We start from the raw sequence: 144,179 nt of genomic DNA on the forward strand, positions 1-144,179 counted from the left end.
CAAAATACTACTCCAACTCTAGAGACCTCCATTAGTTTTCCAGCTCTGCTGGGTCCATGGCTGTAAGGACCTGGGGAAAGGAAGCCCATCTGTCAGCACAGGTGATGGCAAGTATTACCTTTGATGGAGTGTCTGGCAGATCAGTGCCCTAGGAACAATCCCATGTTTGGTTCTCGTCCAGCCCTCAGGTCACTGGGACATGCGCTGATGGAGAGCTGTGGAACTCTCCCTGGCCAAGAAAGGTGTTTGCTTTCCAGGGACCCTGGGACCATCTAGGAAGTAGATGCATTACCTGTATATGTGGCTACAAACAGCCTTCCTCTCTCCAGGAGGCCACCGTCCTATTACTAGGTCCTCCCTTCCCTTTACTTTGCCCTATTCAAAGCTACCATCACCAAGTATCAAAACAAAGGTCCCAGCTCCGCAACCACTGTGTGTTTTGGCACCTAGGAGGAAATGTTCAGTTGAGTGGCGCTTAACCCTCCTGATGGCCCATAACTTCATTTTCACAGTGGGAAACCTGGTAGCACCATTTTCTCTGTAGGAAGCTAATGTTACCAGGAGTGTCTTTTCTTTAAAAGTGGAGCATTTGTGTTGGGGGATAAACAGCAGCCTCAGGAGGCCAGTGTCTGCAGGGGAGCTGCAGCAGCCAGCCCAGAACTGGAAAGCCGCGTGCCTGGGTTCTAGAGCCGAGGGTCCTCTGCGGCGGGTGTAGCTGCCTCGCCAGAGGGCGCCCTTGCGGGTTCTGGAGCTGGAATGCTGTCTGTAGTGTGGTGTGGCCCTGGTGTTGTGAAGTAGCCGTTCTCTGATTGGCAACGGCCTGATTCACAACACCAGCTGCCCCACCACACCATGCCAGGGAGGTCTCTGGGGCAGGCCGATGCGCGTAGAGATGCCTTTGTGCTGCTGCTGCTGGAGGTGGAGAGAGGACAGAGAACAGCCAGAAGTGAGAACCGGGAAGCAAGCACATGCCAACATTTCACTGCCCTCCCCAGCCCCACCTGAAAGACTTTTTTTCATTGTGCCTTTTGTGAACTTCCCCATCCCATAGGGGTCATGGGTGGGTATCCATGGCTCCAAGGAGTCCTGGGTCCTGAACACAGACTTACCTGTGCGTTGGTATTTCTCTGGGAAGAGGATCTGCCTTCAACAAATGCTCAAAGGGAAACACAGCCCTCCACAGCTTAAGTATGTCCAGTGTGGGCCTTCATAGTATTTGATGATCACCATACCTCCCAGAACAAAGTTTTTCCCCACCAATGCTTTTCTGGGAGAAATGCAAGGAATCCCATTACTGTGTTGCCAAACACAGAAACCAGAAACCAGACATGGTTCTTACTGCATATTCTGAGTAATTTCTTTCCCTCGGCTGTCCCTCACCTCTTAATTTGTATGCTGTCCAGGGTCCCCAAACCTCCAAGGCCACGCTTGGAGTAGCTTCCATGTCTACTGAGGATGATCAGGGTCAAAATGGAACCCTTCAAGGATGCACAGCAATCTCCCTGACTCAGTCCTCTACAGAGTGGGGAACACATTCCAGATAAAAAATAAGGGTGACCACTGAGGATTTGAGGCAGTCAAATAAACCAACCAAAGCTGAGACTGGCTGAAAAGAAATCAGGTAGCCAACATGGACACACTTAACCATCACAGCACCTGCCTTTCCATCAGCCGGTGACCCGCCAGGGCGCTTCCTCCCCTGGTTTCAGCTGGTCCAGGATCCTGAATGTCTGTACTAGGGAAACCCAGTAGTAAGATCACTTGGGAGCTCTCCTTTTGGTAGCTGCCTAGATTTTATCACCATTATGAAATTATATAGCATAAACTTGACGTGAAAATAGCATTTGAAGTTTAAACCCTATTTCCAGGTGTCAATAAACACTTTAAATGAACAGCTCTTTGGCCCAAAATGGCTCCCGCCTGCTGTGTGGTTCTTAGTTACCCAATCAAGAAAAATCACATTTCCCACTTTCTGCCATCTATCTTGGAACCCACTTTATTTTAAGGACATAAACTTGGCAACTTCCTAGTACTGGATATGGCATAGAAGTTCTGCCAAAGTTCTTGCCAGAGTTGGGGGAAGCAGAAACTTTGAGTAATTTATCAATCATAGCTTATCACCAAGCCATGTAAATCACCGTGGTCTTGGAGTTCAGAAATGTCTGGATTTTTCCTATCTGCAATCAAAGATTCTCTGCTGGGACATTAGGCTATAATCTCTACACTACACTGGGGCCTCTGGCCCACAGAATCCCAGGCTGGGAATCTAGGTTGGGAACACTAGATAAATGTGCATATTTGATGAGCATTGGTGTTGACTAAGTTAACACGGCTGGCTTTCCAAGCATCAGGTAGAGACCTGGAATTTTTTCTTTCCCATGGGGCTGAAATTTCTGCGGACTGTCTCAGGACCAATAACCACTCACTTTGAGAATGAGCAAGTTCCAGAAAGTGGGATTAACTCCTCGTAAAAAGTTGCTGACCAAGAGGGTACATGGGAAGGTCACGCTGGTACCAGGTAAAACCTGTACAAACTCCAAGAAATTAGATAACACAAACCCACATCCTGGCGCTATCCCATCTCTGTGTCTGAGAGGCAAAAGGTGACTCAGGAATAGGTGAGAAGCTGAGGCCATGAACAGACTCACCTGCAGCCAACTCCACTTTGTGGTTCTGTTGAGAATCCACCAATGCCCAAGGGGATACGGAGAGATCAATAAATCATCAATAAATGGCCATCATGTTTTAACTTCAAATGCTTGCAAGGACTTGGCACCTTAAAGAGCAGGGCCATGCCTGGCACAGGCCCTACCCCTGCTTCCCCTAACCCTCCCTATTCTCTCCTCCTTACTCTCTGTGCTTTCTTAACTTCTCAAATGAACCATGCTCCCTCCCACCCCAGGGCCCTCACACAAGCTGCTTCCTCTGCCTGGAATGCCTTTTTCCCAGTTCTGCATGTTGAATACCAACTCCTTCAAGCTTCAACTCCAGTCACTTCCTGGACCTCCAACCCCAGACCAGACCTGACTCCTCTGTAACATGCTCTACAGGTATCTGGTCCTCTTCCTTGCATTTCTCATGGCATATGAGTGAAGTCTCCTCCAACTTCACCACTGGGTTCCCAGCGTTGGCCATGTGGGAGATACTTGATGAATACTGGTTGGATGAATGAATGATTTTAACCAAGACTCAATGGCCCAGTTATTCTTTTCTAAGTGCTCAGATGAATCCCTCAGGGGAATAAATATGGCACCAAGTATTTTAGAAACATACATGGTGCTATTCTGTTATGAATAATTTTACTTCAATAGACTGTCAGACCTGTTAACTCATCTTCCTGACTGTAGGCTAACTTCATGCTGATCTGACTCACCCTCTCCTAAACTCCCCATTGCCTCAGGAAAGAGTGAGTCCCAGATCCTGCAGTCTCTTTTCCAGCATGACCCTCCCCGGTGGTGCAGTGGTGCCCCAGCATACCATGTGGGCATGCTTCTGTGGATCTGAACCTGACTGGAAGGCCCACACCCCTTTCTATCCAGAAAATTCCTCTTTCTGCAGTCCCAGTTCTGGAGCTAGCCATCAAGGAGGCCTTCCTTGCCCCTTGCTCAGCTTGCGCTCTTGGCCTGGCCTCTGACTCTTGTACCTTTTGTGTCCTTCCATTACTACTTACATCTTCAGTCTGTCTTAGTTGATGGTGACCCTGAGGACGGAAGCCATCGTGGAGTCACCTGGCAGGTCAGCACTCACACAGCACCTGGAACACAGGGGCCTTCAGCCTGGATGTGCTTCCATTCCATGAGGAGTTCCTGCAAAGCAGGGGGTGTAAGGGCACCATGATAGTAAAAAATCTGTTCTTTGTGTACCCTATGAATCATCAGAATGTCCAGAAATTTCCAATATTTTGCCATATTAAGTGCAGTTCTTCATCTCCATGGCCACCCAAACTCCCAGTCCAGACCCCTGCCAGAACGGGGGTCTTCAGGCTGCATGTGGGCCGGCTGAGTGCCAAGGAGTTAACATTCCCAAGGAGCATCAGCCAGTGACGGACAGGGGTTAACGGATAAACACGCGGCTCTCTGGCCCCCTGGGTGGGATAACCCTGAGATGTGTTCTACACCAGCTCACAGAGGTCTGCATGTGCCAGCAGCAGTAACCTTTACTGGCTCCCTTCCTCAGTCTCTTACAATGCTTCCTGGACCACCTCTCAACACTCAGCAGTGCAGTTAGTGTCAGTGTGAAGTGTATTCAAGTCCACTCATGGCTTTGAATGGGTGGATGTTATGCTGTTGCCAGGATGGGGCCAGGGCGAGAGGAGAGAGGCACCCTCCGTGCTGATCCTGCTCTTGTCTGAGCTAGACCATGAGTGCTTCCTGAGATTCTGCATCTTGAGCATCTTGCCTGCTCACTCCAGACCCACCCTGACTTTCAGGAAATCAGAATATAAAACTCAGACAAAACAACCTATCCCAAGTAGGTGTTTTCCAGAGTGTGCTGTATCTATATTTCTTTACTGCTTTTTCATAGACAATCACCCTCTAAATGGAGGACCTTTTGGCTTCCAAATTCTGAGATATTAGAATCATTCTACATGGTCAGTAAAGCACACATGTTGTTGTAGGCATTTAAGACAGCATGTCTACTTTAAGATGATGGCAAAAAAACCAAAGGGCAACCTGTAAAGCATGTTTGTTTTAGCCTATCTTGGCAGAAGCCTTCTAGGTGAAAAATAAAACCCCTGGTTCAAAGAGGCTGCCCGGCCTGCTGAGCTCAGCCTGGAGTTTATTAGCACAGTTAATATCGCATGCAAATACATTTCCCTGCTTCGGTCATGCCAGTCCATTAATTCAGCCCCTTGTCTGCTACATCTTTATCCTTGGCAGGTTAATCCTGCCAAATGCCTTTGCTGTAGCACCTGTCACGCTGTGCCTATGTCCAACAATGCAATTTTGCTAATCCTGTTGTATCAGCTTTGTGGCCCTGTCTGGTCAATCCAATGGTGGAAAAAGTGCATATAAGGTTTTTGCCAAGATCTTTCTCCTACTCTGGCACCTACCCCTCCTTTTAAAAAAGTGATTTCAATTAAATGGTTTGAAAGTCAACCACAGTGTTGGACACCAGCCAGCGGCCATGTCTTTCAGACAAGGATGTCACGGCACTCAGCATGCCTCCAAACTGTTTCTGGCAGCCCCACCCAACATCAGCTGAATATGCTAAGTGAAAAGGGTTAAAACAGGAAGATCAGCTAAACATCTCTTTTCCATGGCTGGAAAATCCTGTCCTGTCCTGACACCAAATAGGTTTAATGTTCCACCCTCACAGTTACCATAAAGGACATGAAGGGCTTGAGGATGGTTGAATGGAAAGCATACCTGTCACTTGTCTTTGGTGCTGTCCTCTTTAAGATTTAGTGGAATCATTAACATGAATTGTTAGATGAGGCACATCCCTTCCTGCAGTCGCCTGTGTCAGGTATTCACCTGACACACGGAGGAGCCGAATCTCCAGGCCCCACAGTGTGTTGCTCTTCTAGTTCGTGTCCCCGTGCGGGTAAGAGCCTGGGTGGGCCTTATATCCACATTTGCTCAGGTTCAAATCCCAGCTGGACCACTTCTACCTCTGTGACACTAAGCATGTTGCTTTACCTCTCTGGCCTCATTTTGCTCATCTGTAAAATAGGCATAACCATAGCACCAGCCACACAGGATTGCTGTAAGGATTCTACGTTAATACATGTCAGTCACTCAGAACAGTGCTGGTACACATATAGCAGGCAGTGGGTAAATGTAAGCTGATATTAGCATAGACTGGGAAATTTGTCAAAACTCACTGCCATTTGCATAGTATATAGGCAGAGCGCATGGTAAAATTCCACATGGGCATATCTTTTAGGGTCTTCAGATACTAACTGTACTCTCTTGCCTGCGAATTACAGAAATCTGGCTGCGAGGACCCCTATCTAGTCTTCATGCCTCCCGCTGGTCTCTATGTTACCCTGGTAGCCTTTGGTGGATGTGAGGAAGCATTCTGGGGGTATAAGCACTGGGACTGTGATTAGGTTCCCCAGGGCCTGAGTCCTAGGCCTGCTGCTGTGTGACTTTGGGCAAGTTACTTGACCTGTGAGACTCTTACAATCCCCACATTAGCAATGGTGAGACTTGGTTTTACACAGCAGGGTTATTGTGAGGATTAAATAAAAAAGTACACGTGAGGTGCATGGCATGCTGCTGGGAACACCGTAAGTGCCCCATAAATAATGGCCATTATGGTTATGGAGCCCCTGCAAAGCACCTGGGCTTCCCTTTCCAATTCTCCTTCCATCTGCTTCCTCATCTCCCCACAGCCTTCATGTAGATGTTGTGAGAGTTATGTGGGACTGGGGAGGGAAAGCTGCCAGCATGGGGCCTGGTTTCCGACACAGACTCTAGAGATGAGGCGGTACTCACTGCTGTTAAACCACAGTTCACCCTGGCTGATTTCTTGCTCCAAATAGCCCTCAGCTCCATACAGTCCTTTTTGTGCTAGTCTAGTCTAATTCTTGCTAAGACTTATGAGTGGTTTTTAGAAGATGGTGTGCATGTATAGATTTGAAAGTCCCATGTTTGGACAGAGCTGAATATGCATCCTGATGTGAGTGCCTAGACATCATTATGGTAACTGTGAGGGAAGGACATTAAACTTATTCGGTGTCAGAGCTGTCAGGACAGGATTTTTGCCCTCTGTGTGAAAAGTATTTTGCTACACAAAAGAGCAGTATGCTTCCCTTGCCAACCCAGCCACTGAACACTGCCCTTTCCCTCCTGCTTTTCCCAGGTGCTACTGGAACGTCTAACAAATAGTCTTATCATGAGTTGAGCATGTACTATGTTCCTGTTACCAGCCTGGATGCTTCACATTCATTATCTTCTTTTTTTTTTTTTTTGAGATGGAGTCTTGCTCTGTCGCCCAGGCTGGAGTGCAGTGGCGTGATCTCGGTTCACTGCAAGCTCCGCCTCCCGGGTTCATGCCATTCTCCTGCCTCAGCCTCCAGAGTAGCTGGGACTACAGGTGCCCACCACCACATCCAGCTAATGTTTTGTATTTTTAGTAGAGATGGGGTTTCACCATGTTAGCCAGGATGGTCTCGATCTCCTGACCTCACGATCCACCCACCTCGGCCTCCCAAAATGCTGGGATTACAGGTGTGAGCCACTGCACCCGGCCCATTATCTTCTTTAATTGAAATATTACTGTTTTACCAATTTCCCACTTAAGGAAATGGAAGCTTGGAAATGACAATTAGCTTACCCAAAGTCATAGCTAGCAAGTGGCCATAGAGACCAGGGGCTTTCCAGGCTACAGGGCTACACAACACATCTTTGGTGTGATGCCATTTCTGCTGGGCATCAGAGTCGAGGGTGGACCTCCTGAATTACCAACTCTCTTTGTCATTTATTTTTTCCAAGGTATAGCTATGCCACATGCAATATTTTCTTCCTCCTTTTATTGTTTTGATGAATCCCGTACTCAGTTTTTAATTTTTCTCCTGGGGGGGAGGATATAGCAAAAAAAAGACTTCTTTTCTGTAAAAATTAGGAAATTCCATCATCTTAGCACATTTCATCGGGTGTGCTAAGAATACTCTCTTGCCTGCCAATTATAGAATTAGCTGCAAGGACCCCTATCTAGTCTCCATACCTCCCACTGGTCTATACATCTCAATTCTAACCCTATATATCCCAGTTCTGCTGCACTGATCTGAATCTACTTTTTATTCGCCAATCTCTTGAATAAAATCAGTTTGCTAATTAAAACATGATGGAATCAAGCTATTTGCAAAATTAGGAGTTCTGACCCTCTGGCCTCTGTGGCCCAGGTGAGGTCCTCTGAGACACATGCATGTGTTGCCTTGGCGAGAATTCATGCTGAGAAGACAGTCCATTCATCTTAGGTCTTGCTTAACTAGCAGAATGTAAACATCTCTGAACTTTGCTTACTGGATAAAAGGCAGCATTAGCTTCTCATTAGCTTCCCATTGCATTTCCTCCTGCAGGATCAATCACACATCCAGCCCAGACACGTGGCCCCTGCTTGTAATTAATCTTGGAAAGGCGTAGCTCTTCTGTGGATGGATTGCTGTATTTGAGCGTGGCTTTCAGAGGGGAGGGGTAGGAGAAATAAAGGCTGGAAGCAGAATAATAAGCACCAGTGTTTGAGAAGTCTGCTCTGTGCCCTGTGCTGCAAGCAGCTTTTTTTTAGTGGTTGATTCACTGTCAGAAAATTTGCTTTTGCCTGAACGCGACGTAGCATCAGGGAGGGAATTTATGATTTCTTCTTTTCCACAGTGTGAATTTCATGCCTTAGTTAGTTGCGTTTTTTTTTTTGTTTTTTGTTTTTTGTTTTTTTTTTTTTTTGGCCAAATTGAAGTTGTCTAAATCCTATCTTTTGGGTGGTTGTAGAGTTATGCTCCATACTCTCAACCTGTCTGAGGGATGGAAGTGCTTGGATTCCTCTATTCACAAGGATTTAACTGTGACACTTGCATACAACTGAAAGAGACCTTCTTTTGACCTTGTTCTCAGAACTCTGCTTTTCTAATTCTTATTTGAATTTTAAATGCTTTAAGGTGGTTGGATTTTTTTCTTTTTTAAAAAATTGTGGTCATCTCAGTTACCAGGCTGGTAGAGGGCAGCTGGGAAGGCAGTAATAACAAGGAAGTGAAGATCCCATGAGCATTGATCATCAGAGATGGCTAGGACTTGAGGCACTAAGGATTGTCACCTCCTTGCCTTTACTGAATAGTATTTGTTGCTATTTTGGAAACCAAGCAAATTGCAGAAAAACCTTTACGGAAACTTAATTTACACAAAACCCACCTAAGGAGTGACGTCCTCAAAAGCTCTAGGAGGACTGTGTGAAAAGGCAAGTTTCCTTGCTGCCCCGAATATCATGGGTGAGACACACTTCATTTTAAGGGTCATGCCCATTATGTAAAAGGAGGTGCATCTGCATTTATCTCCGAAAAGGGATTTCTTCTGACAAAGCATTTCCCTCCCCTGCAAGCCTCGAAAGACATATAGACAACACGAGGATTAAGATATATTGACAATGGGAGGATTATTTCCTTACCTGGTATATGACAAATGCCTACTAATAAGTGAACGAGACAATCCTGTCTCCATTTTCTCTCAAATGCCCTGACCTTGTGGTCAGTACTCATGGGGTTACTGACCTTGCTTATCCTGCTGCCTGCCCAGGACCCTGGGGACAAACCATCCTGGCAAGCCTGAGACTGCCTGCCCAGGACCCTGGGGACAAACCATCCTGGCAAGCCTGAGACTGCCTGCCCAGACAGAGGGGGCTCTGGAGGGGGCCCTTGGGCTCTGCCCACAGGAGCAGGTAAGCCATTCTCACTTCCTCCTGCACGCCCACCTCTTTTGCCTCAGCTCTTGCATTTCTGTTGCCAGAACTCAAAATGCTTTCTTGTCAGACAAAATGTATATTTGAAAAGTATATTTGTTTGAAAACTTGACTGGCATTGACACCTCAAAGGCCTGGCTTGGCATTTCTGGTTAGCAGCAGAGACCTAATTTTTCTTTTTGAAAGTCCTGCTTCCTCCCCACAATTCCTGGTCTTGGAGCCCTGTGAAATTTCGTAGGCTGCTTCCCCTTCCGCCATGATTGTAAGTTTCCTAAGGCCTCCCCAGCCACGCTTCCTATACAGACTGTGGGACCGTGAGCCATTTAAACCTCTTTTCTTTATAAATTACCCAGTCTCATGTAGTTCTTTATAGCAGAGCAAGAACAGGACTAAAACAATATGTTTGTATTCTCTTCTCTCCAGTAGTTCTCCCAAGAAACTCTCTCTTAAAAAATTGCAGCAGCTAATAGAGTTTTGGAGGAAGAAAACCCTTTAATGAAACATGATTTCGTAGAGTAGCAGTAAGGGGAAGTTCTGCTTCTGAACAAAATGAGTTACCTCAACACCACCACAAAATACTCAGGGAAAGGTAACCAAGAACAGGCTTCTGAGAACGAATGAGTCACCCTCTCTTACACTCTGCAGCCTGAGCTGGGAGACACTGGCGCACACATGCTGACACCGGCAATGACTCACTTCAGTCTCACCTCCAGACCTGTCAGATCTCCTGGCCATTATTTAGAGAAATCTCTAGCAAAATTGAAGGACAACTTACAAATCCAAATCACCCTATAGTTCTTAATCAACTTCTAGGGGCTGCAAGCAGTCGCCTCATGGCGGGGGGGTGGGTCCTCTCCCCAGACTCTAGGCTGAGGCACAGAGGTTGACATGAATCTTCCAGAATGTCATTATTGGAGCAGCTCAAGGATCCACCTCTGTTCGCCCCTGAGGGAGACACAGGTGAGCTGGAGCTGGTGAATTCTGGAACTCTGGCTCTTTGTTCCACACCTCAAAAAAGCCTCCAGTCCTGGGGGTAGGGGGCAGCTTTCCTGCAAATGGATGTGCTCACAGGCCTGGGGAAGGGGCTTATTCAGATGCACAAACAGGAAGAACAGGAAAGTGGGAGAGACCAAGGCAGGGGACAGAATTCAAGGGGTCCATGCAGCTTTCTTGGTAACACTTTTTAAAAAATTATTTGTGCAACGTATGTTTATTGCGGCATTATTCACAATAGCAAAGACTTGGAACCAACCCAAATGTCCAACAATGATAGACTGGATTAAGAAAATGTGGCACGTATACACCATGGAATACTATGCAGCCATAAAAAATGATGAGTTCACGTCCTTTGTAGGGACATGGATGAAATTGGAAATCATCATTCTCAGTAAACTATCGCAAGAACAAAAAACCAAACACCGCATATTCTCACTCATAGGTGGGAATTGAACAATGAGAACACATGGACACAGGAAGGGGAACATCACACTTCGGGGACTGTTGTGGGGTGGCGGGAGGGGGGAGGGATAGCATTGGGAGAGATACCTAATGCTAGATGACGAGTTGGTGGGTGCAGTGCACCAGCATGGCACATGTATACATATGTAACTTACCTGCACATTGAGCACATGTACCATAGAGCCTAAAGTATAATAATAATAATAATAATAATAATAAAAAGAAAAAAAATTATTTGTGCAATTATTTACTGACATAACTGAATGAGGAATGCTTAGACAAATATCCCTGAGACTTTGCTCAAAGTAAAACACTTCCATAACCCTAGGTATTAAATTTTAATGTTGACAATGAAAGACCATATTCTGAGACAGTGTCTGAAGCACAGACAAGAGCAAGGACCCCTTCCCCATGGGAAGTGAATCCCAGGGAGAGGGTAGAGAGGGGCAGGGACATGAGTCATGTCTCCATGCCCCAGAGCTGACCACTCCCCTGACTTTGCTATGTTCTACAGCCTTGTAATGCTGTCCAGTGCTCACTCTGGGCTTGTTTTCTTATTGCTAAGATGGAAATAACAATACCCTTGAGCCTCAAAAGCAGACCATCATGTGCCTGGCCCAAGGCCATGGCTGCAGCAACTCAGAACCCAATCATATGGCACAGAAAAAACCTACCTACTGACCTGTTGGTGCTGCTGAGCCTCTCCATCCTTGTTCTGGACACAAACTGAGAAGTCCAACCTCATCCTTCATTCTGCAAGAAATTTTCAGGAATCAGTCACTCTCTTGTCACCTTAACTTCAAGGCAAACCTTTTCAGACTCAGCAAAGCAAACTTGGGACTCAGTTGAACTTCATAGGGACTATGAAAGATGGTCCACTATACAATGGACTTGCCATCTTAACCCTGGGCTAAAAAACTGTGGGTGGGGGTGGGTGGTCAAGGCGGCGGGGGGGAGGGTGTGGTGGGTGAAGAGTTCTGCCTGCCTAGGCACTCACTGCTGGATTCTCCCTGCACTTGCACATTCTTTAACAAAGTGACAAGGCACAGCTAACATTATCATGCACCCTCAAGTGCCTCTTAGTTCACTTCACGCGATGCTTCTAGTGACATGCTTTTATGAATCTTTGAAGCATAGGTGGTGAGAGAATGAAGAGTTTTCTGTTTTAGGGCTGGGTGCTCTCAGACTGTGTGTGTTTGTGACACCATCCTTCCCTCCCCTCCCCCTCCCATTCTACATCACTAGAAAGAAAAAAAGAGAATGGGATATTCTTTAGACAAGCACCAAGCCCACAACTTAGCTGATGTCCTTCCTTTGTTCCCTACTCCTGAGGGCTAAGGCAATAGCTACAGACCTGGGGGCAGGAGAAGGGGGACTTTTAAGTGAAGCTGAAGAGACGGGTGAAATGAGAAAATCTTTAGCAAAGCCCATCTTCTCAGCTGACGATATGGTTGCACTTCAGTTCTCCTTGTCCTTGAGAGGCAATAAAACGGGATGTGAAAAGATGGGGAATAGGTCAAGGTTTTGTCCCCATCTTGCAGATGGGGGAAACTGAGGCAGTGGAGCTTAAAGCAGCCAATTAACCTTTATGAAACTACAGATTGGTAGGGGCCATACATATTTAGCAAACATCTTTAGCTTTCCTTTGAAACTAATGCTTTTTATTTTCTTGACTCCTATGATGGGTCCAGACCAGCAAAGTGAAGATGAGCAAGTCAGCTCCTCCACAACATTGATTCAAACTAAGTTGGCAGGGGCGTTAAGATGAGCACACTGCACTCTAGGAGGTCTGAAAGGGGCTCTTGCAGGGACACTCTGGGTACGTGGGAGAGAAGGAGAAAGCTCAGCAACACACACCTAATGATTAGATGCCAGTTTCTCCATCTGTAAAATGGGATGACATTCTCCTTGGCTGGTAGAGGGAATAAAAGATAATCCTTGGGCTCAATCAACAGTCACAGTAATTGGCAGCTCACCAAGAGGTGCCTTTAATATCACAGAAATAAGCCCAGATACCAAAGTGGGGAGTTCCCATCGCCAACTCTGTCCTGAAGGAGTGGCACACGCTTGGCACATTCATTCTAAATTACGCCCCTGGCCTCAGGGTCCATTATGCCAAAGGATAATGTATTTGTGGCACCCACTATGTCCTTGGAAGAGGTTTTCTCCAGGATGTGGAAGAAAAATTTAAAAGGATCAAATTAGAGGTATCAGTTAATTCCTAGCCAAGATAGGGTATATGGTGTTTAGGTAGTTGTAGTAAAAGCAAAGAAAAATAATGGAGAGAGGAAACCTCACACAACTCACGTTGGTAGAAGAGCTGGATGGCAATATTGAAAAACATTTTGATGCCCATTAGGTAACTGTGCCCACTCTGTCCCTGGCAGTTAAGTGCCTATCTCTGGTCTCTGACACAAAGTGATCTTACCACCTCCACTGAAATCACAGAGCCCATCTCAATGACAGCACCCCCACCAATGTTTTCAGCCTATGGAGCTCAACCACCACAGTGATCTCCTAGGCCAATGGGGATGTGAAAAGTCACTGACAGGCTGCTCAAGGCCTTACTGAAGGGAGTTTCCTCTGAGCCTGCTCCAGGGACAGAGTGTGAATGTGGGTGTGCAGGGCTCACATGATAAATTGATTCCCACATCCCAGCCTTCTAAGCCTTTGATTCCGTCCTCTTACATGATACCAAGGAAGTTTTGGAAACCGCATGGAATGTAGAACCACTGAGTCTCACTTTCAGCTAACCAACCAAACTATCTCTTGGAGCCACTTCCAGCTGCTCAGCTGACATATAAAATTTAGGATCTCTCAACTCCATCTTTGGTCCAACATCCTTATAATCCATTCCTATGCACATTCTTCAGGTTTTCACCAACATAAATTAGCAAAATCTTGCAATCCTTTTGTAGGGATGCCCCTCCTGCCCTGGGAAGCAGACAATCCCCTGCCTTCCACTTGGTGGAGGGTCTAGGCTGAGGCAGGGCTCCTGGGCTGCAACCCTCCTGCTCCGCTAGTGACCGCTGGTGTTTCTGCCTGCGGAAATGGTTCCTCAGGCAGCAAAACTTACTGACAGAGACACTCTGCTCTATTTTGGTGTTTTTCCAGAGATTTTACTTTGATTTAGAAATTGAAGAATCCCTCTGATCCTGAGAAGGTCCCAGAGGAAAGAACCTGAGGAGACGCCCTGCAGCTTTCTGGCCTGACAAAGCTGCTTTTCTGAATTAGTCTTTCCAGGAGGGGGCTGAAGACTCAATATTCACCTCCCTGGCACCTTAAACTCCCACCTATATACTCCCTCCAAATGCAAGAAGACTTGAATTGTTATCAAAGACAGACTATGAAAAAGCAGCAGTAACTGAGTTCAGGTTGGCTGAGGAGGGCTATAGATAGCTGGCTTAGCTGGAATCTTCTGCAACCCCTCTGTTGCAGTAACCCTCTTTCACCAAGCCTGACCGTGCCTGGTGCTCCACAAACCCCCTCCCCAAGCCTTGCAGCAACCCTGAAAGGTGGGCATCATTGCTCCCACTTAATGGGTGAGGAAATGGAGACTCAGACTCACTCATGTGCTTCCCCTGCCTCCACCATTCTCCCAGTGATAGTGATGACAAGCCCGGGAGGCTGGTGCTCATTCCGCAGATGCAGAGACAACAGTGTGCCTCTGGATCATGATGGCGGGGAGTGGTCATGGGCTTCTGGGTCAGTCACGAGCATTTGGCTTGTGCTTGAGCCATAGTCCTCCTGTCCCCAGGCATCTTCAGGGAGTGTGGCCCTTCCTTTCCTCACAGGCAGGCAGGTTGCCTACTCTTCACTGCTTTTCCAAATGCCCCTGATGAAGACGGGAGACCGATTCATGCCATTCCATTTTATTCATGTTTTAGAAGCACCTCTTTAAAACTTTAGTTTTGAAAAGCCCGGAACTGGCAGCAAAATGGACATTCCTGGTTATCCAGGAAGGTGAAAACTCACACGGCCTCTGAAACGTACATGAGAAAATGTATGATTCCTTTAATGCAAAGTGATCCTCTGCCAAGTGGACTCAGTTCTCGGAAATCATGTTTTTTGCTTTGAGACGAATCACTGACCGGAATGTGCAAGGTTAAAACATTTAAAACAGGATTCAGCATCAGTGTACAAGCATAACCAGAAGGTGGTTTTATCAACCTTTTTTTTCTCTCTTTTTTTTTTTTTTTAAGCAAGTAAGCTCAATTCCTGAGTTACTGTTGGAAGCTTTCCGAAAGATAAGGCTTCAGTGAGAGAGCTGGACTTTGGATCAGACAGACCCATCAGTCTGCCTTGCTCTGGCCTCCCTAGCCATGCAGGGTCTTGAGCAAGCCAGTGAGCTCAGTTTCCTTTGGGTGAGCTAGGGACAGCAACCCCTTCAGAGGGTTTTTCTGCAGATGAGGTGGGGGAGAGGGAATGAGCATGGGGTACATAGGAGAACAGAGGAGCCCAACACACCTTAGTTTTATTCCCCTTGCTCTTGGGACTTCCATTTCTGGAAGACAATTTTTCCACTCCCAAGAATTTCTTTGATTCAACATCTAAAAAGGCTGGGTTTGATACTACAAAATTTGGTAAGCAGTGATTCCAAAAAGCAAACCAACAAGAAACACGTAAGCACCAAAGCTGAGTCAATGGGCTGGTCACTGCGACTGTGAAGGGAATACCAATGTAACTCACTAGACTTTGAATACAGAGAGATGTTGTTCACGATGATTACCAGACAGAAGTGTTCCCTGTTACCTACACAACCGTAAAATTAGTCAGCAATTTCCAGTTAAAGCTCCTATTCCAGGCAGTAAGAGAATAAGCGAAAACCAAATCCTCCCAATCAAGCTTAAGAACAGGATAAGAGAAATAAGTACATTGCACATGCCAGTTGTGAGGAAGGTGAGGATTTAAATCCCTGGGTGATAGAATTCTGCTGGCGCTTCAGTTTTTATCCTACTCTTCAAAATTACCCCACACCGGGAGTTCAGAATGCAAAATTGCAAAGGCAGTGATGTGCGGGGAAATGAGATAACAAGGCTCAGCCTGTGGGTTTTGCAGCCTCGGGTTTGTATCAGGATGGAACTGACTGGAAAGTGTGACTATTGAGAGACTTGCTGCAAACTTCCCAGTTGAACCAAAGACTTAGACCCCAGCAATGCAGCTGGCCCCTTCCACTGGAGTAGAAGCTGCCTGGCAAAATCTAAACGTGAAGAAATCCTTCTCCTAGTGGACCCAGCTCTTAGAAATCATGTTTTCTGCTTTGAGCCTAATTAACAACAAAGAGTCATCTTCTCTGGGCATCCTGATTTTGTTTTTCGTTCACTTTCAATTTCCATCAGTATGAATCAAATTAGTAAGAAGGGGATTATGGACCAATGTTCCCCATCCCTCCCCTCCACACACAAATAGCCCCCTAACCCCCCATTTCTTAGACCTTGCTGCGAGGATGAAATCTGCAAGAGCGTAAGTGCCATTAACTGACATTCATCAAAACACTCTCCATTGTTCACAGACATGAGCGGCCGAGAGGTGGAAATTACTTGGCATTTCATTTTAATCTGTATTGAAGACTTGCCTGACAAAACATATTAAGTGTAAGAATTGCCAGCTTGGGAATGAAGCTATGTTTATGGCTTGCCCCGTCTTTCTCTTTCCTAAAGGAAAGGAAATGACACTTCCCCTCTCTTTTCCAACCTTCTGCAGCTTACCACCCAACCCCCACTATCCCTGAAACCTTAACATTTAATTTTCCTTCCTGAGTGAAGCTTTTGTTAGAGGTGTCTATAAAATTATAATAAACATCTTGTGCTCTGCGCTGGCGTCTGAGATTAAAAAAACAAAACCCAACAAACTCTGCCTTTAATATGGTGTTAGCAGCAGCATTTCCCTGGGGGAGGTGCGTCCTGGCCATCTAACTGCAGGCCACGAGAGCTGTGTGCTTCTCTGGAGAGACTGTCACCAAACGCTTCTGACAAAGAATGGATGCCATGCTAATGGATGCGCATAATTACCAAGGGACAATGATTCTCCCTGCTGAATTTTGACAGTCATGGAGTGCAATCGTGTATATATCATGCTTGCCACTACAGTTTATTTTCTTTGGAATCTCAAGTTTTTACTTTTATCTTTTAGGTTACTTTCACATTGTGCTAAAAAAAAAAAAAGGCTCTTGCAGATGGAAGATTGTTTATTTTCTCCTCCTCGTTTGGGTCTGTCTCTCTCTGGATTAGGAAGCTGCTCTTGGGGTAAGGCACCATGTGAGTGGTCCACACTTTCTAGGCCATAGCTGGCCGCGTTTAGGATTCAGAAGAAGGAAAAATGGTGGCGGACCCATGGGGTAGAGGTGGGAGGGCTATTAAGGTCACCAGGGAATCACAGGGACACTCAGGTTTTGCCAGTTTTATGCTTTCTTTGCTTAGGAACCTTACGATGTTGCAGTACTGGTGCTGCTCAGGTGTGGGAAGGGTAGAGAAATCTCGGTCCATGTGTTGTGTTGTACAGTGATAAAATCTGTGCACTGGGCCATTCAAGGTACCTCCTTTTTGAACTTTCTCTCTCCAGAGGTTAAAGGGCTACAAATCCCTGAAGGCAGGAAGTTTGACCTTCTGGCCTTGCTTTGTTGACCTTGGTGAGGGTTATGTGGGCCACAGTCTCTCCAGGGAGGCCTCTGTTGTCCCTCATGGGCCACCTCAGCTGAAAATGCAAAAAAGGTGTTCATTTCAGCTCTACCATTGGGCATCTGCCATTTTCAGGAGTTTTGGAATCAGGAGATAGCAGAGGAAAGGGAGAGCAGTGCCCTGTGTCCCCTTCAAAGCAAGGTGGGGGCATCAAAGCCCTCCAACCAGTGCTCCTCTGGCCCGGGGCTGCCCACATAGGACAGGGTGAAGGTCAAAGAGAATCTGAGCTTTGTGCTATGGCAGGACTAAGGAAGCCCTTTTCAGACTATGGAGAAGCACCACATGTAAGTGAGATGGGCCTGGCTGGATGCAGTGGTTCTGTCCTACCAAAGGCATGAGAACTGCCTTGCTCTCTCACTCCCCAAATGAGTGCCTTAGGTTAAGTTTTGGTGAGAGCACGTGTCTTTTATTGGACAATGTGTATGCTCTTTTATGTACTATACAATGTAAAATTGCTCACAGCTAAATTTATAATACAACTATCTCTGGCATCAGCCTGAGGAAAAGAATTCATTTCAATGGCTTAGAGAATTGTTACCAATTAACCCCTGAACAGATACAATTGTTCCTTCCTTTCATGCCCAACCCAAGCCAGCTAGATGCATTCCAAAATTCAAACCTTAGCCCAAAGATGTGACCTTTTGAAAAGATGTGGGAAAAATAATGCCTACACTGTTTAAAGTCATAATTTCAGTCTGTTACCTTTTCGTTTTGAAAGATAAATAATATATGAGAGACTTGCCTATGGCCCGATTTTAGGGGCAGATATAATTGAAATGGTAATTACTAAGAGTTACAGAAATCACTGAGTTAACTACACAGTACAGTATAGTCACATCATGTCTAGAAAGTATAAGCAGGATGTTATCTAATCTAAATTTGTGTACCATAGTTCTGATTTTTTTCCACATAAAAATTAGGTTAAACCAATCATGCTCTATTAGCTTCCCCTTGAACGAACTAAAAGTCTTTTTCTTTAGGAAGTAAGTTCTCAGATTATCGAATGGGATCATTCAGTTCCTTGACCCCCAGGTTATGCCTGTGAGAGGTACACACCCTGTCTTGTCTCCAGGAAACTCCAAGTAAGTTAGCATTTCCTAAGGAGCTCCTGGGGTCTTGCTGGCATCTCCCCCCATACTTACCCTGGATCCAGCCCAAGGGAAAAGAGGGAACAGATGAGCAACTTGTGCAGAGGAGTACCAGAACAAAACCCATAGTTAGAGAGGGCATCCTCTCTGAGAGGACAGACTGGGAAGCCAGGGTCAGTGCCCTAACCATTTCCTGCTATCTTTCATGTTAACCCATTTGATTCTCATCATAATGCTTATCTCCTTCAGAAACTATGAACTTCCTGGATTTACATCCTAGTCTACCACATGATTCCCACCGGAATGTAAACTCCGTGAGGGTGGGGAGCTCATCTGACCTGTTCACCTCTACCTCTAATGTCAAGAACAGTGCCTGGCACATAGTAGATGCTCAATAAATGCTTTTTGAATAAATAAAAGACTGAGAAGCAACATCTTTGTTCCAAAGAGCTGCCCACTCTTCCCTTGGTCTTTGCACAAAGCAGAGGAGAGGGGAAGCAGTTGAGAAGGTATTATGGAAGCTGAAGAGAGCAAGTGAGAACTTAAGCTCAGAATGATGACTTAGGTTCAAGCCATAATAAAATAAGAGTTGCAAATCAGAAGGATGCACAAAGCATTATGGTGAGAAGTCCAAAGAACTTGACATCACAGCCCTTGGGCAATTGCTATAATGTTTCCAGCCTGCATTTTTGAGATTGGCAAAAACTGCAGAAAGATGAGAATGGAGGAAGAGAAGGAAAGAGCTGCAGAAAGGAATGAAGTTGGACACTAAAGAGGTTGCATACAGAGGCCAAGAAGAACTGTTTGACACTGTCCAGAATTTATAATGTGCACATGCCTGTGGATGTGGGTGATAATAGGCTATGCCAGTGAAAAACCTGTGGCCCTGGGGCACTTAGACATGAAACTCTTACATCCTGAGAACAAGAAACAAGTCTTTGAATATTTCCTCTTCCAAATCCAACCACGTGTAAACATAAGCTCTTACATACACACACAGTTCCCACAAAAACCTTCCCTAACCTAATCCATCATTGAAAACGTGGATGTGGGGGCAAAACCTGACTTTAAGATGGGCAGGTTATATACATTTAGCCCACTGGCCTGAATGTGAACTTCCCTTTTTAGCCTATTTTACTAACTTATTTCCATTGCCAGTGATGTTTACTCATAATTCCCACCCTTCAAATTATCAGCCAACCTTTCTTTAAACAGTTCAAGTTGCTATCAGTTTAAAAACTTTTCACAATAGCAAAGACTTGGAACCAACCCAAATGTCCATCAATGGTAGACTGGATTAAGAAAATGTGGTACATATACACCATGGAATACTATGCAGCCATAAAAAAGGATGAGTTCATGTCCTTTGCAGGGACATGGATGAAGCTGGAAACCATCATTCTCAGCAAACTATCACAAGGACAGAAAACCAAACACCGCATATTCTCACTCATAGGTGGGAACTGAACAATGAGATCACTTGGACACAGGGCGGGGAACATCACACACCGGGGTCTGTCGGGGTTGGGGGGCTGGGGGAGGGATAGCATTAGGAGAAATACCTAATGTAAATGATGAGTTGACGGGTGCAGCAAACCAACATGGCACATGTATATCTATGTATCAAACCTGCACGTTGTGCACATGTACCCTAGAACTTATTTATGTGTGTGTGTGTGTGTGTGTGTGTATATATATATATACTTGCTAAGTATTAGTAATAGAAGAACATTTAGATAGCCCAAATATTTTTGCTAATGTTTGTGGCCTCTTGTTTTATGAGCTTTTATATTTCTAAAAGAGAGTGGAAAAAATAGGTTTCATGCTCAAATGATTGCTTTCCTATTTTGGAATGAGTCCCTGCATACTTCTTTAGGAAGTGCCTACTGTGTGCCAAGTGGTGATACACCAGAGAGCCGGGGCCACAGCCCTCGGCACATGGGACTGGGCTGGCAAGGTTGCCAGCCACCCCCCAGTCAAGAGCCACACCTGACCCAGCTACGCTTTGGACTGACAGGCTCTGATGTTTGCTAACCACCTTCTACCTGATGGTCCTCTTAAGGACTTAGATTATTCAAAAGAAGATTGCAATTAATGACTGAAAATGTGTCTTCTATCTAATCATGAAGAAATATCACAAAATCCCAAAATAAGAGACATTCTTGGTTTTCTTCAAAAAAGTCAATGTCATGAAAGACAAGAAAGGCTGAGGGACTGTTTCACATTACTGAAGATCAAAGAAACATAACCAAATGCAATACACGCTACTGGAATGAATCCTGGATCAAGGGAAAAAGAAATGTCTGTAAAGGACATTACTGGGACAAGTGGCAAAATGTGAATATGGATAGTGATACTGTATCAATACAATACTAATACAATTTAACTGATACAATATTATATCAATGTTAAATTTCATGAATTGTATAATTGTGCTTGGTTATGTTCTCAGGAAATACATAATGAAATATTTAAAGACAAACTAATTCCCAAATGGTTTAGGGGAGAATGTGTATATATGTACATGCACACATTTGTGTGTGTGTGTGTGTGTGTGTGTAAGAGAGAGAGAAAGGGAGACAGGGAGAGAAGTTATAAAGTAATCAATCTGGGTCCAGAGTATATGAAATTCATTGTACTAGTCTTATAAGTCTTCTTTAAGTTTTACATTCTTTTTATTTGGAGGGGAATAATTTTTTCATTTTCTTTTTTACTTACTATTTTGAAATATGTCATCTGTAAATACTTTTTTGTCATTTTTTAAATGGAGACAGAAAAAAGTAATATTTGAAGTAACTGGCATCACATTTAATGCCAATATCATGCTATTTCTTTGAACTGTAATATGTGGCCCCCCAGTAATTACTTCACGTACACAAAACATTAAATTGTTTAATTTTTTTGTGTCTTGTTGAAAAGCTGCTTGGTATTTTTATTTTCATGAAAATGGGTAAAGCAGATGGTTTATACTTTTCTTCTAACAGTACAATGTGGCTGAAATCACATAATGCCCTTTGGCTTTTTAATTAAGTCAGAAAAATAAATTGCTACTAGTCAGAGCTTCTTCCATTTGGTGATTTTGAGGGATAGTGTGGCCAGAGGTCCCTGGGAAGCCAGATGATTTCTCATATATGTTCAGTTATCAAGCAGTATTCACTTTTTCCAAGAAATGTCAACACAAATGTTGCCTTGACACCAAAATACTCTTTCTTCCATTCAAATCGCAGATGATCAAAAGGATATAGCAAGAATATTTTGCTTGGCACGTGGCCTAAAATTTCTAAATTTATGTATTCTATTTTTGCTTCTTTCTCAGATTGGATTAGTTACTAGGCAACTGAAGTATTTAATTTCATTTGCTAATAGTAGTTACATTTTAATAGAGGCAGACAGTGTATATGGCCAATGCTGCCAATACAGGCTCAGCCCCAACACTCAGCCTCTGTAGGGACAGTAGTGCTCACTACTTCATTCTAATCTTAGACAAACACTACTACATTCCTATATTTTATTTATTTGACTAACATTTAAAGGAAAAGAGATGTCTCTTTTAGAATTATTTATAGAAAAAATATTTTAGTGATTTGTTTTTTTCACTCAAAAAGCTATGTTTGTAACATCCTAAACCCCCTTCTAGACTTTCGGTTCAAGATGGCAGACCAAGCATAAATGTTTTCTTCCCTTCACCAAGAAAGAAAAATCCTTAATAGCATTGAAAGGTGGGCCCTATTAGCACCCCAGGTACACTGATGAACCTCTAGAAGACAGAAAGCCGGTGGGGCAGGTTGACGGGACAGTTACAGTAGTGAACTGCTACCCTGCAGGGGCCCAGTGGTAGGCTCAGCAGAGGTAAGAGAGTCTTCACAATGGTAGGCTGAAAAAACTCCAAGTGTGGAGGAAGGGCAGACTAAGTTAAAAGATAGTCTGCACACAGGGACCAATCCTTCCTGCCCCTTCCCCAGCTGTGTGGAAGGCTGGAGGCAGTGTGTGTGACCACGCTTGACCCAGCTTGACCCATGAGTGTAGCCCTTAAGGCTGGGAATTGGTCTAGAATGTGTAGGGACTGTTGTCTGGGATACTGAGTCTAGAACATCAGTCAGAGGGCACAAGGTACCCCAGTAGACAGCGTCAAGGATAAGGCAAGGAAAAGAGAAACACAACTCTGTTCAGAAGTGAGCTCTGGGAAACTGCTCCACAGGATGAAGCTTCCCGATGACGCCCCATGAGGGTCCCAGCAGCAGGCTGCTCACTTCCCAGGCACCCCAAAGGGAAACCTGCTACTGACATGTGGCTCTTAGTCATCCCTTCCCTCCAGAGGTGAGATCTGCAGTGGAAACCAAGGCTCATGACTGCTGAGGAAACACATGACAATCAGTTCACACATTTCTGTATTTAAAGTATGAATGGACAAGCAAGAATCATCAGATATTTGAGGAAATCATTTGCACAATAGAGACAGTTGAGGATAAATAGAACTAGACTCCAATGCAGATAACAGAACTTATACACTACACACACAGACTCTCTCTCTCTCTTCAAAGATACAGTACACTGGTAAAACAACAATAGGTTATTGTGAAAAAAGAACAATCAGGAGGCGAGAAATCCTTGGAAGCTAAAAACATGTAAAAATGTGTTAAAGATTTTGTCTTGGTAGGGGAGGGTAGATTACAAGTTTTGATTAAATTTATAGTTTCCCCATCAATGATAAGGATTAAATACTCTGCTTTAAATAACTAAAGAGTCAGCTGGGTGCAGTGGTTCAAGCTTGTAATCCCAGCACTTTGGGAGGCTGAGGCAGGAGGATCACTTTGAGCCCAGGAGTTCAAGACCAGTCTGGGCAACACAGCGAGACCCTGTCTCTAAAAAAAAAAAAGTATGGTGGTGTGCACCTGTAGTCCTAGCTATTTGGGAGGTTGAGGCTGCAGTGAGCCATAATCGCACCTCTGCACTCCAGCCTGGGTAACACAGCAAGACCCTGTCTCAATAAATAAATAAATAAAATAAAAAATTAAAAAAATAAGAAGAATAGGATGTAGAACTTCCAAAGCACAGAAGGATGAAAAAGAAAACATTATGAATATAGCAATAAAGAAAAAGGCAGGTAGAGAAACAAGAAGCATGTTAAGTAGAAAATGAAAATGACAGTGATAACTCCAAATATACCAATATCTATAATAAATACTGTTTAGAGTCTCCTGTTAACAGACTTTCAGATGGGAAATGTACAGAACCAAGCTGTTTGTTATTTTCAAAAGACTGAAAATGATATAGAATGACTGGAGATAAACCAACTAAATGTCAGAAAGCAAAAACCACAGTATTAATGTCAGACAAAAATAGAATTCAAGGCCAAAAGCAAGAGAATATTTTATATGGATTAAAGATGCAATCTAGAAGATAATAGTAGCCACAAACCTTTCCCCACTGAACAATACAGCATGGAACTGTGTAACAGGTGTTAGAAATGCAAGCAGAAACTATTAACCCGTAATCATGGTGAGGAACTTTAGCACATCTTTCTCGGAAATTGACAGACCAAGCAGACGAAAGAATAGGTAAGGGTATAGATGATTTGAATACACAATCGTTGAGCTAGATAATTTTCATATGTAAACTCAGTTTTCAACAAACATAAAATACATGTTTAAATTTCTATTAAACACTTAAAAAATCTGACTCAGTATTCAGCCAGAAATAAAATCTTAATAAAACCCTCAAAAGAGAAATACTACAGATCTCTTGGAGCTCTAACCCAAGAGTAATTTAAAAAAGAAAATCAAAGCTGAAATTAGAGACCATATAGCGATGAGTAATAATCAGAGCACTCAGCTCAAAATTTACAGGACGCATCAAAGACAGAGTCAAAGTTTAAAATGCAAAATAAAAAAGATTGAAAATGTGCTAAACAATAATAAGGTTCTTAAAAAAGTAGAAGAAAGGGATTCAATAAAGAAAAAGGATGATGAAATAGAAAACAAAAAAGTCAGTTTGATCATTAAAACCCAAAAGATGTTAAGATCAATAAAAGACCAGTATGAAAAAGAGTAAACAAAACAAACTTAGGAATAATACAGAGGGTATGACTACAGACATGAATTTGATTTCAAATTATTAGAGAGTACATATGCAAATACCAGTACATTTAAAAGAATTTTGGAAGAATAAATGTGGGAATAAAAATTTTCTAGACATATATGAACTACTAAAATGATTAAAAAAGAGGCAGAAAACCTGAAAAGATCAGAAAGTATAGGAAAAAAAGTTGAAAAGATAGTCAAAGATCCCACCCCCGCCAACAGCCAGGTCCTAGGCCCAGATGGTTTTACTACTCACTACTTTTTTTTTTTTTTTTTTTTTTTACTTTTAACAACCTTTAAAGTGTAAAGTACATATTAATTCCTGTGCTAGACTGCATAGAACATAGAAAATATATAGAACGTCTCAATTTATTCTACTACAAAGCTAGCATAACCTAGATACCAAAAGTGGATAGTATGGCACTAAAATAGCAAAGTACAGACCAGAGTTCAACAACTCAAAATGCCTGCAAAAGCCAGGCAAGGCATTTAACAGGAAGAAATTTAATATTTAAAAGGAAATTTGATATTAATTTAATAGAGTGACCACAGGAAGAACATATGACCCCTCTGAAAGAGGCTATTGGTTTGGTGTGCAGGAGGGGTTCTAAGCACAATCTTATTAATGCATACATAAGCAAAAATCCTAATATAATTTCCTAATTCAAAATCAGTAGTGTCTTTAAAGAGTAACACAACACGATCTAGAAGAATTGATCCTAGGAATGCAAGGATGACTCAACATTAGAAGAATCCATTACTATGATTCAATTAATTAATAGAAAAACCACGCAATCATCTTGATAAATTCAGTACTGACATTTGATGACTCAAAACATCAATTCCTACAGAAACCTATAAAGCAATTCTATTTAACACTGAAATGCAAGAAGTAAGAGAGGGATAAATGGCCATCATTGTGATTACTTCCACATTACACCAGTGGTCTTGGGAAAGGCAATGACCAGAAAATGAAGTGAGGTACAAATATTGGAAAGAAAGAGAAAACATAGTACTTTTCAAAGTTTGTGATTATTACCCTCCAAAATCCAAGTTCATCCACTTGAAAGTGGTTAGAATTATTAAATTGTTTAGTAAGATGCCTAGATATAGCTGTATCTATATCTGTATTTTCACATCATAGAGATACAGATATGAAAAGAGGAGAAAAGGAAGAAGTCTAGCGGGGGACCCTGGACCCCAAAGAATGACAGTGATGACTTTACTGGCTTTTCTTTTTGCCTTATCTATTCCAGACCTGGAGGTGAAGAAGCCATCAACCTGGAAATGCCACAGGGCACAGACAAAAAGGTTAAATAAAAGGTCCCCCCAAACTCAAAATTATCTCAGTAGCCAAAGAACTAGGAAAGGGGCATCATAAATGCTTATATTAGAAAAGAAGAAGAGTTCCAAATAATAATAATAATCTAAACTCCTACCTCAAGAACCTAGAAAAAGAGCAAAATAAACCCAAAGCAAGCAAAGAAAGGAAATAGTAATACGCAGAAACCAGTGAAATTGAAAATAGAAAAGTACAGAAAATGAATGAAACAGAAATCTGGTTCTTAGAAAAGAATCAAGAAAATTGACAAATTTCTAGACAGTGATAAAGCAAAAATGAAAGAAAACAGAAATTATCAAGAATTAAAGCACAGGAGATTTTATGGACTGTATAGACATCAAAAGGATAGTAATTACTATGAACAACTCTACACACATAAATTTGATAACTTAGATAAAATGAACCAGTTCCTCAAAAAACACCAAACTCACCCAACATGAAATAGATAATCGGAATAGCCCTTTAACTATTAGGGAAATTGAATTTGTAATTTATTTTTTATTTTTATTTTTTTGAGATGGAGTCTCGCTCTGTCACCCAGGCTGGAGTGCAGTGGCACGATCTCCGCTTACTGCAAGCTCTGCCTCCCGGGTTCACGCCATTCTCCTGCCTCAGCTTCCCAAGTAGCTGGGACTACAGGTGCCCGCCACCACGCCCGGCTAATTTTTTTTTTTTTTTGTATTTTTAGTAGAGACGGGGTTTCACCGTGTTAGCCAGGATGGTCTCGATCTCCTGACCTCGTGATCCGCCCGCCTCGGCCTCCCAAAGTGCTGGGATTACAGGTGTGAGCCACTGCGCCCAGCCTGAATTTGTAATTTAAAATCTCCTGAAATGGAAATCTCCTGGTCCAGATGTTTTCCTAGGAGAATTCCGCCAAAGAAGAATGAACCCCAGTTCAACACATTGCCTTCCAGTAAACAGAAGAGGAAGAAACAGTTCTCAACTTATGAAAACAATATTACTCTCATATCAAAACCAGACAGGGATAGTACACAAAAGAAAACTGTAGACCAAAATATGCCTCATAAAAATAGATACAAAATTCCTTAACAAAACATTAGCAAATAAAATTCAGCAGTATTAGGAAGTGAATTACACACCATGGCCAAATGGGGTTTATTCCAGGGAAGCAAGCTGGTTCAATATGCAAAACTCCATCAATAAATATCAATTTATGCAGAAAAAGTATTTGACAAAATTCAATACCTGTTCATGATAAAAACTCTAAGAAAAATATAAATATAGTACTTCTTCAACTTGATAAAAAGCACCTACCAAATGTTCTACAATTAATGTACTTCATGATGAAAAACTGAATGCTTACCCCATAAAATGAGACAAGGCAAGGATGTCTGCTTTCACCTTTTTTATTCAATATAGTACTGGAAGTTCTAGCCAGTGTAATAAAGCAAGAGAAAGAAACAAAAAGCATGAAGAACAAAAGGGAAGAAATAAAGCTGTCCGTATATCTAGAGAACATGAAATTATGCAGGAAGTCCCAAGGAATCTAAAAGCAAAACAAAAAACCCCAGAAAACTCCTAGAATTCATGAGGAAGTTCAGAGAGGCTACAGAATACAAGATAAACACAGTAAACATGTAAAAATCAATTGTATTTCTATATGCTAGCAATGAATATATATATATTAATTGCTATATATATTCATATACATGCTATATATATTCATATATATATCGTATATATATATGTATGTATGTCTCTGCCCTCCCAGTTCCTGGCACAGACCTCCTAAAAACCCTTGTAATTTCCCGAGCAATAGGGGTGCTAGGAGGATCTTTTGTTCTAATATTTGGTCTCTGTCCTAGTTCCTAAGACAGAGATCCTAATATCCTTACAGATGGGGTACTAGGGGAATCTTCTGTTCTAAAATTTGTTCTTTGACCCAGGTTCCTAATACAGAGCTTCTAAATCTCTTGGAAGTTCCTGATAACAGATGAATCTTTTATTCTAATAAGGTGACTCTTGGTGGGCTCCTAGATGGAGACTGGTCACCAGAACCATAAACACAACCAAGCCTTAATGATAAGCTTGGAGGTTTTGTTTTGTTTTGTTTTTTTAAGACAGAGTCTTGCTTTGTCGCCCAGGCTGGAGTGCAGTGGCACGATCTTGGCTCACTGCAACTTCTGACTCCCAGGTTCAAGCGATCCTCCTGCCTCAGCCCCCCTAGTAGCTGGAATTACAGGCACGTGCCACCATGCCCGTCTAATTTAAGCTTGGAGCTTTTAGCCACCCCTCCCCCGCCCAGTCTCCATAGAGCAGAGAGGTGCTGGAGAGTTAAGAATTCATCATGCCTATGTGATGAAGCATCCATAAAAATCTCTGAACTATGGCATTCAGAGGCGTTCCAGGTTGGCAAACACATCTGTGTGCCAGGAGGGTAGGGCACCCCAACTCCATGGAATAGAAGTTCCTGTGCTCAGGACTCTTCCAGACCTCGCCCTAAGTACCCCTTCATCTGGTTGTCCATCTGTATTCTTTATTAATAAGCCAGTAAGTGTAAGTCAAGTGTTTCCCTGAGTTCTATGAGCCACTCTAGCAAATTAATAGAGCCAATAAGAGGGTGTGGGAGCCCAGATTTAGAGCTGGTCAATCAGAAGTATAGACGACAACTTACTACTTGTGATTGGCATCTGAAGGTGGGGGAATCTTGTGGGACTAAGCCCTTCAACTGTGGGTTCTGATGTTATCTCCAGGTAGATACTGTCACAATTGAATTGAATTATAGGACGCCCAGCTGGTGTCTTCTGAAGAACTGCATGGAGTGTGGGGAACTACCTCTACACAGCTGGTGTCAGGAGTATTATGTGGAGTGGTGTGTGAGTAGAGGGAAAAAATTGTTTTATTCGTCTTACACATGTAAATCTAACAAAACTTGCACAGAACTTGGATGCTGAAAACCACAAAATCCTAATGAAAGAAAGAAATACAAAATCTAAATAAATGGAGAGGCATATTGTGTTCATGGATTTGAAAACTCAACATAGTAAAGATGTCAATTCTGCCCAAAATGATACAGGTTTAATGCAATTCTTTTTTTTTTTTTTTTTTTTTTTTTTTTTTTTTTTTTGAGATGGAGTTTCATTCTTGTTGCTCAGGCTGGAGTGCAACGGTGTGATCTTGGCTCACCACAACCTCCGCTTCCTGGGTACAAATGATTCTCCTGCCTCAGCCTCCTGAGTAGCTGGGATTACAGGCATGCACCACCACAATGGGCTAATTTTGCATTTTTAGTAGAGTTGGGGTTTCTCCAGGTTGCTCAGGCTGGTCTCAAACTCCCGACCTCAGGTAATCCACCCACTTTGGCCTCCCAAAGTGCTGGGATTACAGGTGTGAGCCACTGTGCCCGGCCTTAATGCAATTCTTAGCAAAATCCCTGTATTTTGTAGATACAGACAAGATTATTTTAAAATGTATATGTAAAAGCGAAAGAACTAGATAGCTCAATTTTGAAAAAGAATCAAGTGAGATGAATCAATCTGCCTGATTTCAAGACTTATGATGTAGCTATAGTACTCAAGACTGTGTGGTATTGGTTGAGGGAAAGACACAAATTATTTCCCAATTGATTTTTGACAAAGGTGCAAAAGAAACTCATTAGAGGAAGGGTAGCATTTTGACAATGGCACTGGAGCAATTGAACATTCATAGACCCAAAATGAACCTCAACTTAAATCTCATCTCTTATATAAAAATTAACTCAAAATGGGTGATGGACTTAAATATAAAACTATAAAACTTAGAAAAAAAGCATGAAAAAATCTTCAGAATATGGGGCTGGGCAAAGAGTCCTTAGGTATAACATGACACTATGAAATAAAAAAATTGATAATTTGACTTTAACAAAATTAAAACCTTTTGCTCTGCAAAAGACTATTAAGAGGATGAATAGACAATATATAGACTGGGAGAAAATATTCAGAAATCACATATTCTACAAAGGATTATTATCTAGAATATACAAAGAACTCAATATTAAAATAACAAATAATTCAATTAGAAAATGGCAAAAGACATGAACAGACATTCCACTGCAAAGGATATATAGGTAGCAAATAAGCACATGAAAAAATATTCAACAGAACTGTCCATTAGGGAAATGCAAATTAAGACCACAATGAGATATCACTACATACTTCTTAGTATAGATAACAAAAAACAGTGACAGCACAAAATGCTGGACAGGATGGGGAGAAACCACCCCTCTCATACATTGCCTGTGGGAGTGTAAAATGGTACAGCCACTATGGAAAACAGTTTGGCAATTTCTTCAGAAACTAAACACACACTTGCTACATGACCCAGCAATTGTATTCTGGGCATTTGTTCCTGAAAAAGTATGATTTATGTTCACACGAAAACTTGTATATAATAGTTCATAGCAGCTTTACTTGAAATAGTCCTTAACTGGAAACAACCAAAATATCCTTCAATAGGTAAATGATTAAACAATCTGTGATACATCCATACTATGGAATACTACTTCACAAAGATGGAACAAAGTATCGATACACACAACGACCTGAATGGCTCTCAAGGGCGTTATGGTGAGTATAAACATACTCAACATATGTGGTTGAGTATGAACATGTTATTCACTCACTTATACCTCCCATCATTCCAAAAGAAGGCCTTCTACCTTGATGATTTTTTAAAAGTATGATACATGTTTATCCTTAAAAAAGTAAATATAAGGCACTACCCCATGTCATCATTCTACTATCCTAAACAGTGGTAAGTCTTGTGGCATAAACACACAACAGTGAGTTACAACAGTGACCAGGCCTTGGTGCACCACTGTACTTCCCAGCTGCAGCACTTCTCTGCTTTTCAAGGTGTCTCTGACAAAATATTGAATGTTAACCTCAGGGTGGAGAAAATATGTTACATATAAAACATATTACAATTAAACAATTTCAGTTAACTTTAAAATAACTTGAAAAATTCAAACTGAGTATATTATGTAAATATCTACCTATTTGAGAATCCCTCGCTCTTCCCAACTCCCCTGGCCTTTCTGCTATGATGTATGGTGCAAGGCATTTTTAAAGCATTGTCATGAATTTTGGGGTGTTTCAACCAATTAATTACCCTCTGCAAGTCATAATGTAAATTCCCTTTGCCATTAGGGAAACAGCACTGAAAAGTTATTGGTTATATTATTAATTTCCCTTTTAACCTCTGTTCTTCTGCTAAATCATGTCTTCATGGTGCCTATTTTAGGGCAGACTTGTACCCATCCATGTACAAAAAGGCCACAGCAGACAGTGCAACCTTAATTAACATTTTAAGATTTACATCATATCACATAGTGTGTTAAGCTTTTTAAGATGCCTTCACCTGTATCTCTTTGGAACCACATAATAGGCCTGTGAGGTAGGCAGAATAGAAATAGTCTTAATAAATGAAATAGTATTATACCTAACATTTCACGTTTAGATAGTGGATGAGTCAGAAGCTGAAGCAGAGATTTCTGCCTCCCATTATACCACACTTATGTGTTCTAGAAAGCATACTGGTGGGGACATAAACACATTATTTATTACAGTCTTATAAAAAAAAAAAGGGGAGTGGCTGATTGCCATGACGGCTGTTTCATTTTGTTCTTCCTGCTTCACATAGTACTTCAACTTTATACCTGTTGTCCTTAAATGTAAATTTTTTTAAAAATCAGTAGAATTTTTTAAAAGACCTACTGTAATCACTGGTGGAAGAATTCTAGAATAAAGGAATTTTCTGGCCCCAAAGTCAACGGCATCCTTAATTTTAAAAGAACTATAATAATCTTTTAAAGCCAAAACACATCCTTGCTTTTAGAAAGAAAATCTGGTTAAATACAACAAAACAACTACGATGGAATCGTGAAGTCTTCGTTACCATTGCTTAAAAGACAGCAGATTTACTAAGTCAGACAAAGAGTATAAGCTCATATACTGCTTAAAGCTTTAAACTGCCTTCTTGGTGAGAACCATGACTATTAAAGCTTGTGCCTGACTGACTGTAGAGGGAAAATGAAGCTTCAAAGTAAATGTGTCAAAAACAAAGTAAAAAGCAATGGGAAAAGTATGGAAAACAGTAACCTGTAGAGCCTGCTAAATACAAGGGGACTAGAATGCAGGCAGGTATCATTCTGAATCAATCTCTTCCCAGTGCTGCCTTGGGAGGTCTGTTGAGATCAGTGGTTCTTGAACGTGGCTGCACAATGGATTCACGTGGGCTGTTCGACCAAGTATTGATGCCTGCATCCCTTGCCCCAGAGATTTGATTTATTTAGTCTAGGGTGAGTCTGGAAGAGGGTTTCTAAAAGGCCCTCCCTCCCCCAGGTAATTCTAATGTGCAGCAAGGTGTGAGCCCCCTTAGCCCTAGGTACTATAGGTTGGGAGGCATTCTCCACACACCCCCTCCACCCTGTGCCTGGCCCTGTAATTACTGCAAACCTGGGGATGAAAGAGCGTCGAGAATGTGGGAGCCAGAGGGCCTGCCTTCCCAGGAGGGGTGGGTGCCCACCTTTACAGGTGAAACCTGTTGTGAAGCATCTCAGGAAGCCCTGCACACTCACAGCTCCCCAGATCCAGGGGGCTCCTGTACCTCTGTGTTAGAAAGTGATCCTGAAGCAAAGTAGAAAACCGGCAGTGTCCTCTGTGTCTCCCAAGTAGCGAGGCAGAAATGTGCTAAAGATGGGATCCTAATAATTTCTTTTAAATTTTTAGAAGCCCCTTTTATTTTTCAAGAAAAAAAAACAAAAGTTGGCAAGAGTTAACAATTCATCACTACCCAATCTGGATTTAGGAATCAGCCTTGCAGTTCATTGGCCAAGAATTACATTTTCCCACATTGACCTCATAACTAACATCATGGCTTAGAAATTTTTCTTTTGAGTTAGGATTAAGGGAAGAAACTGTCCCTTTCTTTTTTTGTTGTTTTTTTTGAGACGGAGTCTCGCTGTGTCACCCAGGCTGGAGCGCAGTGGCACAATTTCAGCTCACTGCAAGCTCCACCTCCCGGGTTCATGCCATTCTCCTGCCTCAGCCTCCTGAGTAGCTGAGACTACAGGCACCCACCACCACACCTGGCTAATTTTTTGGATTTTTAGTAGAGACGGGGTTTCAGCGTGTTAGCCAGGATGGTCTCGATCTCCTGACCTCGTGATCTGCCCATCTCGGCCTCCCAAAGTGCTGGGATTGAAGGCGTGAGCCACCGCGCCCGGCCAAAACAGTCCCTTTCTTCCACTACCACTGTGAGTGAATTCTGATACTTTGGGTCAAAGAAGCAAAAAACTGCATACCCCACAGATTACATGAGGTCCTGCTGGCTGAACAGAGCAGGAAAGAAGGCAAAGACACGTGGAGGACAGCAGTAACCCATTGCGGCTATCCGCAAGAAGCTGTTGGAAAAAGCTGTCTCTGGAGAGGAATAAACTTCAAACTTTTTGGGCCTAGTCCAAGGGGAGAGGAAAATGGAGGCCAGAAACTGACCCAAACAAGAGCTCTTACAGAATTACCTATGATCAGCATCATCTGACTTCATCATCTAACAGGGAGAAAAAAGGCTTGGATTAGGACCTTCACATAAAAAGGCTAACATCACCAAGGCTTTCATCTTTCTCATGATTTCTTCCCTCCCTTCTCTGGCAGTTATTAAGAAACAACACCTGTAATCCCAGCACTTTGGGAGGCTGAAGCAGGAGGACTGCTTGAGATGAGGAGTTTGAGACCAGTCTGGGCCACATACAGAGACCCCATCTCTACAAAAAAAAAAAAGTATTAGCTGAGCATAGTGGTGTACACCTGCAGTCCTAGCTACTCAGGAAGCTGAAGTGGGAGAATTGCTTCAGCCCAGGAGTTTGAGGCTGTAGTGAGCTATGATGGCACCACTGCACTCCAGGCTGGGCAACAGAGCAAGACCCTGTCTCTGAAGGAAAAAAGAAAAAAAAAAAGAAACAGACAATTAGAGAAACAGCAGCAGCCCATGATCCTGGCTGTTCCCATTCCAGCTGGTGAGTTGGGAGCTGCCCACATGTTCCAATTGGCCTTAGACCCACGATCCCTCTCCAACTTGCTTTGCATCTGGAAGGTGACTTGTGTACTTCACCACCTTTGATTCTTCCTCTCCCAATTACATATCACTGTAGTAGTTCTTCCCCAGTGCATTATTCATTGAGCATTAATCCCCTTAAAATTAGTCTTTGCAGGGAAACTTTGCTTTTTAAAAATCAGTATGCATTTAATAAAGGCAGTTGGTCCCAGGTTTGCTGATGGGCAAGCAGCTTTATAAACACAAAACCAAGGCTTCCCTGTCTCTCTCCGCTTGCACTGCCGCCCTTCGTCTCTGCCACTTGGTGAAATCCATTTTCTGCCTGCCTTGGCTAATAGACTCTCTTCAAAAAATGGAAGTTAATCCTTGAGCAACACAATGTTAAACCGCCCAAGGAAGAATTAAATATTTCAGAAGAGAAGGTGGTAAAAAATGGCAACTGCTATTTTAGAATCTTTGAAAATTTAAGCAGAAGAGCAAAAAATAGAAAGTGGCTTGTACTTGGTACAACGGATCTAAGTTCACTTTTATAATGTGCAGGATTCTTAATAATGTGCAGGAAGATAATGAAAGCAGCAGCATGCTTGCACACAAAGCATTGGTCCTGCCAGCCCCCAGTACAAAGAGGGGACCTGGCTGCTCCAGTTAGAGGGACCATGTGCTCGAGTTTCCGAGGGCCCAGAGACTGAATCCCTGTTGAAAATGTGATTTGAAGAATGAAAATTGACCTATTTTCCTTCTCCTCACAGTAACGTAATGAAAAGCAAAACTTTTCCTCTTGGGAGGAGCATGCTCTGGAGTCTGATGCCTTGGGTTGGGGTCCTGGCTGCCACAGTTACCAGCCCTGTGGCTTTGAACCCTGCTTGGCCCCTCTGTCTCAGCTGACTTGCATGAAAAGCAGAAACATGATGGAAGAGCCTGCCTGGTCGGGTGGGCACGAGGGTTAATTGGGAGGCCGTGTGTCTTGGTGAGTGGCGAACAATCAATACATGCTAGATTATGATGACACAATAGTGACACGGACTTAACCTGGATACATCTTTTATCGCAGAAGTACAAAGAGAAAGCACTCTTTCCTCTATGGACTGAGGAAAACCAGGTAATTGTAAAAATGCTGCAATCATTTTTCTATCCTGTGCTTTTACAATCCAATTTATTGCTCTGCTCCTCACAGCTGCTTTCCAGAGCCCACAGACCATGGTTAAAATATATTACCTGGAATCAGAATAGCAGGTTTGAGAATTATGTATTTATGGCTTACCTTAAAGAGGCACAAGTGATGTGCCTTCAATTGTTTTAATTTGCTATGCCTTGTCTCCCTTTGCCTCAGGGTGCTCAGAAGAGACAGGAGCTCCCTGGCATGACACTCTCTGGTGGGGCTCTGCACACATGCACGCACGTGGCTGGCTGGCGAGCTGCTGGCTGGCCAGAGGCAGAAGGTTCTCAGCACTCACTTGCCCCTGTGGTGTGGTTGTTCCACCCTGGAGGCTCATGCCACCAAGTAGGGGCCTGTGTAGAAGGTTCTGGAGGCATCTCCATCTTCTATACCATGTAGGTGTAGGTTCAGAGGCTGATCTGGCCTGAAGACACCTGAATTCATTCATGGTGAAGGGGCAGCTCTCAGCGCTTTTCAAGCCTTGTGGTTTTGCAGATTAGTCTTGGTTCTCCATGAGAAGGGTTAATTACAATGAGGCAGAAATCTTGGGTAAAGAACGTGGCCACTTGAGAGGGCCTGCTGGAGCTTCACCCCTCACTTTACCACTTTTTAGCTGTGTGGCCTTGAGCGAATCCTGTAGCCTCTCCAGGCCTCAGTTTCTTCACCTATGACATGGAGATGATAAAGTCTATACCCCTGAGGGATGGGGGTTAGAATTAAATGAGAATGTCTCCAAAGCTCTGAGTGGAGGAAGACTCTAGATGTAGGCTAAAAGTAGAGGATCTTCCCAAGCACACATGGCAACATTGCTTCAGGCCTTCAGATGCCAACAGACACTCTTCAAAATCCTAAGGGGGGCTTCCCTGCCTCCACCTGCCGTGCCTCACTTCCTCAAAGATTTGCTTGAGTCCTACTGCCTCATTCCAATCTCATCTCAAATGCCACCCTCCAAGAGGCCTCTCCAGTTCCCCACTGGCCAGCAATCAGCAATCTCTCTTTCCTTTCTCAGCCTTCCATGGCACGTTATAAAGCCACCATGCTGTGCTTTAGGGACATATGTTGTCACTGCCAGTGTCCTTAAGGCCCTAGACACAGGGCTTGTGCTTTATATATCCATCTGGCCTTTCCACTTCACCTTGTCTGCGGCTTGCTCTTAGAAGGTGCACAACAGACTTTGGTTGAACTGTAAATTTGCTCAACCCAGTGAAATACCCCAGCTTTCAGAGACACCCCAGGCAGGGTCTGGCAGTTTTATATATGAGGTGCCTAACTCAATCAGACAGAAATGAATGCACCAGATCCACACCCTCCTGAGACAAGCGACTGCTGCCGAGGCTCCCGGGAACAGTGCTGTGGCTGGGCACCAGCTGAGCGCCTAAACACAGATTCCTCAGGGTCCCTGAAAGGTGCACAGGGACCTGAGGCAGGAATGGGACTTTTCGTTAAAAGGGTGTGCCTTAACAAAAGCCCTGGATACAGATGTTTGTGAAACACTCAGAGGAGGGTACTAAATACCTAGTTCCACACTGGGACCATGTTAGACCAAGGTGTTTTAATTAAGGAGCGGTTCAAATCTGGGTCACCTGAACTTCCAAACCCCCATAGGACTGAGGCTTTCAACGAGTATACCTGGCTAGGGTGCAAACAGCTCAAGCAGGCTCTAGCGCTGGAGAGCAGAGTTAGCAGTTTGGGTTCTGGAGCTGGGCAGGCCTAATGCCACTAGACCCAACTGACTACCCCGAGTCAGATGTATGGATCCATGCATGTCCCAGTCTTTTTCTATGTGAAATGGGGAAGTGACTGTACCCCCATCTCACAAAGGCATCTGACATAGCAATGAGCTACAGCATATAGAGGGCTTGGTATAGCCTCCAGCACACAGTAACTGCTCACTGGTGCTTGCTCTTATTAGGACAGTGTAGCATGCTTCCCCCCGGGCTCTCTAAAGTGAAGGGGTGATTCCACTTGGAGTAAATTAAGTCTCCACAATCCAGCATGAGCCAGAGATTACAGGTGAACTTGTTTTGCTTGGTGGGTTTGAGAGGGTATGAAGAATACAATCAGGAAAGAGAGAAGAAAATGATGGCTGAACCCAGGTATTTCTAGACCACGTGGGCTAACAAATGCTTCAATCTGCTTTTTAGAAAGGAAGTTTAAGAACAGGCAGTGGAAGGGGGGTGGGGGTGAGCTGGGGCTGGAGGGAGGCAGTTAGGTTTATCCACCTCATAGACCTTAGTGTGCAATATAAACTACCTCATGACATAACTACACCTCTGGCTCTCAACTTGTCACCCCAAGATTAGAACTAAATAATAATAATAATAGGTAGTGAGTGAAAGGCAGGTCCCTGTTTCTGACCCTTGGGAGTTGAGAAACCAGATACTTGCCGGTTGTCCTCCCATCGGCTTCTACTTAGGGAGGGCCCAGAGTGAGGAGGGTCTGAGAAATCCCTATCCTCAAAAGCGCTGTACTCTTCAAATCCAGTAAAACTGTAACAGGCCTCTTCAGTTAATGAGTGCAATGGACGCTAGGGACCTGCCTTTTAAAAAATTTACTGGCAACAGACAGAAGGACGGGGACACCAGCCTTGCACTTAGCGGTGTTAGGGAGGCATTTGCGGGAGTTCATGAAATGTCTGCCTCCATCTATGAACTCAAATCACTCCAAGAAGTTGAAGGAAACCACTTCTAGTGTGTGAGGGGCAGGGAGAGAGGGGTGGTGGTAAAAAACCATGTAGTGTGAACTAGAGCACTATTTCAAGAGGAAGGAAATCAGCACAGAACAAGGCCAAGCTATTTATGATGCCACTGCTCTTTTCAGGTAATTTACAATGTGCATGAAAGGTTTTGCCTCCAGCAGCACCTGCTTTTAAGTGGCACCCAGTGTGTACCAGCAGAGAACATCTCCTGGAGAAGCAGGACTTTATTTATTCAGAAGGGCAGCAGAGGGCGATGCGGCAGGATAGAAGCAAGCTCATTGCTACGCGGTGTGTTTTTTTCATGTAGATGTTTACCATCTGGTTCTTATACCTGCAACCATCTAGACTCTTGTTTGTTTTATCCTAATCACTAGAAAAAGTCTCCTAGGACCTCACTACTCACAGTGGCTCCAGAGGCCGACAGCTCTTCACTGGAGAGCGGGTTAGAAATGCAGATCTTGGGCTCCCCAGACCTGCTGTATTGGCACAGACACTGAACAAGATCCCCACGAGTGCACACGAAAGCTTGAGGGGCCCTGCTCCAGGGCAAACCTTGCTAACATGCAGATTCTGAAGAATGGATTCCCACCAGGCTACTTGTTTAAGGAAATTATTCTCATGCACCAGTTGGGGCAGACTTTCAGAGAAAATAAATTAAGGGGAGGGAGAGTTTGCAAATTCTCATTCCGTTTGATTTCAAAAAAGCAAATCATAGGACAGAAAGGCTCATCAATTCCTGGGAGCTCACTGTGTACTCTTCATCATTATAACTTGGTCTTCATGGGTATCTCAAGTATATTTCTTCTTTTCTCTTCAATTATGAGTTTTCTTTTTCTTTTTTCTTTTTTTTTTTCTGCTGGAAGGAGGACTGACCAGTGACATATCCTGTGACTCAAACCCACCCCTTTCCCATCTTGGCTGCTTTCCCGTCACCCCCCACACCCCTCCCCCCACCTCCCATCACAGGCACCACAGCTGTGCTCCTAGCCTCCAACCATCAACTGCTGGGCTGCCCAGGACCCATCCCTTTCTGCTTCCACCATCTCCATTAACCTGCCGCTGTGTCTGGGCTACATCATCCCTGTCTCCCTTACCCTGCAGCTTGGTTGTTGTGTCTTCTGCTTGCCCCTCCCCAATCCCCTCTCCTCCCTTTGTCACCAGGCCCTGAGCTCCAGGAGGCTGACACGTGGTAGGGAGGGACTTCATCAATAGCCCTCTTAACTCCTGGCAAGAGGGCAGCGGGGTCAGGACACTGGGACCCTAGGCTCACTCTGCAGGGCCCCTCTCTACACAGGTCTCTCTCAGGTTCTGGTTATAGCTCCCTCCTCTGGTCCCTGCAGGCTGGCTGCCATGCTTACACCCCTGTACACGATCCCTTTATTAAACTCTCCTCAAATTACCCAGGCAAGTGTGCCATCTGTCTCCTCCTGGGCCCCTGACCACGGACATATGACTCTGCTACCCTACACACCTCACACTCTTGAAGGCCCCAATGGGCTTCTAAAAGATACATCCAATGGCCATTTCTTTCCCCTTCATCCTCTTCCTGTTGGATCTGATGGACAGTTCCCCTTGCATGCCCCCCAACACATCATGTCAAAATGCCTGAAATAACTCAAGTCGCTCCCCTGACCCCCTTCCAGGGCCATCACCCCTTACCCCATCCTTCACCCTGACACCAATTTCTACCTGCCATCAGCTCACCCCCCACTTCTTGTCAGAAAGCCTCAGAATTGTGCAGCTGGGGTCCAGTCCTTAGACCCCCTGGTCCAACCCAATGCAGGCACTGAAACCTGATGAGCAGCAGCCTGCAGATCACCTGGCTGGTTTACAATGTGGGGCACATCTGCCCCTCCATGCCCTCCCCATCCACACCCCATCTCTTGATTCTCTCGCGATATTCTCTTATCAGCCTCCTTGATGGCTTCTCCACTGCAGTCTCTCATTCTAGTCATTCTACCTACTGTGGCCAATAAATCGTCTTAAAAACGCTATTTGAACATATCACCCACCAGCTCAAAACTGCTTGGCTTCCCGGTTTGCACAAGCCCCTGGCCCTGGCATGCAGTGGAGATGTCCCTTTCCAGCCGTAGGGCAGCCTGCAGCCTCCTCACGCCTGTAGGAATGAATCTTCCTCTGCAGCTCCAGTGAGTCACTGGAGCCCAACCAAGCCTCTCTGATCTGTCCCAATCTTAGGCATCCTTCTGGAGTTCAGATCTGGCTTGGAAAACCCTAGGGGGCTCTCCCTGAGGCTTCCTACAGTCCTGTATTTTCTGTCCCATTTATCATTAAACAATTAATCATGCCCTACTTTTGGCTGCCTTGAACAGCTACAAAAGACACCCATTTAACCAGCCCTTGTCTGACCCCCCCAGCCAGACTGAAGGTCTCTGGAGACACAATTCCTTATTTCATGTATCTCTTTATCTCTCAGCATCTAGCAGAATGAGATATAAACAGAAAGCATACAAAGACAGAGTATGACCTCTGTTTTATAACAGGGGCATAAATGAATTAAAGATGGCAAAGCCCCTCCTGGAGTCTCTCAATGCCCTGTGCACCAGAGAAGGTGTAGTGAGAGGCAATCCCACCTCTGTTGGCCTCCAAACCACCCAAAATGAGGTTTCCAATTTCTGGTTTCAGTTTTCTATATAAATCTGGCCTGATTACAGCTGATTAAATACATTGCAAATTCTACTTAAATGTGGATTATGATTTATAGATGTTTTTCTCCAAAGATGCTGAAGTGTTTCTATATCCTGACCCTCCTGGGAGACCTTCATGCGAGACCAGTGACATCACTTCTGTGCTCAGGTGCAAGCCACCCTGTCAACATCTTACCTGGAAGGTTGTAGTCACTTCCCAACTGGCTGCCTCTCCTTACCCTCCCCCAGTCTAATCCACTCTCCCCACTGCAGCACAAGGGATCTTTTAAAAAGAAAAGTTGATCATGTCATTCTCTACCACTCTAACCTTTCATCCCTCCCATGAGGACGGCTCACCCTTCCCCAGCTCTCCCTCAGTCCCCCTCTACCTGACGGCCTCAGTAACCTGTCCTTCAGGTTTCTGCCTAAATGTCACTTATCTGTCCACATGCCCATCTGCCTGTAAGACATTAATGAAGGGGCAGAGGTTTTGATCTAATCCCTCTGCCTCTGGTGCAGAGCATCATTCCTATGCAGAGTGGGTCCTCAAGGTGCCAGCTTCACTTTCCTCATGACAAAAACTAGTGATGGAATTCAGAGCCAGGTGAGTCATTCAAAGGGGCCTATTCTCTGACACACCAGGAAGTCTCATTCTTGACTCAAATTAATCTGAGCTATAATACCCAGAAACACCTGCTGTGTCCCTGCTGTGGAGTCCTCGGCTGGTGAGGAGGTGACGAAGCCAGGTGAGGAGTCCTAGCACCTACGGGGACAGCAGACACCTCTACACAGGCTCTTCATGGCCTCTCCAGGGAACCACTGGGTAGCTCTGGAGAAATTACTCAGATGATGGGCCTTCATTTCCCTTTTTCTCTTCTCTTTACTTTTATTGTGGTAAGTGTTATATATATATATATATATATACACACACACACACACATACATACATACACACACACACATATATATATATACACGCATATACATATACATATTACATAAGAATTACTACTGTAACCATTTCTGCATGTACAGTTCTGTGGCACTGAGTGCATTCACATTGTTGTGTAGCCATCACCACCATCCAACTCCGTAACATTTTCATCTTCCCAAACTGTACCCCATAAACAATAGCTTCCCACTCCCCTCCCCACAGCTCTTAGTAATCACTGTTCTACTTTCTGCCTCTGGATTTGACTACTCTAGGTGCCTCATATGAGTGGAATTATATATTTGTCCTTTAGTGACTGGCCTATTTCATTTAACATAAGGTCTTCAAGGTTCATCCATGTAGCATGTGTCAGAATTTCCTTCCTTGTGAATAATATTCCATTGTACAAATAGGCCACATTTTGTTGATCCATTCATCTGTCTGTGGACACTTGGGCTGCTTCCCACTTTTAGTTTTCCCTCTTGTACAATGGATTAAATCTTAATCTGCTTTAAAGACAAAAGCAAACACCCCTTCCCCCAGCCAACTATAGCAGGGGCTGCCCAGCCCACATCCTCTTGACAACCTGCTGGGTCCACCAAGGGCTTTGTGCACACTTGGACTCTTGGCCTGAGGCCGCCTTGGCCTGCAGGGTGGCAGGCTGGAAGTGACTATACATTAACAGTCCAGGAGTAGCCTAGACCCAGTGACCACGGGAGCTGGTGGGTGAATGCCCCACCCAGCTCCCTCACCCCTCGGGGGCTGCAGTGACCTACTCTCCAGTGAATTCTGCTGTCCTGGTCTCCTTCCTTCCCTGTCTCACTTCCCTTCTCCCCTAACCAGTGCTGCCTGGGCTTACCTCCCAGACACACAACTTATACTGCTGGGGGAATCCAAACTAAGACACTAATCAACCATCCAAATATCTTATCCCTCTCTTCACACCCTCCTCTCCACCCAGGGTACTAAGGGCAGCACCAAGCTCATGCACGCACTGAGGTGGAGATGGAGGGGACACAGGATATGGACTCTCTGGTTTGAGAATCTCGTTGTTCACCCGAAGTGGCAACAATTCCCTGTCCCACCCAACAGCAAGCTGCAGGGCAGCCATCTCAGCAGGGGGATCTTGACCCAAATCAGTCGGGAAGTTCTGCAAATGAGCGAGGAGGACCCTTTTTCAGGGCTCCCAGCTCGTGATGGCAGCTGTGGGTTCCTGCTGAGACAAAGTTGCCCTTCTGGCTCATGGCTGGCTTCACTTCCCAAATGTACCAAGAGGTGTCTCCACGTGCTGGGTGAAGCCACAACCATTCCAAGGCTGTCACCTCTGGCAGAGACCTGATGGGCGGTCAGATCCAAAGTGAATCCCACTCCCGCAGGGACGCTCACCCTACCCTCCTTCTGAGGACTCTGTTGTCCCCTTTGTGGCAGTGCAAGGGCACATCACTGTCTTACCCATGTTTAGGCAGCCAAGGGGAGAAGCAAACCAAGGGGAGGTATTGGTCCAGGCCAAACACCGAGTTGGCCAGGCCCAGCTGTACGGTACCTGTGACCACAGGGACAAGATCTGCTCATAGGATGAGTGCAGAGGCCCGAGTCTAACTCTGTGTCATCAGAGCCCAGCCTTCTCCCTGCCTTGCTTTCTCCCTTCTGCAAGGCCCGTTCTGTCACACTAACCCTTTCCTGAAAACTGCAGAAGATGCAATGACGTAGCCACAGTTCTAGTAATAACATAACAGCAAGAGAGAGACAGTGGGACTTTTAAAAGAGCAGATGTCCTTAACATCCATCTGCATCCACCATTTTTACTAGAAGTAGATTTCATGTAGTTAAAAGGTCATGGATCATGTTATCCCCCATCTTGATTCTGGTGTTTGGAGGATGACTGCGTTTCACTGGTTCAGCTGAGAATCTTAGCTGGGACCTGCCGTGGTTATAGGGCCTGTGGACAGTTTTGTTTTAAGAAACGACCATTGATTACAAAATGGAGCTTACTAAATTCCACAGAGCCAACCTGTGCCTCTACTTCTCCATCAGCTCACAATTTGTTCCAACCTGCCCACCAAGGCCAAGGCCTGATGTATTACGCTGGAGTCTATAGTAAAACAAAAACAAAAAAAACTGATGATGGGGAGGGACCTGCCTTCTGGGAGCCTCCAGTCTAGTAACAGGCAGACCAGCAAGAACCCAACAACCACAGCACTAACAGTGTGTCAGCTGCTGTCCAAATGCCTCACATCTACTAACTTCCTTAATACTATCAGCAGCCCTTGAGGAAGGTACTATTACTCTCACATCACAGAATGAGGAAACAACTCACCTCACTGGCTTCAAACACTCAAAGACACTTGGCTATCCAGTGCAAGCCAGGCTCTTACGTTCTTAACCACTATGCTATACGCACTGCCCAGAAGCCTAACCTGGGGGGCTATCTGTGCATTTCACATGGTCACTGAATTCTGAGTCCGTTCTCTCCCTTTCTGAGCCTCAGAACAGAGCTATCTGTCACAGGGAAGCCGCAAGGAAAAACGAATGTCTGCTCACCTTTTTGAACATGCCATGCTCTGCTGACCCCTGTTCAGAGCAGTTTTGCATGAATAATGGCTAAAGTCAAGGTTTTGATGGAGAGAAACAAACCCCGGACATCTTATGAAATGTTAATCAGGGTGTCAGAGGGCTCTGAGTTTTGACAGAGGTTTTCCCTGCCACAGAGGGCAAGCCCCTGCCATCTTGCTTCCATGAGTCACTGAAATAGTGTTAGCCCCATCTCCTTTTATAAGTTATACATGTTAAAGTGCAAGGTTGCAATAGAACATAGCACATGTGTAGAGAAATATCCATTCACATATGCATGCACACACATGCCTTCTATTTGGATTGTTTTTTTATTCTTATTTTTTTAATACGGAATGCTTCACAAATTTGCGTTTCATCCTTGTGACGGGGCCATGCTAATCTTTTCTGTATCATTTATTTGGATTGTTTTAACACAAAGAACCTGCATATTCTTCATCTTATGGAAGAAAAGACATGGACATTCCAGCCAGGCACTGTGCTGGGTACTTGGACGGACACAGATGGCTAGTCAGGGCTGACTCTGACTTGAGGGTCTCAGAGTCTAATAATGAGAAAGAAAGACCACTGGAGAATTCACTTTAAGACACTATGAGAGGAGTACTCATTACATTAAAAAAAGGAGCTGCTGCTGGCCCTGCCAGGAGTGGAATGAGGGTAACTGGGAGTCAGGGAAGGCTCCCCAGAAGAGGAGACTGCTACCTGGGTCTTGAACACTAAGTAGAAATAATTTCCAGTTTGAAAACAAAAACATATGCAGGAAAACAGGCTGACGGGGAAGGGGCATTTCACAGCCAGAATGGATGAGACAGGGGCTCAGAGCATGAGCTTTGGAGCCAGGAGGCCTAGGTTTGGACCTTCACCCCTACTTGCTGGGCCTGGGACCTTAAGCAATTACTTCACCTGTCTCTTTACCTGCAGAAAAGTGACTGCAGACTATCTCATTTAATTCTCCTTACAAAGAGCTTGGCCCACCCAGGACCTGTTCAATAAACTGCTTATTACAATGGTTCACAGACAGTAGACATTTTGCTTATTTTCTGTCATGACTATGTCAGTTTGCCCCTAATCCAATGTCTCAGAGTTCTGCTGGGCCCTTGGTTCCCAGAGTAAGCCTTGAGATGTGAGTGAAGAATAACTCTTTTGTTTTATGCATCAACTGTCCATGTTCCCTGAGAATAATATGAGAATAAATAGTTGCTGATGTGCTATCACAAAGAGGCAGGAAAAAAACCAGAAGGCTCTGGGAGAGCACAGGAAAATATGTCTTCCATTAGCTTTAGGAGCCTGTTATTTAAGTGGTGATATCCTTTGAAGGAGGTGCAGTGGGGTGGGGTGGGGTGGGGAGGTTGGCTTGGAGAAAAGGAAGTTTCCACTAAACCATGGTTAATTGTAGTGAACAACAGAAAAGTGATAAGAGAAGCCTTGGTTTCATGAAACAATTCACAAATAAGTTGCCAATCAACACAGCTCCAACTCCATAGGAAACTCCTCTTCAAAACAGTGAAGGAAAAGAACAAGGGAAATTTATGATCTTTTTTTCCTGCGTGTATATCAGCCCATGTTTTTGACAAGCAGTAATAGGAAATAGGTTTCCTGCATGCTTCTATAATATTTTCCTTGCTGTTGGTTTTGGTTCTCTAACTTGCTTTCTGCTCCTCCCTACTCTTGGAACGTTCAATCTATTTTGTGATCCTGACGTGTCTAGTGACCCAGACTTGCATGAGGCTTGCTCAGAATTTTAACTACTGTTTTCTTCCTGACTTTTCAGGGCTTTTAAGTTGCTCTGGATTTCCTGGCCCCTCATCCTTGGCATGAAAGAATATGAGGCCTCTTTACCTAGAAGGTGGCACAATGAATCAGCAGCAATGCTGATGATGGAAGGCCCAGGGACCAGACAGCTTTTAAGACAGGCTTTCACAAAAAGAACATGAGGAGAATGACAGGAAAGGTACAGGAGGGTAACCAAGGTTTCAAAGGCACAGAATTTGAAGCTCCTGGAAGGTACCTTATAGAATAGTGCTTCTCAGAATTTAATGTGCACATGAATCACCTGCAGATTCTGATTCAGCAGGTCTAGGGTGTAGCCTCAAATTCTGTGGTTCTAACAAGCCCCATTGATTACATTTTGAGTGGCAAGATTCTAGATAACCTAATTCAATCATCTCATTTTCCAGATGAAGACACCGAGGTCCAGAGGGGGAAAATGACTTGAGGAAGAAAGGTCAGAGTAAGAAGTGAGTTGAGTCTAAAAGCTGGGTCTGTAATTGCTGGTCACAGTGCCCTTTCAAAAGAATTATTTAAATAGCCACACAGACGACGGAGGTGAGGGACTCACCCTCCCCTCACAGTCTGCCTTAGGTAGGATGTCACTTGGAGAGATTGCTCAGTTTTGAACCCTAGTGGGTGATCTGAAGAACCTAAACCCTAAAGCAGGTAATGTAAAGTTCAGAGGGACTGATCTGTCTATGCTGAACTTATTTATTCAGCTGGGCCTCTTGAAAGAATCAAAGAGGACTCTTAGGGCCAGAGGATGCAAGCTGTCTCCCATTACCTGTGGTCACACAACAATAAGGCTGCAGATTCTGCAGGAATGTGAACCTCCTGCTTTAATAAGAAGACATTCGGGCCAGGAGTGGTGGCTCATGCCTGTAATCCCAGCACTTTGGGAGACTGAGGTGGATGGATCCCTTGAGGTCAGGAGTTTGACACCAGCCTGGCCAACATGGTAAATCCCTGTCTCTACAAAAAATATAAAAATTAGACAGGCATGGTGGTGAGTGCCTGTAATCCCAACCACTCGAGAGGCTGAGGGAGAAGAATCACTTGAACCTGGGAGGCAGAGGTTGCAGTGAGCTGAGATCGAGCCACTATACTCCAGCCTGGGTGACAGAATTGGACCCTGTCTCAAAAAAAAAAAAAAAAAAAAAAGACATTTGCATAACACTGGTAATGCCACCATATCTTACTGATTTGGGTAACAGATAGTAAGAGGCTTAGCTTCTGGAGTAGTCTGTCACTCCAAGTGGAGATGGGTCAGCAGGCAAAGTGATAGTAGCTCCCAACTGAGCTTACCCTCCAGCCCCATCCTGCTGTTGTCCAGGCCCAGGCAGCTGAATTTGTATTCAACTTCCCAGCTGATTTTAATGTCCACCTAGTTTTAGGAACCGACAGATTAGATGACCCCTCAAAAAACTGCCATTTGGCCTGGGATGGTACAGTCTTGGAGATGACGCTGCTCTCTCGGTGAGGGGGGTAAAGAAGCATCATGGTGAAGCCAGTGGACCCTTCCCAGAGTTAATGATGCGCTCACAAGGGCAGCTAGGGACCCCTGCCCTCTGTCTCTGAGAAGGACCAATGCCACTCAAGGAAGGGCCAACAATGAGCTACCATGGCTATGAGAAAGGCGGTCTGCATAGTTCAGATTTTATTAGAAATGAAGAAAGGGAGCAAAACTGAGGTTGTGATCTCAGAGTGTGAGGGAGGCATTTTTGGAAAAAGCATAGAAGAGCTTTTGAGAATTGAATGAGAAACATTTAATGTGGGACAGATTTTCTCTGAAAATGTGAGCAACCTGGTGGGTTAATTCTGTGCCCTGTGAAAAATACTGATAAGGACAGCGTACAGAGGAGGGGGCCCCAGGCTCTCCAGCTGCCTGCAAGGAGGGGAAGTTTCCACCAAACGAGCCTCTGGAGGTTGAGGGGCTGTGCTGGGGGAACTGCTGGCCCTAATTCTTACCCTCTTCTCTGTCTTCTGTCACGTGCCTTTGCACTTCCCTCCTGCTAAAGAGGGGAGAGGACCCTACTTCTGTGCTCCATCGTTAGGTTGGCCACGGAACTTGCTTTGGCCAATAGAATACGGCAGATGGATGGTGTACCAGTCTGGGGCCTAGGTCTTAAGGGACCTCAAATGCTTTCACTTGCCTTCATGCTCTTCTGCTGTTGTTATGAGCAGAGCTTGTCTTGCTACCCTGCTGGTCCATGGGGAATGAGAGCCATGAGAAGCAGACCCACTCAGCTGATCCACCCAACCCTGGGCCAGCTGAGCCCCAGCTGCCCTGCAGCCCTGGGATAACACTTGAGTGCTGTGGAAGCCACTGAGTTCCAGGGGGTTCCTAACGCAGCTGTGGCTGATGGTACAGGTGCCGAGAAGAAGCGGCAACTAGCAGGAACCTCATCGGCAGCCAATTTGGCGCTCTGCTCAGGGCAGCTCCTTAATCCAGAAAATAGCTGATAATCCAGAGGACAGGACAACTTTAGTAAGGAGTCCTTACTGACTCCAATTTCATGATCCTTCTCTGACTTTCAGCCCTTTGCTCACATTCTTACACAAAATGAAAAGAGAAACTGGACTTTTAATCATGGTGGCTGGCTGGAAAAAGTGAAACTTTTGCTAATAATAAACACACAATCATTAATGCTTTACCATGTCACATGCTCTTCACCCAGGTCTCCTGGTGCTTCCTAAACACTTACTCATTCATCTTCAGGAGGCCTGAGGCTTCTGCTCACTCAGCAGCAAAGACAGGCAGCTAACTCTTGGCCTGAGGGACCTTTTCGTAGGCTCTGGAGTTAATGGTTTTCTCAGAGGGAAGGAGGACAAGGAATTATCCATGGTCTTGTTGAAGAAGTAAGGCACTGACTGTAAATAATTGCCTATCCGGCCAACTGCTTGCCACATCAGAGCCTGGTACGGGTCTTAATCTTCTGCTTCTGACTGTGTTATCTTAGGGAAATTTTCAAATTTTCTGAGCCTCAGTTTTCTCAACATAAATCCTTAAGAGTTGCTGTTGGTGTTACAGATAATAACTATGTAAGAAAAAGCTGACTCTGTGCTTACACATGTAGGTACTCAAGGTAGCTATTTTGTTCATCAGAGCACAGAGTAGGCAGGGTTGCCATGTGCAACTGTGTAGGTTGTTAACTGCACAAAGACTCCTGGCCAAGGAGGTAAATGGGGCTGAAATCCATCCTGAGCCCCACAGGCCTAGTCTTGCCTTCTGTGTGGCCTGCTGCTGTCCAGAAGGAAGGGTTCCTGTTTCTAATTTCACAAAGGGTACATAGCAGCCCTAAGAGAAAGTCCAGTGTATTGAAGGTTAAAGATTAGTTTGTGCTGAAACTTCTCTGAAAGAAAGTGAAAAATGATCACTTTACTTAGTGACTTGCAAATAATTACACAGCTTAACAAAAAGTTGCCAGTTAATTTTCCATTTGTCCTAAAGATTCCAACTCAGTAGGTCTGAGGAGAGGCCTCAGAATCTGCGCTTGTAGTCAGCATTCTCAGTGTTGTTTATATAGATCTAGGTTCGAGAACCACTGTGATGTTTCGGGTTCCCTTGACCCAGGCCTGGGCTCTCAGGATGTAAGAGCAGGTCAATCAAATGAACAAACAGGAAATCATCTGCAGCAGTTCAAGTGTAAGTTCCAGGGTTAAAAATCCAGAAATACCCCCTGTGTCTTGTTAACAAGAACTTTAGTCAACCAGGGCCTCCCAGTGGTTGGGCTGGGGAAAGGCCGTAGCATTAAAGGGCTGCATGGCAAAAGGGGTGCATGGCAGCTTGGGAGGTGGCCGGGGCCCTGACAAGGAGCCTCTGATGCACACTAATGATAGGAAAGAGCCTGGCCACCGAAGGCAATTACAGAGGATGAAGCATCACACAAGCCAGCAAGGCGGGGGAGTGCAGGGGGATCTTATTATCCCTCTGTCTTGCTTAATAGGAGTTAATAGTTGGAAGGGAATAAAAGAATGGTGTGTGAAGTTTAGTGCCAGTACAGTCTAATATGCATGCTATGTTTTTATTTCAAAGAGGATAAAGGCCCAAATTTTATACTGAAAACAAATGTTAAAAATTAATTATAAAGAAGACACCAGAGGGCCTCAAGCCTGTTCCCTGGGTGACTGATTAAATGCCTGCCTCATTTAGATTGGTATAAACCCAATCTCTTGGAAGAAGGCCAAAACTATTTGCCAACGTCCACAGAGACTCTCCAAGAAAATGATCCTGGTGCCAGGAAAGAGAAAAACATACTCACCACCGCTGCCCGGAGCCAGCCACCGCCACAGGGTGGAATCCAGTCACGGGCAGGAATGCAGAATGCTGCTTCAAGGTCAACGTGGGTCAAGAGCATCCCTCATCACCTGAAATTGATTATCAATGAACCAAACAAATAAGGCCATTCAGGCCTGGGAGAAAAGCGGTCCAAAGAGTTCCTTCTCTCTGCAGGCTCTGAGTCGGGGAGGTGGCGGCTTTTATTTTTTAATCCCTGGATTTTGTTTGATTTGAGACTATCTTCCCAATTCTCAGAATGTGCAAGCTCTAATTGAAAATTTTAGAACAGGAATTAAGCCAATGACTCCATTATCTTTTGAATTTTAAAATTACAGTTTAATGGCAAGATAACATTTCCCTGTTAAAATAAAACTAAAAGATTTCCAAAAATGCTGACATCCCCCTTCAATACTCCTCACTCCCAAACCCTAGTTCTTTCTTTTCGTCCCAAAGGTAACTGCTGTTAGCAGTCTGGTGTGGGTCCTTTCAGACCCATAGAAAACACGCAAACACATAGAACTGTTTTGTAGAGTGTTTTTTCGCTGATGATATCATACTGGGCATATTTTTTGCAACTCACATTTTTCATTAAACCACAGGTCTCAGAAGTCGACTCATGCTGGTACATATGCTAATTGCAGCACAGTGTTCCGAAGTATGTATACAATTACTCCACATTCAACAGAAAAAAGTCCATGTTTCTTAGACTGGTATTTAGGGATGTTCATAATAAGGTCCTGACCTACATTTTCTACTTTATTTCTGCCAGCTCCACACCCACTTCAAAGTAAACTATACACAAACCAAGAGGAACCATTTGCAGTTTCCCACAGGGATGGGCAGGCATCTCTGTGCAGGGCTATCTGTATCCTCAGCTCCTCCTCATCCTGCAAGGTCAGCTCCCAGCTGGCAGTCATGACACCTTCCTTGGGACTTCTAGTTTACTTTATATGCCCTTATATAGGGTCCTTACCACTGCGGCTAGGCATTCAAGTAATTGAAGGCTTATTCTTAGCTTTCCTCTTTAGTCTAGTGTTTCCAGCTCAGAATCCATAAGCCCCTTTTCCTTTAGCCTAAGATGTTTTATAAACTCAAGTTCTGACCATCCCTCTGGTTACTCATCACTGGGTGCACCCATGTGTACACCAACAATACATATGTTAATAAATGTCTTTATTTTTTGAATAAGTTGTGAAACTGTCATTTGCCAGTTTAATTTACAGGGCTCCAGCTGCAGAAACTAAGATGAGGAAACTAAGATTGCCTCCCCTACACTTATCCATCCCTCCATCCACCTTTCTACGAATCCTTCTACTCCTCTTTCTCTCGTTCCTCTTCGTTGGCAGCCATGACAATGCATCCCCCCACCCTCCAGCCCCAGATCTGACTGCAGGGAACTTACTGACTGACCTGCATCATGAGGTTGGGGAGAGACAGTGCCTGCGGTGCAGGCACTTTGCACCCCTGGGTCATTGCAGATGTGGGACCATAGTGACAGTAATGGTGAATGCTCATTGGAGCTCATCTCTGAGCCATGAACCAAGAGTGTGCCGTTTCCAGGAATTCCCTCAATGGTGGACAGCCTTCCCCTTTCCATGGTGCTTTCATTTCATTCTACTATGACCAAGGAATGGATAATTTCTATTTGGGTGTTAAAGGATGCAACTGCATGGAGAGATCAGTGGTTTGCCTGAGGGGACACAGTGGTGCCTGCACGAACCCTTGGGAATTCACACCACTATTAGCTCCTGCAGCCTGAGGGAGTGGAGGCTGAACAATATTTGCAGCCCTAGAGTTGCTAGAACAAAACAGGTTTCATGATCCCTCTCAACTCCATCTGGCTGTCTCTTGGTCTTGGAAGGTACCATATGCCCAGTACAATTTAAAAAATAGTTGGATTAAAAAAAAAACAGACTATGCGACTTGGGAAAGATGGGCTGCTACCCTCCTTTGAATTCTCTTAGATTCTGCGATTCCACCCCTCCTCAGCCTACCCACTTTCAATTTTATACAACTAAGAGCTCATGCTGCAGCTCCCTCTCCCCCACCTTCAGTGTTGGCTTGAACAGCACTGCCTAACCTGGAAGGCTGGTGATGCCTCTCCCTTAGTGCTCCTGCAGCCCCGAGGTACTCTATCCCATACCACAGCTGTCCTGTACCCACCTACTCCCTGCCTGTCTCCCTGCCTGTCTCCCTGCCTGCCTTTCCCTAGAGGAAAGTGAGTGCCTGGGGAGCCAGAGGCAGAGGGCACTACCATCACAAAGGGGACTCAAGATAATGTGCAGAGCGAGTGCTTGGCAGTTGGGCTTTAGGCATTCCAATAGGTCAGCTAAAAAAGCAGATTCAGCCGAATATTCATTCAGCCAGCACTCTCTGGGCTGTCACCCCTAATTCCAGGAGTTGCATCCCACTCAGCTTCCCACACCTTGCAAAACCACCCCTCTTTCTCAGCACCTGTGACTGCCCCACATGGATCTGCCAACCTTTCCAGGCCTCTGCAGGTGGAACTTATCTGGTATCCTCATTTCTCAGTTTACCCCATATTAATTTTTGGAAAATAGGCCTTTAAAAACATTCCTGCGATATTATCAACATCCTATCAGCCGTTTTTCTGGTTTGTTGCTTCTTTTTTTCCACCAGTTTCCATACATCTCCCTGCTTCTGTTCCCACTTTGTCCCCACTGCTACCCGTCTCCTCATATCCCCCATCTCTGCATCTTCTAATTCTCTTACCACCTCCCATGCGCATATTCCCTGTCTCAGACCTCCTGTGTCCAGGGCAGCACTGCCTGTTGGGAGGGCTCTCCCTTGCCGTGGACCTGGCTATGATGACTTGGCCCCAGACGTGGCTGAGCCTCTCAGCAGTTCTTAACACACGATCAATTTTCAGGGATGCTGTCAGCATATTTTGGCAGAGAAGCACCTGAGAGCCAGCTCGGGAGTTACTGGGCAGGAACCAGCAGTTTGAAGGGATTAAAACAAACAAACAAGACCTACCCAAAGTGTTTTGCTGATAGAACTGGCAGATAGAGAGGGCAGGTCTGGATATGGAGAGAAAAATAAACTTTCATCAATTTTGTTTTTCACACCACAATGAATGAACAATGGGTGCTGGCAATTAGAGCAATAACAGTAATAACAAAGAATGAAAGTTACACCAGTAAATGTAATTTCTAAATGTCAGATGGATATCAGATATATTCCTGTTTTAATGCCTAGAAGGTACATTAAAATCTAGGAAAGAATCCAAAAGTAAGCAGTAATTTGTGGTGCTTTTCAAAGAAAAAAGTGAAGAAAGTATTTTTTAAATGAAAGTATTAAAATTCCCAATAGGGTTAATTGACTATTCTAATTTTTACTTCAAGTATACAAAAACACACACAAATATTACCCTGATCTTGATGTGGATGAGAAGGTAAATCACTTTCAACTTTGTTTTGCCTTTTGGATTGCTGCAAAAGCTCCTTAATAATATAGAAAGTGTATGGGGTGGCACCTGCCACCACACTAACCCCCAGGGAAGTCCTGCCCCCATCTTTTATTCTTCGAGGAGACGAAGACATCACATATTCCCCAGAGGAGTAGAAGGTGACAGCCATAGATTACCCTTGTCCTTCCATCATTATTCCAAAATGATTGAGTTTTACATGTGGCTTTCTCTGTCAGCTGAGTAAGAACTCCGGGTCTTCCCACTGAGATGTAAGACTACTCAAAAGCATTGTCAAAATGTGTCCTGGAAGCCTGTGCTGGCATCATGAGCTACCAGCCCCTGCCTCAGCCCAGGGGTGAGTGGGATCCAACAGGAAGCAACCTGTCAGCTTAACACGCCAAGCCAAACTGGCTATCCTTTTAAAAGCTGCCAGCATGATTTTTTCCTCATTATTTATTTTTTGTTGATAAGTAAAAACTGTACATATTGATGATGCACAACATAATGTTTTGGGATACATATACATTGTGAATTAATCTCACAGTGACCCTCCTCCCCCAAGGGCTGGCATTTCTACTAGTGTGTTTCTTGGGGGAAGGGTCCTCCTTTGCTAAAACAGCGTGCTATGAAACTGTAGGCAAAGGGTTACTATTACTGCTTGTGACTGCCGGAGAAGTCAGAATTTTAAATGAGCACACCTTCTCTGGTGTGTACTCAAGCCCTTCAACCACACAAGTTTTCAGGGATGAAACGCAAGCTGGCTGTCCACACGAAGGGGCATCGACGTTATCCCTGTTGTCCCATTAATCATATTTAACGCCTAAGTCTAATAATGTTATCTTTGCTCCCAGTTCCAAGAGTGTATAATTTAACCAGTGCAATTTTCCCCAAAGTGTGAATCAGGCTCATACACTATCTCTCTCAACTTCCTTTGTGCTTCTAAATTAGAAAACCAAAATGTCACTTTTCTCAGACATAAAATCCTCTCAAGGTCAATGTAAAAGAATAAAGCAATTAACTTCCTGGGTAAACCGCGGTATGGTGGTAAGAACACCATACCTGAAAAAGTGGTTAAAAAATAAAACCCTTTCTACAAACGACACCCCTTGCTTGAGATCCAAATAATGAATGCAGTTCCTGAGGCTCCTGTCAAATGAACAACCAGGTAGAGGAGGCTGCTTCCCCCTCTGTTGCCAGCTGGCTGCAGGATGTGCTGTTTTTATGCTGCTGGGCACACTGATTGGCTGTTTGATGAGGCAGATCTGTGACTAGTTTCTTTGCTTTTCTTTCTTTTCCTCCCTTTTTGATTCTTTCTTTCAAGTTTTCTAATAAATCAACTTCCATTTCTTCATGTCCGGTGGGGCTATTATAGTCTAACAGGTAACATGAACTCTATTTGCTGACTACATACATTTCGTTCTCTTATTGAGTCTAGTAATCAGGAAGAAACAGACCTATATTGAAATGAAAAGAGAGAGGCAGCAAGGTTCCAACTAGTTACTCAAATCTTAACATTTTTTTTCCAGGTTTGATTGAAAATAGGTTTTAAAATTTGCCATCTCCCGCTTCTGCATAAATAAAATGCAAACACATTTCTATTTGTACATTTCTTTGCAATAGTCAGCACTGTGACTCAAAAGGGTAAAGGGAGCTGCTTACCATGTTTGATTAAATTTCAGAACCACAGCCTGACGCACACAGGACCCAGCCTAGAGCCCTGGAATTCTCACAACCATGGAGGCTCAACAGTCTGACCCATGACTAAATGTCCTAAAACCCATCCAAAGGCAGTTAGTGGTTCTTCAGAGGAGCCTGACCTCAGAATACAAAATAGCATGGGGAACACAGCTGCCAGGTACACCAGGTATGCCCCTTAACACATGTAGGGTACACCCCAAAGCACTTCCAGATGAAGGCCTCGCCTGGGCTCATCACCTCAACAGCTTTCGCTTCAGTAAGAATGGGGCACACGTAACTGAAGGTCTGTGAAGTTTCTGTCCTCTTGATGGCCACAGGTGTGTCTGTACAGCTCTGAGCCATGGGTACCCAGTAGACTTGAGGGAAAGACAAGCCTGTGGTTCAGAACTTCCCTTGAATTAAGCCCCTGGAAGAACTGGCGATGGGCTCTAATGAGGAGTGGATACACACAGACAACAGGTGTGGTCAGTAGCCCTCCCAGGCACCTTGGGTCAGCAGGTTCCAAGACTCCCCAACTGCGCCAACCCCCATCAAGTCACTCATCCTCATTACTCTCCAAATACATCTCCTACCAAATCTCTAGGCATTCACCTCCCCCACAAATGATGGCATTCCCCTTCTCCTTCCAATCTCACTGGTGAACCCACATTTCTTAAATCTGCTCTGAGAAATACAAAAAGACCTCAAAAAGCAGCAGGCTCTGCAAAAATTCCCAACTTCTGCCACAACGATACCAGCTCCACAAAGGACTGGGCATGTCCTCCTCCCTCCTTTTGGGTGTAAAGAGGCACCCAATACTGAAAGTCAAGGAGGGTGCAGCTGGGTGAGGTGATTGCCTGGTGCTAGGGACTGGAGGGGCTGTGTGTAGATGAGAATAGGTGCTGCCTGCCACTGGTGCTTTGAGCCCACTCTTCCCCGTAAGCCTCTGTTGCAAATTTTCTCAGCTGTTTTGCAAGCACTTTTCTCATCTCTCCAGCCGGGGGTGGGGAGGGGGGGAGTGTCGGGGGAGAAGGGGACACCGCCCTGCTGCTTTCTTGTGCTGTGATGAATGCCTCAGGGTGACAAACAGTGACTCTCAGCTCAGTCTCATCGTCTCCTCGTGTAGGGCAAAAGCAGCCCACGGCTGGTTCCCACAGCCCCAGCTGGCAAGCAAAACCCTCAGGCACCAGGTGAGCCCAGCAGGGCGTGCCGTGGGCCGGAGAGATCTGCAGGTGGTGGGAGGTGTGTAGGTGTAGGGGCCCGAGGAAGGGAGGGGATCACACCCACCCGTGAAGCTTGGCACAAGGCGGAGCAAATGAGGAACCGAGATTCAAGCTTTGCAACCCGCTGCTCTCAAAGGCTCTGGCAGGCTCACTCTCTCTGTGACTCATCCTGCTTCACTCTTAGGACTTTTTAATGCCTTTTATCTGCCACAAATGTTCTTGTCAGGGAGCTGGTAGGTGTTAGATGTTCAAGCAGACTCAGGGGTGTAAGCACACACACGGAGTCTTTTGAAAAGCACATTTGTCTCACTTAAAAACAACAAAAACAACACACCTGCCTGCCTTAAAATACTTCCCTGGGAACGAATAGCTTCCTCTGACTTCTGAGCTCCCATTTCACTCCCTTTAAATGAATGAGGACCTCCTCCCCAGAAGGACAGCCATGCCTTAGAAGTGGACCCACAATGCCCCTGGAGAGGGCATGCTGGCAGTGGGACAGAAGCAAGGAGGAGCATACAGAAATTAGGATGGGACAACAGACAGGTTGGGCTGAGCTGGGACACTGGGGATGCTGGCCAGCCTTCATGAAGCCCCTGGCATTGGGGGTGTGCCTGACCCAGGGCCCTTCTGGGGACACCACAACACAACTCTTCAGAAATGGCGAAGCAAAATGTGATGAAAAAGCAACTCGATTTCCTACCTTTCCTTTAATAATTGACCATGTAAGGTCGCTTCCCAAATTTTCAAGTCACATTTAAAAATACCCCACGAAGTCACCCTGACCTATTGAAGCCTGAAGCCATTCACCTTCCTGGCACAGAGGTGGGAAGCCCACCAGACAGAACACATTCAACTCCATTCCACAAACACTTGGGGAAGAACAAGGAATGACTGCTCCCCTTAAGAGGCTGATGACCTTGAGAGGGAGGAAGGCAAATATACGAAACTTCAGGGTATGGTGATGGACACGAGAGAGGTAACGAACATTACGGAATACAGAGGAGGAATTCTTTCAAGCAGAAGAAATTAAGGAGAGCCCAGCAGTGGAGGAGGTATCTGGGCCTTATAGAATGACTTGGTGGGGAGAGGGGAGGGAATAGGAGAGGGATGGGGAGGGCCTTCAAGTGTCCAGGATGGCCAGTGCTGGCCCACGATGGGCTGGTGTGTGGCATATCTGAGGACTGTCAGCACGCGATGGGGTGGACACTGGAAGCTGTAGAGTGGCCAGCCTGATCCCCTTTGGAGGGGGCTGGCATAAAATGCCTTCTGTGGGGGAAGTGACTGGCCCTAGTGTGGAAGGTTGACTCTGGGGGTGGAGAGAGGAGGGTGAGGGCGATGGGGGTGAAAAGGACTGGTCAGCACTGAGAGACTTTTAAAGGTAGAATTCACAAGACTTGGGCTCCCGAAAGCAGGGCAGCAAAAGGAGTGTCCACCAGGGATAGGTTGAGGGTGGGTGGCTGGGACTCATGGCATGATGGGTTGTGGGGGCCGGGTGGGGTTAGGGCAGAAAATACACAGGAAACAGAAGGACCTCGGTGCAAGCCATGTCTCCATTTGGGCCTCCTAGGTGGCAGGCAGGTGGCTTCTCCCCTGTGCCCTGCACACCCCAGCGCTTAGGTGAGGGTCAAGTGACAGACAAGAAGCCAAAGTCTGGCAGTTAAAATAACATGGCATCACCAAGTGCTGTGGGGCTTAAGAATACAGACCAAAAGAGAGCTCAAAATAAGGATGCCTGCGGGGCCACACAGGAAATAGGAGCACAGGAGGCCATTTTAAAAGCAAAGGAAGCTGAGAACCCAACTCAGAAGCCTGGCCTCTCCCAGCCACAGATGGGAGGCCCGTGCCGGCAGCCTGGGGAAACTGGTTCTCTTGACTCCAGGGGGAAGGGTGCTGCGCTGCTCTGACCTGGAAAGATCTGGGAGGATTAAGGAAGCAGGGCCTGTCTTCAGGGAATGTCAGGACTTTACAGACCTTATTTTTAGATTAATGTGATGAAGCTATTAATATTCCCGGCTTCCCAGCAAGAAAGAGGCTATCAGGCATGCTCACCGCCTGTTCTCTCCTCAGCCACACACCCTTCCCCTCGCTACCTGCAAGTCGGTCCTGATACCTCCATTTTCAAGCCATAGCTCCATGAAGGGTCTGGCAGGGACCCTGAGGCTCACAATAAGGGCTGGGAGTGGAAGCCCAGGGTCCTGAGCCCTAGAAACCCCCATTCCCTGCTATTTGTCCACAGAGTCTCCACAGAGCACTCTGAGGTGTGCAACCATCTCACAGGAACCCCACCGCCACGACCGTAGGGGGTCTATGCAAAATAAAACCACCAAACTTTTACCTCACACTACAGATTGCATGTACAAAGTGGGGAAATGCAAGATATATTCCAAAAAGGCTATTCCCAGCCCTGGCTGGACTCTTGGCTGAATCAATCTGCTTGGCTTCTTTTCCAGAGACCGAAGAGAGGAAAAGTGATAAAAGACCACAATTTACTTATAAAGTAACTTGGTTTTCTTACATAAACATATGCTTTTCAATGGAATGTTTAGCTCATCTCATTAATTCTCAAACAACCAGAGGGTATTCTATCTTAGGTTACTGCAATTGGGTAAATACCACTTGTTTAAAAAAATGAGATGATTAGCCAAAAGAATGTAGAGAGTCTATCCCCAGGTTATAGTCCACAGAATACTGTCTCAAAAACAACCCAATTTCAGAAAAACCACCATATGTAAAAAATGACAATAAAGTATCATTCAAAGAAAGAAATGATGCACTCTGTGGTTCTATTTGCAGCCTTTGTCAAAGGCCTATATATTTACTTAATTTTCTTGACCTGTCAGAAACTTTTCTTGCCTTCTTCCTTTACCAAAAATATTACCTTTTGTGCCATTTGAGGGAAAAGGACTATATGCTTTCAAAACTTTACAAAACAAAGAACAAAAGCAAACAACACTTTAAAAGTACCCATCAGGTACTGAACAAATATCTACAGCACTGAGAAACTCAATCTCATGCTTATTTTAGATTGTCTTGTATTATAATTAGTGGTTTCTTGTGTTGTAATCAATTGTATTTCATATTCTATCTCTTGATTTAGACGGTAAGGTGTTTGAAGCAGCAAGTATTTTCAGCATTCTCCAACACAGTCACCTCACATTTTTTGTACAGGCAACACACAATAACTATTTTTTTGAGACAGGGTCTCACTCTGTTGCCCAGGCTGAAGGGCAGTGGCATAATCATGGCTCACTGCAGCCTTGACCTCCTGAGCTCAAGTGTTCCTCCTGCCTTAGCCTTCTGAGTACCTAAGAATACAGGTGTGTACCACCATGCCTGGCTATTTTTTTTTAATTATTTTTTGTAGAGATGGGGTCTCACTCTGTTGCCCAGGCTGGTCTTGACTTCCTGGGCTCAAGTGAGCCTTCTGCCAGGGCCTCCCAAAGTACTGGGTTTATAGACATGAGCCACAGTGCCCAAACCTGCAATAACTTTTTGAATCAATGAATAAATGATTAAATGAATGGCCAGGTTAATTAACTGCAGCTTTAGTAGAGCCAGCTATGCTTTCCTTTTTTTTTTTTTTTTTTTTTAATGAAAATATTTTGGGGTAGCTGGGAACTGATGGGAGAATTTGAAAAATACTGGTTAGGAAAGATGGCAAATGCATAGTACTTGATTAAATCCTCCTCCTTTTCGTGCCCTTGGCAGACATTAATAATCAGTTATAAGACTCTTGCTGAGCGTTGATTAGGCCTCAAATTTCATCTCAGATGCCAAGCTCAATCAATCCGCAGTAGCTGCCCTAAGTGCTATGTAGAGAAGGATCCATTTGCCTTCTCTGTGTTAGATCCAGATTTTTAAAAGCAACACTTTACTGAAAAACGAAGGCAGGGTTACTTCTCTGGATTTAATGTCACTTCTTTTATTTTTAAATCCCTTCTCCTTCCGGGCACTGATTTTTCCCCCGCTTGATATCCTACCTCATCCTGTTTAAACAGAACTGTCTGGTAATCAAATTGTTTTTCCTTGCCAATGCTATTTGTTCCTGCCTGATGTCCAGGCCCCCATCCGTGTGGGATCTCACCCCCATGCTCACCATCTCCCACATCTAGGGGACGCGACAGCAGGGAGGTGGACATGACCATGGGAAACACTGGATCATTTTCCTGGGCTCCTCAACAGCTTCAATCTACAAAATCTTGGATTTGCCCTTAAAACTCTCAGCACCCCAGCTTTGATCATCAGCATTGAGGGTCCCCTTCACTTGCTCTAGGGTTGGGTCAGACGGCTCCAAGCTGGACCCTGGGCCACTGTCACATCTAAATCTGCTCTCTGTTGCCTACTGTGTACCTTTCTCCCAGGGATGTGAAGCTTCCCTGGGAAAATGGGAGTGATTCTTATAGGGACACAACATGAAGGTTCCTGTGCATGGGCATATGCAGACACCGGGGCTACTGGTCAAAGAGGCATGTGAAACCCGATAAAATGTGATGAGCTGATATGAAGAAAAGAAAATAAGACCTTGTCCCTGCCCTCTGGAGACTTACAATCTCACAGGGCAGATGTGGCAAACCCATGTGGCAGGATGCCTGAATTAAAGTATTAACTCGGCTTCCTCATCTTGGCCAGCAGGAAGATTATTAAAGCATGAGACAGGTTTCTTGTTCCCCTCTCCTGGGGGTGAGCTGGGAAGCAAGAAGACCAGGGACTTTAGCATCCAGAGACAGGTTAAGAGGTTTCTATTGGTTATGTTTTCCAATCCAACAGGGAAAGAGCTAGCTAGGTAAGGGAGGCAGCATCTCAAAGGCTTGGACAGGCAAAGTGGAGCCTGGGAGAAGGGATCTGTAATTGGAGGAGGCTTGGGCTCTGCTCCCTGGCACTCCTGGAGAAGCCCTGGGGAGCTGGAGACTGAACTCTATAGGCTGTTGCCACAGGAGCTAGTGGGCAGGTCCTGGGGCCTGACCAGGCAGGGAAGGACAGCATGGCAGCCAGAGATGCTGTGTCCGTCACTGGATTATCACCTTGAGATGGTACACAACCCTGCAGTGACCATGAGGGCCCTTCTCAGAGGTTCTGGTCTGCCCTCCAGGACTTGTACAGTCTCATCAAGATGGATGTCATCCTCTCAAGATGACATGTCAGCAGAGGCATGAAGTCACATGTATTTTTAATTTTTTTACTTGGCCCAGTCATGATGTTTTATGAGCCCTCTCATCGAAGGTCCTCTTTATTATATTATTTAATAGGAAACAAATGCTCATGTGTTTAATTTAGAAAAACACAATGAATTTCTTGCTGATGAGTGTCATGGAGCAAATGTGAGCTTATTCCAAGGAGGTAAAAAATAAACAAACAGGGTTCTGCGGTTGTTCTGCAGGTGAGGGTAGTGGTGGTGCAAGGACCTGAATCCCTCAGTCAGGAGAGTTAGAACAGGTCAGCTTCTATATGAAGGTGAGTCTTGTGTCCGGACACTCAATTTTGGCTTAGATTCCCTTAGCTTTGACTTATTAACTTGTACTTTCACTCACACAAAAGCATTTCATTGAATCAAAATATTCGTATAAGTCCAGATCCAAATATTAAAATGCAGGGCTGGGGGAGGTGGCTACCATCAAGAGCACCCACCACGTGCCATGCACTGCTGGGTGCCTTATCTTTACTATCTCTAATTGCCATGATCCCCAAGAAGAGGTATTACTGTCTCACTTGTACAGATAAGGCACAAAGCAGAAAATGGGCTAGAAAAGTTAAAAAATTTGCCAGTAGTCCCACAACTGGTAAAACCTGGAGTCAGGCTTCAAACCAAGCTTGGCTGGACTTTGAGCTTCTCTTTTCAGACACTTTATCAGGTCACCTCTCAGCTTCCAAATGGCTCCAAGGTTGGATGTCAGTGGAAGGATCCTTGGGGCAAATAATTTCCTTATTTTGAAAAACATCTGCCCAACTGTGGAAGAAAATCAGTGTCCTGCATTCAATCCTGACTTTACCTCCTACTGACTGTGTAATAAGGGGCTTAGCCTCTCTGAGAGCATTTCTCTTCAGGCAGAAGAAAGTTCACCTCTAGTGCGGCCATGATGAAGAAGAGCCTTGGGTCAGGTTCTAGAATCAGGTCAACACCCTTAAAGAAAAGGCTGCTGGAATTAGGAATATTTTAATCTATGTGATTAAAAAAACCAGCGTATGACAGCAGGTGCCTTTTTATTAATTTAAGATCTTATCTGGGCTGTGAGTTGCATTTGTTTCCTTTATAGGAACATGGCTGGGGCTATGCTGTAGACCACTATTGCTGGCTCTAGTGCAAGGATTCAGCTGTGTGCATGGACAGGTGTATTTCCTCGTTGAGGCAACTGGCCATACGGTTAAGAGTGGAAACCCTGAGGACCCTGGGAAGGGTGGCAAACCAAGCCCTGCACTGGCTGAAGTTCCTTACAGGAGGCCTGGACTCTGGATACTGCATGCACGTGTATGCTATTCTGTCAAATGACCCAGACTTGGGGAATACACTGGCTACCCAAGAGCTAAGTCAACCTTAGAAGGGGGAGATTGGAAAGTGACAGTCAGTGAGATTGATGGGAGAGTTCTTGTGCCAAAAGGTCCTTCATATAGCAACGTGCTGTATGCCGGTGGTGCTGTGCTAGTAAGGGAATGAAAACAAGGCCCGCCCTTGTATCAGGAGTGGGGTATTTCTTGGAGGGCATATAACTTCATACTGCCAGAGCTGGTGCAGAAAGTGAGTACGTGAAGGGCAGGCTTCTGGGCTGGGGGAAGCTAGTGTCTCAGAGGCTGGTCACTCCTCCAGTTGGGGAAGAAAGGAAGATAGGTATCCTCCACCCATTGGGAGGGCAGCAGTGGGCAGAGGTGCTCAGTGGGTGGTGCCTGTGGAGGGGCAGGATCTACATCTGGTGTCTCCTTCTCCATTTATCTGTTACTAGTCCCTTGTTTTTAACAGCTGCACTGCTGATCTGGGTTTAAATGTGCCAGGCTGATCTTGGCTGTGCTAGAGGAGTGTGGTCTGAGTCAAAGAACGCACAGCCTCTCCCCTCCCGCCAGGCCACACAGTGGCAGCAGCACCAGTGCCAGGGAGGCTGGTGGTCTTGACCTTGCAGGGGGATGAGCCAGGGACCAGCAGGCCCCTCAGGCAGGTAGGGGTGAGGGCAGAGAACTGGCATGGGACCTAGGCAGGATGGGTCTGCAAAACGCCTAAATGTCCCCCAGCATGGTGGAGGGCTTCGTGGCTGGGGAACTGATTAAAGTGGGATGGAGTAGATGGTAAAAGAGGAAATGTGTTCTTAGTTTTTCGCCAGGTTGGTGGGGCTGCAAGGCAGTTGCTCTCTACACTTCTTGTCTGTCTCTAGAGCACCTGGCCATAGAGAATTGGCTCCTTGCTGGGCAGATACTGCTCTGGATGTGTGATGCAGGTCCAAGGGATAGTGGAGGAATGGTGGCTGCTTGAAGCCCATCTTAAACAGGGAGCTCCCACGGGGCCCCAGTTACCCTGAACCACAAGGCAGAAGTTTTGGCCTGAAAACATTTAATTGCAGACTAAACTCATTTGGATAAACAGAGGTCTCCAGTTTCTCCCTCTGTGGGTGTTCTGTGGTCACCATTTCCTTTGCTGTCTTGGGGTAGGGAGGGATTAGGAACCCACTGATAAATTAACCCCAAGGGTTCCCATCAGTGAAACTCAGAGCTAAGTCCTGGGGAAGGGGAGGCCGTGCCACTTTCCTTGATGGCCCTCTCTCCAGCTCCTGCCCCTCCTCCTCTCCTGGCCTCTTCTTCGACCTGTGCTGAGACCTGACATGCAGCTTCTCTGACCCTTGACATGGGCTGGTATCCCCCACAAACCTGAATCTTCCCCCTCCTACTCTTATTACCTGCAGCAAAGAAGAGCTCAACATTGATTTTAAATGTGTTATCATCGGGGTCCGGTTTGCATTTACTTGGTTTCTTTGAAATTCAGAAAAGAAAGACACAGTCTTCATCCCTTTAAAAAAATCAAATTTCATTTTGGATCACGCCTCCATTTGTTTCTCTGTAAAATGAAGGTGGGAATCAGCCAGGCAACTCCATAAGATACCATACAGTTCTAAAGCTGATTTCATATCCCACACCCTGCAGCGGCTTATTAATAAAAATGTATTAACACTGACCTAAAGCTCAAGATGAAACACATTTCCACAGCCGCAGATGCGTGGAGCTTGTTGCATCAGCAGCGTTGTGCAGACAGTGAAGGGTTTGTTGGGGAATTATATCAGGCTCCCACCAGGGCCCCCTTGGCTCTGTCCTTTGTACCAGTGACAGTGCAGATGTGCTGACTGGCGAGGGGTGGAGTGAGCAGCCACATCAATACTGGAGATGTCTGAGGATGTGTTAATGACTGATTCAGAGCCGTCAATGGCACCATGGAAGGCCCTTTGTGATGGTCCCACCCCGGGGTAGGGATATAAGGACCAGCAATGAAGGACCCATTTCAATTCAACAAAAATGTATTGAGGCCTCACCAGGTGCAGGACACTGCGCTCAGCTTGGGGAGAGGCCGGCAGAGAGGGACAGAAGACAGACAGTGGTGTCAGGGCTGCAGCTCAACAGTGCTTAAGTCAGCTGAGCCCCTGGCATCGCACTGCACCAATTGAACAGCGAGGTTCTTTGCACATCATTGTTCCAGCAAGTCAAACGACTTACTTCTAAAGGTGGGGGCTGTGCCCTTTGAGAGTCCCAAGAAACAAATGGGCCCACTTTGGCTTTCTGCTCAGGATGGCCTGTTCTGCAGCACCTCGCGCTGACTGACTGCCCCGCTGTGACAGGCGGCAGTGCGGATGTCACAGAAATGTAAAAATGCCCAGAGGGTACCAATGTCCCCACCAAATGCTCTCTTCTCTACACTCCGGTAATCTCCACTTAGCGTGGTCCACAGAGCCCACATGTAGATAGACGCCCTTCCACCGTTGGCCCTTGCATTTTCACATGTGAATCTCAGTGGTTTAATGATATGTTGATTTCTGAGTGGACTAAAGTTGATATTTGAAATTGGATTAAGCATTCCAACCTGTAAGAGTTAAGTCATCCTTAAAGTGTGAAGACTGAAAAATAACATTGAATGAAATTATAGATAAAATTCCTTTAAAAGCAGGAAAAATCTGAAAAGAGCCAAAAGGGACTTTATATAATGATATATAAAAATATTCGTTACAAGGAAATAAAATAAAAATATCTACTTATTTACTCTAGTTTTACAGAAGTTAGTGCAAAGCCACAAGTTGGCCAAAATCATCAATTTTATCCCCAAATCAAATCCTCTTATAAAAACTATTACCAGAAGATCTCTGTTTAACATCTCTAAGCCCCGGTCAATATTTTGATGCCATCATATTCTAATACAAGTGATGAACCTAGAGAATCTCCTGGAATTTGCTGCTGTGGGGTTTAATCTGTATTAAAGTTCTTATCTTTGATGGAGAAAGGTTTGTGGGGGAAGCCCTGATCAAACCCGACAGTTCTGCCTACAGAACACCAATCAACTCAGTGCTTGGATCTGGAAGACATTTCACAGAACTGCAGAGTTTTTGCACTACTGAAATGACCTTGAAAACCCAGGCAAACAGACTCCAAGGTAGAAAAGGCATTTTCCATTTGGGAAAGAAGAAATGCTTTGGCCAGACATTGCTCAGAGGTCAGAGGTTCATTTTTGGTAATCTCAGGTAAGTCCCTCACTAACAGGACCCCTCACCAAGGTGCTGGGAAGTCCCCAGTGGCTGGCTTCAAGTGTTGGTGGGGTAAGACCTTATATTGGTAGGTCGGCTGTGGGGTGACAGATTGACAGCAGGTCATCACTCCCACCTATGCCCATGGAAGACATTACTAATCAATCAGATGCAACCTCAAACCTCCTAACACTGATCTCAGGCAGCAACTCACTTCTGCACACCCTACTGTAACAAGGAAAATCCCCCAGGCCAAACCCAGAAAGCAATTTCCTTAGCCACAGCTTTTGGACCACAAGCCTAGGGTCACTGCTAAAGAAAGTGGATTACAAAAGCTTTGTGCTTATAGGTAGCATTCAGATGTCTGCCATTAGTCATGTTTAGAATTCCAAGAATGGACTTGTATGAAGAAGGCTGGCTCAACAAACTTGGTAAAAATACCAACAAAACCCAATACACTGGGCCCTTTGTTTATCTGGGCTGTTCATACAGAAATGTTCCAATTCAGAAGTATTTACAAAGAACTGAAATGACCATTCACCAAAGACCTCTTGGGTTGCTCTAAAGTGATTAAAATGGAGGGACTGGCCACTAGAGATGACCGATAAAACTTGAATTATTTGCAAGCCAGAACTTTCCTGCCAAACTGCATTCCACAGATAACTAAGGAAGTCACACAGGGTATAAAACTGCTTGTGTGGTGGCTGGCTCACCTCCTCGACCCCCGCCACAAGCCTCCCTTGGTTAATAAAGGTGGAACCCAGAGACCATTCTGAAGACTGCATAAGACCCTCCTCCCCCTTTGATCCAGGGAACCTGATGCTTAACAGAGGAATGGGCATCTGAAGCTTTCCATAAACATGTCCATGCTATTAACTGAACGGTATATAAAAAAATGTGGATGCTAACAATACTTTTGGACCCCAGCTAGGTTGCAGAAATCTAACAAGGTTTCTCCAGGTCCTAAGCCCTCCCCTGCGGAGATGGAGCAGGTTTCACTGGTTACAGAGAATCAGCAGTGGACACCAGTAATCAGAAGATATCATTCACAGCCAGATTTTTTAGGCATCGTGCTGTATCACACAGTAACTTGAAACTAATAAGAGTTAATAAAGTGTTAAAATTTTAAGAATAAGATTGGCTTCTAAAAATATCATTGCCAAGTCTATCCATATAATCACATCCCTTGCATTCTGACGAGCCTGCTGGAGTGGGAAAGGGGGTGAATTTCGGTGACTGCCAGGGAACTGCTCAGGGTGGGCAGCCTACTTTGTCTATGCCATGGCCCTTAGTGGTTCCCATTAATCGTGTCCTATTAATACTGGTGGCAGTTACTAAGTACCTTCATGCTTTATTTTCATATCCAAGATGTTTGCTCTTAGTTTTGTTGGAATCAAAGGATACCCACGGAAGTTTATTTCATGTGTCAATATTACCTAGTGCCTATGTCTGTGGTGGGGGTAGAGGGACAAGAATTTTCTCTGAAGCAGTCAGAATTCTTTTGATGGAGAACTTGGAACTGGAAGAAGTAGGTCATTGCTTGGCACAGCTGGTTACAGCTCAGCCTGGGGATCCTAAGGTCCCGCCTGGCTGGGAGGACTTCCAGGTTCAGGTCAAGTCTGTGCATCTTTCAAAGCCTTCTCTTCTCAATATGGTTTTCTCAGGTGTTTTTAGTACAGAAAGGAGAAGGCACTCCTGGTCTACCTGAATCACGGCGCATGTGGAGGCTGTAGTTCTGCCTGCAAAGCAGTTGGGTTTTTGGATTGACAAAGCAAGTGCAAGCAACAAGGGCAGACTTTCCAGGGGCTGAGTCTCAGAACTAAGAGGTTGAACCACTGAAAATGACCTTCACAATCATGAATCTATTGTCTTATTCTCACCCTTTGACAAGGAAAAATATACAGTGAAAAAAAAACTGGATTATAAAACATTGTTCAATATAATCATAATTTAGTAAACCAAAAATGTATGCAAATACTTATAGAAAGAATACTGAAACAGCAAAATATTAATGGTGGTCCCCTTGACTTTCTCCCTCTGCCATTTTTGGATATAGAATGATAACACTAGCTGCGTTGTGCCCCCTTTAGAAAGTTCTTCATTCTATTATGCACATACAGAGGCTAACAATATACGGAAAATGTTACATCTCACACCCTTAGACTTCTGCAGGAAATAACCCAAGGGCTACCAAGTTCACACCATCATACCATACAATGCTGCAAGGAAGATTATCATACTTGATTATAAAATTGATACTTAGTTTGAAGCCTCTTAACATTTTCATCCATTCCACCAAAAATTAATCTTCTCTGTTCTATATTAATGGTGACTGGCTAACAAAGGAGTCTCTAAAATTGATTATAAAATTGATACTTAGTTTGAAACCTCTTAATATTTTCATCCATTCCACCAAAAATTAATCTTTTCTGTTCTATATTAATGGCGACTGGCTAACAAAGGAGTCTCTAAACTTGTTTGAGCACATGACCTCAATGGTAAAAGAGACTAATCATAACACAGACTTATGCACATTTATTCATAAAGTGGGTGCATGTATACTTACATGTTAAGTCCATTATCAAATGTATGAGAATAGAACTGTTCTAGTCGAATGGTCTGTATTTTTCCTGTACCACACTGGGTTATCTTGTGTGTGCCTGACTTTGGAGATCTAGAGTTTAAACACCAGAGAGAAAAAAAGTGGCCGGCATAATATGGCTGATGTTAATTTGCTACCTGGGAGGCTTCCTGGGCAGGGGTCCAGACATCTCCACCATTCACCCCCTCACATGCATAAGGGCTCCACCAGCCAGCACCTTGGAAACCCCCAACCAGATGTGTAGAGTGGACTCAACCACCTGCACCTGGCAGATCACCAGCAGGAACTCATTCTTTCCTCGGCTGAAAGTCCCTTCCCACAGAGAGGCTCAGGGTGGCTGTGACTGGGGACTTCACAGTTGGCTGAGGGCCAAGGAACCTCTGCGAATGAAGCACTTCCCTATTTTTTCATATGATAAATAGAAAAGCTTTGGTGATTCTTCTTTTTCTGCTCAGCACTCTATAAATATAAATAGTGGTCAGAGTAATAATAATCATAGGTTTTTGAATGTTTTCATAAAAATCTGATGTCAATTAGGACATTCAGGAAAGCTAAAAACACCTTGGTGTAATGCCACATCCAGATTTGCCTTTAAAATCATGAATAAAAAATGCTGAGAATCTGCATGGTTTTCTAGTTCCTCCAAACAAGTTCTGAGTGACAGGGGATAGCTCATTAAGTTCAATTCTGGGGAGATTAGAAGTTCAAAAAATAATCAACCCTAAACTAATGTGACTCCAAAACCAAGTCTCATAAAATGTCTGTTAACCTTCAATTCCATCTTTGCCAAGTAGAGGCTCTAAGGGTGTCTGGGGTTCCCAGCACCTCATCTAACATCCAGTGCTAGCAGAAAGCAAGAACACAGTCTCTCTGCTGAAGAATGAATGAACAAATGAATGATCACTTGATAGCCTGAAGTTCATCATTGAGGTACAGACATAAGCCTGTATGTTCTAGTGATTTGTTTTAGAGGTTTTATTTATTTATTTATTTTTACTAGATGCTGGAAAGACAGATGAAAGTAGTGATGCCTTCTAACTTCAAAGAGCTCACAGACCAGTGAGAAAAAAAGAAGGTGAGCAGAGAACATCAACCTAGGGTGCTCTCATGAGGGTCTGAACACGTTGCAAGAGGTTGTGGAGGAATGCTTAATGTGGGTGCAGAAAGGTTTCGGTGGGGGCCTGGCTCTTTGTGATGGGTGAGGGAACTGGTCAGCCTGTGCAGCTGGGACTGGAGGGACATTCCCAGCACAGCAGTCAGCTCGTGGGGTGCACAGAAGCACAGTGTGACTGGGAAGGGTGATGAGTCCAAAGTGCTTAGGCCCAAAGGAAGAGGTTGCCTGCCTGGGAAGAACCACGCAAGCTAAGCCATTTTCATTCTATCCTGCAGGCAGTGAGGAAACTAGAGTTGGTTTTAAGTAGGACACAGAGTCTCCTTCCTTACTTTTTTTTTTTTTTTTTTGAGACGGAGTCTGGCTCTGTCGCCCAGGCTGGAGTGCAGTGGCACGATCTCAGCTCACTGCAAGCTCCGCCTCCTGGGTTCACGCCATTCTCCTGCCTCAGCCTCCAGAGCAGCTGGGACTACAGGTACCCACCACCATGCCCAGCTAATTTTTTGTATTTTTAGTAGAGACGGGGTTTCAGTAGAGACGGGGCTTCACCGTGTTAGCCAGGATGGTCTCAATCTCCTGACCTCATGATCCGCCCGCCTTGGCCTCCCAAAGTGTTGGGATTACAGGCATGAGCCACTGCGCCTGGCCTCCTTCCTTACTTTTTTAAAGCACGACTGGATTTGAAAAGAAAAAAAAAGATTACCAATGTGAAAACAGAAAATACCCCAAAATAATGTATCTGCTAAGATAGGTTAAAATATAATCTTTGTTCTTCTATACAAAGATATCAAATTCTAAATCATTAATAATGGGGCAGAATCACCTTTTGATTGATCAGAATCAATCCAGTGCTGAGCACAGCTATCTGGACATGGTGCACACTCTGTGGACATCTGTTATAGTGAACAATATGAGTTTAAGCTTTGGAGAGAACCAAGTTAAAGGGGTCTCACTTTTTATGGGTCTCATAACTGAACACTGCCTTGAGAAACTGACTACAGATGTCTAGAAATGTGTGCTGGATAATGTTTCAATGGAAACCACTGTATACAAATAATGACTTTGATTTCTCAAGAAGAATATATGAAAACATAAAGCAACAAGTCCTATTATGTTAAAACCAGGAAAATAACAGCACCATGCATGCTCATGAAATACCACAAAAACGACTTCTCTGGTTTCCCCTGCTCTTACAGCCATTAAGGAAAAGGCAGCATATTCCTCAGAGTTTCTGGCCCAGAAACCCACGCCTATTGGTTGGAATGACCTGCCATCTGCCATTCTGAGTGGCACGCTTCAGTGACACTAAGAAGAGAGGTTTGCATGTTGGCTACAGGGTGGTGAGGTTTATGGGTTGGAAATTACTGGAATTCTCTGCATGTTCTAGTCTGTAGGAAGGTAACAGGTAGGAACTTTGAGGAAGGTTTTCTCCATGCTGCAGAAAGGGCTCAACTCCATGAAGTCCCTATACCAAAAGCAGGGCTGTGTCTAGGGGCTGTGGGAGGCAAGAAGGTAGGAGTTACCCTTGGTAGGACTGGCCCATCATTTAATGTGCCCTGGACACATAGCCATGTGGGGAGAAGAGGGCAGCTGGTGCTCTGCTCTCTACTGCCCGCTTCCAGGTACTCAGGAGCACTGGAGTTAGCTTCCTAACCCAGCGAAATCCCCTCATCATATCCACCCCCAAACACTCACCCTGCATGTGCCAGCCAGCTGACTTTCATAACCTGCATTTTGCCTGTCCAGATGTCAATGAAGATGATGCCAAGTGGATTTTCACAATCCTCAAACACTGACAGGCTTCTTCCAAAATTCGCAAGTAAACATTGGAGGTAACTAAATGAAAGTTTGTTGCCTTGATGCTCTGACATCAAATACTGGCCCTAAAGTCAGGCTTTGCTTTTATATGGCTACTTTGAAAATATAAATAAAGTTCTCTTCTACCTCCAGAACCAGAATCTCCCACCTGTATCCTACATGGAACAACTTGGAGCAAGGAGAGGAGGGTGAAATGGACAAAAGCTTTTTTTCCTGACTAAGAAATCCAAGATGGAACAAAAACCCAGTTGAGCACTACAGATTGAGTCAAGGACTCCAATTTGCCCAGAATGGTGGGCTCTAGTCACAGAGATCACCTTATTCGGTGAGGGATCACTACAAGGTAGGAGGGGAAGACTTGAACTTCCGGAGAGTCAAGGGCAGACAGAGTTCTTCAATCCTGTCCAAAGCAGTAGCACGAAGTACCACAGCTGGAAAGCCCCTTACAAATAACGGTGCAGCCCTTTCATTTTACATATAGGCAAGTTGCCTTCCTTCTTTGGGCCTCGGTTCCCTAATGTGACAAGTGACCAGGGCAGAGTACCGAGGATAAGAATCTTGGGTATCTTGGTTGTTGAATAATTCTTATGACCAACACACCAAGCTGCTTCCAGATATGGATAATCACTTTTCACCTCCCAGCTCAGAGAATGCCTTTAAAACATATTCAAATCCTATGCAGTCTAAAAGCTTGACAAGAATTCTTATTTTGGCAAGATTCATGAATTGATAGTCCATAGAAGAGCACATTCAAAAGGCCAACAAACACAAGGAAGGATGCCCAACCTTAGGGGTTGTCAGGGAAACGCAAGTCACACCAACGATATGCTATCGTTGTCACTCTTTTTAATTTTTACCAATCTGATAGGTAGGAAATCCCACTGCTGGTGGGTCAGGCTGGGTATGGCTCAACATCACTGGTAGAAATGTAAATTCATTCAATTATTTAAGAAAGCAATCTGATGACATAGGTTTCTGCTTAAAGCACACAGTCCCTTACACTTGGATCTCACCTCTGACAGTCTTTCCTTTGGTAGACACTGTTGGGTTGGTTTCCTACTCAGCATCCATTTCCCCTCTCCTTTAACAGAAAGCTAGCTTTCTTATGTATCCATCCCTGCCCCCTACACAACTCACCTGATCTTCACCTACAGCTTCTCCCAAGGACCTACCACATCTAAGGGTGATCCTATCCCCTCGTGCATGATTGGCTTGGGAATACAGGCCTCAGCCATCACTGCTGGCATTCTCCTGGCCCCATGGTTAGGTTTAGGATTGGACATATAACCTACCCTGGACCAGTGGGACTACAGCAGAAGTTTTCTAGGGGCTTCTGGGAAAGATGGTCCCTCATTCTTCCAGGAGACACCAGAAGTAACTTTGGTTACCCCTCCTCCTTTGGCTGTTATTGCATTCAGTGGCCAGGCCAGCAGTGACTGCACCGACCTTGCCTTTTGTCTGAGAATGAAGCACAAAAGGAGAACAAGAACTTACATGAAACCACAACTGCATGCACTCTTGTCATTGACCTTCCGTGCCAATGAATCCCTTTTGTTTTCTTTGTGACTTACGAATATTTTAAACACAGAGAAAGGTACATGGAATAAAGTAAAAAATACCCAAGTACCCACAACTCAGCTTCCACAAATGTTCACGTTTTGCCACATGCTCCAGTTTTCTGTGCTAAATCAAACTTTACAGACACATTTGAAACTCCCTTTGCAGGTTTTAACTGACTTCATTCCTCTCCCTCTGTCTCCAAAAGCAATCGCTATTGTGAAGTTGGAAGGTAACCTTCCCTTCCTTTTTAATATTTATATTACATATGTATTAGGTTGAATGATAGGAATTGGCCAATAGCCACCTTTTTACCTACATATTTTACCTACACATATGTATTGCATACAGCTAAACCCCATATATATACAGAAGTTTCTTTTATAAATGGCATCATTGCAGTCACCACTACAATTTTGGGGTTTACCCATATTGATCCCTATTATTTTAACAGACACTCCAAATTGCATTGATTAGAGGTGCCATAAAGTATGTCTTCATCTCCTGCAGATGGATATTCAGGTTGTTTTCCTTTTTGTTTTTTTCCTGTCACAGGTGCTGTGATTGACATCTTGGTGCATCTTCTTGTGCAAATAGAGGAGTTTCTCCAGAGTAGAAAACCAAAATGGAGTTGCTGGGTGGTGGGTAGTCTTCAGATTTGCTAGACGCTGCAGCTCCGTCTGAATTTAAAACCCTGCCATCCAGGTATGAGGTTCTACTTCAGTGCTTCCTCTCAGTTTTGTCAGATGTCAACATGTTAACTAATCTGTTGGCTGTGAAATGGTTGCTTTCGGAGGCTTTAATGTGTATTTTCCTGATTACTAATTGAGCATCTTTTCATGTTTATGGATTATTCAGTTTTCCTTTTCTGCAAAGAGCTTTTGTCTATACTTTGGCCATCTCTCTACTGGTTTGTTAGTGATTTTCTTTTCTTTCTTTTTTTTTTTTTGAGATGGAGTTTCACTCCTATTGCCCAGACTGGAGTGCAATGGCATGATCTCGGCTCACTGCAACCTCCGCCTCCCAAGTTCAAGAAATTCTCCTGTCTCAGCCTCCCAAGTAGCTGGGATTACAGGCACCTGCCACCACGCCCAGCTAATTTTTTGTATTTTTTAATATAGATGGGGTTTCACCATGTTGGCCAGGCTGGTGTTGAACTCCTGACCTCAGGTGATCCGCCCACCTTGGCCTCCCAAAGTGCTGGGATTACAGGTGTGAGCCACTGCACCTGGACTGTTTGTTAGTGATTTTCTTACTGAATCCTGGGAGGTCTTTGGGTAGCCTGAATTAGTTTTTTGTTACATGTTGCAAATATCTTCTCCCAATGAAGGTCTTGTATTTCCACCTCTTAAAAATGGTTTCTACTGTCATTCATAAGTTTTAACTTTTATGTTATGAAAATTATTAATTTTTTCCTTTTATCTTTGTGCTTTTTGTGTGTGTCTCGTGTAAGAAATCTTTCCCTCCCTGAGGTCATAAAAATATTTGCCTGTTTTTCTTGTAAACATTTTAAAACTTTGTCTCTCACATTTAGGTCTTAGATCCATCTGGAATTTATTTTTGTTGTGAGATATGAGAAAGCTATCTACTTTTATGTTTCCCTATATAAAAAATCAGTCATTCTAGCACAGTAAACTGACTTGGCTCCCTTCTCCCACTGATTGACAATGCCATCTCTGAAATATAACTCAGATGTGCCCCTAGGCCAGAGGGTCAGACTAGAGAAACCAAATATGACATGTTGATCTCTGAAAAATACCATATTAAAAAATATCTTTATGAAAAAAAAACCTATTTCATTGGGCAAGACTATCTTCTTTATTCTTTGTCTTGGTTTTTCTTGGTCCTTTAGTCTTCTACAAGAACCTTAGGATTCCTTGTTAAATCCTGTGAAAAACTTTTTTGACGCTTTTGTTGAAATTTTACTGAATTAACATATTAATCTGGGGAAACTTGCCATTTTTACAGTATTCATTTATATTGCCATTTATTTAGTCATTCTCTCTTGGCTTTCAAAAAATTTTAAAGTTATGTCTATACACATCTCATACTTGTTATTAGATTTATTTTTGAGTTTCTTAGTTTTTAGAATAAAATCTTTTACATTTCATTTTCTACTAAGAAGTTGCAAGTACTTAGTGCTATCAAACTGGTATCCATTAAACTTTTTAAATTAACAGAATAGTTCTAATCATTTAGATTATATTGGGTTTTCTAAGTAGACTACCATACGGTTAGAAAAACATGAAATTTCTTCCCTTTCTAATCTTTATGCCCCTTATTTCTTTTCCCTGTTGTGTCGTGGTGGCTGGGACTCCCAGTACACAATGCTAAAAAGAAGTGGTGAAGTTGGGCACCTTTGCTGTATTTCTGCGTGTTTCACCATTCAGGACGTACACTGTATGTTTTTGGTAGATGCCCTTTGTTAGGCCCTCTCATCACATTGGAAATAACTTTTTTAAAAATTGGGAATAGGTGTCAAATTTCTATCAAAAGCTCTTCATACATTTATTGAGATGACTAAACACCTTCTTCTTCTTTAATCTGTGACAGCAGTCAATTCTACCAGTAGCCCAGCTATGAAATCAGAATTTCCCAGATGACTGACTCACACCAGAAGGGCGAGAAAAGATAAGCCAGCATGAGCTCTAAGGTGCTGAGACAGGCAAGTTCCACTGACCCCATGGTGCCCCATATCCTTTATTCTAGCAGCCAGTTCAACAAATAAGGAATGCTGACTTTCTGTCCACTTCTCAGAGATACTACAAACCAGAAGGGGAAAAAAACACAGGCTGGTTTCTTACTACCTCCAAGTCCCAGGCTAGAAAGAGAAAACAGACGTCTTTAGTGCAGGTTTTGCTCTTGGCATCTTCTTCTCTCTTTGCCTTTAGAGCAAAGGAATAGAAGAGATGGAAGAAAAACATTATTTTTTTCATCTGCAGCAGAGGAAAGTCACTTATGCCAAGAAAAGGACTTCAGGCCAGGCACAGTGGCTCACGCCTATAATCCCAACACTTTGGGAGGCCAAGGCAGGCGGATTGCTTGAAGTCGAGAGTTCGAGACCAGCCTGGGCAACGTGGTGAAACTCCATCTGTACCAAAAATATAAAAATTAGCAGGGCACGGCGACATGTGCCTATAGACCTGGCTACTCAGGAGGCTGAGCTGGGAGGATAAAATGTGCCAGGGGAGGTCGAGGCTGCAGTGAGCCATGTTTGTGCCACGTCACTCCTGCCTGGGTGACAGAATGAGACCCAGTCTCAGAAAAAAAGAAAGAAAGAAAGAAAAGAAAAGGACTTCAGAAGTAAGCCAGTCCAGGGGAAAGAAGGAAGGGGTGGCCACTGACAGTGATAACATGATGCTGCAAAGAAGTGTCTCCGTGGATGACCTGCGGACATCCACCAGCAATCAGTGACCTTGTCTTTCTAAGGGTTATTTGTAAGGAAAATTATTGACTCAATAAGCATTTGCTAGCACTTGCTCTAGGCCAGAATCTTGGCTAAGCACTGGGGATCCAGCAGGAGCATTGTCTAGTGAGAGACTGCAACTCTTAAACCAAGGCTTTAAGTCCCATAACAGAAAAATGCAAAATATTATGGAAAAACATGAAAAAATGGGAGGAAGCTTAACTCTAAGTAAAATATTACAAATTTCACAGAGCATCACGGTTTAAGTCTTCTAACAGAAACACTGGCAGAGAAGTCTAATAGTGTGAAAGTCATTAGAGAGAGAAACAAGGAAAAAATGGAATGTAGAAGAATTAAGGGTCAGAAACAGTCGAGAAGAAAATAAAAGCCAATAGTTACCATTTACTGGGCTGGGCACCACTGTACATGCTCCGTAGCCACTAACACATTTAATTCTCTCCACTTCCCCAAGGTGGTATTATCATCATTCCCATCAGCCCCACCGAGAAGACAGGAACTAGCTGAGAGGCACAGGTGGTTCGGTGACCACCCTCCTAACACCTGGCTCTACCTCCCAGAGAGGATGAAAGGACCCGAAGAAAACATCCTCCTGGGCACACATGGGCTCTGGGCTGGAATGAGGGGGCTGGTTTAGAAGGAGGGAAACTTGCTCATACTTAAACCAGGCCTCAAACCCTGCTGCTCTGTCTGAATTACTGGGTGCAGACGGCCCTACCTCCATGCAACGCTGGCCCCAAACTTGCACAACCCATGCAGTGAACCAGAGCCCTGGGGTTAATTGGCCTCACACACCTTGGATGCTAGTTCATGGATTACCTAATCTAGCCTGCTCCTTGAGGGGCTGGCGAGCCCTCACCCCATCCTACCCCAAATGCCTTGCCCTAGAAGTCCTCCTAACCACATACACTGAGGAGTTCCGGGTAAGACAATTTTTTCCATCTTGTTAAATTTCCCATCAGTGGGAATGCACTTGGGATGCCATTCAACCTGACTGCCTTTAATCAGGTTGTGTCCTCAAGAGGCAGTGGTGACATCTGACAGGCCCAGGCCCTCTACCCTAAATGTGTGTCCACTGACCCGATGAGATGCTGGGAGGCAGACATCCTTGGGTTCCAGTCTCAGGCCTGCTCTTAATGGCCTGTCTCCCCAGGCAGACAACTGGGCTCAGTGTCATCTTTGTAAATTGGGCAAGCTAGAAAAATGGACCAGAAGTTTCTCCCATGCCTCCAATCTAAATCGTGCACCTTAACTGAGGTTGTCTCTCCCTGTGCTTTGGCAACAGAGCCCAAGACAACTTGCTAAGTGGCTGTCATCAGCTTCTGTGCTCAGAAGTGTTCCTCTCTGGTAACAGAACTGGGGAAAGCCTGAGTCTGTGGGAGGGGTGTGAGTGGGTAGGTGAGGGCTTGTAACTCGATGACAGCCAACGGTGCCTTCCAGCCCTGAGCAAAATGCATGACCAAAACCAGAAAGCAGCAATGCCAATTCTCTGCCGATTTTAAACATAAGCTACAAACAGGAGAAGGTATGTGGTCAGTTACTGATCCCCAAGTGTAGTCGTAAAGGAAAAAACAAACAAAATGAAATCCAATGGTTTCCTGCCCTATCAAAGGATATTGGCAGCTTTTATTTTTAATTATCTAAGAGAAAATATGCAGAATTAAAGTTCTGGGTGCAGGCAAAACTCGAATCCAATTCTGACTTCACCCTGACTTGCTATATGACCTTGGGCAACCTATTCAGGTGCTAAGAGTCTTAAAGTTCTCAACTGGAAAGATGGGACAGCTATATCTCCATCAGAGGGTGCCCACAAGCATAAAATGAGATCATGCATAAAAAGTCCCCAGCAATTGCTTGTATTTGAATACCCATAAATGAATGCAAAATTAATATATAGGGAAATGTAAAAGGAGCCTTTGATGTGGCATATCACATAGGTGTGTCCATATGTAAGTACGTACACTAACGTTCTGTGTGTTTTATTGCTCGCACAATAGACCTCAATTAAAAAAGTTACGGGAGCAGATGCACATAGCTAGAGACATACATGAAGATTTACTAACAATGAACAACTACTATTCATTCTTGTGATAAACAGAAACAACTTAAACATTCAGCAGTAGGTGAACAATTAAATAAATTCAGGTAGCTCCACATGGTAGAATATTATTTATCTATTAACATTTTGTGTTCAGAGAAGATGCTTAATGTGAGAACATGCTCAAAATAAAAGGAAAAGTGGGAAGAAAACAGGATATAAATCTGTATGTAGGGCTGACCTCGAATTTTGGCTCATATCTGTACAGACCAAGACTAGGGGAATTAGGTGAAGGGATTATCAGTCATATCCCTAAGGGGTATGACTATGGTTGGTGCTTCTCTTTCCTTCACAGTTTTCTGTATTTTCCAAATTGTCTAAAATGAACATACATTCCTTTTAGAATTAGAGAAAAACACATAGTAAAAAATGAATGTGTGCTGCATAGCTCTTGTAAAAAGTGGTGATGTTATAGAAATGAGGCATTCACTAAGGCACTGCACTCTCCAAAGGGCATGGTGGTTGCTGTAGAACAGAAAAACATCACAACAGAGCCTTTGACTCCAACCCCAAGACACAAAAGCTGGATACTGGATTTGAAGAATATCGAAACTGCTGACTAAAAGCCTAAAAGGAATGGCCTCTGCAATCTGATTGGAAAATGAAAGACAACAGGGAAAGAGAGAAAAGACTTCAGAATCATTTTAGAATTTTACAAGAGAAGTTTCTCCATAAAAAAAAAACAACAACCTTGTTTCGAAACTATTATTACTATTGTTATTATGATTATTATTATTTGAGGCAGGGTCTTGCTCTGTCACTCAGGTTGGAGTGCAGTGGTGACCATGGCTTGACCTCCTGGGCTCAAGCAATCCTCCCACTTCAACCTCCTGAGCAGCTAGAACTACAGGTGTGCACCACTACGCCCGGCTAGTTTTTTTGTATTTTTTGTAGTGATGGGGTTTCTCCATGTTGCTCAGGCATGTCTCAAACTCCTGGGCTCAGCCTGTCTTAGCCTCCCAAGGTGCTGGGATTACAGGTGTGAGCCACCACGCCCAGCCTCTAAACAATTATTTTTTTATCTAACATACAGTTAGAGAATCATTCAGGATCACCTTACTGTTGTCTTATTATCATTATTTTGTAAAACAGTAAATTGTCTGAAATGTTGGCGACAGCCTAAGATTTCCAAATTTAAATAATGAGAAATTGAAGTTTACCTTCAAATAAAAAGAATATTAAATCCCTGTAGCTATAAGTACATTTACTGAGTGGGATTTTATAGTCATACCTTCCCTCTTTTAAAAAAGATCTGAACTAGAATGCCATCTTTGATTTTTGGTTTTTCTATCATAATGTCTAATGTTCCTTAAAGGGATAATATTAAAGAAGGCCAAAAAGCGAATGCCCTCTTATCCCTGCAACCTCACCATGAGACACTGGGGGAGGAGGGACTATTTAATTATTAAGGCAGAGTGGCTGAAAGCCAGTACCCTAAAAGCTTCCTATACCCACCAAACAAGGTGCACCCTACAGCCCACAGCCACATTGTGTCTGTCCATTGTGCTGGCCTCACCCTTGCTCAGACATCAGGTCAGGCTGAGATCCGACCCCACCCAGGAGCCGCCATGGGCTTGGGGAGCCTACTTCATACACCCCTAGAAAAAGGGCAGCAATCTCAAGAAAAATGTGAGAAAGCAAGGACAACCAGACATGGGGGACACCTCGCAATTCCAGGGACAGGACAGGAAAGGCGCACTGATGAAAAGGTCCAGTTAGGTGAGCTGATTTCCCACAGACAGTAAGTGTGCAGGTCTTCATTCGAGGCCAGCCTGGCCAACATGATGAAACCCGGCCTTTACTAAAAACACAAAAATTAGCCGAGCGTAATGGTGGGTGTCTATAATCCCAGCTACTCGAGAGGCTGAGGTGGGAGAATCGCTTGAACCCAGGAGGCAGAGGCTACAGTGAGTTGAGATCGTACCACTGCACTCCAGCCTGGGAGACAGAGTGAGACTCTATCTCAAAAACAAAACAAAACAAAACAAAAATTAGCCGGGCCTGGTGGTACATACCTGTAATCCCAGCTACTCGGGAAGCTGAGGCACGAGAACAGTTTGAACCTGGGAGGCAGAGGTTGCAGCGAGCCGAGATTGCACCACTGCACTCCAGCCTGGGCGACAGAGTGAGACTCTATCTCAAAAACAAAACAAAATAAAACAAAACAAAAATTAGCTGGGCATGGTGGTACATACCTGTAATCCCAGCTACTCGGGAAGCTGAGGCAGGAGAATGGCTTGAATCTGGGAGGCAGAGGTTGCACTGAGCTGAGGTTGCACCACTGCACTCCAGCCTGGGCGACAGAGCAAGACTGTCTCAAAAACAAAACAAAAAAACAACCAAAAAAAAAAAAAAGGTGGGCTTCAAAGCTTTTGATCTTTTCACAATTTACAATCTGGGCTGTGGTGGTTACATTTATATTCAAAAGGAGCTTTTCAGGAGAGAAGTATCCCTGGCCCCTGTCTTTCAGGAAAACTGCAAATGCTGTCATTATTCATCTTATGAATTACCAGGAATGCTTCTTTCCTTCATTCCTTCCTTTCCCATCCATCCATCCATCCATCCATCCACCCACCCACCCATCCACCTAGTCTTTATTTAGTGTACCACTCACTGTGCTGGGTGCTAAAGACACAAAGCTGGATTTGCCAAGATTCCTGTCCTTAAGGAGATCAGATTTGAGTGAGGAAGACAGGCATGAATAACAGAAATTACCTGTACCATGAGACCTACAACATCCTATGATAAAGAATTACAGGGCTTGGTGATATTGGAGAGGAAGAAGTCACAATACTGATGGGGATCTGGGAATCTTGGCCAGAGGTGTGGACTGGGGAAGGCCAGCAGATTTCGTGCCTTGGCAGCCTGCCTCCCACCCCTGGCAAAATCCAGCTTAAGACCCTCTTTAAAAGAGGTGAGTACTCTGGAGTGGCTGAATGGTCACGTGAGTGGAGGGAGGTTCTGCAGCAAAGGCAGGCTGAGTGGGGGTGCCCACCTGGACTGGGCTAGGAATGCCAGCTGCAGAGCTGGGCAACCATGCCAGGAACATGGGGGTGCACCAGTTCTTTCTCACTGCCCACTGGAGACTCAGCTTTCAGATCTGAGATGCATGCTCAATGGCAACGCACTGCATGTAGGGTGCAGCTGAGGTGGGCTGGGTAGCAGGTTTTGAGGCTGTGCAGCATGCCTTTTCCTTTCCCCCAGAAAAGGCAAGCCTTTGCTGGAGCAACTGAGAGCCATTAATGCAGTACTGTTTGGCCATTTTAAATCCGTGCTCCCTTACTAAAAAAGTAACCAAAAAGTCACACCCCCTCCCCTGAGAGATTCTGAAATGCATCCCCACCACAAATACACACACACACACACACACACACACACACACGTGTGCGTGCACTAGGGGAGTTGGGGTAGTGTCCTTTGGTTTATGCTGCACAAGCCCACCAGCTTGCCTGTGTTCTTTTCCCATTTCCAAATATAAAATGACAATATTAAAAACTCTTCATTAAACTACACAGCCCCTGTCCCTGGGTCACCTACAGCTCTCAAGGACCAGGTTTCCACCTTCACCCCATCTTTGAGAACTGTGTTAGAAGAATGCAAGGTAGAGATCATCACATCTGTGGCTGCTGGCAGGGAGACCCCGTTGGAAGCTGAGACCTGGAATGGGATGACAAAGGCTGAACAGGCAAGGCCTGTGGGAATGGCCTGAGAGTGATTGTCTGAATTACCGGGTGTAAATGGCCCCATCACCATGCAGTTCTGAACCCAAATTTGCACAGTCTATGCATGGAACCAGAGAAGTGATAGAAGCAGAATAGTCGGGCCTCAGGCAGTGGGGGAGAGGGAAAACTCAAGGATGATGCCAAGATCTGTGACTTGGACAGCCTGATGGCTGGCTGTGCTGTTAACAGAGATGGGGACACAGGAGTGGACCTAGGGAAAAGATAATGAGTTCAACAGTAGAACGGCTAAAGCTTCAGGGAGATGATGGCAGTGAGAATACATGGATGAACTTCCCTGGCTCCTTATTTTGGGTTGATTGACAAGTTACAAAATAAGGCACAAAGCTGAGTCCTATTTAGAGTACCTGATTCCTTGATTTCTTCCTTCCTCCCTCCTCCCTATATTGATCATGCACATATTTTTATGTGCCAGGCACAGCTAGGGTTTTGGAGATACAAGAGAGAACAGACAATCTCTTGGCCATAGGGAACTTTGTCTTTCTTACTGGACTGCTTTAAACAACAACACAAAGAAGGTTCCCTTGAAGAAGCACTTTTTGTGCTGAGATCTAAGAACGAGAACAGAGTTAGGGAGTTAGAAGGCCTTTCCTCGCATTTTGTTGTGGGAAGAGGAAGATTGAAAACGGGATCCTACTGGGAACAAAATATTTTTCAGCATCTTGAGACCCATGGGCAGGGCCTGGGCCTCAGTCTGAGGTGGAGAGTAGAGACTCCTTTAGAAGGAGGCTGAGAATTAAACCCACTAATTCAGCACGTCCTAGTCTGTCTCACTTCACGGTTCCCAGGGCCCTTTCCCACACATTCTTTCAGTTCCTGCCAACAACTCTGTGAAATAGATGTTATTACCCTCTTTTTAGGGATGTGGAAACTGAAGCTAAGAAACCAAATCAGGCTGCTCGTCAGTCACCAGAGTCGTTAGAATACAGAACACCAAGCCCACCTTCAGACCTACTGAATGAGAACCTCGGGTTTGTGAAGGGGTGGCCTGGGGATCTGAACGTATAATAATCAGCCCTGGCTGGACACAGTGGCTCATGCCTATAATCCCAGCATTTTGGGAGGCTGAAGCAGGAGTATCACTTGAGTCCAGGAGTTCAAGACCAGCCTGGGGCAAAGCCCTGTCTCATAGTCTCAGCTACTTGGGAGGCTGAGGTGGGAGGATCACCTGAGCTTGGGGAGGTCGAGGCTGCAGTGAGCCATGATTGCACCACTGCACTGCAGCCTGGGCAAGAGAGTGGGACCCTGTCTCAAAATTTTTAAAAATTCATTCCCAGGTGGTCTCCAATGTACCTCACCTCCCTTTAGGAACTCCTGGATCTCTGGGTGATCACAGCACTGGGAGCTCCACATAACACTCTCCTCCACTGTCTCTCCATTTATCCGTCATCTCCCAGTGAAGTGTTTCTTGATTGACCATAAACTCCTCATCTGGTAACTCTTCTTGGTCCAGATTTAAACCACAACCCTGGGAATCAAGCCAGCAGAGGTACTCATGGAGTCTGCATAGGGTAACCTAAGCCAGCCTACTTTGTGTCTTCCCATCGTAACGCAAATTTGTAAAGCATTTCATTCACATTATACTGATATCAATATGAATTTTTAAATGATGACCAAGAGGAACTGATAGATTTTAGAATGGTACTGTACATGGACAAAGAATCAAATGGAAAAGGGGTGAGAAAGTCAACCATTTCATATGCAAAGTGACTCTCAACAGTGCACAAGGCCAATTCACTTCCTTCTTTTGAAAGTGAACAGGGAATAATGAAGAAAGCATTTGAATAAATTATGTATGGCAGTCCCAGTTCTGTATATTTACACAGATATGTTATGTTATTGGTAATTTTGCACTTCTAATCTGATGACCAATTAACGGTTTTACTTTTCCATATTCTTGCTTCTCCTTTTCGCTTTTAAGTTTTTAGGAACAAGAAAATATGATTAAAAGAAAAAACAAACAAAGCAAAAGATCTAAAACCCTTGACCTAGTTCTCCTGTGGGCTTGAAAACACAGTGACATTTCCTCAAGTAAGACGAAGATGGAGTTACAAATAAACTGGAACTATGAAGCCTAGAAAAGGAACTATAAAGGCTGATCTACAAAAGATCTTTAGACTACATGCAGATTTTTACTCAAAAGATGTTGCTGGCTTTGTCCTCTAGCTGTCAGCAGAAACACATACAGCCCTGTACAATGATGGACGTGCCGCCGCAGAAGGAGAAAGATAAAAGCCTTGCTTTGGGGACACCTGACTTGACATGCTGATGAGTAAGAGAACAACAAAATCATAAGCAAGATTTAAAGATGATATTAAAGATGATATTAAAGAAAACACCCTGAGAAGGCAGTCAACAGAGTCCTCTACAATAATGGGTAATGGGCTATTTGAATCAATAGGATTTAAAGAGACTCAAACGGAAAAACAACGTTATTTTAAAGTGCTCTTTTCTGGGCATGATAATAGAAGACATAGAAGAAGAAAAATGGTTGTTCTGGTCACTTTTGCTCAATAATGACCCTGCTACCTTCCATTAGAGTTGAGCACAAAGTTGGAAAATTAGTTTCTCAAAGTATGACTTGGTTTTACATTAGAAATCCAAAGTAATAAGAGATACCAAAACAATCTATCCATTGCCTATTCAAAGGTTCTACCTTTTCCATAGGAAAGGACTGGCAAGAAAAGATGTTTTATTTTCAATATCAGTCAATTTTGCCTGATGTGTTATTCCTTGGTTTTATAAACAGCATCAACAGGATATCATTTAAAGCTACCCTGAAATGCTCCTTCTCTGATGCATCAGGGCCCTGTGTCTGGACAGTGAATATCTGTCAAGTGAAGAGTCCCATGCATTGAAGGAGATTGGCAGTCCTCATAAATGAACACTGAAAGGAAGTCTGATGTGTGCCAATCTATCACAACCACTGGCCTCCAGGTGGCTCACCTGCTACTCAGGGGGCCAAATGGCAGAAGAAGCCACTTCAGTTCTGCTCAAAGCTAATGCACACCCTCCAGTTTCCATGTCCCTGGGTGGGCAACACCCTCAATATAAAAATCAATCAAAAACTATAATACTACATGTAGTATAGTATACTATGTAGTATGTATGTAGTATGTACATGTAGTACACTATATCACCTCTAATCAGAAAGTATGCAGAAAGCACATCTACCTGCATGTGCGTGGACTGGGAAGGAAATGTTTAAGTGCATTTGTCACCAGTTTGTGCTGATTTCACCCCTTCACAGATGGGGGAGGTGAGCCTGACTCTGGCTGGGAAGCCTACCCACAGTGGGTAACAGGGTCCTTACAGAGGAATCAGATGGCTTGGAGAGTACCAGTCAGGCCCCAGCTTCCCTCTGCCTTTGGCCTGATAGCCTGGCATCTGCTCTGGAAGTGCCTCTGGAGACTCTGCCTCCAACAGTGTGGGATGATGTGCAGACCTCAACCAGCCTCCTCACAGGGGCCAGTCCCATGGGGGCTGCCCAAGCAGGCGCCAGGACCTCATAGACAGACTGCACCTATGCTTCTCCCTGCAAGACCACCTGTTCTGCAGACATGACATAGGCTGTGAGAAGACATGGGCTCATGCCTAGGGTTCCAGATGCCTAGAACAAAAGGCAGAACCTATGGCAGGTCTAGACAGAGTAGCAGGGAGTTTAGGGAGGGGAGGAAAGGAAAAATAATGGTGTCTCCTTGCCATCTAGCACTTCCATCTTCTCTGGCTTAGAGGCAGGGAGAAACCAGATAGTGTTTTCAAAGGTACAATAGAGAAGACAGGCCCCTCCCCTGGATGCAGCCCACCTCAAGTCCTGTCTTTACCCCATAACTACTACAAAAAGAACATTCTCAGCCACCATGTACTGAGTGCTTGCCAGCAGCTGGGTGTCTTCAGCACTTCACAAACCTTGTCATGTTCAATCCCTAGAATGCTGAGAGGTGGGTACTGTGAGGAGAGAAGAGGAAATGGGGCTGAAGGAACGGTGAAGGGGCTTGTCTCAGCTCCCAAGGCTGGACAGGGCAGTGCAGATACCCCATCACCAAAGCCCTCATTACTGTGCTGAACCACAGAACTGGAATCCTTAGGATGAAAGAGGGACCACACAGCTGGTCTGAATGCTGGGATCAGCTTTGTGTGGGCTCCTGCTTATCCTGTCACAAATTAACTTGTAGTCAATGGGGAAAAATGAATTATTAGCGCTAGATCATGGTCTCCCAGTGTTTTGGGTATGCATGCCACTTTGAGAGACTTAAGGATTCAGGCAAAGAAAAACAGCAGAGACAGAGGGATCAGAAGGAGGGACTGAGGCTGTGGGTAACAAGAGCCAGGAGAGTGTGGTCATATTCATATAAGGAGGTTAAGAGAGTCGGTGGTCATGGCTCGCCTGCACTTAGCTTGCCTGCATTTAGCTCTGCCACTGACTGCGTGGGACCTTGAGTCAGTTACTCAATGTCACTGTGCCTCGGTTTCCTTGTCTATTCAATGGGAATGATACCTCATGGGGTTGCCATGAGGACTAAATGTTTTGACTTAAAACTGTAAGTTCTTATTAACTTTTAGCTGTTACCAGATAGACTGGATAGTATAGCAATTTATTGAATGAGATATTTTAAGAAAAAGATCATGAAACCTATTGTACCTTCTTTGCCTCTGCAATGGTGCTCATCCATTTGTTAGTCTGGGTTCCCCCAAGAGCATTGTCTACAACAGTGGCTGGCAGGCAGGCAGTTTAGCAGGACTGGGGACAGGAGAATGGGATGGGGGAGGAGGTCACGGAAGTACAGGAGGCATCACTGGGTTCGCTGCCACTATGGGTGACTGGACTGGATCTTACAAGGACAATCCGGGGAACCTAAACAAATGGGTTTCAGAAATATCAGTAGAGGATGAATGGGGAAAGTAGATCTCTGCCAGCCCTCACTGGAGAGGGTCCTACTCCAGGGTGATGGCTAGCACAGGGCAGGAAGTAAGAGGCAGGAATTCCTCCTGGAAGGGCACCCCTGGTTGTACCTGAGGGAAGCTGCCAGAAGCTGCCGGAAGCTGCTTATAACTGGGTTCTGCAATGGCTACAAGCTGAGAGGCTGCAGTGGTGCACAAAGGTGTCCGATATGTTCACTCAACAAATGCTTACTAAGCACCTGCTGTGCTCCAGGTCGGCGGGGACACAGCAGAGAACAAGACAGGCAACGTGCTGGCTCCTTCCTCCACTGTCACAAAGGGAACAACCATTAAGAAGTAAGCCAATAAAAAAGGGAATTTCAACTGGGCACAGTGGCTCGCATCCATAAACCCAGCTACTGAGGAAGGTGAGGAGAGACGATTGCTTGAGGCCAGGAGTTCGAGACAGGCCAGCCTGAGCAACATGGCGAGACCTCGTCTTTATAAAAACAAAAACAGAGTATCTTAGATAGGAATAAGGTACTTGGAAGAAAATAAAATGGGCTAATGGGGTTATGTGGAAGGCTTCCTTTAGATATAAGGACCAGGAACAACCTCTCTGAGCAGATCAAGTTTGAATTGAGGCTTAAATTGTGAGAATGAGCCAGCTGTGGAGTGCAAGGGGCAAATGCAAAGATCTCGAGGCACAAAACAGCTGGTGAGTTCTAGGAATAACTGGGAAACCACCCTGGGAGGAACAGTGTCCTGAAGGAGAGCAGGGAGATGGAGAAGAAGGGCAGGCAGGGGCCAGCTCCTGGAGGACCTCCGAGGAAGCCAAGGTAAAGAGCCTGGATTTTATTCTGAGTGCCCTGAGAAGCCAGTGGGAATTTTTAGGCAGGGGAATTACATGATCTGGTTGCTGTGCAAAGAAGTAGAGCAAGATAAGAAATAGGGAGATGAATAACTCTCATTTTTATAGGGCAGAAATGGCCGAACTCACTGGCAATTTCATACAGCTCAACCTGATTCCAGTTCTACTGGACTGTCATTGTGACCAAGAGCAACATCTTAAGAATGTTGGGCCTGCAACCATAATGGTGTCTTCCAGGAAGGAGCCAGGGAGCATGTCTGATGAACTAGGAAGAGAAATCCAACCCTCCAGGTAGCTGGTGGTGGAGGCATAACAGGAGGGGTCTCACATGGTCCTTTAACTCCCACAGCCCACAGGAAATGATTTCTCAGTTACTGCTTCCCTTCCACCACTTTCCTGGCTGCTGGGTTACTCATGCTGTGCCAACACACAGCGAACTCCCCTTGTACGCCCCTGGCAACACCAGGTTACATGCTCAGACGTGATACAGTGGAGGAAGGACCTCAGCAACACTGCTTGCCTCCCTTGCTCTTGTTTCTCCTACTACCTCTAGCTTGCTTGGAAGAAGGGAAATTCTTCAGGACAGGAGAAGGGGATCTGCAAAAGAGGTGACTACAGTGTGTAACTAGTGTATCTGTTCCATATAACTAGCTTCCCCGTCAGGTCCCTCTGTTAACGATTTTGGAGTTAAGTAAAAGGCAGACTGGTCAATTTCCAAGCCTAATTTAGCACTCAGACCAGATTGGCACACATTCTTCTTTTCCTGCCCATCCACATTTTACTTAGGTGCATATGACAGTTCTGCAATGGTGTGAAGGTTATGCTATAATATATGCATAAGAATATATCACAAAAGTTTATCTTTGGGCTGTGTAACCACATCTAGCATCCAGTGTTTGCCATGAATATTTAGATATTCCACGATGCTACTATTACCACTTAATTTCAAAAACCATAAGCTGTCTAATAATTAAATAATACCTTGATGCTATTGTATACTTTGATTTTCATGTTGTAATCCTTGAAGCACAGAGGGAAAGCATTTGTTTTACTCCTCGGTCGCCTGGAGACTGTCAGGGAGAAATCCTGTGTAGGGGAGAGACAATGAAACCTCATTGCAAGTCAAGTCCCTCATGAGTCATTATTGATTATCAACCAGTAGAGCACTGTATTTGGGATAAAATTTGAAGAAAGGGTAAGAGGATTTTTCCTTGAATCTATTAGAAACTAGTTACTGAGGGCCTTTGGGGCTTCCTGGAGCCGTTCTTAATTTATTCTTTCCAAGATATGTCGGGTCTGTTAACATTGGTCAATCATCTAGAGTAGCAAAATAGGCCACTGACCTGAAATAAAGTGCTTAAAATATGTAAATTACATAAAGAAGAAACCACTAAGGTATTTTACGGTCTCTCTGGTACGGAGTTTTGCGAAACACTACCAAAATCAGGCCCTTTACAAGTACATAGAAGACATAGTTCTTTTGAGGAGAGAATCATCCTGATCCCAAAATAATAATGTTAAAGTGAGGCCAGAGACAGTTTTGACTAAAAGATGGCTAGACGTCAAATACTGGCTACAAATGGAGGTCCACTCTACCAGTGTGGGCAGGTCTTTTCGTTCCATCTAATTTCTCAGGGAAATTCAAGACATTCTAGTGGGATAACAAGAATGCTCCAGGCCCACAGACAGCCACTAGAAGAATTCCATCTTACTTTTGGCCACATTTAAAAATACAATGCATAGATTTGTGTATCAGTAAATACCTACACATATAATTTCTAACACTCCCCAGTAATTTCATTCCCAACCTTACCCTTGGTAAACAAGGGATGATCACCAGCATCTACAAAGTAGAAGGGACTTTCCCCTGCTTCTTGATTCAACCACAACAGACCATGAAACAATACCATTGCTTGGGTATAGGCTTTTCTATTAAACAGTTCCCTTTTAATTATTCATCAAAATGAGGAAAGTATTTTTGTCAGCGAATCCTTGAACCAATAGTTTGACCTCAAAGCCAAACCTCAAATAGGAGGTTTGTCTCAAATGTTTCTGATACTGAGAGATAGTCCACTTTGTTATTTTTCCTCAGAACAGAAACCTAAACAAACAAACAAATAAAAATGCTTTTTAATGGTCAAGAGTTTCTGGTAGAGAAAAGGTCACTTTCTAGGTTAAAAAAGTCTCAGCTAGTGATCTGAAGGGTAATGGTTTGTAGTGGTGTTTTCAAAATTCCATTATCGTCTTTTAAATGAATTTAAAATGGACTTCACGAACACATGCTCTCCTGGGTTACTATTTAATGAATGTGTTTGCATGTATGTATTTTGCAGGACTACGAAAGAATTCAGACCATCAGTAAAAGACTGTATATATACACCAAAATCATCCCCAGGGATTTAGTGCCAACTTTTACCTACAGTAAACAAAAGGCCACGTAGACACAGTGCCGCTAAAGGTGGGGCAGGGGAGTGTGTACTATCTGCTCACTCAAAAATTCACATTTCAAGGCATAATATCTCTTTGCTCAGGATGCAGTCAGCCCAGTATCACTTTAATTCTTTCATTCCTTATATTCTCTGTGGTAAGTTTCTACTATCCTCAAGACCTCAGATAGATCTATGTACTGCTTACTAGGCTAAATGTATTATTGCTGTGTTAAGTCGTTACACATTCCTTCCACGTGTGATACATCAGTGCTGTGGTTCGAAGACAAAGGTAACGTGCCTTCTATAAAACAGGCACAAAGACACCAAACACACTCTGTATCTACATGCTAGATTTTTTTTTCCTTAAGCTTAACAATTACATTCCAACTCATATCTACTATCACTACTCTTAAAAATCTATTCTCACACTATCTGCAATAATGTCAATTCTATGATTACTTTTCAGCAGACGATAAAGGCATTTCAAAAATTTTTATAGTAAATATACAAAATAAAAACAACATATTGCCTAGTAAATATTCTGTCTTCTTGTTTTTACTTAATCACTCCAACATGAATATGATACCACCAGGAAAAGCTTATTTAAGAACTGAAGGAAAAGAAAAGCTTTTTGGCCCTTTTTCATGCTGGTTACTTACAAGTTATTGATCTGGGGTGGTTTCTCTCTTGTGCTCTTTCTCATAGAGGCAGATGCTTCATTATTCTCATCCATTAGGATGAGATGAATCATTTCTATCCATAGATCAAATCATATGTGTATATATGCATATTATATTCATCTATTTAACATATAATATAAATTCACAGTATATGAAAAATTAAGTGGATTTGTTAAAAGTGATAGAAATATAAGTAGAATATGCAAGTTTACAGAAAACATGAACCCAGAACAAATGTTACTGTACTTTAGTTATCCATTGTTACATGGCTCCTTCCTCCAAAAATATAATAAATGCATACATTTTCTAGTTAAAAATCAGAGTAGTATTTTACACTGTAAAATTTCTATTGTTGTTAGATCAGCTATTTCCATAAAGGAAATTTAGAATAATTTAATCAACAATATAAATATCTTTCGTTAGAAGCACATTTTACATCGATTAGAACTGGTTGGGTTGAGCAAGCTTTTAAAGTACTGACACTAAAAATAGGTTTATCGAGATCCGTAAAGATATTTTTGCTAAGTGTTCACTGGCCTAAAAATATCTTTTAAAAACAATTTAGATAATTTAGCTGAGGGGTTCATATGCACATATCATCCCATAGGCTGTGATTTCCTGTATGACAAAATAACCTACCAAATTAGTAACACAATCCAGGTCAAGTTTATAGGCATAATAGAATTCCTGAAAAATAACAGTCTGTGGGGATGATTTTTTTTTAAATGATGGGGTTGTGTAGGGATGGATAGAGGGATATGGAAGAAGAAAACCAAAGTTGAAGAATAAAATAAGGATATAGAAAATACAGTTGAAGGGATGTCTCCGTGTTCACTGTGGTATCCTTTGTAATGAAAAGGCAGCATTTATTTTCATGTACCTTGATGAGAGCATACCAGTGACTGTCCCACAAACATAACATCAATCCCAGAATCATCCCTAAACCGAAACAACACACCACACTGTCCAATCTTTACAATACACCTCAGTAGTGGTTACCTGTCAAATGTTATTTAAAAAAAAAAAAAAAAAAGCTATGTGCTTTATAAACACTAATATTTATTTCAGCGATTCCTCTGGGAAAAAAAAATATTCCATTCCTAATTAGCCTTCCACAAAACAACAAAGTCAATGGTCACTAGCTAGTAAATGAAGCGGGGTGCACGACAACCTTTGTCTTTCATGCCCAGCAATGAACATGCCTGCGAAGTGCAGACGGTTCCCATGAATTCAGGGTTCCCTAATTACTAAAATAAAACACACTTCCTACATAAATCAATAAATCAGCCTGCAATGGCAAGACGGCCAGTCGGTTACTACACAGAATGAATATGCATGGGCACCACCTCCTAGGAGAGCCTCTGTGCCGGACCAGATCACCAAATCCGAAAGGACAGTTGCAGGAAAGCGGCCCGCAATGCCCCGTGAGAAATGACAAGTAATACACCCGCAAGAGAAAATGCCCCGCAAAGAAGTCGGGGGAGGGGGCGAGCTCAGCCCGCAGGAGCTCTGGTGAGTGTGAAAACGACCCCTTACCTCAGGGAAGGGGAGGAGCAGGCGGCCGGCGGCCGGCAGCCGGGCTTGGTCCCCGCGCCGCCCGTGCGCATCCGGCCCGGAGCGCACAGGGGCAGCGGATGCCAGAGGCCGGCCGAGGACCACGCAGCCCGGTGACCACCCCGGGGAGCGCGACTCCGTTACTTACCCTGTTGGCGTTATTAATAGATGTTAATGGCTCCGTTAGATTGAGGAGAAACCTCTTTCTTTTTTGTCATATGGAAATTCCAAGTTAAAAAAAAAAAAAATCCCGAGGTGGCAGTGGGCTCCTGGTACAGAGGATGCGAGTCCGCACTCCGCCCCCAGTCACCGCTACACTCCTCACCAGCCCCCAACTTGCTGCAGCGGGGGCCAAAAATCAATCCCAAGCTGGGAGCGCTCGGGCGCGCAGGCAGACAAAGACTTCCTACCCCGGGCAGGGCCGGAGTCTGGCTTTGCTTTGAAAGCTGTAACCTGCAAGTGGCATTACGAGAAAGGGTTCCTACATGTTGTTTTTCTCCAAAGATTCCTTTTATGACACCTAAAATACCACAGTCCTGACACTGTCCCATGATTCTCCAAAAAAAAAAAATTCCCAATCCTCCTGTGCCAGACCAGAATGTGCCTGGCCGTCTCCTGGGCCCCCCAATACCCGACACCCCATGATCTTTCTTGATGCATGCACTCTCCTGGCGGCTAGTCCCCAAAGATCTTCCTCAGCCTAGCCACAGAACAGCCTTTAAAAGCCCCTTGGGTATAGGGAGGGAAGGAGGGAGAAAGGAGGAAGGGGGGAAGGAAGCGGGGAAGGAAGGAGGGAAGGAGAGAGGGAGGAAAGGACTCCCTTCAGTCCATTCAGAGATCTCATGTTTAACATCAATCAACTATCACTGCTTTTACTTTGAAGACAAACTGTCTTATGAAATGGGTAAAAAAATTAAAAAAAAAAAGAGTTTGGACATATAGTCTGAATACACTCTTAGCGGGAGAAATACAAAGTGTGACTGTGCCGTACTCCTTGGCTCAAGGGTCATTTAACCCTAGATGGGCCGAGACCATCTAGGTTTGTCCTACACTGACGTCCAGCAAGTCCTGATATGTTGGTGACTGAAGCATCCCACATCACATATCTATGGAAGATTCAACTAATATTTGCTGGAAAAGTGTGTATTCATTCAACTCTATATTAAGAACTCACTGATTTTGAGTCTGTGATGAATAAATCTGTGTAGGCCAGCCTAGGTGGGGGAAGAGTTGACTTCCAGCTTTCCTGATAATCAGGGTCTTCCACACTTGTCTGGGAAGGCCCCTAAGCTAATGGCCTTTGTTTCTTCAATATGTCTTCCAGTTCTAGGTCCAGCAATTATTTGTTAAGGGAACTTTGTAGTTAATATATAATCATGCTAAACATGCCTGATGTGAATCTTAATTATTTTAATTAATTACCTTTTTCTATTTCTTATTCATTCAAAATTATATATGCTTTTCAAAAGTAATGAAACACCATTTGTACAATTGCTATTTTTCAATAAATCAGATGGGACTTCTTATCATGATTCTCAATCAGTAAGAATTAATGGCATATTATCTATTGGTGTTACGGCTGAAAACACAAATGAGAGAAAAATTGGGAATTTCACTAGAACCTCAGAATAGTTTGTCCAATACTTTACTCTTGCTCTTCTTTGTCCGTGGGCACCATGCAGAAGGATGGGATAAAATGTGATAAAGTTTTAGAATAATGGATATTTATAGAGAGACACATATACTTTACAACAGCCAGTATGCTTTTTCTTTTTAATTGGCTTTTAATGAGCAGCTGCAAAAGTTCAAGAACAAGCTATTAACCACTTCAGGGTCTGCTTTATGAGAAATGTGATCTGCCTGTACAATCCAGAGCTCTGCAAATTCCAGTAAACTAGAGGCAATACAGTTTTAAAAATAAATCAATAGGCCAAAGTAATTGCATTGGGGCATGCATGTCTTGGTAGGTGAGGGTGGTGGGAGAGGGAGGCATATTGCAATTCACCTTCTTATATGCAGATAAAGAGCTGCAGCTGTTTTCTTGGTTTTACCAAAAGAATGAAAAATGTCATTAGTTCTTTCAAGACAAATGCAAGCAACTGGCTTTGTTGCTGTTTCTCTCTCTCTCTCCCGCCCTCCCTCCGCGCTTTAGAGAAAGGCTGCCTTAAGATTGCAGCAGCGACGGAATCACAGGGTCTGGCTACATTAGCAGAATCACAGACAGCACCAGGGTGATGTCTTCACTCTCCAGCTCTCTAATTATTTACCCAGATCAAGCCTGACTGCTGGAAAATCAGCTCTCTCCAGGAGGTAACCGAGCTGAAAGGTTCTTTTCACTGAGAAATGATGGGCTGGTGGCTGGCATGGAGCCTACAGGCCAGTGAGCCCTTATGGGCAGTGTCATGAATACCCAGGACCACACCATTTTCCTCAATCGTTTCCAGGAAAGTATCGGTCAGCTTAAGAAAATTAGGCAAGAAGAGCAGATCTGTGGTGCAGAGAACACACAAAGATTGAGTCCCTAGAAGACACTGTCCTAAAAATTAATTTTGTGAAATGAGGAGAGGAGGCCTGCTGAGATTGTTGGTATTTTATAGCTGGAGCGTCCATTTAAAGTCCTTATAAGCAGACAAAGCAGATTGCTTCATTGTTCCCACTTACGGGTGCTGTTTTCTCATGCGGGTCTCCTGAAAACAGAGAATGTTCAGGAAGCATTTATGTTCTAATTTGCTAGAGCTTTTATAAAAACAGAAAGCCACCAGCACTCTGGCTGCTCACAAGCTCCCCCAAAGCTTTGGGTCACTTCCCAAACTCCACAGAATAAAACATTTTTAAAAAATCAATTGAAATCAATCAATATAATTTATATTTGTCCATTTCTAAAAGCTTTGTTAGAGGCAACACTTAATTTAAATGCTTTCCACTTTCTTATTTGCTTTCCTAGAACTGCAAAACTACTGTCAGACATATGCAAATTTTTAATTTATCTGGCCCACGATGGGACGAATCACCTTCAGATTCCTTTATTTCTCACAAAGGAACATGGCAGCCAGTGAGGATCTGTCGTGAATGTGCGGGCGAGGCACACACGCCACCACTGCCTTCGAAAGGCGCAATGACAAGGTTCACCCAACAAATACATAATAGGTTGGGGGAGACAATATATGTATTTTCGGTTGGCATTTCAAATTATGCTGTGTTTATTCTAATGTTAAAATCAATTTGTATTCTCCACATATACAGCCACCTCTTAATAGTACATTTGAGAATTCTTTTTCTTGCTTCCCGGTCAGGACTGGGATTCAAAATCTGCCGTGGTTGATTAGCTTGCTGATTTTTAAAAACGAATTTTCCCTTTAAAAATAAATCCCTCTTTTGGGGGCAACTAACGTTCTAACTTAGACCTTGGGAAGCTGTGGAATTTTATTCCTGTGTTCAACATCCAACCAAACTGCTTCCCTTCAAGTACGACTGGAATTTGTAATATAATCATCAAATTTCTATCATGAAACATTTGCATCCATATTGAAGTGTCTACATTCAAGGGAAGGGGCTCAAATTCATTTAGAAAGTAACTAATACGGGTTTGCTAAAAGTGTATATCAAGCTTCCTTTTAGGCACTACAGGAGCACAGCAAGCATTCCACAGAACAAAGTATTAGCAGAAGAAATAACAGAATTTTGAAGAGGGTATAAATTGAACCAGGTAGGACTATGCGGTCATCCCTTATTTCTAGTATAAAATCACTCCTCAACTGTCTTGAGATGCCATTTTAAATATGGAAAAGTTCATCTTGGTGGGAGGAAAAAAAGAAAACACTTTACCACATCTCATGTTAATAATTTTTAACAGGAAAAATAATTTCTACTAGGTTACTATTCATAAGGAGAACACAAACAATTTCCTCTTTAATATATTTTTTAAAATTTAAGGGGAATATAGATGAATTTCCCATTCCTAAGAGAAAACAAAAATTTCACCATTCTCATAGCCATTACATAGAATACAGACAACAGTGTTCAAATTTAGATTTTTCATCCTCTATAGAAAAATGTTTATTGTAGTGATTACAGTTTAAACAACAACAAAAACAAACCTCCTAGGATGTTGGGGACATTTTCACTGCTCATAGGATTTACAGCTGTTTAAACATTTTGAGCTTTTCGTCTCAACTGCATGTGGTTCTACTCAGACCAAAATCACTGTCTTGTTCACCTGACTGCACGACAAGCTCCATTTTCCTTCTTGGTACTGGCTAATGGCCCCTGAGCTAGAGTTCTCCTCTTTATTTTTCACCCAACAGTACAAGATATAAAGTTCCTGGAGCATTGGTCCATAATCTTAAAACAAAGAGACTAAGATAGAATCACTCCACCCTGCACAGGAGTTGGTCCATTCACTTTATGATGAACTTGGGCAGGGATTTTGGGATGGAGAGCAAGAGCAATCAACTATCTGGGGGGAGGCCTGGGACTATCAACTGGAGGGCATCCCTTGGGTGGAGTGGGCCACTTGGGACAGCTCATCTTCCAGCCCAGTACCCTGTGCTTTCCTCCTGGTCCAGATGTCATTGGATGCTCATTTTCTTGGCCTTGGCACTAATCGTTATAGCCTGTGTGTGATCCTAATGTTATGGAGGCAGTCCAGTTGGACCACAAGTGCTTTGTGAGTCTCTCATGAGCAGTCACAAGATGATAATTATAAAAAACTAACGCTACTCTGTAGAGTTACAGGGTCGGAGTGGTTTAAGCCATTAAAGTATCTGTGTTTGAAAGGAAAACAGAATAGACCTGAATGCAGTTTGCATTTACATAAACTTGACATTTGTGGCACTACAGTGAGGATGGTGGGTGGCAATTCTATTTTGCAGAAGAGGCAAAGTGACAGGAAGGAGGTGACCCAGCAAGTTACTGTCCCAGTCCAACATGATGCCTACCGATTTCAGGGTGTTCTCCCTCAGGAGTTTGGAGCACTGAATGACCAGCATGGGATCATCTTGTGCTTGGATGGTGACTCTGGAGAAAGAGTGGATGTGGGCGGGAGGGAAATGAAGGAGCCAGGGATGACAGCAGGGTTGGGCTTACACACTGGCTGCCTGGGGTTCCTGGTGCCTGGCAACTACCGGAGAGATTTTCAGTCCCCTGAAATGTACCCACATCCTGGCCACCATGAGGATAAGAATGTCCCACAAGGCAGCAGCTGGGGCAGGGAGGGGTGGATGAGGTCCTTAAACCACATCCCTTGTTGTATACAATGACACGCACCCTCAGGCCACCATCTGATGTCTTCTTTGTGGAATTTAGATGTGGCAGAAATGCCTGTAATAACCTGACTCGGCTGTCACTACTGGGCTGGCCTACAGAGGACTTTGCCACTGGATAAGGCCTTAGTTTTTCAGCACAAGAGAGGCTTTCTTAAAAGAAAAAAAGAGTCATGTTAGCAGGTGCTTTCAAAAAGACACAGATATACACAATGGCAGGTGGACAAATCCCTCCCCCTACCCCTCACCCCCGCCAGGCAGAGGGAATCAAAAGCAACAGCAATGCATCAAGTACAGGCAAAACACACAAAGAATGGGATCGCTCTGACAGGACCAGTCCAGCTTCCAGAACTGGGGCCAATTCCTGCCCTAATCTCATTCACCAAGAAGCAACAGAACATGGAGAGAAAGCAGACGGAAGACAGCTCAGACCCTGCATGGAACTCAGCATGGCATAAATAAATTAAATAAACAATAAATCACATAATCTCCCTGAATCCTGTGATGTGGCTGGAAAGGACCTTTTCTGATATTAGTTGGGCACCTCACCAGACCTGTCAACCCTCTCTGCCTATATAAAACAGAGGGATTACTACTGTTATTCACTGGATGAAAAACAGCCCCAGCCATTTGTTCTGAAACCAGTCTCTTGTTTCCAGCAACACTGAGCACCTAACATGTGCCAGGCACTTTTCTCAGGGTACTGTGTACATCCACTCATTCAGTCCTCAAAACTAGCCTGCAAGACGGTACTGTTGCTTTACAGATTCAAAAACCAATGCACAGAGAGGTCAACTTACTTGCTCAAAGGTACACAGCAGTGAGCAAGTGGCACAGCCAGGATGGGAACCCAGGCCATCTGCATCCAAGCCTGCGCTCCACCACTCTCATAAACAGGCCTGAGGGCTCAGCCCTGTGTTGAAGGTTTCAGCCACTTGTCCTGCCTCCCTTCTCTTCCTCCCCTGAAGCCTGTGCCCATCTGCCTCGGTTTCACTTCTTACTAACGTGGGTTTATGGAGGTAACTGGGATGACAGATATTGTGTATCCCTGAGCCTAAACCTGTTCCCTATTCTCTCAGCATTTCTCCAGTTAAGCTTTGTGTTGTCCTGAGACAGAATGCTTGATTAACATCTAGGTTAAAAAATTCAGGGTGGCTACTCTACCAAAGCCAATATCCAGGGTTGACAGCATATGGTTATACATTTTGCAGAGATAGAAGTCTAATATTCAAACAAAAATAATTCTGAAAGTCTCTGAAACACTTTTAAAAATGATCTGCAGAGGCAGACACAAATCGCTGTGAAGGAAACTTTTTCTTCTAATAGGGATAAAAACCCTAAGGAAAAAAAAAGTTAAGGAAATGACTTACTGATATGTAGGGAGGCAAAGGAAAGTGGGCCCTAGGGAGCCATATTACAGAATTACGGAAGCCTGGAGGCCCAGCTGGGAGGAGGCAGCTAGAAAATGAGGCCCCTGGAGCATACCCGAGCCTGTGATTTGTTCCTTCTTTTTTTTCTTCCATGGCTCATGACTCAGAAACACCTGAAAGAGGCAGTGAGAAGGACCCAGAAGCCGGGGCTGAGGCAGCTTCGAGTCTGGGCCTCCAAGGCAACATGGCCTGGCTCTATCTCTTTCTAGATGTATGACCTTGAGCTATTGGCTTGCCCTCTCTGAGCCAGTTTCTTAATCTACAAAATGGTGGTAACAGTACCTAAATGCATAGGTGGTTATGAAGATAAAATGAAAACATCCAAGTCAAGTGCTGAGCTCGGGAAATGCAACAAAGTGATAGTTAGTAGCAGCAGTAATAACAAATAGTAGGGGTGGAGAGGCCAACAATCCTCTTAATGTCCTAGATCATGATGCTTAGAGACCAGGTCTGTGACAGCCCCGTCCTAGACTGAGAACCCTTTGCAGAATGACACAGCAGCCCATCTGGACAGTGGGAAGCTGTTCTCACCGACTTCACACATTCCAAGAAAAGCTTGGGTTCATTAATGATTTAAGGTTACAGTATTAGAAACAAGAGCCCCACATGGGAAGGATGATGGTTTTCTGTAACCCTGAATGTAGGCTTGAGTGCTCCATCAGCCAGTAGGAGGAATGGAGAGCCCACACCCGGGCATTCCCAATCCAAATGATATCCCTAGAGCCTGAGCCAGCTGCAGGGTGTGATCCTCAACTGAAGGGGACTCCAGACTCTGACCATCCTCTGCATGCCTTCTGGTGCCTTGGAACACAGCAGGGACTGCAGACCAAGGAGGCCGGAAGAAGTGACCTGAGGTGGTGGAGCAGGGCGGGGTTGACGGGTAGATGGGACCACATGAATGAAGGCTCCTGCTGCAGGTCGCACTCTCTCCAAAACCACACCAGGTCTCTCTGAAGACAATTTCTTCAGGTCAAGGTGTCTGTGTGAGAAGTTCAGAGAGTGTTTGTGGGAAGTCCTCCTGGGTTGATGGAGCATTCATGCCAACAGCCAGGGTTACAAAAACCCAGGGTCCTTCCCATGTGGGGTTGCCATTTCCAATACTGTAAAACCTTAAATCATTAATGAACCCAGGCTTCTCTTGGATTTGCGTGAGTCGGTGAGAATGGCTCCCCACTGCCCGTACGAACTGCTGTGTCATTCTGTAAAGGGATCTCAGGCTGGGCTGGGCCTGTCACAGGCCTACCACCATGAGACAGCTTCCTCGCCTCCCCCCACCCTGCCACCCACGGACTCAACCACGGAGGCTCTGCCAGCCAGAGCAACCCTGCAGGCCCTGTCAGCTCCACCACCCACTCAGCACACTTGGACCGAACCCCAGGCTGCTCGGCCGGGCCCTGTGCGGCCTGGGGACAATGAATCCTCTCAGTGTGCTTCAAATCGAATGACCAAACACCCTTCTTAAAGCAATGCTGCCTGACCATTCTCAAGTACAGTACCTCCTATAAATAAAGACATAATGGTGCTAATGTGGACGACGGGGCCATTCTTGCACATGAAAGGCCTTCTCTGTGTGGGCCTGTTGTGAATTGTCCTTTTTCAGTAGCCTAATTGTCAGCCCAGAAACTGAGAGCAAAGTGGAGAAGAGTTGTTCTTCTGGGAGGTGCCGGCCATGTTTGTGAGGAGGTGCTCACAGGCGGGCCACCCACAGTCACCCACCTCCTGTCAGGCTTTGGGGCCCACGGGGCTGCCAAGAAACAGGGCCTGGGAAGGCGGTTTGTTCAGTCCAGGGCCCGGTGTGCTCCTGGAACTGCAAGGGGCTGCGGCAGCCCCTGGGGAAGGGAGACCGGCCATGCTCTTCCTCCCAAAGCTGCCAAAGGGTCTCTTGGCCGAGGGACAAGTTTGGACAAGCTACTGCTCATCCTCATGGTCACAGTCCATTGGGGCTTTGCTGTTGTTTCCCTATGGGATTAGTTCTCCCTTCTCACTCGAGGCTGACAGATGATGGGAAAGCCTGTCAGTGTGCCAGCCCTGCAGGGATGAGCCTCAGCAGTCCCCACACCTGACTTCAGGACCTGCAGCACAGGCTGCCAATGAAAACCATGGAGGAGCCATGCCCCGGCCCAGCCAGCCTGAAGTGTGTGCGTAGGGACAGCAAGCGAAGAAAGTTCCCAGACAGAGGCAGAATGAGGATGGCAGCTGAAGGCAGCCCAGCTGGGGACTGCAGCGCTGAGGATAGAGTTGAAGAGTCTGTGCAGGGCAAGGCAGGCCCAAGCACCAGCACTCTGGTCTCTGCCTGCCTTCTCTCCATTTCTACCCCACACTAAAATGCTTGACATTCTTGCAGTTCCTTGAATAAGCCCTGCCTTCGCACCCTCCCTCAGACCTCTGCACACATCCACATAGGGGTCTCTCAGCCTCTAATGCCTTCCTCCTCCTCTGTCACCAAGATCGAGCTTTGGAAGCTGCTCCATCCTGGCCCTCAGCACTCTGGGTCAACTTCCTCAAGGGCTCCTCTGCCAACTGGTGCCCACCCTTTCTCCCCAAGGAAACAGGAGAGCAAAGGCCATGGCCTCTGTCTCCCCATACTTGTCTAGAGCAGGGGCCTTGTCCTCCCATATTCCCTGAGGGATCTCCCGGGAAGGGGGGGATGGCTTTGAGGGTGTGGTTTAGCTGTTAGAGGCCACCTTCAAAGCAGCAGCCCAAGAAGGGGGCTCACAGGGTACAGCCAGGAAGGCTGAAACTTGAGACGCTAGACTAGCTGGATTGCACTTCATGAGGCGTCCAGGCAGGTTGGCTGCACTTGAGACAGCGGAGATGGGGAGACGATGGGGGATAGTTACTGGCATCCTTTCCCCCTCCAGTGCAGATACTTACCAGCCGTGTCTCAAAGTTATCATTCCCCCATAGAAGAAAGAGATGGAGGAGGAAATTGTTTTCCAAAAGTATCACCAAGGCACTGGGAGGCTGTTCTGAGAATGCAGGTGTGGGTGAGGGAGGGAAGAGGTGACAGCAGGAAGGACAGAGCTCACCGGGGAGGATGCATGTGTGCATGTGCACATGTGTGGGTATTGGGCAAGGCCAGTGAGAGGAGCAGCAGCAGTAGGCTGGGGGCCCGAGAGGAAGGCTCCACCCACTCACACTCAGAAAATCCAAAGGCCTCTGGCACTGTCCAGGGCATCTGGTCAGGAGCACCCAAAAAACATGCCATAGGCGGCCTCTGTGAGAGCATGTGGTGCCCAGAGAGCTTGTGCAAAGGCCTGCACATGGGAGGGGCCGACTGTGATTCTGGCCTGCAGGAGAATTGGAGTGGGAGCTGCCCCTGTGAGCACCCGCACATGAGCCAGGAAAGATGAAAAAAGAGGTCTAAAGACTAGAGGTGCAGAAGGTGGGGACACCTGGGGAATGAGAGGTTTGGCCAAAGCCATTAGAGGAAGCTTGTAGGGTGACCTATAAACCAGAACTGAAGGGAGAGACAGATCAGCAAACCAGAGGAGGAAGGCAGATGGGCAGCCAGACCACGTGGTGAGGCCCAGGATATAGAGTGCAGAGGGCCCAGCGAGTAGGCCCAGTGTGGCAGGAGGACGTGGCAGCTGGGAAGGCAGGTGTGGGCAGATGGGGGAGATGTGCACTGTCCTGTCTTCACCAAGAAGCCCTCCCACATTTTCAGTGGCACACGTTCTGTGAGCCAACCTGTGCTTCAGCAGCTGGGGAAGGATGACTGGACAAAGACACAATCTGAGGAGGCAGAAGCCAACTGAGAGCATTGTGAAACAGCCCATGTACGAGACGGTGCAGGCCTCAATGAGGCCAGCATCAGAGTGACCAGAGAAGCCAGGCATTGCAGGGGACCACGGGGGTGGAGGTGGCAGGACTCAGGACCAAACTGGACTGTGGGAGGAAGAACAGCAGAGTAACACTGAGATTTGTACCCCAACTCACAGGGAGAAGCATGGCAGGGGGACTGACTCAGGTTCACCTGTGCTGATGGAAATGCCCAGTGGGAACTGCAGAGCTGGATCTGGAGGGGTCACTGCTGGACACAGGCCTCAGGGTCATTTGCCCAGGGGGCAGAGCAGAAGTGGTGAGGCTGCAAAGGAGGCAAGGAAGAAGCATGGGACCAGCTAGGGACTGAAAAAGAGCACCATGCCCAGGAGGGCCGATGCATAGCGGTTACACAGCAAATGCGTACAAGTGAGGAGGGTGGGGCAGTGGACATCCCAGCCTAACCCTCATTGCATACCCTAAAACCCCTCTGTTGATATAGCCAGATGCAGGCTGCATCAGAAGTACCTGGGGGGCGGGGCATGGTGGCTCATACCTGTAATCCCAACACTTTGGGAGGCCAAGGAGGGAGGATCACTTGAGCCCAGAAGTTCGAGACCAGCCTGGGCAACATAGTGGGTCCCCATTTCTACAAAATATTAAAAAATCAGCCAGGCGTGTTGACATATGCCTGTAGTCCCAGCTACTTGGGAGGGTGAGGGAGGGTCGCCTGAGCTTGGGAGATCAAGGCTGCAGTGATCTGTGATCGCACAACTATATTGCAGCCCAGGTGACAGGGCGAGACCCTGTCTCAAAAAACAAAAAACAAAAAAAAATCAAACAAAAATGATACCTAGGGGACTTCAACATCCATCAGTGTTTAGGTCCTTCCCTGAGACTGAGTCAGTCTAGGGTGGTACCCTGACATCAGCATGTTGGAAAAGCCCAAATATCATCATAACCATAAAGACAGATTTCAGAGGACTGAGAGAAATGTTAATGTTTTAATTCTACAAATGGAGGTAGGGACAGGAATTTGTTTAATAATACTTTTTTTTTTTCCTAAAGTATCTCCTGGGTGATTCTGAGGCATGACTAGTTTGGAAGATCCTGGTTCTAGGGGGGAAATGGTGGGGCGTAGGCTGTGGGCCTCTGGAGGACAGTGACCTGCCTTTCCCCCCTCAGACCCCTAGTTCAGTGTCTCTCCCCACACAGGTCTCAGGCTCCTGTGTGTGTAAAGCAGCATGGGGTCACCCTGGGCAGGACAAAGGGAATGGTCACAGCTGCAAGGCATCTTTCACTGTCTTCTCCTCCCTACACACCCATTTTTAAGGTCCTACAATGGTGCGAGCGGAAGAAATGCTCACCTGGGGACTCTTGTGTTCCTCAACAGGCTCTGAAAGCTTCCTGGTCAATTTGAAGTTGGAAGACTCACTATAATTTATGAGGAAAGATTTACCTAGTTTGAGTGAGAGATCAATGTCTGTGGGTAAATGAATTGTCAAACTTCTTAACTGGTCTTGCTCGACTGAGGTTAGTAGTACTTGCTTTTTAAACACACTCAAGGTAAATTTCTTTCAAACACAGGGGTCGAAATGCAAATCAGATGGCAAAGTTTTACTGTGTGTGACACCAAGGTACATGGTGACAAAGAGAAGATAAAACAGTAGTGGGTACTTCTCTGGAAAGGCAAATCCAGACTTTTGTCCCTAAACTCCTTCTCCCAAAGCCACAACTCTACAAGCACTTTGGATGTGCCCTCAAAGCCAGACAAACTAGTCAAGACCTGGAGAGGCTCTGGGACAACTGAGACTGTCCAACAGGGGACTGAGTCTGAGAGCAGCAACAATTGTGCTTGCACAATTGCACTGTGTCCAGACTAGGAGGATTCAGTTCTATTTAAAAATGTGGCTGGGCGTGGTGGCACATGCCTGTAATCCCAGCACTTTGGGACGCTGAGGCGGGCGGATCACGAGGTCAAGAGATCGAGACCATCCTGGCCAATATGGTGAAACCCCATCTCTACTAAAAATACAAAAATTAGCCAGGTGTGGTGGCGTGCACCTGTAGTCCCAGCTACTCAGGAGGCTGAGGCAAGAGAATCGCTTGAACCCAGGAGGCGGAGGTTGCAGTGAGCCAAGATCATGCCATTGCACTCCAGTCTGGGTGACAGGGCAAGACTCCGTCTCAAAAAAAAAAAAAATGTAAATGCAAAAATCCAACAAGAACCACCATGATTTGCAGGGCAGCTGTGCAGTGCCCACCAGGTTGAGAGCACACCATGGTCAGCACTGACCAGTCTCCAATTTCTGGAGTATGTGCTGCCATGGCTTACACAGTCCACAAAGAGGACTTCAGAGCAAAGTGACTCATTTTCGTGATTTTCTAAGGCTACCCTATCCAACACAGTAGAGCCACTGGATATGTGTGACTTTTTAAGTTTAAATTTTAATTAAAATTAAATAAGATAAAGAAATTCATTTTCTCAATCACACTGGCCACATTTCAAGTGCTCAGCAGCTAAAAGTGGCTAGTGGCACTCATTGGAGAGCAGAGATACAGAATGTTTTCTTCACTGCAGAAGGTGAAGAAAATTCCATTGTGCAAAAAACTCCATTGGACAATGGTGTTCAAGATACAGGCTCTATAAGGAACCTTGTCAGCCTCATGTTTAGATCTAGAAAAATTAAGAATATTTAGTAATTGTGGCCACCATTAGTGGCATCCCTGGGCTATTACCAAAAAAAAAAAAAAAGAAAAGAAAAGAAGTGAAGGAGGAGGAGGAGGAAGAAAGAGGAGGAAGATGAGGAAGAAAAGAAAAAGACAGAAAGAAAAGAAAGAAAAAGATAGACGGAAAGAAAGAAAGAAAGAAAAAGAAAGAAAGAAAGGAGCTGCTTGAATATAACAGATTTTCCTGCATTTACTAATATCTCCAAAGAAAAAGAAACAGCAGCCCAACATCCCCGCTCTATAAATACTGGGCTAAGGAACATCTCCTAAGGGGTTTAATGAAGGCTAGAGCCTTCATGATGTAGCTAGAGCTTCTGCTGAGCTTAAATTTCATGCTCCCAAAAATTATTTCCAGGGGTTATATTAGAGTGAGAGAGTCTGACAATGTGGCTCTGTAGTAGGTTTCATATTTTTAAGCCTTATTTTGAATTCTGCAATCTTTTGTTTTTACTAAGAGAGAAATGGTTTTGAAGAACTTGTGAAAAAGCACAAGTGTCTGCAGTGGTATAACAAGAGCATACCAACAAAATGGTAATTATGAAGAGAGTGTAGCTACCTTAATGGAAAATAACACTGGCTATTCAAATCCTCGGGGACAGAATTCATAGAATGGGCACCCCCTCTGCTTGGATGAAACAAAATCAGGTCCGTCAGACACTGGGTTTGCATGTCCAGTTGTCACATGTCAGTGTGACCAAAGCACAATCTGAAGGGGGCCAAGACCACAGCAAGGTGGAGAAAGAAATTGAACTGGAAAATAGGATCAACTGTTTCCACTGGATTTTCTGATTTTTAAAAATTAGAATTTCGCTCCTTCAAATGTACTCACATGCACACCCCAAAACCAAAACCAACAAAAAACTGCCACCCATTACTTTTCCACCAAATTCCTACACAATCATGGCGGATCTGCCTATCATTAAGAAAATAACTTTTGCCACAGCATGTATGTCAAACAAAAACTAAGCAGGGGAAATAGTCAAGCCTGTCTTCTTTAATGTCATAGGGCATGAGATCACATCTAAGCATTGGTTTTCTAGTGAAACAAGAATGGTTTAGGCTAATTTGAAATGGCATATACATTTAAGTACAGTTAAATATAACATTACAATATACTTGGGATAAGTATGTTATACTTATATATGTATATGTGTAATATGTATATTAATATAATCAATAAACATAACCTAATAAGTTACCTGGCTGGCCATGACCCCTAAGTTATTCTCCTCTTTTAGAGGATATATATTCTTAAAATGCACATGGAGGTGCACTAAAGGTTTTTTCTGAGTTATAATATTTCCCTTAGTGAAACTAACTTAATATAACAGGGCGTAAGCAACTCATCTTGTTGATTTTGTCTTAGCAAGCAATTAAACCTGAATATAAACTTTATATTAAATATAAAGCTAAACTATTAAAAGTAATATATACCAAATTACTACTTTGCTAATAACTGAATTAGTTCATTGCGATTTTTCTTTACCCAGATGTTTTTCATTAAAGTGAAAAACAACACAATTTTTTAAAAGCCTATTATCCTTAATCCATGGCATCACCTAGTTCTTATTTAAATCACTGTTGGAAGAAAAAGTAGTTCCACTGCTGTGCTTGTATTAAATGAACATAACTTTAAATACGCTGCATCTAGTGGAAGAGAGCTCTGACTCTTTGGTTTCTGAAAATGACAGCAGTTGCAAAAAACCCAAAAATACAGGAGTTCCAGTCATTTCCTAGTTTTGCTTTGGCATATATAAAAATCAAACCCTAGGAATTATTTAATGTAATGTCCATTTCTGTGAAATAGCTATAAATTCAACTCTATTTTCCAAATTTATGCTTAATATTTTTTAAGTGATTTAAAAGTCTTACCAAGAACCTGGCGAGTATATGGATGTTGTTTTTAATTCTACTGATAAGATATATATAAAAGATATGTACTTTAACTTGTTCTACTTGTCTTTAAATTTTCTCACTGTAAGGGCTGTGCATAGTGGCTCATGCCTGTAATCCCAGCCAAGGCGAGTGGATCGCCTGAGGCCAGGAGTTCAAGGCCAGAAGTTCGAGCCCAGCCTGATCAACATGGCAAAACCCCATCTCTACTAAAAATACAAAAATTGGCTGGCCTGGTGGCACATGCCTGTAGTCCCAGCTACTCAGGAGGCTGAGGCACGAGAATTGCTTGAACCCAGGAGGCGTAGGTTGCAGTGAGCCAAGATCACACCGCTGAACTCCAGCCGGGGCGACAGAATGAGACTCTGTCTCCAGGAAAAAAAAAATTCTCACTGTAAGATGTTAAGGAGTGGTGAGAAGGCAATCTATTAAAACTGAGTATTTATATTACCAAGCTGGATATGGTATTTCCAAAAGATGTTAATATCTTTTCAACAGAAAATAGTTCATGTAACTTCTTGGTTCGTATTACTCTTTCTCCTTTCAGTTAATCAAAATAAATTAGTAAAACTATTCAAAATTTAAGACAACAGCAAGGCCTATAAATGCAGTTTTCAGATTCAAATTTCTCTGGAAATTTTTTCTTTCCAATTTTCTTTTCCCTGGGATTTAATTTTTCCCATTTATTGGTGACATCCAATAAGTCCCAGTTTTAACATTTGCAGACATACATTTCTCTGTAGGTTAAAATTAATGAAGCATATTCAAACAGCTAATTCCTGAGTTTAAAGTTCTTGTATCACCTAGCTTCTGCTTAAATCTCAAAAGCATAATTTCCCAAGCTTAAGCTATCAAATTTGATTGCCTCTTCGTGCAAAAAGCCACATACTACAAACAGTTTCTAATTGGTACAGAACTATTGGTACATATATAAGGAAATATATGGATATAAGATTTTACTTCTAGAAGATATTATTAAAATACGTAGCACTCGTGTAATTATATATTGTTAAACCTCTGCAACTGGTTAGTTCTCAGAGAATCCCATATCTCAGCATATTTACATTCTCTCTGACTGCTAATAAAAAACCTTAAAAAGCAAATTGGAAGCATTTCAGTAAAATAGATGAAAACGGCAAAAAACCTTGCTATGGAAAAACAGTATGTATGATCAGGGCTTGATGTCATGTCTTTTATATCTTAATAATGTCACTTATCCTATTTTGCATACTCTCTGTGGTAAGCAGATTCCTCTGGCTATCATATTTGACCTGAGGCTAAAAAAGTGAAAACTCTGACATAAAACACTTTTTAAAATCTTGAGATATTGCACAAGGACTGAAGGAGACATTTGTCCAGGGTACGATTATTATTAATTTTTTTTACTATGAAAAAAAGAAAATTAGAACCCTGTTAGCAAAGAGCCAGTTGATTTCATTCATTTACAGGAGATGAAGAATTCCTGATGGAAGTTGAGTTGTACCCCACCTAGCAGACTGGGAAAAACATGATGTACCCCATACTGTCCTGGCATGAAGCAGGGTTACAGCTAATATGATAGATACCCCCATGTTTCCAAACAATCAGCCACAACGAAGTCAGCTATCAAGTCAGCTGTATAAAGTAACGCAAAATATCACTTTCCCAGACATATCTACCATCATAATGACTGCTCCATCAGGAAAATTGATTTTAAAGAATTACATATAAAACTTTAAAAGAGAAATTCCTTATCATTCAATGGGAAACTTAAAAAAAGAAAAAAAGATTTGGCTTTCCTAACGCATGGCTACTCCTCTGCTCAGTTGTTCTTAAAAATAATTTATGTAAAGCAGACTTTTCTCTAAATATACTGTGCTCTCCCATATACACACTGAAAATGATATTTGCATACAGTGAGTGTATGCACTGATACACACATGGTAAAAATTTAAAAAATATGGACTGCATAAATCAGTAGCTGATTTTAAATACACACCAACTTAAACAGATTTGTTTGCAATTTCTGAATTTCTCAGGTAGAAAAGATCTTTCTTGCTGGCTGTAGTTCTAGAAGATGCTTATACTGTAGAGAGTGTACAAAAATGCTTCCCACATAAACAAAGAAAGTTTCCAGGATCTTGGTATTCTAACCTTGCCTTTGCTATTAAGCACCCACCAGATGAATATGATGGAGACAAGCAAAATCAATCTGTCATGCTACAGTAAACATGGTATTTTGTGTGCGGCCCAAGACTTTTTTTTTTCTCATGAATATAAGTCACCTGCCATTTATTATGAGATTTTTCCCCGATTGACACCCCATTATGTATATTCAGTCAAGCTCAAATGAGATTTCAAGTGATCAATATACTATTTGCGCTGAAAGTTTATCAGCAGCTCTATCAATAAACTCTGCAGAGAAGCAAAAATGGAAGTGATATTTAGTGAACTGAATTACATGAAAATCTATGTTTTGGGAAAGGGAGCACAGACAGGAAGGCAGAAAAACAAGGGATAAGAGAAGGTAGAAGAGATATTTTTCCTAATAAAAATCAGCTTTCTATAGCCTGACCACTGATGAAATGCATCGAATGCCTAAGAAGTTCTCAAAAATATCTTAAATCACATGTTGAGATTTCTAAAGAGGTAGGGAGGGGTCCAAATCAGCACTAGGTTCCTTTCAGAGACTGAGAGTTCACTCTTTAAACAGCCATACTTGGAAGTACTTGATATCCTTCAAATGGAAAAGGTGGATCCAGCCCTGGGAAATCTGTAAAATCCCTCACCATTCAAACTCTGTGTGAAACAGCAATGGCTTCCCATACACTTTAACACTTTCCATTTTATAATTTACGTGTACCAGATCCTAACAGCCTAAACGTCATCAGCTGGGTTATAGCATTTTGATTAATGTACATTCGGTAAGAAAGGTAGCTTGACAGTAGCCATAGGATTTCATCTGGCCACCCCCACCCCAAAAACAAAACAAAACAAAAACCTCTGTTTCTGGGCCTGGATGTTTCTACATATCAGAAGCCATCTGCTTGAACCAAGAGAAGATTAGAACAGGCAGGGCCACACAGAAACGTATGACATCTGGGGAAGTGTCAATTCAGCATTACCCAAGCACCAAAGGTTCGTATTCTATTACCATGAAAATAACATGGGGGCAGTGGGGATGCGCAGGAATCAATGGCTGTGATTGCAGTCATATAAAGTTACACTGCTGGGTAGTGAATAAACGTTCATCTAGGTTAGGCTCCCCCCACCCCCTACTCAAGGGTATAGCACTTCCTTCTAGATTCTTATTTATGAAGCTAGAGTCCTTAGGCAGAAGGAATGAAAATAGGAAGAACTGCTCTGCACAGATGTTCAGAATTATTAATATTTAATTATTTAGTTTACTGAACTTACATTTTGAACCACTCTCAGGCAGAAGAGAAGAGTCACTATCCATTGTGATCAAAAGAACACCTGTAAGACCAAAATGTTTAGATCATTAGCAGTCGGGATAGTTTCCAAATTCCATGAGAAGCAAAGAGGATACATAGTAATTTGAACAAGGGAGAGATGTATATTGAGCTACATCTGAACGAAAACTATTTCTCATGATATTTTTAGTTCTAAAATCCAGAGCCAGAATACTTTTAAATTAGCAACCTAAACGATGACACACTGCAAAAAAATAAAATAAAATAAAATAAAATGTACTTTATCTACTTATAAGAACTATTCATTCACTGTCTTTTCTTGGTGGTCCTACCTACTAAGATACCTAAGCACAACAGATTCAGAGCCCACTTCTACCAGGAAAGAAACAAATAAAAACCCTCCCCACTACCCAAGTTAAGTCTCCTCAAAATGAAGAGTTTAACAGTCCTAAATAGCAATTCCAGTTTGTGTAGGATGCATGTGTATGTGGCACAATGCGCACACCAAAGCACATTTCTTGAATTTTGCAGAGATGCATGTACAAGTGTTTAATGTCACATAATTTCAAAGGAGCAGCAATTTCCAAATGGTTTTTCTAAAGGATATTCTCTATTGCCTCAATCCAACACTCACACACCCAAAAATATCATTAATTTTTAAATACTTAACGCCAAAGATATTACTAACTACAATTCCCTGTAATAAGTGGATGAGCAAACAATTTGCTTCAAATTCCTCACAAAACACGCATAACCTGACATCTTCAAATGGAAAAAGAGATTCTTGGAGGCCAACTCTACAAGAAATCAGACATCAGATGCCCCTTTCCATGCTACAAGGCTCTGCAGTGTCCTAAAAAGGCTTAGTGTACATTTGTGGTAAAACATGAGACTTGTTGCCATTTGTGAGCTAAAGCAGCCCAGGTGTTTATTCAGCCAGCATATTTACTTCGCTGGGAGGTGGGTGTTCTGGAATGCTCGTCATACAATGATGTGTGCATATTTACTGTCGAACTCAAGGAGGTACTGTTCTGGAACCTTCTCATACTGCAATTAACTGTGCAAGTGGGTAGAGCTAATTTCCACAAAATAATCACTGCATATCTTAGGAAAAGACCCTCTTTGAAAGCAGGCTGCTAGGGCGCCGGCATCTGAGCAAAGCACCAGAGACTTCTGACCAATTTGATTCCTGAAGCCGCTGCTGAAATCTATTTTGATTTTAGAATGACCCGCAATTACAGACAATTTACCTGATTGTGTGTTCCTGGTGACTCTCAAAGCCTTCTAGGTGCTAGGATTTGTAGGTATAGTTTGTGGATTTAAAAGAGGGGAAAGATAATATAAGAAAAAAAAAACAGGAAAAAAGCAGAAGGTAGTTTCAGCAGCTTAAGATTATGAGTTCAGAACAGAACCTGCGATTTTAACCTAGAGTATCACGTTAGACTGGAAGAACTGTTGAGATACTGCTAACTGGTCACGACATTCAGGTCTGAAAGTGCATTAATTCACTCTAGCCATCAAGGGAAAACGTATCATTTTCTCTTCCGTAAATGATATATTTACCTTAAAAAATGGAAGGTAACCAAGTAGGGATCCTTTTGAAAATTTTGTCTTAAAAAAAGGAAAGAAAAAAAGTCTTTGTATCTCTTTTCTTCTTGGTCAGACCCGCTATCTGCAGTAGATGATGCGGATAAACCTAACTATAATAATAAACTGTAAATTTATAATGCCTCTTTCTTCAGAGCAGCTCAAAACATTTTCTTTCCCATAGATTTGAAACAAGATTTGAAATCTCCTTGTCTTGTTGTAGAAATGGCCTTCCTCTAATCTGATGTGAAATGACTGGGTTCTGTTTGAAGGACCAAGCAGTAAAAGGTAAGCTCATTCATCTGTTTCTTGCTCCAATTATGCATCTCTGTTCAAACGGAGAGGCCAGGTGCTGGTCTATCGCACAAGCTGATTTTTTCCATTCACTGCCTAAAAAGGAGCCCCCCTCTTTCTAAAGAACTTAGTTTTATAAAAAAAAATTTATTAAGAATATCAAAGCAAAAATAACTTTTTGGCTTCACTGTATGCTTTAATATGTGTCCTTCCAATCAATCACGCCTTTTAGCCCTAGGATCTTAAAATTTGGAAGCTCTCGATCTGTATCCCTTTTCTATCAAAATCAACCTCTCAAAGTTAAATGGACATTTTAACAAGCTGACAGGTGAAAAGAAATAACACTGTGCTTTTCAAGACCTGCCTATGGATTAAAGCCTACCCTCCAAAATTGTTAGTAATTATTTAAATAAAGGTAATGCCCAAGCCTAGAAGCTGCCTCTCCCTGCACCACTGCAATTGTCGAATTCCTTTCCTGGTCTTTCATGCAGATGCTCAGAAACAGGGTGGGGCTCCCTGGTCTTGCATGCAATGTTAAGGGAGTCTGTGCTGTAAAGAAAACTCAATTAATCGTTCATATTCCAGTTTTTCAGTATCCTTCGAAAATACCTTTGAAATAATCATGTTGCTAAGAGTCCCACTGTTTCTCATGTTAAGATTCAGATTAAAACCTTTGTGTCAAACCAAATGTGCTTTGCACAAGCATGGATGACAGGTATTGAAATAAAGGTGACAAGTCGAGGAATCAGGGAGAAACCTCCTGGAAGAAGAGATGTGAGAAAGAGAGACTAGCTTCTCTATTATGGATGTCTCCGATGATGCTTTTTCAAAAATCTTTTTTTTTTTAACAAGTACAGTTCTTTAGAGTCTACAAGTAAAATCCAATCTTGCTAAGCCATGCTTGTTCCCTTATGAGTCAGCAGGCCACTGAGCATTTCAGACAGTGCAGCCAAGAGTAAATGGGCAAAGGCTGTCGCTGGACACACCCATTTTACTAATCCTGACTCTGATTTTTAAAAAATTCATCTTTATGTTACATGGTGTCTGACCTCAGAACTTGCATCAAAAACTGCACCTCCACCAAGGACTCAGGTTCCAATGTGGAAGGACTACCCTCCAGCTCCTTCACTGAGTGCAATCGGATAAGGGCTTATGTCTTCCTCAATGGGCAACTCCTGTTTCATTTTCTCTCCAGTCTGCATGTTATCAGCTTGACATTCCCTTCAGTGGCATATGACAAATCAAATTGATCAAATTGGCCATCACTGCATTCATCAGAGGAGGATTTTTTTATTTCCCAGGACTGATACCTCCACTCCCTTTACAATCATGAACACACCAAAAATAAATAAATAAATAAAATAAAAATAAAAATCCCATGTCTTGGGTTTTTTTTTCCTGGGGTTTTGTTTGTTTTTAGGGTAGTGAAAGTGGTAAGAAGTAATGAATGGATACAACTAATCATAAAGAAAGAAAAGCAACCGATAGTCATAAAGCCAAGGGCACAGTCTTAAAATATGATTTTAAATACCTAGTGCCTACATCTTAAATTTAAAGCATTGATCCAAAAATGCAGATATTATTAGCGTTGGAAAACTTTACCAAAACATTAAGTAAATTATTTTCCTAATCTTTTTGCATGATTCAGCACTTTTAATACTAATTTCTGTCAAGAAGTTATAAGGTAAAAGGAATCTTTTCTGGGTGCCTTAAAACCTCACACACTCTGTGCTGAACCATCTGCACTCCTGCTACTACAGAGTCATATCAGAAATACTGGGGGTCACTGGTATGCTGCCATAACATCTAGTGACCACCTCAGAGCCGCTCAATTTCACTCTCCGGAATCTAAGTGGCTCTTGGGGACAGAATGATCCGTCGCAGAGGCTTCTCCCCATCTCGAGCTGACCCTTACCCAGGAGCCACACACATATGCATGCACACTCGACTGCACCTGTCTCACCCCATCAGCAGCAGCTACAAGCTCCCACCTGATGTGTCTTTTCAACCTTTGTCAAGTATCTCAAGGCAAGAATGTCCTGAAGCCCTTCCCCCAAATCGAAGCTTTGGTCTGAGCCCCCAACCCGAGGGAGCATCAAGAGGAGGCCAAGGAGACAGACACCTCGGACTCTCTCTGCAAACTTGACCTGGGCATCTCACGGATTCGCGTTCGCATCCGAGGACCCCACACGTCCCCCGCACTGTCCCCACAGTATCCCACGCCCGCGGTGCACGCTCACCTGCCGGTAGACGAGCCACACGCCTCGGCGGTCCAGACTTTCGTGGCGACCTCCGTGGGCGAGCCTAAGCGCTGGGTGCCCGGCGCGCCCTCAGGAGTGGCTGGGACCGCGGGCTGGCGCCGGGCAGGGCGGTGGGACGCCTGGAGCCGGCGGGAGGAGCACGCCCAGGCGGGTCCGCGCCGAGCCCGAGCGAGCGGGCGAGCCGGGCGGGAGGGGCCATTTGTAACCGAGCAGACGCTACCACCGCCCCTTACTCGCGGGGGGCGGGGGCGGGCGGTCAGGTGACGGCGGCCCACCCTCCGCCGCCGAGCCGGGTGGTTCCTGCCCGGGAGGAGCCCCCTGGCGCGCTCTGATTGGAACTCCCGCCGCAGTGGCGGGGGAGGGGGGACACGTGACCGCCCGGCCAGGCGGCCCGGCGCGCCCCATTCGCGATGGGCACCCCATCTTCCTCCTGGAAAAGCCGGGGGACACAGAGAAGGCGGAGGAGCACGCGGGGTGCAGGAGAGCCTACCAGCCCCTTTAGCCGCAGTGCTGGTGATTCCGGCCGCTGAACCCGGAGAGGAAAGGCTCCCACGCGGCCAGCCGGCCTTGACTGTCCTCCCGCCCTGCCCTTGGCCGCAGTACCCTCCCCTCGGCTGCAGTAACCGCCCCCTACACCTCCAGGCAAGGGCACGCTCAGTGTAGACCACCGCCACTTCATAGATGCCAGTGCCACTTAAGAGTGGTGTTGGGTTTTTTTTTTTTTCTTTCCTCCTCTCTGCACACCAGCACATTGTACCCGAGGGAAACTCACGGCGGTGCACTGCAGACACCGCCCAGCTCCAGGGCCCGAAGACCCTCCGACCAGGCCCCAGGATGCCTGAGGTCTTCCAGGTCATTACGTGGAGGAACTCAGGCCTGCTCCCTGCGCAGAAGGAGGAGGCGTCGCGGGAGCTGCAGTCCCCGATCCTTCCCAGGAAGCCGGCCGGGTGGAAGGGGAGAGGGCGGTTATCGTGGTGCGAATCCAATTCGCAGCCTCTGGGAGCACGTTGCTAATAAAGGTCAAATTAAAACAACTAAGTGGTGCCGGCAGGGACGCGCCGCATGGTCAGGAGAAGCCCGGCTATTAATCATCCATAACGAGCATTGCTTTTCTGGTGTGGGAGAATGGGGCTGTGCGAGAGCCCCCCGGAGTTGCGCTCTGCTCTGAACCCTAAGCTCCCCCAGAGCAAGTGGATTCCGCAGCCTATTACCCCACCTCCCCACGGCCCCCTCTCGGGGCGGCACCACCCTAGATGGCAGGAATTCGGAGAAAATGCGGTGTCACGTCCGCCGCTATGCCCGCACACGCGTCTGCGCCAACTCCAGCAACACGTGGGGACCGTGAATCTGGGCGTCTGCTCTCCACTTAGGTGGTTATGTGGGTATACTTATATGATTACTGATTAAAACCAAATTGGACGGAGAAGTCTGCTTCTACACTGGATTCTTTCAAACTTCTGTCCAAGGGAGTTTTGCGCTCGATTTGGGCGGGGACGCAGTTTCCAGCCAAGACCGCCGCAGCGCTCAGCAGAGCCCGGGGACCGGTGGTGGTGGTGGCGGGATGGGGAGGAACAGAGGCCCTTGATTCTTTGGTACTCCACTTTCTTTCCTTATTTAGACCAGTCTGGCAACACGTCCCTCGCCCAAAATGGCCTTTCCAACTGGAACGTGACTCAGACAATGTGGAAGCCAGGGGTCCTTGACCCATCGTACCTGGGCTTCGCTGGGCATAGGGCAAGGGTTGAGCAGGTTTATCTGGAAAGGGAGTTTATTCGTAAAGCTTCGGGCATAAACGCTAGATAGAGAAACTTTAAGGAAGCTCAAAGTTTACCTACTGTAAATTGATGGGGGGTGGGGGAGCATCTTATGTAAAAAGGAACGGCCCTATTAAATTAGTAAGTATCTTATTTTCGTAGTGGACGTCTTGCTGCCCTTGGTCCTCCCCTCCCCCACCTCATTTCTCCAAACCACCAAGGTTGGAGAAATCTCATAAACAAAGTATAAGTCCGTGGGGGGCGGGATACTTGGTGTTTTTAAAAAACAAACAACAACAACAACAAACGACCTTTGTAATAAGAAAGGTGGGTACGTTTTCATTTCTAGGTCTTGATCTTAACGTTACGGCCACGTTAAAATTGAAGTTGATTGAGACAAGAGAATCCCAGAGCACAGCACGCAGACAGACAATTTCACAATTAAAAAATATGTATTTCCTTCTCCCCGCTCTCGTCCCCTCCCCCTTTCCCCGCCATTACCTACTCCCGCTAGGACTAGGGGCTGGGAGAGGAGGAGGGTGTAGTCCCTCCGAGTGCACAAGGGAGGCGGCGGAGCCACTTGTTGCTGCACCGCCAGAAGAGCTAATTCCGAGCGGATCCGGCAGGGAGTTAAAACCCTTCTCCTGGATGCGACGCCCCAGAGACCGAGGCAGACGGCGAGAACAGATTCAGCGCCTCGAGATGTGCTTTCCAACTTGAACTCTGGACCATCTTTGCTTGAAATGCTTTGTCTTGCACGTCTGGGAATTACTCTGTGCGATTAAACGCGTGACACACACACGCACACGCGGGGTTGCCCCGCAGGGGGGAGGGTGCGTGGCACAGGAGCCTTGGACTTTCAGGGGCTCTGCCCTTGGGGAGTGGTGCGAGGGGGACCGCCTCGGTGTGGCTGCTGACGTGAGACAGGTAACTCGGAAAGGTCCTCCTCCGGCTGCCTTGGGAATGGGGAGCTGTGGGCGAAGGTGCAGGGGCGGTCCCGGAGTGCACACGGCGCAGTCCGCAGCGAAGGGCAGAGGTGTGGGGGGGCAGAGAGACTAGACAAGGGCAGGCGGGTTTTCCCGATTCCGAGTTCATCCGTCTACGGGGTCACGTTCTGTTGAAAAAATGCGCGACACCCGGTAGGGAGAGAGTGACACTGACCAAGTGTCCCCGGAGGGCCGAGCCGTTTGCCCTCGGGAGGGGGTCGCGAGGCCCGTCAGCACTCGGCTCCCGCGGAAGCTGTGCTAGCGCGACAGTCTCGCCGGCGCCTGGCCCCACCAGCCTTTGCCTTCAGCGTCCTCCGGTGGCATCGTCCGAGATTTGCGGAGCAGAAGCCGAGGACACAAGCAACTCACTGTGGGCTTGGAGTGACCACGCCTTAGGGCTGTGAAAAGCTGCCCCGTGGTGACTTGGGTACGAGGAGGTTAATAAAGTGCAGAATTAGTCTTGATTTTTACCTAAAATGAAGCTGGTAGTACTGAGCGCTTAAATGACTCCGCTAGGACCCTGGAGGTTGTGGGAGCGGGGTGGGAGAAGGTAAATGCTAGGTTTAGGACAACGCAGGATATGTCCAGTTTAAGGAAGCTCCCCTTCTCGGACCACGTTCTCTGCAGCTCTACCCAACTGGAATCGCCGCTGCGCCCGCGGTCATCTCCGGCATTATGACACCCAGCGTTGCCCTCTAAACTCCAGGTCCCCGCGGCCACATCCCTCCGCGCCTGCTGGAACCAGCAAGAGTCTCTGCCTGCCCTTTCTCCTTTACATGGACCCTTTTCCTTTCACCTCTAGACCGCAGTGCGACTGGCAGACACCTCTCCGCCCCCTCCGCGTCCCGCGCCGACGGTGGGTACAGCAGCGACAGCGCGACCGCAGCCTTCTAGTGCCTTCGCCCCCTCCCCCGCGGCCACACCTCACCCACCTCACCGGCCAAACCCCGCACTCCGCCGCCGTCCCTCCCCTGCGCGCTCCCGGCGCCAACCCAGCCAGAAGCGGGTGGAAGCCCGGGTCCATGTGCAGGTGTCCTTGTGCTGGAGTAGGGGAGCGCGTAGGTCAGCGATCCGCGACCCTACCGCTGCCCTCAGCTCGGGGTCCACCCACGTGGAACCCGCCGGCCCCCGAGGGTGCCCAACACCAGTCTCCCGGGCTCGGCTGTCGTTCCCTCGAAGCCCCAGGGCGCTCCCACGGGTCAATGACCACCTCAGTCTTTCCCCCCAAGCCAGGGTTTGGCCAGTTGGGAAGCCTCTTCGTCCCCTGCCCACATCCCCTGGCATCTCCGGACAAAGCCACTTGGCTTCCCGCCCCGGCATCGGGAAAGATGCGCATGGAGAGCGCCTCCAGGCGCTGGGCCACGATCCCGGTCCCTGGCCGTGCCTGCTGTGTGCGGAGCTGGGGCGGCGGGTACCGCCTGCGCGGGGCAGGCACCCCACTCGCCGTTCCTCCAGCACCGGCACTCGACCGCCGCGGCGCTGCAGGAAGGAGGCCCCGCCGCGCCGGTTCCTCCACACCCACGTGCCCCTCGTGTGCGCGCCCCCGGCCTGCAGATGCTACAAGGCTGGCGCCGCCTGGATTTCCGGGCGGCCCCACCCTCCGCGGCCGCTACGCCTCGCTCCCTGCATTCAGTCTCCTTGGCGTCTCCGCTGCAGCATCCAAGACCAGGCGCCGCCTCTGCTAGCCGTGCTGCCCAGCACGCCTGAGGGCCGCCTCTGCCGGCAGGCCTCACCTCCCGCCCGGGTCCCCCACTCACCTTTCCTTCTGGAAGGTGGGGTTCAAGCTCTGCACTGGGGCTGTTAAGCCACCGCCCACGACCTCCTGTAGGGTGCAGCGGGAGGGCGTTCCCGAGGCGCCAGCACCCTCTTTAAGCCCTTTCCCGGCTTTCTGCACAGCACCTTCATCAGCCGGCCACCCTCCCTGACACCAAGGGAGGCATAGCTCTCGCTCTTGCTCCCGCTTTCTCTCGCTCGTTCTCACACCAACACCCACCTATACACACACCTGAACACCGAGAGGCCAGGACCGGTATCTCTCTCTTGAACTCTCAATTCCAGCACTGCAGAGCACATAACGTCGCTGACAGCAAAGTGAGGAGGTGGCACCTGTGAACTAGGTGGTTTCTTAAAATTTAAGAAATAGCCTTCTGCCCCTTGGCCTTTGCGTTCTTAAGACGATTGTACTTTATTTTTTTAAAATATATAGCCCAGTAGTATTTACACATTAACAAATTTTTGAGATAATCATAGATTCACGTGCAGTTGTAAAAAATAATACAGAGAGATCCTGTGCACCCACCCTTTACCCCCAGTGGTAAAAATTCCCAAAACTATGGTGCAATATCACAACCAGGATACTAGCATTGATATAACCCCACCCATCTTATTGAGATTTCCCGTTTTACTTGTACTCATTTCTCTCTCCTTCAACCTCTGTGTGTGTGTAATTAATTCTATACAATTTTATCACATGTATAAATTCAACTACCACCACAGTCAAGACGCAGAACGGAACTTATAACAGGATCCCTCTTTTTGCCTTTTATAACCACACCTACCTGGAGGGTGAGTGGCAAACCCTGACTACCACTAATCTACTTTCAATTTTTTCCAATTTTGTCGTTTCAAGAATGTTGTACAGATGAAATTATACAATAATGTAGTATTTTTGGATTGTCTTTATTGACTCAGCATAATTCCCCTGAAATGTATCCAATTATTATGTATTATCAATAGATGATTCTTTTTTATTAGTGGGTAGTATTCATGGTATGGAGGTACCACAACGGTAGATTATTCAACCATTCTCTCATTGAAGGACTTATTGCTGGGCTGTTTCCAGATTTTGGCTGTTGCAAATAAAGCTGCTATGAACATTCATGTACAGGTTTTTGTGGGAACATAAGTTTTCTCTGGGATAAATGCCCAAGAGGGCAATTGCTGGGTTATGTGGTAAGCACACGTTTAGTTTTGTAAGAACTGCCATACTCTTTTCCAGATTGCCTGTGCCATTTTACAATCCCAGCAGCAATGTAGGTGTGATCAATTCTTTTCTTCATACTTGGCAGCATTTGGTGGTGTCACTTTTTTTTATTTTAGTCATTCGGATAGGTAAGTAATATCTCATTGTGGTTTTAAATTACATTTTCCTGGTGGGTAAGGTAATGATAGTGAGCATCTTTTTATGTGCTGATTTGCCATCTGTATACCCTTTTGTTTTTCTTTATTTCTTTTCTCGTGGAATGTCTGTTCCCATGTTTTGCCCATATTCTAATTAGAGGTTTGTTTTTATTTTTTACAGTGGCATTTTGAAGAGTTCTTTATATATTCTAGGAAAAGTCCTTTGTGAAATATATGGTTTGCAAATATTTTGTTCAGTCTCTAGGTTGTCTTTTCATTCTCTTCACATGGGCTTTTGCAGAGGAAAACTTTCCAATTTTGAGGAGACTCAATTTACCAATCTTTCATTTTATGGATCTTTCTTTTGGTGTCAAATGTAAGAACTTTTCGCCCAGCCCTAAATCTGGAAGATTTTCTTTAATTTTAAAAATGAGTTTAGTTTTACATTTTACATTGTATTTGTGATCCATTTTCAGTTAATTTGTCTCTGAGATGTGAAGTTTATGTTGAGGTACAGTTTTTGCCTGTGGATACCCAATTGTTATAGCATCATTTGTTGGAAAGGTTATTTTTCCTCCATTGAATTGCTTTTGCAGATTTATTTTTTAAAATATCAGCAGGCATATTTGCGTGGGTCTATTTTCATGTTGATCTTGTATACTTCAACCATGCTGAATTTGCTTATCACTTCTAGGAATTTTCTGAGTAAACAATCATGTTATCTGCAAATAGTGACAGTTTTATTTCTTCCTTTCCAATCTATATGTCTTTCATTATTTTTTTCTTGTCTTATTTCAAAGTGGCTAGAACTTTCAATACCATGTTGGATGAGTGGTGAGAGCAGATTTATTTGCCTTATTCCTGATCTTAGGGGAAAAGCAATCAGTCTTTCACCTTTAAATATATTAGCTGCAGGGTTTTTATAGATTTTTAAAAAAATCTAATTGAGGTAATTTCATCTATTCCTAACTTGCTTTGAGTTTTTATAACAAATGTGTGTAAGATTTTGTCAAGTGCTTTTTCTGCATCAAATGACATGATCCTATGATATGGTGAATTGATATCACTGATTGATTTTCAAATGTTGAGCCAGCCTTGCCCACCTGGAATAAATCCCCCTTGGTTATGATATAGAATTCTTCTTATACATACTTGGATTCAATTTTGTTAAGGATTTTTGCATTTAAGTTCATAAGAGATATTGACATGAACTTTACTAGTTTCTTTTTTACTATGTTTGGTTTCAGTATCAGGGCCTTATAAAATGAACTGGGAAGTGTTCCCTCCTCTTGTATGTTGTGGAAGAGATTGTGTAAAATTGCTATCAATTATTTAAATGTTTGGTAGAATCCTTTAATAAAATCATTTGACCTTGGACATTTTTTAATGAGGTTATAAATTACAAATTTAATTTCTGTAATCGTTATTGGACTGTTCAGATTATCTATTACATCTTGGTTGAGTTTTGGTAATTTATGGTTTTCAAGAAATTGGTTCAATTTTCTAAGCTTTTGTATTTCTTCTAATGGGTTGAACATGAAGCTGTTTGTAGATTTCCCTTATAACGACTGCAGGACCTGTGGTGATACACCAGTTTCATTCCTGATACTGGTGATTTGTGCCTTATTTTCATCAGTTTTTTTTTGTTGTTGTTGTTTTTGTTTTTTGTTTTTTGAGACAGGGTCTCCCTCTGTTGCCCAGGCTGGAATGCAGTGGCATAATCTTAGCACATTGCAGCCTTGACTTCCTGGGCTCACTTCAGCCTCCCAAGTAGCTGGGACTACAGGAGTGCACCACCATGCCTTGCTAATTTTCATAGAGACAGGGTCTCCCTATTTTGCCCAGACTGGTCTTCAACTCCCGGGCTCAAGTGATCCTCCTGCCTCTGCCTCCCAAAGTGCTGAGATTATAGGCACGAGCCACCACACCTGGCCTTACTTTTGTCAGTCTTGCTAGGGATTTATCCATTTTATTGATTTTGCTGAAGAACCAGCTTTTGGTTTCATTGATTTTTCTCTATTATATTCTTATTTTCAATTTAATTGATTTTTGCTCTTTTTATTTTTTTCTTCCTCTTGTTGCTTTGCATTTATTTTGCTGTACATTTCTAGCTTCTTGAAATAGGAATTTACATTACTGGTTTGAGACTTTTCTTCTTTTCTAATGTAAGCATCTAGTGCTATAAATTTCCCTCTTGGCACTGCTTTAACTGTGCCTCACAAATTTTGACATGTGTTTTAACTTTCATTCAGTTTTATTATATTTAAAATTTTTTCTGAGGCTTTCTCTTGGTCCCTTGATTTGTTTAGAAGTGTGTTGTTTACATTCCAAATGTTTGGAGATTTTTCTGTTATCTTTCTTCTGCTGATTTCTAGTTTTATTCTATTATGGCAAGAGAATACACTCTGTATGATTCAGTTAAGTTTGCTGAGTTTTTTTTAATGACCCAAGATATGGTCTATGTTCCGTGGGCTCTTGAGAAAAATGTATATTCTGCTGTTGTTGGGTGAAGTGTCCCACCTATGTCAATTAGCTCCTGTTGGTTAATGATTTTGTTGAGTTTGTCTATGTTCTTAACAATTTTCTGTGTAGTAGTTCTATTAGTTGCTAAGAGGGGAGTATTGAAATTTCCAACTATAATTATAGATTTGTCTATTTCTCCTTTCAGTTCTACAGGTTTTCCTTTGTATATTTGGAGGCTCTGTGGTTTGGTGCTTACACATTTCAGATTGTTACATCTTTTTAGTAGGTTGATCTTTTTACCATTTATAATGTCCATCCTTGTCTCTAATAAATTTTTTTGCTCTGAAGTCTATTTTATCTAGCATTAGCTTTAAAAAGTACTTTAAAAAGCACTTCTGCTTTTTAAAATTAATATTTGAATGGTATGTCTTTTCCCATTCCTTCAATTTTAGTCTACCTATAATGTAGAATTTGGACATTCATGAATATTTTAAAGTTTTTTTTGCTGGTAATTGATGAAATTCCAAAATTCATTTTGTTCAATAAAAAGTTTATGGTTCCGTGATGTTGGATTTGGCAATGATTTCTTGACTATAATACTGAAAGTATAGGTAACAAAAGAATTGGACTGTATTGAAATTAAAAATTTTTGTGCATCATAGGATGCTATTAAGAGAATAAGAAGACAATCCAAAGAGTAGGAGACTACATTTGTCAATCATATATGAGATAAGGAATTAATAGCCAGACTATAAAAATAGCCCTTAAAATTCAACAATAACGACAGCCACAAAAACAATATAATTTAAAATAGGCAGACACCCCAAAGCCTGGCCCAGGCAAAAAGATGCCACCCACAGTGGATTTCTGCAGAGCAAAAGGGCTAGTCCTGTTTAACCTACTAGTACAAACAGCAGCTCTGCTCAGCCTCACCCCAAGGTACTTCCCAGGCGGGAGACACCTGCCACTATCCATTTCTATGGAGCATTGCCTCTGGACCCACCTATTTGGAGCTGTGACTTCACCTAATCTTTGAGCTCAGCCTATACCCTTGTCTAACTACGGAACTCCAACAGTGGCACCACCCAGCCAGGAAATACACCCTGTGACTGTGCCCAATCAGAAGTGATCACAGAGCTCAGCAAGCAACTCTGCCTGCTTGCAAGGCCAAGGCAGTGGCCTTGCTGAGCAGCAGAGCCCAGCCACCAGCTCCACTCCACCTCAGAGCAAACATGGTAGCCCAGCCAACTAGAGAACTTGGCAGCAAATTCTGCCTGCCTGGGTTGTTATCAGCTAGCCATTCCAGAATTCCAGGCTAGACTAAATAACAAAAGTCTATTCTTGCCAGAGAATACCTATAAAGGCCAAAAGAGGTGGCTGTTTCCTCAAATGCACATATACCAGTGCAAGGACACAGAATTACAAAGAATCAGAGAATCATGCCACTGTCAAAAGAAATTTATAATAAAGTTCCAATAATGGACCCTGAACTAATGAAGATCTATGAAATGACTGACAAAGAATTCAGAATAATCATTTTTAAGGAAGTTCAGCAAACTGTACGAATGTATAGATAGGAAATTACAGGAAATTTTGACAGCAATATGTAACAAATTGAGAACTTTGACAAAGAAATAGAAACATTAAACAAATAGAAATTCTAGGGATGGATAATACAGTGACTGAACCAAAGAAATAAGTAGAAAGTTTCAGCAGCAGACTCAATCAAGCAGAAGAAAGAATTGGTAAGCTTGGAGAGAGAACATTTGAAATTATATATCAAAGGAGAAAAAGGAAAAAAATGAAAGGGAATAAAGAAAGCCTATGGAAATTCTGAGACACCATCCAGAGAAATAGCATTTACATAATAGGAATAAAGAATGAAATGAGAGAGGAAAAAGGGCCAGAAAGCATATTTAAAGAAATAATGCCTGAAAACTTCCCAAATCTGGGGAAACATGACAGCCTCCAGGTACCAGAAGTGCAGAGGTCACCAATCAAATTCAGCTAAAGAAGAATTAATCAAGACACATAATAATCAAACTCTCAAAAATCAAAGACAAAGAAAAAATTCTAAGAGAAGCAAAATATTTTTAAAAACTTATTACATACAAGTGAGTAACAATACAATGGGCTTCTCAGCAGAAATCTTGCAGGGTAGGAGAGAGTGGGATGATACATACAAAGTGTTGAAGGGAAAACAGAACAACCTGTCAACCAATAATACTGTGCCTAGCAAATCTGTCCTTCAAAAATGAGGGAGAAATAAAAACTTCCCCAGACAAACAAAGGCTATGAGAGTTTATCATCACCAGACCTGTCTTATAGGAATTGCTGAAGGGAGTTTTTTAATCTGATAGGAAAGGCTGCTAATTAATAATATAAAGCATATGAAACCGCAAAACTCAATGACATAAGTAGTACAGAGACATATTCAGAATACTCTAATATTCAGCCATATTGAGAATACTCTATAATTGCAACGATGGTGTATAAAGCAATTTTATTTTCAGTATGAAGGTTTTGTCTTTTAAGACAAAACCATTAAAAACAACTATAGCTAAAATAAATTTTTAAGGGACACAAATTATAAAATGATGTAAATTTTGACATCAGAAACATAAAATGAGGAATAGAAAACCAAATACTGCATGTTCTCAATTATAAGTGGGAGCTAAATGATGAGAACACGTGGACACAAAGAGGGAAACAACAGACGCTGGGGCTTACTAGTGGAAAAGGGCGGAAGGTGAGAGGAGGGAGAGGAGCAGAAAAATAACTATTGGATACTGGTTTAGTAACTGGATTATGAAATAATCTGTATATCAAACCCCCATGATACAAGTTTACCTATATAACAAACCTATGCATGTACCCCTGAACCTAAAATAAAAGTAAAAAACAAACAGAAAAACACAAAATGAGTGGGTGAATAAAAGTGTAGAGTTGTTGAAATCAACATTAAATTGCTATCAGCTTGAAAAATTGCCTGTTAAAGATGTTTTTTTTTTGAAAGCTCCATGGAAACCAAAGTAAAAATCTGTAGTACATGCACAAAACATAAAAGGGATTCAAAGCATACCACCACAGAAGCAATCAAACCACTGCATGAAAGTGTCTACAAAGCAACAAGAAAAAAAATTGCAAAATGGTAGTGGTACATCCTTACCTATGAATAATTACTTTGAATTCAAAAGGATTAAAGTCTCCCATCAAAAGACTGAATTCATGACTTAATGAATAAACAAATAAGACTCAACTATATGCTGCCTACAAGAGACTCCCTGCACTTTTAAGGACACCCACAGACTGAAAGTGAAGGGATGGAAAATGATATTCCACACAAATGCAAATGAAAAGGCAGCAAGAGTAGCTACACTTTTATCATTCAAAATAGATGTTAAGTCAAAAACTTCAAAAAGAGACAAAAATGGCATTATATAATGCTAAAAGGGTCAATTCATCAAGACGTTATGACAATTGTGTGTATATGCATCCAACATCCGAAGACATACAGCAAATCTTAAAGGATCTGAAGGGAGAGATTGTAATGCAATAATAATAGAGAACTTTAATACCCCACTTTCAATAATGAGCAGATAATCCAGACAGAAAATTATAAGAAAACACTGGACTTGAACTACATTTAAAACCCAATGTATCTAGCAGACATATATAGAACATTCAATCCAACAGCAACAGAATACACATTCTTCACAAGCAGACATGGAACATTCTTCAGGATAGATCATATATTAGCCCACAAAGCAAGTCAGAGAAAATTTGAAAGTATTGAAATCATATCAGATATCTTTTCTGATCACATCGGTATTAAACTAGAAATCAATAATAGGAGAGATCTTGGAAAATTCACAAATATGTGAATTTTCACATAAACACATGCTTCTCAGCAACCAATAGGTGATAGAAGAAATCAAAGGGGAAATCAAAAAAATCTTGAGACAAACAAAAATGAAAACACAATATACCTAAACTTAAGGGTTGCAGCAAATCAATCCCAAGAGGGAAATTCATAGCAATACACACCTATATCAGAAAAGAGGAAAGATTTAAAATAAACAACCTAATATTACACCTTAAGGAACTACAGAAAAAATAAAAAACTATGCCCAAAGTTAGCAGAAGGAAGTAAATAATAAAGATCAGAGCAGAAATAAATAAAATAGAGTCTAGAAAAACAACAGAAAAAAATCAACAAAACTGAGAACTGATTTTTTGAAAAGATTTAAAAAGTCAACAAACCCTTTATTTGACCAACTTTAAAAAAAGAGAGAGAAGACTCAAAATCAGAAAGGAAAGAGGAGACGTTATAACTGATACCAAGACTGAATTATGAAGAAATTTAAAATCTGAACAGACCAATACAAGTAGGGAGATTTAATCATTAATAAAACATCCTCCATCAAAGAAAGGCCCTGGACCTGATGGCTTTACAGATGAATTCTAACAAATATTTAAAGAAGAACTAATGCCAATCCTTCTCAAACTCTTCCCAAAAGATTGAAGGAGAGGGAGTACTTCCAAACTCTCCAAATTCATTTTATGAGGTCAGCATGATTCTAATTACAAAGCAGGACAAAGGCATTGCAAGAAAAGAAAATTATAGGCCACGATCCCTGATGAACATAGATACAAACATCATTAAAAAAATACTAGCGGGCAGGCACAGTGGCTCACGCCTATAATCCCAGCACTTTGGGAGGCTGAAGTGGGAGGATCATGAGGTCAGGAGATTGAGACCATCCTGGCCAACATGGTAAAACCCCATCTCTACTAAAAATACAAAATATAGCTGGGAGTGGTAGCATGTGCCTGTAATCCCAGCTACTCAGGAGGCTGAGGCAGGAGAATCACTTGAACGAGGGAGTCGGAGGTTGCAGTGAGCTGAGATCACGCCACTGCACTCCAGCCTGGAGACAGAGTGAGACTCCATCTCAAAAACAACAACAACAACAACAACAAAAATCCAGAACAAACAAACAAACTGAATTCAACAGCTCAATGAAAGGATCATTCACCATGATCAAGTGGAAGATTTCCCCGGGATGCAAGGATGATTTGACATATGGAAATCAATAAATGCAATGCATCACATTAACAGAATGAAGGACAATAATCATGTGATCATCTTATTAGATATAGAAAAACAACTTAAAAAATTTCAACATCCTTTTATGATAAAAACTTAACAGATTATAAAAGGAATGTGCCTTAACACAATAAAGTCCAATTATGACAAGCCTACAGCTAACATTATACTCAATGATAAAAAGTTGAGCTTTTCCTTTAAGATCAGGAACAACACAAGCATTCCCACTGGCTTAGTCTGTTTTGTATTGCTATAACAAAATACCTGAGGCTGGGTAATTTATAAAGAAAACAGGTTTATTTAGCTCATGATTCTGCAGGCTGGGAAGTACAAGAAGCATGGTGCCAGCATCTGCTCAGCTTCTGATGAGGGCCATATGCTTCTTCCACTCATGACAGAAAGTGGAAGGCAAGCAGACATGTGCAAAGATATCACATGGCGAGGAAGAAAGCAAGAGAGAAAAACCAAGGATACCAGATTCTTTTTTAACAACTTGCTGTCATGGAAAACTAGCCAATTCCCAAGAGAGTGAGAATTCATTTATCCCTACAGGAGGGCATTAGTCAATTCATGAGGGATTCATTCTCATGACTCAAACACCTCCCACTAGACCCTACCTCCCAATACTGCAATACTGGGGACCAGATTTCAACATGAGTTTTGGCAGGGACAAACCATATCCAAACTGTAGCACCCACTCTCAGCACTTCTATTCAAAATAGTACTGGAAGTCCTAGGCAGAGCAATTAGGCAAGAGAAAGAAAAGGTATTCAATATGCAGAAAATTGAGACTGGACCCCTTTCTTACACCTTATATGAAAAATAACTCAAGATGGATCAAAGACTTAAATGTAAAACCCAAAACTATAAAAACTCTAGAAGAAAATCTAGGCAGTACCATTCAGGACATAGGCACAGGCAAAGATTTAATGACAAAATTGCCAAAAGCAATTGCAGCAAAAGCAAAAGTTGACAAATGGGATCTCATTAAACTAAAGAGCTTCGCTTCTGCACAGCAAAAGAAACTATCATCAGGCAGACATGCAACCTACAGAGTGGGGGAAAATTTTTGCAATCTATCCATCTGACAAAGGTCTAATATCCAGAATCTACAAGGAACTTAAATTTATAAGAAAAAAACAACTCCATCAAAAAATGGGCAAAGGACATGAATAGACACTTCTCAAAAGAAGACATTCATGCAGCCAACAAACATATGAAAAAAATCTAAACGTCACTAATCATTAGAAAAATGCAAATGAAAACCACAATGAGATACCATCTAGTGCCAGTCAGAATGGTAATTATTAAAAAGTCAAGAAACAACAGATGCTGGCAAGGTTGCGGAGAAAAAGGAACACTTTTACACTGTTGGTGAGAATGTAAATTAGTTCAACCATTGTGGAAGATGGTGTGGCAATTCCTCAAAGATCTAGAACCAGAAGTACCCTTTGACCCAGCGATCTCATTACTGGGTATATACCCAAAGGAATATAAATCATTCTATTACAGAGATACATGCGTTTGTATGTTCATTGCAGTACTATTCACAATAGCAAAGACATGGAATTAACCCAAATGCCCATCAGTGATAGACTGGATAAAGAAAATGTGGTACAGATACACCATGGAATACTATGCAGCCATAAAAAGGAATGAGGTCATGTCCTTTGCAGGGACATGGATGGAACCGGAAGTCATTATCCTCAGCAAACTAACACAGGAACAGAAAACCAAACACAGCATGTTCTCACTTGTAAGTAGGAGTTGAACAATGAGAACACATTGACACAGGGAGGGGAACAACACACACTGGGGCCTGTCAGAGGGTGGAGTGGGAAGTGTGAGAGCATCAGGAAAAACAGCTAATGTATGCTGGGCTTAATACCTAGGTGATGGGTTGATAGGTGCAACAAACCACTATGGCACATATTTACAATTATAACAAACCTGGACATCCTGCACATGTATCCTGGAACTTAAAATAAAAATAAAAATTAAAAAAAAGGAAAAAAAAAGAAATAAAAGGCATCCAAATAGGAAAGGATGAAGTCAAACTGTCTCTGTTTACTGACAACATTATCTCATATATAGAAATCTCTAAAGACTCAACTAAACAACTGTTAGACCTAATAAATGAAGTCACAGGATACAAAATCAATACACAAAATCAGTAGTGCTTCTATATATTAACAATGAATTATCTGAAAAAGAAATTAAGAAAATAATTCATTTATAATAGCTGCAAAAAATACTTAGGAAGAATTCTAACCAAGAAGGTGAAAGATCTGTACACTGAAAACTATTAAACTCTGATAAAATAAATGGAATAAAACACAAATAAATGGAAATAAATTCCATGTTCATGGATTGGGAGAATTAATATTGTTAAAATGTCCATACTACCCAAAGCAATCTACAGATTCAAGGCAATCCATATCAAAATTCCAATGTCATTTTTTCACAAGAATAGGAAAAAAATCCTAAAATTAACATACAACCATACAAAAAAATCCCTGAATAGCCAAAACAATCTTGAACAAAAAGAATGAAACTGGAGGCATCGTACTGCCTGGTTTCAAACTGTATTACAAAGCTATAGTAATCAAAATAAAAAGATACTGGCATAAAAATAGACACACTGACCAATGGAATAAAATAGAAAGTCAGAAATGAACTCATGCATGTATGGTAGAGCTACCATATGATCACAGAACCCCACTGCTGAGTATATACCCAAAACAAAGGAAATCAGTATATCTAAGAGATATCTACACTCCTATGTTTGTTGCAGCACTGTTTACAATAGCTAAGGTTTGGAAGCAACCTAAGTGTCCATCAACAGATGAATGGATAAAGAAAATATGGTACATATACACAATGGAGTACTACTCAGCCATAAAAAGAATGAGATCCAGTCATTTGCAACAGCATGAATGGAACTAGAGATCATTATATTAAGTGAAATAAACCAGGCAGAGAAAGACAAACATCACATGTTCTTACTTGTTTGTGGGATCTAAAAATCAAAACAGTTGAACTCATGGACATAGAAAGTAGAAGGATGGTTACCAGAGGCTGGGAATGGTAGTGGGGGCGCTGGAGGGGAGGTGGGTATGGTTAATGGGTACAAACAAATAGAAAGAATCAATAAGACTACTATTTGATAGCACAACAGAGTGACTACAGTCAATATGGTCAATTGGTTTTCAACAAAGGTGCCAAGAATACACAATGGGACAAGGACGTCTCTTCAATAATGGTGTTGAGGAAACTGTATATCCACATGCAAAAGAATAAAGCAGGACTCCTATCTCATACCATAGACACAAGTTAACTGAAAATTGATTAAAAACTTAAGACTTGAAACTATAAAATTACTACAAGAGTACATAGTGGGAAAGCTACACAACATTAGTCTGGGCAATGATTTTTTAGGTTTGACATAGAACAGCCAACACAAGCAAAAATAAACAAATAGGATTACATCAAACCAAAAAGCTTCTGCATAGCAACAGAAACAACAGTATGAGGAGACACCTGTGGATTGGGAGAAAATATTTGCAAGCCGTATGTCTATTAAGAGGTTAATATTCAAAATAAATCAGAACTCAACTCAATAGCAAGAAAACAAATAATTTGATTTTAAAAATAGGCAAAGGATCTGAATAGACATTTCTCAAAAGAAGATATACAAATGGCCATCATATATGTGAAAAAATGTTAAATATCACCAGTCATTAGGAAAATGCAAATTAAAACCACAATGAGATATCATCGCAAACCTGTCAGAACAGTTATTATAAAAAAAACCTGAAGACAAGTGTTGAGAAGGTGGAGAAAAGGTACCCTTGTACACTGTTGGTGGGAATGTAAATTAGTACAGCTGTTATGAAAAACTGTATGGAGTTTTCTTGAAAAATCTAAAAATAGAATTACCATATGATCCAGCAGTCCCACCTCTGGGTATGTATCCAAAGGATTTGAAATTAGTATGTCAAAGAGATATCTGCACTCTCATGTTCATTTCAGCCACAATATTCACAATAGCTAAGATATGGAATAAATCTAAGTATCTATCAATGGATGAACGGATAAAGAAAATGTGATGTATATTCACAATGGAATAATATTCGCCCTTTAAAGAAAAGAAAATTCTGTCATTTATGACAACACAGATGAACCTGAAAGGCATTATGCTAAGTGAAGTAAGCCAGGCACAGAAGGACAAAACCACATTTTCTCACTTATATGTGGAATCTAAATTAATCAGACTCATAGAAGCAGAGAGTAGAATGGAGGTTACCAGAGGGTGAAGGGTGAGGGGAATTGGGAGATGTTGGTCAAAGGGTTACAAAGTTTCAGTTAGACAGGGGAATAAGTTTTTTGAGATCCATTGCATAACATGGTGACTATAGTTAATAATGATGTATATTTTGAAGTTGCTAACAGTAAATTTCAAATGTTCACACCACAAAAAAATTAAGTATTTGAGGTGATAGACATGTTAATTTGCTTGATTCAATCATTCCACATTGTATACCTATATCATAACAACACTTCATACTCCATAAATATATACAATTTAAAAATAGGCAAAGGACTTGGATAGACATTTTACTAAAGAAGTTATACACATGGCCAATAAACAAACAAAAAGGTGCTCAACAGCACTAGTCATTAGCGAAATACAAATCAAAATCACAATGAGATACCACTTCACACCCATTAAAATGGCTATTATCAAAAACAACAATAACAACCAAAAACAGAAAAATAATAAGTGGTGGCAAGGATGTAGAGAAACTGGAACCCTTGTGCATCGCTGGTAGAAATGTAAAATGGTGCAGCTGCCGTGGAGAACAATACTCTGTGGTGGTTCCTCAAAAAAATTAAACAGAGAACTACCAGATGATGCAGCAATTCCACATCTAGGCATATGCTCAAAATAATTGAAAGCAAGGACTCAAACAATTAGATACTTGTATTTCTGTGTTCATAGCAGGATTATTCACAACTCGAATGTCCATCAACAGAAGAATGGATAAACAAAATGTGGTATGTATATAAATTGAACATTATTCAGTTTTTAAAAAGCAATGAAATTCTAATATACGCTACAACGTGGATGAACCTTAAAAACATTATGCTAAGTAAATTAAGCCAGACACAAAAGGAAAATATTGTATGATTCCACTTATATAAAATACCTAGAGTAGACAAATGCCCACTAACTGGAGAGAGGAGGGTATGGAGGTTATTTTTTAATGTGTACAGAGTTTCAGTTTGGGATGATAAAAAATAGTTCCAGAAATGGTTAGTGGTGATAGTTGTACAACACTGTGAATGTTGTGATGCCACTGAACTGTAAACTTAACAATGGTTAAAATGGTAAAAAAATAATAATAATAAAAGTTATGTGTATTTTATCACAATAAAAGTTATACAAAAAAAAAGCTTATGGTTTGATTTTTTAGAAGTATTTATCCTGTATGACTAAAGTGTTTGTTTCCATGCAGCTTATGATGGCTCACTATCAAGAGTTCCTTCCTCATCCCTACCCGATCCCAATTTTGTTTTTGTTTACTTTGGGCAACTTGAATCTATTTCACCCAGGTTTCCTGCTGCATCAATTAGAAGGTATATTTTTTTGCCACCATATGATGATAGGAACAAAAATAGCCAAGGAATATCAACGCTTTGCTCAGGAAGTGTCATCTCTTCATCTGCCCACTTGTGGTCACTGAAGACAATATTGCCCTCAGTGAATAGCAGCAATTCCACCTTTAAGCATGTATTCAAAAGAATTGAAAGCAAGGACTCAAACAGTCACATACTTGTACATGGGTGTTCATAGCAGCATTATTCACAACTCAAATGTCCATCAACAGAAAAGTGCATAAACAAAATGTAGTATGTACATAAATTGAATATTATTCAGTCTTAAAAAGCAATGAAATTCTGATATATGCTTTGACCTACTGCTTTCTGTTACTGAGACCATAATACAATATGGGCAGCATTAAGACCCAGGAGCCCTGGGATCTGCCCTTAGCAAGGTTGTGTGGGCCTTGCCAGTCTCATTGACTTGCCTTCTCAAACACAAATATGAGGGTCAAGTGAAAACTGACTTCTTTTTTTTTCTTCAAATTTCTTTGGCTGTTTGGATAGTTTTAGCTTTCACTGATATTGCTGTACTATTGCAAAGATAAAGTACAATTATTAAAATCATTTTTAAAAATCTCTATGCCTACCCCATAAAAAAGACAGAAAGTGTATTCTTTGACCTACTGCTTTCTGATACCGAGACCGTGATGCAATATGGGCAGCATGAGAACACAGGAGCCCTGGGATTTGCCCCTAGCCAGGTTGTATGGGCATGGACTTGTTGGGCCGCTTCTGGAGTTATGCTGTCTGGAATCAGAGCAGGTGGACTAGAGAACTCCGAAGGATCTTTCACATTCAAAGTGGGACGATAAAAGTTTCTGGAATGTTGCCCTGTGACAAATATTCACCCTCTTCTCTTACTACAGAGAATATTCCGTATTTTGTAATAAAAGTTTTCTTCATATGACATTTGAAAATCTTACCCATGTAAGTATCACTCATATAAAATGGCTTAATTTCTTTTTTCCAAGATTGGTCTCTGTCCACAGGGTTGGCTACATCATGTATGGGGTCCAGGGCAAAACCAAAAGGCATAGCCCTTTGTTCAAAACTTATTAAGAATTTTAAAACAGAGAAAGCAGAGCATCAAACCAAGCATGAAGCCCCTCTGAGCACAACAAAACAGATTGCATGCTGTCATGAAGCCAGCGCTGTCTGGTCATATGTGAAAAGTCACCCCCATACCACTCCCGGGAAAGACATTTAAGTTAACTGACCAGCCTGAGCACATTGAGAAGTTGTGTGTGTGGGTTGCATTTTTATGCACAAATAACATCAACAGGAGGCCAACCTTCCGAGCTGCCATGCAGTTAGTCCCTCACTAGTAGTTTGTGCTAATGAGTACTTCCTGAGTAGCTGGGAGGCAGCATAACAAAGTGAAAAGTCCACAAAACTGGCTGGAAAAAAGACTCAGCTTCTTTGGTTAACAATTATTTATTGAGCACCAAATAGATGTCAGGCCCTTGGCTATGTGTTCCACAGTGGTCACTTAGATAAATCTGTCACCCTGGGCGGCTCCTCAGTCTTTGAGACCTTGATTTCCTGGGTTGTTTAGTGGGCACAAAAGGATTTCTCACCTGAAAACCTTTAGGAAGGAAGATGGCTACTGAAGTTCAAGTTAAATTATCTGTCATAGCTATTGTTTTGCAAAACTGTAATGACGATAATATCTGTCCCCAAAAATGACATTATCAAAAATAGAGAATGAATATAGATTATAAAGTCTCAGGGTAGCTTCTGATTTTCCTCTATTTTGCTTTGTTTCATCTGAACAACTCAGTGGGAGATTCCCTGTCCAGAAATCATAAGCAGGTCCTCTAGTATCTTGTATGAATTTATAGGATTTCATCCTTGAGCTTCAAAGACATAAAAACCTATAAAGAGGAAATTTTAGGCATACCTGTTTTACAGGTTTTATACAGTGATGTATTCCTTTTTTTAAAAAAAGCCAAATGAATTGTTGGAAATGGAATCGTATTTGAAATGTACTAGAGAACTTGCATATTAAAAAGAAAATTGCATTGAATCCTTTTGCACAACAAAGAATAACTTTTATAAAGCAAAAAGTTACCCCTAATTTGCTTGATGTGAAAACTTGGCCTTAAGCACGTAGAGTTATATGGCTGTAAAAATGGGAGCCCATTTAGACTGAAAAATGGCTCCTCCTTTTCCTTTTCAGCCCTGAAGATGTGCAGGTGGAAGTAGCGGTAGTAAGGGTGGGAGGATGTCAGCATTCTTGCATATGTTCAAAATCCATTTCCTACTCAAATGAAAAGTGTTTTCTGAGAGCCTTTGAAGGGATCAACACTGATGTGAGAATGGGAGCACTTTTCAGGAAACACATTGTGAAGAGTAACATCAATTAAACTCACAGAATTTTAGTCAGCAGGGTGAGGTGGTGTGGTTTGGAAGGTTCTAAACATAGATTGCCAAACTCTCAAGTAGGTGTGTGATTGAAATGATGACATTTTTGGAGATGCAGTTTACCAGCCTCAGGTGCTCTGTGAAAAAAGTCCTGAAAGCTGTTTTCTTACATGAAGAAAAAAAATCAAAGAAAAAGAAATAGGATCCAAAAAGCAGTGGTGACTAAAATTCCCTAGTAAAATTTATTGCTGGGTATAAATAACAACTGGTTGAAAAAAAAAGCCAGGGAGAGAAAGACATTAATAATTATCTGGGGCGGCTGGGCATGGTGACTCACACCTGTAATCCCAACACTATGGGAGGCCGAGGCAGGTGGATTTTCTGATGTCAGGAGTTGGAGACCAGCCTGGTCAACATGATGAAACCCTGTCTGTACTAAAAATGCCAGGCGTCGTGGTGGGTGCCTGTAATCCCAGCTACTCGGGAGGCTGAGGCAGGAGAATAACTTGAACCCAGAAGACAGAGATTGCAGTGAGCCGGGATTGTGCCACTGCTCTCCAGCCTGGGTGACTCAGCAAGACTACATCTCAAAAAAAAAAAAAAAATAAAATAAATTAGCTAGTGCTAGTCTCCTGGGTGGTATCAATAGAGGAGGTAAACCAGACGATGAGAATGACGGTCAGAAAGTGAAACCATGACAACATTATTGTCTTCTTAGAGTGAGGATATAGACAGTGAATCTTTCTAACAATTAGTAGACAAATACAAATTTAATTGTGTATTATGATTTAAGAACACTCACTAGAAAAACAGAGCTTTTTTCTTCCAGATTATTACAGGAGAAAAGATGGAACAAAGAAAATGCAATCAAGTCAATAAAAGAATAGGAAAACAGAAAGAATAAAAATGTATGGTAAAGAGAAAACAAGATGAACTCCAAACATATCAGTAATCAAAACAATTGTGAATGGCTTAAATTCACCTGAAAGTCACCCATTTCAAAATTAATTGGCTTAAAAAAATCAAAACTAGATATGTATTGTTTATAATAGATACACCTAAAACAAAATGACTTGGGAAAGGTGACAATAAAGAGTTAGAATAAGATTAACAATCCAAAGCTTACAGAAAAAGGTGGGACAGGCCGGGCACACTGTAGCTCACGACTGTAATCCCAGCACCTAAGGAGGGTGAGGCAGGCAGATCACTTGAGCCCAGGAGTTCGAGACCAGCCTGGTCAACATGGTGAAACCTGTTCTCTACTAAAATACAAAAATTAGCTGGGTGAGGTGATGCACACCTGTAATCCCAACTACTTGGGAGTCTGAGACAAGAATCGTTTGAACCAGGGAGGTGGAGGTTGTAGTGAGCTGAGATCACACCACTGTACTCCAGTCTGGGTGACAAAATGAGACTCTGTCTAAAAAAAGGGGGGGTGTGGGGGGAGCAGAAAAAGAGTGAAATTCAAAATAAAAACAAACAAAAAACAAACCTACCCTTGAAGGAATAGGGACAAAAGCTGTATTTCCCTCCTGGTCAAAGGAATGCTAATGTGTGGTTATTAGGAGTTCAAGTGACCTTTGGCAGAGAAACTTTGGAAGGGGCAGGAGAGGGAGCCAGAATGAGGACATGAGGAGACAGAATAGGGACAGCAAATATTATTTCCACCCCCTGGTATAATACACCATATAATTCTCTCCCCTTGAGTGTGAGTAGGACTTCTAAGCATGATGGAATAAAACTCTCACAATCCTATAGGTTCCACTGTATAGCAAAGATGTAATTAAGGTCCCTAATCAGTTGACTCTGAGTTTATCAAAAAGGGGATTCTCTTGGGTGAGCTTGAACTAATCATATCTAGGTCTAGAGGTCAGAGGCAGAGGTCTCCTTGACTCAAGCTGAAGCAGACGCTTTCCTTCTGACCTCAAAGATAGAAGCCACTATGAGTTCTGCTGCTGCAAAGAACTGAGTTCTGCCAACGAGCTGAATGATACTGGAAGAGGACACCAAGCTCCAGAGGGACTGCAGCCCTGGCCTGCACCTTGGTTGTACACCTTGAGCAAAGGAACCAGCAGAACAATGCTTGGACTCCTAACCCACAGAAATTGTGAGATGATGTTACATTTGTGTGGTTTTAAACCACTAAGTTTGTGATAATTTGTTACACAGCAGAGAAAAACTAATACAGGCATATGTTGGAGATATTGTGGGTTTGTTCCAGACCACTGCAATAAAGCAAATATTGCAATAAAGTGGGTCACACAAATTTTTTGGTTTCCCAGTGCATATGAAAGTTATGTTTACATTATATGTAGATTATTAAGTGTGCAATAGTATTATGTCTAAAAAACAATGTGCATACCTTAATTTAAAAACACTTTATTGCTAAAAAAAAAAAAAATTGCTAACAGCCATTTGAGCCTTCAGTGAGTCATCATCTTTTTGCTGGTGGAAAGTCTTGCCTCAGTGTTGATGGCTGCTGACTGATCATGGTGGTTGCTGAAGGGTGAGGTGGCTGTGACAATTTCTTAAAATAAGACAACAATGAAGTTTGCCACATCAATTCACTCTTCCTCTCACAAAAGATTTCTCTGTAGCACGTGATACTGTAGAATTTCTTTCAAACTTGGAGTCAGTCCTCTCAAACCCTGCTGCTGCTTTATCAACTAATTTTATGTAATATTCTAAATCCTTTGTTGTCATTTCAACAATATTCACAGCATCTTCAGCAGGAGTAGATTCCATCTCAAGAAACTACTTTCTGTTAAGGTTATATTGATGGGTATTGGAAGTTATTTTTTCAGTTATTTTGCTTACACTGTCTTCTTTCAAATTTATTCAAGTTAATAAGAGCATCCAGCAAATTTGCCACATAGAATAACAGCAAAAATATCAGTAGCATTCCTTTACACCAGCAATAATAAAGAGTGAAATTTTGAAAAACCTCAGTTATAATAACAACATAAACAATAAAATTATTTGAAATAAATCCAGCAAAAGTTGTATAAAATCTATATGTAGTTTATAAAACTTCACTGAAATATTTAAAAGATGTGAATTAATAAAGTGACATACTATGTTATTGGATAGGAAGATCTAGTGTAATAGAGATGTTTATTTTCAATGAATTAGTCTATAAGCTTCATATAAATTCAAACAAAACCCCAACAGGATTTGCCTTGGAAATTGACAAACTGATTTGAAAATTAATCTGGAATGGAAAATAAGTAAGAAGAGTGAGGACATATCTTTGAAGAAGAAAAACAATGAAGCATCCCAAATGCCAAAACATATGGTAAGCTTTTGTAATTAAAAGTGTGGTATTAGCCCAGGAATAAACAAAGTAATCAAATCAGAAAAGGAAGTTTCAGATACAAATTTGTATGAATTAGAATTTTGTATAAGAAAAAGATGATACATTTAATTCAGTGACAAAGGTATGGACTACTCAGTAAACATGGTATTTGCTATCAATTTGGAGAGAAATAAAGTTTTGTTCATAAACAAAATATTCTAGGTAATTAAGGAGCAATTGTTAGACAAGTAAGGAGCTATGAATTAGAATGTTTATAGCTTTAAGAGTTAATTAGGCAAGAGTAATTTAAGCAAGACACAAAATACACAGTATTAAAAAAAATCTACCTTAAAAAACTACAGCATGATAAAGGGAGGTGAGAAAGAAAACTAAATCGCATGCTATTGACCTGAAACAACTTGCAACATATATAACAAATAATTGATACTGAGAATATCTAATTAACACTCCAGCCCCCCTCAACACAGCCCAATTAAAAATGAAAAATAATGTGAATAGATAGTCTACAGAAAAGACATGGCCAGTAAACATGTGACATATGCTTAATCTCAACAGAAATTAGAAAAATGAAAATTAAAACCATGAGATATCAGTCTTAAACCATTCAATCATTTTTAAGTGTTACATGTTGATAAATATCATCAATTGAAGAGGGTAAGGTAGAATTGTGTACTCTTGTACATGTTGTTGGTAGTGAATACTGGTAGCTTTTTCTTCCTGAAATCTATTAAGTAGAATGTTTTAAAATTTAAAAGAGCAGAAATCAATGAAGTAGAAATTGACAAAGAACGGCATAAATTAACTAGGCCAAAAGTTTATTATTTACAAAGATCAACCAGCTAGAGAGATCTATAACTATGAAAGAGAAAGAGAGAAACACAAATTACCAATATCAGGAATGAAAGAAAGGCTATTGCTACAGGTCTTATAGACATTGAAAGTATAACAAAAGAATATTAAAATATAAATAATTTTATGCCAACATATTTGATAAATTAAATGAAACAGATAAATTCCTTCAAATTATTTGACAAATACAAGTTACCAAAATAAACACAAAATGAAACAGAAAATCTGAATAGTCCTGTAACTATGGAGAAATTAAATTTATCATAAAAAAACTGACACATAAAATTCTGTGCTCAGCTGGTTTTGTTGGTAAATTCTATTAAACATGTAAGAAATAATACCAATTTTATACAAACCCTTTCACAAAATAAGGAAGGAGGTGATACTGTCCAACTTATTTTATGAGGCTAATACAACCCTAATACCAAAATCTGACATAGACATTACAAAAAATTATAGATTAATATCCCTCGTAAATATAGATACAAATATCCTAAATAAAATATTAGCAAATTAGGTCCAACATTGTATTAAAATAATAATATATCATGATGATGTATTGTTTATCTGAGGAATGCAAGGTTGGTTTAACATTTAAAAAATATCAATCAATATAATTTACCACATTAAGGAAATAAATGGGAAGGCCCATATAATCATCTGAGTAGATACAGATAAAGCATTTGAAAATAGTTAACATCTATTTTTTTTTTTTGAGACGGAGTCTCGCTGTCGCTCAGGCTGGAGTGCAGTGGCACGATCTTGGCTCACTGCAAGCTCCACCTCCCAGGTTCACGTCATTCTCCTGCCTCAGCCTCCAGAGCAGCTGGAACTACAGGTGCCCACCACCACGCCTGGCTAATTTTTTGTATTTTTAGTAGAGACAGGGTTTCACCGGGTTAGCCAGGATGGTCTCAATCTCCTGACCTGGTGATCTGCCTGCCTTGGCCTCCCAAAGTGCTGGGATTACAGGCATGAGCCACCGTGCCCCACCAACATCTATTAATAATAACAACTCACAGCAACCTAGGAATATAAAGATATTTCTCAATCTGGTAAGATGAATCTATTAACAACTAATAGCTAACATCCTGCTTAATGATAACATTTTGAACCTTTTCCTTCTAAGATTGGGAATAAGGCAAGGAGGCCTACCTTCATCACTTCTATTCAGTCTTGTACTGGTGATGCTAGCCATTGCCATAAAGCAAAAAAAGAAATAAAAGTGTAAATATTGCAAAGAAAGAAGTAAAAATGTTTATATTTACACATAACATTATTTTTAGGTAGAAAATTTGTGGAATCTATAAAGTAAATATTGAACTAAGAAGTGAATTTAGTAAGGCTACAGGATACAAAGTTAATATACCAAAATGAATTATGTTTTTGTGCACCAGCAACAAACAACTTGAAATGATATTTTAAAATCATATGTGTTAAACTTTTCCCCTGAGAGTTTCCTCAGAACCCACAGCGAGAGGGGAGGGCTCCTGGGGGAGAGAAGTTCCTTAGGTTTTCTTCGGAATGAAGCTCCTCCTTCCCCCATCTCTGAGTGGAGGAAGCCCACCAATCTGCCCTTTGCAGTGTGCAGGGTGGAAGGTAAGAGATTGGTGTGGAGTTGGTGGGGTCTGCTCCTGGGTCTGCAGCCTGCTGGGGCTAAGGGCTGGGGGAAAGCTCTGTCACTCCAGGCTATTTTTCCCCATCTCTGTGTCTGGGGCTGCAGAATAGGGTGCCAGGAGGACCCTGTGTCACCCACACTGTGGGTATCTCACTCCGGGGGATCTTCCCCTAGACCTCCCCCTCACTTACATAAAGCTCCCCTGAAACAAGAAAGAAGGTCCCAGGGCTGCAAAACTGGAAGCACAGCCTCTAGGATGGGGAGGGAAAGATGGTGCTATATCCAGTTCCTGCTCTCTGCTCATAGGTGGCTGCACAACCCTGGCCTCACTTGATTTCTTGCCACCCCCTGGGAGTCCCCATCCATCTTCACCCTGAGCCCAAGCAGGCCCCACCATTGGCCTCTTGTCCCTTTGCACACTTGTACCCACAGGTGAGGGGCAGGACTTGAAGGTGTTGGCCTGTTCAACAATCAGTCATCATGGGTGTTTTTGTCAACTGCTTGTTAATTGATTTGGGGATATTTGCCCCAAATCAGAGGTAGAGGAAAAGACTGTGGGTGAGGAGGCCCTGCCTGGCCCTTGCCTTTTCCTTTCTGGCCCCAGCCTAGGTGGAGGCAAGTGGAATATCTTATATTGGGTGATTTAGGGACTGGGTGAGGCAGAGAATCTCTTGGGAGTCTTGGGTGGCACTGGTGCATTCTGTTTCCTCTTGATCTCAAAGCACAATGTGGATTTGGGGACCAAAGGTCAGGGACACATCCCCTTAGAGGACCTGAGTTTGGGAGAGTGGTGAGTTGGGGGAAGGAGTAGCAAGAAGCAGCCTGTTGTCACTCAGCTTAATTCTCCTTCCCAGACAAGGGGAGCCAGTCATGGAATCTTGCTGCAGGCCCTCCCTCTACTCTTCCTGTCCTAAAAATAGGGGCCATTTTCTTACACAATCCCAGAGAGAGGAGGGATGGTAAACTGGTGCTGAGGGACCCAGGTGCTGCTGGGCATCCATTCCTTACTAGAACCATCCACCCCTAGAAGAGCACAGAGCCCTGAGGGCTGGGTTGTGCTGTGCTGGGCTGAGCCCCTGGTCCACCCTACAGTTCACAGAGGTCTTTCAGCCCATATAATCCCAGGAAAGATGCATCAAAGCTAGAATGTGAATATAACTTTTGTGGACCAATAATAAGAATAACAAGAAGCCTAGTGGTGAGCAAAGTACATTCTCCCAGCACTGCCTCCTGTTTTCTCTCGCTCATGTCCCTCCAGGGAAAACTACTTTATTGCTTAATTTCTGCCTTTCCCCCCTCACACATGCACTTTTGGGCCTTTTTTTTTAGCTGGAAAAAACAAAATACCACCCCACAAACCTG

General features: G+C 43.5%; 1 long non-coding RNA gene and 1 pseudogene across 1 annotated transcript; both read right to left on the reverse strand.

Annotated features, from left to right (window-relative positions):
- Positions 1-1,872: 1,872 nt before the first annotated feature.
- On the reverse strand, positions 1,873-115,722 carry LOC129033847 (uncharacterized). The gene is made up of 4 exons (XR_008501689.2): positions 115,550-115,722; positions 111,412-111,471; positions 11,537-11,607; positions 1,873-3,806 (listed from the first exon to the last, which is right to left on the reverse strand). It is a non-coding gene; the product is annotated as an uncharacterized LOC129033847 (long non-coding RNA).
- On the reverse strand, positions 44,419-44,518 carry LOC129034370 (U6 spliceosomal RNA; annotated as a pseudogene).
- Positions 115,723-144,179: the final 28,457 nt, after the last annotated feature.

The sequence above is a fragment of the Pongo pygmaeus genome, chromosome 2 (genome assembly GCF_028885625.2).
Source record: "Pongo pygmaeus isolate AG05252 chromosome 2, NHGRI_mPonPyg2-v2.0_pri, whole genome shotgun sequence".
NCBI lineage: Eukaryota > Metazoa > Chordata > Mammalia > Primates > Hominidae > Pongo > Pongo pygmaeus.